General features: G+C 38.6%; 1 protein-coding gene across 3 annotated transcripts; it reads right to left on the bottom strand.

Annotated features, from left to right (window-relative positions):
• Nucleotides 1-41,722: 41,722 nt before the first annotated feature.
• On the bottom strand, nucleotides 41,723-139,001 carry BICC1 (BicC family RNA binding protein 1). Of its 3 annotated transcripts, none has more exons than XM_030453629.1 (21): nucleotides 138,746-139,001; nucleotides 103,740-103,786; nucleotides 88,439-88,508; nucleotides 65,667-65,746; nucleotides 63,850-64,008; nucleotides 62,898-62,951; nucleotides 62,022-62,216; nucleotides 60,817-61,068; nucleotides 58,411-58,542; nucleotides 57,668-57,854; nucleotides 56,079-56,237; nucleotides 55,434-55,630; nucleotides 55,002-55,143; nucleotides 54,173-54,329; nucleotides 52,577-52,742; nucleotides 51,205-51,244; nucleotides 50,395-50,549; nucleotides 48,351-48,507; nucleotides 46,399-46,559; nucleotides 45,793-45,892; nucleotides 41,723-44,624 (listed from the first exon to the last, which is right to left on the bottom strand). In XM_030453629.1, exons 1-21 carry the CDS (start codon nucleotides 138,945-138,947, stop codon nucleotides 44,494-44,496), a joined length of 2,943 nt encoding a protein of 980 aa, XP_030309489.1. In that variant the 5' UTR covers nucleotides 138,948-139,001; the 3' UTR covers nucleotides 41,723-44,493. The 3 variants fall into 3 exon arrangements, with proteins under 3 accessions (XP_030309489.1, XP_030309490.1, XP_030309492.1); XM_030453630.1 differs by having other exon boundaries at nucleotides 48,369-48,507; nucleotides 138,746-138,996; XM_030453632.1 differs by lacking the exon at nucleotides 138,746-139,001 and adding an exon at nucleotides 138,299-138,342.
• Nucleotides 139,002-144,179: the final 5,178 nt, after the last annotated feature.

Raw genomic sequence — 144,179 nt, 5'->3', positions numbered from 1 at the left:
GGAGAAATGTTCCCTGACCCCAACACATCAGAGTCACATAGTTGGAGACAGTTTTGGGTTTTTCTGGCTCTACATTTTGCTCCTTGTAAGGCTGAAGCACAGCTGCACCACACAGGCCAGGCTAATCCTCAAAACCACGCACAGGTTTTTGCAGCCATGCTGAAGTTCTTTACAGCTGCTGGGATGAACTGGGAACCCACGATTTAAACACAATTTAAATAGTTGCTGCTAATATTATTTGTAACTATATTTTAGAATGTGAATTAGGTAAAAAGTGTAGCATGTAATATTTTACTAAGACAATGATGTTCATTCCATGTCCTCCTGGGTGGCTGGCAAAGAAGAAGGTAGAGAACTCAGGAGTGAAGATAAGCACAGTAAAAAGGGAGGGTTGGGGGAAAGTGTTTTAAGATTTGCTTTTATTTCTCACTGTTGTAGTCTGATGTGATTGGTACTAAGTAAAACTAATTTCCTCAATTCATGCCTGGTTTCCCTCTGACAATAACTGCAGAGTGATCTTCCTGTCCTTATCTCAACCCATGAGCCTTTCGTTATGTTTTCTCCCCCCTGTCCAGCTGAGGAGGGGACTGGTAGAGCAGCTTTAATAGGCACTTGGTGCCTAGCCGGGGTCATCCCACCACACCATACCAAGAGGAATTTGCAGCAAGAAAAGGGTGTTCCACAAGGGGTTTTGTTCCAGCCTGCTGACCTGCAGCATAATTCAGGGAATGGCAGCCATTCTGAATTTCAGAAATTTCTGCAAGCTGAACATTGCTTAGAAACCCTCCAGTGCTCCACTGACATAACTTACATGCTCTGTACAGCGCCCAGCCCCACAGCCCCTCATGAAAGGGCTTGGAGGGGCAGAGATAACCCCCCCTTCTGAGGCAGCTCTGCAGCTGCCTCACACTTTACTCTCACCAGACGAGCCTCCTAGACTTGGTGCCTGTGCTTTTGGAAATTTGTAATGACACCCAAGAAGACCACTATAGCCTCTACCACGAGTCAGGTTCTCACATGGTTTTGGCATGAAGGACTGAGTCCTTAGGTCAGGCTGGATTTCAAACACCAGGTAATCTCCCACAATAGAAAGTGCCCCACACACACAGTAAACAGTTTGCTCCAAACCCTGTCACTGCCTGGAGGCTTGTTGGGAAGCCCAGACCACATCAGGGAGGCAAACCTCACATTGTTTATCCCAGACACCCATCTTTCCAATAATTTGTCACTTGTATAATCTACTGCCCTAAGAAGGATTATTTATAGTCCCTGAGGCATTTTGTGAACTCCCAAGGAGCAGGAGAGTGTCCATAGGCTGGATAACCAGGAGGTGTGGAGAGGCTGTCAGTGACCTGAATTATGTTCTATACCATAGCCCCATATGACAACATAAAAAACATGTTTAAGGGATACAGCAAAATTAACCAAACCAGCAGAAACTATATAGAAACAAAGTTGAATAAGTCTGGAAAACCTGGAGTTGAAGGTAACACAGATCTGGGTTTTGAAAATCAGAAGGTCCTCATTTTCATAAAATGAATCCAGTTCAGCAGGCTGGAGTGTTTCTGTTGGTAAACTTTGAGTGTACCAGGCTGTCAGTTCATGCACCCAAGACAACTTTACAGTCTCAGCTGCACCTTAGCACAGCACTTGCTACGTGCTGCGCTGGCAGCAGAAACAGCCCATCACATAATGGCAGCCTCTTCTGCTTTCTAAATATAGTTCACCTCTCCTGGAGACCGAAGACATTTTTTGATCTTTCTTACAGAGGTTAACAGTGCTTCAGTGCAAACATCTTTAAAAAAAAAAAAATATATATATATATATATATATATATATATACACAGAGAGAGAAATAAACAGAGTCAGTGTATGTGTGTCTCTGATTCCATTAAAAAGCTGTGCCCACTGGCTTGTGAAGAGCAAAATCAATTCTGCATGAAGAGGCTCTTATTTGCATGGTTTTGGTTGGTGACAGAGCCTCTCAGATAGACAGAAAAGGTGTTATTAGCACCTTTAGTCCAATGTTAGTCCAATGGCATCACACTCCTATCCTGAACAGCCTTTCTCTTTACTCCCCCTGCAACCTCCTCCTGTCCCAAGGGGTGCAGATGCTGCCATCAATGCAGCTTTACAAATCCTGAAAGCCAACCTCACATACTTGGGGTTTATCCAAATGAAAGAAAGCAGAAAACTAGCTTAAAACTCATTGCAGAACACATCCATGGTGCAGATCACAGACCCAAGGGTGATGTAGGGAAACCAAACAGAGCATACTGAACATGACCACCCCTGTGTGGGACTGATGGGGCTGTGGAGGTACCCAAGGAGCTGCTCCATGCCTGGTGGAGCCCAGAGCATTCAGAATGTGGACAGCCCAGTAAACTTAGCTATGCCCAGGGATATTGCTGGGTGCCATACCTCTGCCATCAACACCTCCAAATCATCAGGATTTTTATTTATTTATTTATTAACAATTAGCAAATTAGGTTCTTCCCAGCTGGGATTACCCATGGTTTGTGATCATGTGCTATTGGGTACGGTTTGCAAGACCTGTGAAACACAAGAAAAGAGGAATTGGTGTACAGGCTCAACTAACACTCACTTCCAGTGTGTGCTTATTAATGACAAGCAATATTGCTACTGAAGGGTATGTGTGTTTGTTTTTAAATGGAACACAGTTTATGCATCTTAGCAGCAGGGAGAATTTCTGCTGAGCACTATATTCCCACCAAATCAGAATAATTTACTTCAGAGCACACAGAGGTTTATCTCAAATCTACATCTCCAGTGTTTCATTCAGAAGGTGCATATTTATCCCAGCCCTTCTGAGTAAATCTCTTGAATTAAATGGGTCTTTCCAAGAAAGGCTAAAGTTTCATTTCTGTATTGTCTTCAGGCCAAACAAAATAACAGAAATGGCAGTCTTACTAAGGACAGAAGGATGAGAGAGCAGTTGAGCACACTTCATTTACAGAAAACAAAGATGGTCTTGTTTTGTACAGTATTGTGCAGTGGTTAGTGCTGTCTTCATCCAGAACCATTCTCTTCCCAGTGCTTTTCTCCTCTTTAATATCTCCTCATGTTTATTTCCATCTACTGACAAAAAAGGCCAGGCCAAAACACAAGCAACTTCTAACCTCCAGGTAATGCAGGCACCCGTTGTACACTGCCTGGCAGAGCAGAGAAAGTTTCTTTCTCCTGAAGAGATTTGGTTTTGTTTTTTAAATGTCTCACATGTTAGTGAGATTAAAGGAATAACCACGCTCTTGTCAGCATGCCGTCATGTAATCCATAACTAGATGTCTGCATTGCTCAGGGAAACACATCATTTTCCCCAGTAGTGAGATTTTTCAGGATTTTCACAAATTCTCAGTCCCCTGAGAACCTTTGGGCTTGTGGTTCTGTGCAATAGAGGAACTGGGAGGATCACTCTCTCAAAATGATGGGAGGAGAGGAGCAAGCTGCTGGCTTGCAGCAGCAGAGCAGCACATCCAGCACCTTGTGGATCTGCAAAGGGGAACTAACCTCCTCTCCCTAATGAGTGGGGCAGAGAAGCTGCTTTTTATAGTAAGATAGTTCTTCCTCTTTGTCTGCCCAAGTTGCTGCCAACAGATCCTGGCAAGGATTTCAATAGCTGTTTTAAATCAGTGCCTGGTGAAGGTGTAATCCTGAACATCCTCTATGGAGCTGCACAGAGATTTTGTCAGATTCCTTGGTCCAGCACAGCCCACAGCCAGAGCTACACTTTCCCGTGCATAAGAGATAAGGAATCCTGAAGAACAGGTAAACAGAATGTGTATTCCCCACAGGGACCTCCTAAAACCCCTTCCTCTTTGCCACCATTGTCTCCAGAATTGTCCATGCTTGCTTCTGCTTTGCATTGCACTATTCTGTAGCTGTGCAATGTTCACTAGATAACAAAAATGAAATGCAAATCAAGAGCTTGTATTTCCTTCTCAGACTAGGACTCCATTTTCCTCAGGCCCTGAGGAGAGGGACTGCTTTGCAGCAGATTGCTCTACCTTGGAGGAGCCAAAGCTAGGTTAATAACATTACTTCTGCATTTGAGAAGTGTCCCTGGCAGTTAGAAAAAGTGAGAAATTTCACACCCTGAAAATGGAGTTCTCTCCTGGGGAAGTCCTTGCAGTTTGCTGCCCTCTCACAAAAGGAAAGATACCTTCAAATTTTGCTGTCTGTTGGAGGCAGGGGAGGGGAGGTGATAGCAATTCAATCCCCGCTCCTTTAGGCGCCAGAGGCAAATACCTTAGTTGCTTCTTCATCCCAATGACACACCACTGAGAGAGGGGTGCAGGTGAGAAGGAGACAGAAAATCCTTTTATCCTGTTTTGTGTGTGAGCACTGGGGTTTGTTGTGCTTTGACCATAAGAGTGCCACATACAGACCTGCCAGGTTGTCCCATTTCCCATGATGGGATGAAGGCTTGCAGTGCAGCTCCACTTTCCCATGCTGCTATAGGGCTGCCTGTGTCTCCATCAGACACAGATCTTTGTGGTCACAGGCAAAGGTTTCCATAAAAACAGTGATTTTGATGATTACCCAGAGTCGGGGAAACACTTGTCCTAGCATTACTCTGTGACAAGAGTGGTCAGTCCTTCCTGGCAGCAGCTGCTGGGGCTGCACATAAGCTGAGTTGAGATGAGAAGCTAGCTCTCTGCCTGAGTGTAGAGCAAGAAAAAAAACAACCAACCAACCAAAAAAAACCCCAAAAATCCCAAAACCAACAAAAAGCCAAACAAAAAACCCAAACAAACAAACAAACAATCAAAAAAAAAAAAACCAAAACAGAAGGAAAGAAATCTAAATGGAAGCTTGGGAAAAAAGCAGCAGCAAACTACAAAACCTCACGGGTGACTGTCTGCATCTGTGGGAATTTGTTATTACTTAGAGCATTTAAGCAAAGTTTTTCTTAAAGAAGCACATCAAGGGGCTGGATTGGAGCCAGACCCCAGGGACTGCATCCCACTGAGCCCAGCTGTGCAGCTCCAGCTCCCTGCCTCACAGCAGGAGGGGCCCGAGCTGTGTAGCTCAAGGATCTCTTCAGAAAGGGGCACAGGCAGATGCACTCACTGACTCTTGCCTTCTTAAAGAAATGCAAGACCACCTCCTTGAGAGAAGTAGCATTACCTAAAATGGCATGAGACTGATGACCCTCCAAAATCCCCTGCACTGACAACCTGGGGTGTGCAGTGAGGGAAACAGGTATGAAAAGGGAAGTATTTGATCCCAAAAGCAAAGAAATCACAGGACACAAAAAACCTTCCAGAAAATCCCAGGAGCAGCCAATCTGCAAGATTTTAGGATGCATGTGAAGCCCAGCATGCAGGCAGGGAAACAAATTGGAACAGAGTCAATGTGGGATATCTGGAGTGGGAAGGCCACGTTCCTCCCAGGAGCACCAGCCCACACCCTTTGGCCCTTTGCAGGTGACAGATTTTGGGAGATGTGAAAATCTGACTGCTTCTCTGGGCTGTGCCACACAATACCACTGTCATATCATGCAGATTATAGAGGTTCCCTGTTCAGCCTGCAGCTGCATGAAAACCAAGCCAGAAAGAAGATAAAAAAAAAAGAAGGGAAAAAAAAAACCAAACTAAAAACCCCCAAACAAACAAAGGAGAGAGAAAACAACACGTTTTAGTTTTGGCCTATGACACTTAAGATATTTTCTATCAGAACAAGTGAGTGTTTGTCTGGGGTAGGTCTACAAAGACACACCAGCAGAGATGCATTTATCCAAGCCCTGGGCCTAGAGAAAGCAAAAGGCTTATGTAAACCCCCAGTTGGGATTTCTAGATCCTCACTTAGATTTGCTGTACCAGCTTTGCATGGAGACAACCCACTTGATTAGGCAGAGAGAGCAAAAAGGATTCCTTCATCAGAGAGTGGGTACCCTAAAGTGAGCAGCTTCAAGCTGCTCTTGTGTGGCTGAACTGTAATTTCCCCCAAAGTGAGGCAGGCAAGATCCCTACCTACCTACTGCTGAAAGGAAACTGCAGATGTTACCACTGCCAATACAAAGCTTTCCAAGGTCAAGCAGCTCACCTCCCTGCTCTTAGACACCCAGGACAGCTGTCCTGGCAAGGAGGAGGGACAGGAGGGCATCTCCAGATGGGTAGTGACATCTCTTTCCCTTCCCTCTCACTAAGATAGGACAGTCACATATCTTGCATCTGATATCAATACTGAAATTAAGTCATCTCAGCTTGACTTTGGTCCCTCCATTTTATTTTTGGGTACAGTCATTCTGTAGGACTGCTGAGTACCAAACTGATAATACAATGTAGTAATGCACCCTAGGCAGCTTCCATTGCCTAAATATTGACCTTCCTTAGGTAGTCACCTTGACAAGGCAGAAGTTGGCATGATGTTGATGAATGTTTTTTGCCCCATGCATAGTAAAGTTTTGCTAGTAGTGGAGGCTCAGAACTTAGGAACAGTCATATGCACCACCACAATATTAGCTTTGTAAATGTTAACTCACAAGAATTCAATCATATCTCAATAATTAAAAGACTTTTGCTAATAATGTTGGCTATGAAAGAGTAGGCAGCCAATTGACATGCACATAGCATATCAAAGGTCAAGGAAGGAAATAATTTTTCACTGAATATGCAAAAATGTAAAAAAAATATTGTCTAGATATCAAGAAGTTTGAAAGCAGAGATTTGTGTCTGTAAGTCATTCCAGAAATAAAATAAGTCCATCCTTTAATTAATTAACTGTAGTTAGAGGGCTGTCAAAAGCAACAAGGGGACCATTCCAAGCTGCACTAGGTATTTCAGCCTAACCAAGAGGGAATTGGCAAGAAACTATAAATTTACACTTGCAGGCTGAAGATGAATTGGGCTCTAATGGTACATTTCTGCTTATTACAAATCTAGCCATTTTCAGTTTCCAGATAGCTTAATGCACTTCACTTCAGCATTCCAGCTATTTATTTTGTGATTCTAAAGTCCTTATGGTTTCCTCCATTATCTCTCACCACATGGGGAGAAAAAAAAAGAACACAAAACCAAAATCTGATAGACCCTGCCGGGGAAGAGTAAAACTGACTATACACAGTGTGTTGCGAAATGCAATGAAGTAAACAAATAGAAAAGCAAGTCGTATATGTTCTTAATTTGTTTCATCTACCTTAGGTGTTGCTCGGAACAGCATTAGGTAGGAATTTGCTAACAACCATGTGCATTTGCAGCAGATGGTCCTCCATTAAAAATGAGATCTCAGACAGAGACCTCTGGGAAGCCCTCAAGGGACTGAAGAAACTGTCAGTCATGTATTTATCCCTCTCTCCAAAATTCAGTCTATAAAGCCAGACCTCGTGAACCATGTATCCAAAGGAAAAGAATAAGCAATTGTGTCTTATCTCTCTCTTGCCAAGTTACTGATCCTTTACCTGGAGTTTGTGGTCTGCAGCTTTTCTTTATTCAATGGTTGCAAAAGGATAGTGAGGTAGCAGCAAAGGTCAGTGGCAGGCAGCTCCTGCAGCAGCCAAAGAGTGGCCATAAATAATTAAGATCATAGACAAATAGACCCTTGACAAAGAGCAAAAAATACAAACTAACACTGAAACAGCAACATTTTTTATATGTTTCAATGCTTTGGGACTGTGATTATGTCTCACCTCTGTGATTTCCATATGCTGGCTCTGGATTAGTTCTTAACACCTAATTTTGATGTGAAAGCTCATTTGAAGGCAAGAATGTGCTTTGTGTTGCCATCACTGTTCTGTGACTGGAAACTCTGCCTGGCTTGCTGAGATGCCAGAGCACCCCTCAGTTTTGCAGCCTGCTGCACAACCCCTGAAGCTCCAGCCTTGCACCGCAGCTCCCTCCCCTGCTCCTCCCTCCAGTACCACCACCAGCACCTTCCACTCACATCACAGTTGCCCCTCCAGAACAGCAGAAGCAAACTCAAAAACTGCTCTGGGAGATCAAAGTCGAGGACACTGATGTTCATCTGGCTTTCAGCCAAAGCACTGCTTGTGTTAAGGAACCTAGCAGCACAACTTGCCATGCCTTATTATTGCATGTCAGGAGATGAAGACTCAATACAATCTGGAAGATTTTCCAGCCACAGAATCAGAGTAGATGCCCTGGAGAAAGTTCTCCTCTTCCTGTTACTGAAGTGTTTGGGGAATATGCATTTATCCCATCTGAAGTCTAGTCACAAAATGGGGGAGGGTGATGTTCTGTTCAAGTGTGCAGGCACATGCACTCTTTTTTTTTACCCTCATGTGTAGAGATGGAAATAATCCTACTTGTATTCTGTGTCAAACATTTTACGATCTGTGGATAAAAACACAAAAAATGTGAAGTGGACGACCTAATGAAATAGGAAGATTACCTCTATTCCATGGCACAGAAAAGATCTGCTGCTACCCAAGCACCTCATCTTCCCTGAGCACACACTGCACTGCTGTTCCCTTACCAGAACTTTCTCAGTTCATGAGGAGCCTTGGGCTTAGGTTTCCCTTACAGAAATATTTCTAGAAATCAGAAGGGGAAAACTTCACCAAGCATACATCCCCAAGCACACTGTGCTACCCGACAGAGACTTCTCTTAGCCAAAGGCACAGAAATAAAGGACCCTGCACAACCCTGTACTGTTGCTCACACAAATCTTCTTACCTAAATACCTCACGCTTACAGACTTCAGCCACAAGACATCATTCCTCTCACAGAGCATATGCAGGAAAAGCAGGCAACTGCTGCAAAAATATTTGGCTCTGTAGTTGTTTGATGACAATATTTGAAAGGCTATAAGAACACATCCCTATTTTTGGCTAAGCTATTTACAGTACCTCCAAGTGCCAAAATGATGCAGATGTGCTTATTTAAACACATTTTTGTGGTTTTTTTCTGAGCTGCCACTGATTCTGGGTACCCAGATTTTCACAAAAGCATCATCTGTCAGCTATGACAAGGGCCATAAGGTGAATGCAGTGAGGAAGAGGCCGCAGTCCCATGCACACCCTCCACCCCACTGAGACTGTGAGAGGGAGGGAACAGAGAGCTGCCTGGACTTGGTTCTAGTAGTGTGAAGGTAACTTCTCCTGGTAGGGTTCATTCCCTTGCCTGCACAGGTAGAAGTGTGAGCTTCAGTAGCTGCTATCACACTGTGATTGTTGCATCGCTTTAAATGTCCTCTTCAAAATAGTACAGAAATATTTTTTAGAGAAATAAAGCAACTTTCCAGAGCTATATTACCCATAGAAAGCCTGAAAAACTTTATACATCTTAGCAGAAGGCACATCTGCTCTGTAAATAGCATTGCATAAAGTAGTTATTGAATTACTGTAACATTAAGTCAGAAGCACTGCATCAATGATCCCATCATTCACACCCTGCAGCAAGGAAAATCATTCCTGTGACCTGCATGCTGCATCTTTTCTTTTTTTTATATTTTTCAAACCACCTGTTAGCTTGTGGACTTGTTTTGGGTAATGCAGAATGGACTAAAACCAATCTTACTACTTGCTTACAAGAAAAAGGTTTCACTATGTTCCAAAGTGTTTGCTTTAAATCAAAGTGAACTAATGGTTGAGAAGTTATAATCGCCATGTGTGGGGAAAAATTCTTTAATCCTCAACTTTGAAATATTCTTGAGCTCACCCTATGAAATACCTCACCCTATATCCACCAGACTTCCACCTGAAAGCCTGTCAGACCCAGGGTCACCATACAGCTGTCACTTCTGCCACTCTGTGCAGAAATACTTTCATCATTTAAAAAGCCAGTGGCTGAGCAGCAGCAAAACACAAAAAGCAAAAGAAAGTTCTGAGCACACATTTCCTTGTATTTTTGCCTTGAACCTTTTGTGAGGTCTTAGATGCCCAGATGGTTTCCTGGCCCCAGGAGCTCCCTGTCCAGAAAATTTTTGAAGTATTTATGCACTCTCCTCACCTCCAGTGAGAAGCTGCAGGGTTGAAGCTGCAGGTGAGAAGGGCTGGCAGGGAGGCAGGCACCCACTGGCCCCAAGGATCAACCCCTATGCTGCCCCACACCACAGAAACCTTCCAAAGTGGGGGGTGGAACACGCACTGACAACATTTATAAAGGTTGATTTTGCAGAGTACCTCCCCCAGAAGCACTCCAGGACCATCATGGCTTGGCAAAGCCTAGGTCCTTGGAGAGGAGGTGTGGTGTCAGTGCTAAAGAGGGGGACAAACAGAATTAGCCAGGTTGGAAGGGACCTCTGAGATCATCAAGTCCAACCCTTGATCCACTGCCATGATGATTACCCGACCATGGCACTGAGTGCCACATCCAGTCTCTTTTTAAAAACCTCTAGGGATAGAGAACCCACCACCTCCCTAGTCAAACCACACATCTCTTGTAGAAAACAGGCATGTTTTCAGTAAGGAAGCATATCAGCTTCATTACTATCAAGAGCTCCATCCTGGCTGCTAGGATTCATTTTGCAACACAAAAACGTAAATACAATTTCCCCATCTAGTGGTCCAGTGGAGTAAAAATGACACTTCTCCTGCAGCTGATGGGGGAATTGCATTTGAGACAGGGACATCTCCCAGCTGAGTGCTCATTCATCCACAGCTCTCCACAGCTCTGCCCATGCCAGCAGCAGCCAACAAGCAGGAGAAAACAGAGGTAAACTGTATGGTAGGCTGCAGGCCTGCTCAAAAAAAGCTTTAAAAAGCAGACAAAGTAAAAAAGCAAATTTACTTTCATGGTCTGAAGTACCATATGAAGAAGTGTATTCCTTAGGCTGATGCAGGACTGAGCTCAGTGCATTTTGAAACAATCAAGAAACTGGTCTCCTGAAATATCATGATTACCTTGGAAACTCTGACAAGCCATTAGCTGTTACAGCAACAAACCAGCCTCCTAGGGCTCAAATTCTCATTTGCTGAACACAGGCCTTGCAGCCAGTGCTATTGGAACAACACATAGAAATTATACACGAGACCCTGTTGGTGAGGCAGCTTTCATCTGAAGTGAATTACATGCTTCCATGGACCCTTCCCTGCCATGACTCTTCTTGCTGTAACAGGATTACAGCAATGCAGGGTGATGGGGCAGTAGTTCCTAAGTTTTTTGTTTGTTTGTTTGCTTTGTTTTTTTTTTAATTGGCTGGGTTGGAAGGGACCTCTGAGATCATCCAACCCTCACTCCACTACCGCTGCGGCTACCAGACTGTGGCACTGAGTGCCACATCCAGTTTCTTTTGAAATATCTCCAGGGACAGAGAATCCACCACCTACCTGGGCAGCCCATTCCAATGTCTGATCACCCTCTCGGTAAAGAAATTCTTTCTAATATCCGTTCTAAACCTCCCCTGGCACAACTTGAGACCGTGCCCTCTTGTCTTGCTGAGAGTTGCCTGGGAAAAGAGCCCAACCCCCCCCCTGGCTCCAACCTCCTTTCAGGGAGTTGTAGAGAGTGATGAGGTCTCCCCTGAGCTTCCTCTTCTCCAGGCTGAACAGCCTCAGCTCCCTCAGCCTCACCTCATAGGACTTGTGCTATAGTCCTTTCACCAGCCTGGTTGCCCTCCTTTGGACCTGCTCCAGGACCTCAATATCATTCCTGAACTGAGAGGCCCAGAACTGGACACAGTGCTTGAGGTGTGGCCTCACCAGTGCTGAGTACAGGGGAAGAATCATTCCTCTCCTTTGCTGCCACTTGGACCTCTTATAGGTTTTTCAGAAGCAAAGGACAGGGTAAGAGCAACAGCAGGTTGAAGAGGTAGGTGAAGAGGAGGTAGGTGTGCCCAGGCACCTCTATTTCTCCTTGCTTCCCATGAAGATCTGGGACAGCAGCAGCCCCCCTCTCTGTGCTTCCCAATGCATTCTCTTCACAGCAGTGAAGGTGAGAAGCTGACTTTTGGCAGGACAGAAGAAGGAGAAATATTCCCCTCACAGCACAGCTCCAAGACTCAAGACCCCAGCCTGGGCCCCTGCTTGCCTCCAGCCACTCTCCTTTTCCTGATGCCTGTCCTCACAGCACTGAAACTGAACCCCACACCTGAAACACTTCATCCCTTTCCAGTCTAACCCTAAACCACACTCCATTCCCTTTGTTTTCTACTTTGAGTAATTACTCAAATAAGGTTTGAAATGGATCCTCTGTGGCATTCACAGCAAAAGGCACTTATGGCCAAGACAATTCAGTATCACAAGTAACACAGCCACACTTCTTTAATGCAAAACTGAACCGAGTAGCCCAAACTGATCTCATTGGTATGTAGAATTCCTAACATGTTCTGTTTTCTTTTGGAAAGAGTAGTCAGGGAGATAGTTTTGCTTCACCCATTATAATTCACAAACTTCCTCCTCTCTGTCATTTCACATGAGCAGCAGAGAAATGGTTTCTTATTTTCCATTTTGTTTTATGGATTTTCCATAGATAGCATCCAGTGCATGAAAGAATGAGAGACACCCACTTCTGTTACATTAAAAAATCCACTCCTTTTAAACATATTGCAGGTTTTCTATTTTGTGTGGTTTATATGTAGCATTTGGTCTATTCATGAAAAAAAATAATTCATGGTTTTATAGAGAATGATATATTCCCATAAATATCAGATTTCATTTTAAGAGAGAAAGTTGAGTTAAACTTGCAAGAGAAAAGGAAAAGAATTGGCTGACTGGATCCCATTTATTCAGAGCTTTTATTTGGGACTTTTCTTGACCACTCCATTAACATAACAGACAGCATTTCTTCATAACAGCCTTTGGTTCAAACTGTCCATAGCTGGGAAATAGCTCGATTCCTCAACCTAAGCCACAGAAAATATTTTGCTGGCAACTTTAAGAAGGGAAAATCCCCTTGGGGTGATCTGGTCTGTGCAGCCATGGGAGAAAAGCTGCTTCTGGCCTGTGACTTCAGATGACTGCAGGCTTAGAGAATGTGAAAAGCATATGAAACATAAGAGATGAAGAGCAACGGGCATCAAAGGGAAAAAAATTTCCCTGGCCAGGGGAATGCTCCCCTGAGCTGATCCTTATCCCTATGATCAGCTGTGTTCTTTCCTCACAGAGAAAACTTGGAGAGAGAGAAAACAAGCACTGCCAGATATCTGAGGGGAAAAGCACAGCTTAATCTACATCCATTTTGTTGTAGCTGTAGAGAGGACAAAACAAGCCTTTCAGATTTTGTTATTATTATTGGAAGAAGCAGAGGGTGGGGACTCAGGGATTGTAAAGATGTGGTGGTGAACTTCAAGTACAGGAGGCTAGTGATATTTGTTGGGGGTTTTTGTTTGTCTGTTTGGGTTTTTCGGGGGTTTTTTGGGTTTTTTTTTTGTTTGTTTGTTTGTTTTAATGAAATTGAATCGTACAAGCACCAGAGAACAGAAATTAGAAGGAGTTCATTCATTCAGGGAAAACAGCACAGCAGGCTCTCCTGTGGAAAAACCAGGAACAGCTGATGCTGCACCCAGCTAAGCATGCACACAAGCACAGGCTGCTGGGAACCCTCTCATTTGCCAGTCTGGAATGTTCCTTGATAAAATGGTGTTTCCATTCCACTCTGTTTTTAGGGACTCCCAGATTTTGTCTCTGTAAAATTCCCAGCAACCTCAGTACTCATTGTCCATCTTACCAGCAGGAGGTGAAACCCTGGGGAAGAAATGCCCCTCAGCCACTGGTCTGACAGCCTGGATCACACTGGGTGGTTTGCATATTTTAAGTACAAGGCAGTTCTGAGATCCTTCCAGTGTTTTCCTGCTTTAGTGTTGTCAGATGAAGTTTTGTACAATGCGTTTCTGGCAAGAGCTGTTAAAGGGCCATCACCTTACACCTCTGAAACCATCAGGACCTTGCTGCTTTCCCCTCCAAGAGGAGGCTTTCTTTCCTCTTTCACCTAAACAGATCAATAATTCTTTCTCAAACATGCAGCTGGAGTCAAAAAACCCAAACCACTCTCTCCACAGATAATAAAGAACTTAGAGAGCAGCCTGAAAACTTCCCCACACTAAGGCTGTCAGTGTGAGAGGAGAATCACTCTGAAACCAAGACAGTCATGTGGTTTTCTGGATCCCCCTTTTTGCTCTTTCATTCAGTGTTAACAAAACAAGACTGTGTGCCAAACACAGCTGTGGAGAGGAGATGCATCTTGGATGGACGAAAGTAGGAGGTGCAGCCCATTTCCCACATTTCCCTACCTCAGAGAACAGTGTTCCCCTTGCCCACTGAGCCTGGACAAGCTGTTTGTTGGATAAAGCCCTGCCCACAGTGCTGTGGGTCAGCCACCACAGACCAACAGTGCTCACATCCAGCAGCATCACCCAGCCCAAATCAGGCACCTGCCCCTCCTCGTCTCCATTTTTGCTTTTCAGTTTGTCCTCCTAGAAGCTTAGTGCTAAGGGTACCAGAGATAACTTTCTCTCATGAACTGAAACATCTAGAAGAGAGACCCAAGAAAGCCTGGGCTGGAACCTTTCTCAACAGGAAGGAGGTTGTTACATCAGTAATTTACTGTGGTAGGTTTTGCAGCACGATTGCAACATATCATTACACCAGTTTTATCCTTTTCCATTTGGCAGATGTGTATTCCTTCCCAACGTGGCTACATTTCAAATGGTTTCAAACCCTGCCAATGGCAATAAAAAAAAAAAAAACTAACTGAAAAGTTCTCACAATTGCATTAGCTTGCCCAAAGCTAATACATACTTAGATACATTCATACATATAAGTAAAAAACATACTTGAAGCCAACTTGAAAGGACGGCACCACAGAAATGGTGCGGTTGGTCTCCTTTCTGGTTCAGGAAAACAAATAAAAGAGAGGTTAAGCAGGAGACTGAAATGAGACAGGTCTCCAGACAGCTAAACTCTTACTTATTAGATAGCCTATTGCCTCAAATGCAGTTAGTCCTTTTCAGACACAAAGAGAAACCATATGGCAGAACTTCCATTCACTATCAAACATGGGTCATAAACCAGGGAGAGCAGAGGATCAGTGTTGTATCAGTACCAGGGAAAGGCATCATCCAGGAAATAAAATATTTTCTTTGGGTGTTTCTCCCACTGCCCGCAGGCTCATCTTTGCTCTTCCTGCTGATCACTGGAGTCCAGAGGTAAAAAGTATATAGTATGTCCTTATAACCCTTGCATTGGGAGGGTAAAATGAGCATTTTTGTTGCTGACCCTTTTATTTACATCAGTAGAAATAAGAAATGGCTCCTATTAGCTCAGAAAATAATTATTAGAAATAGCTCACTGAGTATTGGGTATGGAAATGTTGAGGAGAAAGGGAAAATCCAGAGCTCTGCTTCGGTGGGACAAAAAATGCCCATGCATGAACTTGAAGCCATTAACAGATCTGTTATACACTATTTTATATATTTTCTAAGGTATTTGCTGTCCTTTCTTTTAATCTTTGGGAGGACACAGCAGCATGCTTCCTCTGATGCTGGAGCCATTTCCAGTCGTGTCCAGCTGCTTTTTCCAAGGAACAACTTTATTGCCAGTCACCATCTCCTTGCAGAAATTGCTGTTCCTATTTCTTAAAGAACTGCAGTTGAGGAGCTGGCAGCACACAGCCCAGAGAAGACAAAGGTGAGAAACACAGGTGAGGAAGCATATTCCCTCTTGGCAATCCCAGGGTCTTCACCATGAGGTGGCAGACCCACCACCACCAAGAGCCTCTTCTGCTTCTGCAACAAAGGTGCATAAAAAGGTGCTTTTTTTTCTTTCTTTCTTTTTTTTTTTCCCCCTTGCTATGTTTTCTGGAGCAAGCAGGCAATGGGAGCAGTATTTGGGCATACTGGAGATGGAGGAAGGTGAACTGGATGACATGAACATCTAAATCCTCTGATTTGATCCTGTATAAGGTCCTATGAATTTACTCCTACTTGAAATCAAGGTGTTAAATAATCTTCCCATCTAAGTGATGGCTAAAGGGAAAGCAGAAATCAGCTCAGATTAGTGCTCACTTAATAGAGGATACTCATGAGAAATGTTCAGAGAATTATAAAATAGACCAATATATTACTTTTTTAATTAAAGGAAAATAAATTGCTGGAGCATACTGAGCTTATCTTTCTAAAGATTTGACTGTAATTCAGTTGAACTAATGTGATTCTCAGAAGGATTTATACATGCCAAAAGATTTCATTCTAAAAGACATTAAAGAAAAAATGTGACATTTGCAACCATTCTTCAACTTAGGTCTAAGGAATTAGCAATGGAAATACAGTGGTAATTCTATATTTGTGGTCTAGATTTGAAGCTTTTCTTGAGGTCCAATGGAAGCAAGAAACACATATTTCTAAAATATTGTATTTACAGCTTCCATTAGTGGTTGTACCAGACTTGGAGGGGATGGTAGGAAGAAAAGGATCAGAGAAGCCACGGCTAATTTTTCTCCCAATTAAATTCTTGTTTCCGATTTCAGTGGTGTAGCATTTCTAACTACGAGCAATGAAATAATTTATATTTTCTCATTCAAGAATGTGAGGGTTAGAAAAATATTTTCATTAACAAATAGACTTTGATATCTCATCAGAACAATCAGCTCATTTTTTTAAAGGCCAGCTCTTACACGTTCCATGAAAAAAAGAATAATCATATTAATTCTATATGATGTCTCCAAATGAAACAATAACTGCCTTTTTTCTTTCCATCCTTCTGCATATATTATCAGCAGAGAATTAATAGAAAACAATTCTTGTGAAAAACCCTCTGAGGCTTTTTTTTTAATGTGTATGAGCTCAGTACAGAATAACAAATGCATCTGTGTGGTCAACTGAACGGAAGAATTTGCAGGAAACAAATCTGCTGAGAAAATATCATAGTAATAAAAAGGAAAAGCCTATATATTGTTTAATATTTCCACATGAAATATATTTGTATATGAGTACTTCTATATGCAGATAGACCCTTCACTCAATCATATAAAACTGAATTACAGTTCATTTTGCTGCTTAAATTTCAAAAAGCAAACAGTGTACTCCCTCATGCTCTGTGCACTGTGGTGGGCCCTGTTTCTCAGGCACCTGGTTGTTTGCTCTTGGGCACAAATCCAAAAAGCAGTTCCTAGGGGAGATGAATATCACCCACTCCACAGCCTGGGGAAGCAAAAGTGAGCTTGAATGTAAGGGCAGGGAATTTTACTCTGTGTCTAATGATCCAGAAAAGGAAGGTGCTGATTTTCAATATTTTGATGAATTCACACATAGTTCTCAAGTCAGTGAATGCAAGAGATACTTGTGCAATAGCTTCTGCTCTGGTCAACAATCCAAACACAATTTAAATATTCATATCCATGCTATAATTCTGTAAAAACTAAAATCTGGTGGGTTGTTTTTTTTTTTGGTTTTTTTTGGGTTTTTTTTTTTTTTTTTTTTGTTGTTTTTTAAATAAATTAAATAAGCAGAGAAAATTACAAGGGAGATTTTAAGAGGCTTTTATTCCAGAAGGTTCTTTTCTGATTACTTAAGAGAAGTTTCTTATAAATACTAGGCATTCAACCTTTTGAAAGCTCATAAAGGCCTATTCCTTTAGAAATTAAACTGTCATGAAATCAGTTTATTGTTATAATTAAATAACTTTTTCCATTCAAATAGCATCCAAAACTACTAATGTCAAGAGGAAACTGAGCAAGCAGGAGAAGACATGAATTTGTACTATAGAAAACCAGTGCCTATAAAACAAAGAGAAATTCTTTCAGGAAAACATACAAATACCACCTGGTTTCCAAACACCTCACCTGTATCAAATCCTAACTAGTGCTGGATTCCATTGAATTAAGAAAATCTCTGATGTAGAGAAAGTGAGAGTTTCTAAAGCTAAAAAACCTATACAAACTGATTAAAAGCAAATACTGTCAGAAAGATTTTGAGAAAGGTCAGAGTGAAAACTTTACACTAAAACTAAGGCTGGACCTGAAACTAGAGCATGTTTTATAGTAAGAATACACACACACACTCCCAGTTGCCAGAGGGTTATTGGGAAATGAAAGGGATACATAATGCACTTCATTTACTTAGTACTATAGCAAGAGGATGAACCTTTCCTTGAAACAAGAGACATTTTATAGGGAAACCCTATCTGTTGGTCATCTGGGAGGAAAACTTTCATTAGATATATTCTTTAGTGGCATTAAGCAAACATTTTCAGACAAGATTCCATAGTGACCTTACCAACTCTTTCCTAAAAATGTATTAGCTGATTTGGTGCCTACCCCTGGATCTGCTTCCCAGAACTACTGAACTTCAAATTAATTTTCTATCAATACAAAGTTCCTGACATTTTCTTATCTAGATGCTTAGAATTTTAGGAACAGCATTCCCACTACCCTGAATAATATTGAGTAACATCTGCTTGAACCTCTCCAAATAACTTGGTGTCTTTGTTACTCTCTAGTGTCCTCTTTTCCCACATGGTTTTAAGTTCACTGAATATTGGATTGCTCTGCAATCTCAAAGATCTTCCTCCCATGTGAAGACTTGCCATTTGTTCCTTCTTTTCTCCACTTGATCTATATACCTTTGTTAATCCATGCAGAAGAAAACCCATCTTATCCTACAACAGCTTAGTATATATAGGAACATGAAATGAAGCACTTGATTTTTCTACACATCCAAAGACACTGTATGACCTGTTAAGACTGTAAGTATGACTTCTTGGGGAGGGAGCTGACACTCCTGTATAGCTGGTTTTTTATTAAAGCATTCCACTTCTTCTACCAAGATTTCAGCATGCCTTTTACATTTAAACCAGCCATTTCTTCTCATGCACCATAGTTTTTTGTTTGCATAGATCTGCAACACCTGTGTATAAATGCCTCTACATTTGTTTCCTGCCTGTTTTTCCATGTTGTGATTACTTGGAATAGTCTTTATCATTCCTTCACAAATTTTATTACACTATTATTTTTATTCCTAGATTACAGGATTTCCATTATTTCATCTACTTGTGATGAGTCACACAAATCTTTACTGTTTTCCATACACAGTCACTTCTCCAGATGGGGGGAAAAAAAAAACAGAAAAAAGCATTTAAGTCTTGGTGATGTATGATACCATCAGAATAATTACAACCAACCAGGCTTGGCTCAGGTGAAGCCTATCTTTCTTGTCTACACTTACTCCAAAAGCTGTCCCACTTCCTAAGAAACCTGAAATCTGCATTTTAGTACTACCTTTCCAAGTAGTTATCCCCTTTACTTCTTAGCCTTCATTTTTCAGTCGGTTGCATTCCATGTGCCTGGGCAGAAGCACCCCCAGCCTGACAGTGCAGCCACCAATACAGCACCCACCGCCTCCCTCCTCTCCCCTCTCCACATGCTCCTCAGCAATTCTCTCCTACATCTCAGCAGAACAATTTTTATAGATTATAAAGGAAACACAGTCAGGCCCTCAGATGTTTTCATAAATGTGAGGTCAAAAAAAAAAAAAAGAAAAAGAAAAAAAAAGATGAAAAGATGAAGCCTTCCTGTTCTAGGAAGCCACATAGTAACAGCGGAAAGGAAAACTGGAGCAGAATATTCTTTATCAGTAAATCATTATCTTTAAGGAGTATAAGGGTAACCCTTCTCTGCTTCACAGGCTCTTTGACAAAAATCTGTCTGTGAGGAAAGAGAAAAGCTGTGTATTTGGCAATTTGGAATTAACACATCTCACACAAAAAAATAGATTTCCAATAGATGATGTGGCATATTCTTTACTACTGAGCATGAAATGCTAAATGAAAACAAGGTCAAGGTGATTCACATCTTGATGATCAAACAACCTATGTTTATTAGAGGAAAATATTGCCAAACAAGCTTGATTGTATTTTTTAAAAGAAACTGAAAATCTTAAGGACTAAATAAATTAATTGGAAACCATTTAATGTTTATGGATTTCAGTAAGAAATCTGATATACTGCTGTCTGATATCCTGGGGGAAACCATTAAATCGGTTGGCTTGCTCTTAAATGCAGTTAAAAAGCATGCTGCAGAGCTTCAGAAAGAAGTGCAATTGTAAACCAGAGTCCTCCTGGCATCTACCAGAGCTTTGACAGAGCAAGGTTAGGTCCTTCTCTCTCAGTACAAAGGACCTGAAAAAACAAGTGAGGAGATGCTTTTGTTTTCAAGGAGAGACAGTCCTAAATACCCAGTAATCTGCAGAAAAAAAGATGAAAACAAAATGAAGATTTGTGTGGGGCATTGCCTGCACTTAGATATCTGGGAAACAGGGACTCTAACTGGCACTCTGTCAGTCTGCAAAACCAGTGACAGCAAAAACGGTCTGGCTGTGACAGCAGAGAGCAAAGTACATTCCAGTGCACAGGGTGAGTCTATAGCCAAGGAACTCAGAAACTGGGCAGCTACTGTTCCCTTATTTTAATAATTTGTGTTTCCAAGGCCACCAGCTGATATTGCTGAATTTTCCTGATTTGTGTATCCAAGGCCTATCACTTTCTCTTGTACATAAATACATAACTCTGAAAAACAGATTTATGAGGCTGTCTGAGCCTGTGCAGCTGTCATCGACCTTGCAGTCAGCAGTCAGGTTGCCAATATTCGGCTGTCTGTCAAAGCACTCTTCACAGCCCAAAAAGCATCCAACTGGAGAACAAATCCATGAACTGAGCTATTAGTACCAGCCCCAAACATCTGGAGACTGGTTTAGTGTTGAACTAAAGCTGTGGGAGTGCCCGAGCTGGATTTGGATCGACAATTTGATGAGAACAGGTTTCCTATCAGAGCCACAGAGCTTCTGTTTTGGGCTTGCAGCAGAAAGAGGAGGTGATAAAGGTATAATCAGCATTTGGGGACTTTATTTCTGCCTTGAAAAAAATAGACTAATATAGAAATGGGAAATGAATGCTATGTCCCCTACCTTTACGATATATTTTCTATGGTTATGAGAAAGACTTGTGCTGGTGTACACTCCATTTGAGCTTTAAGTGCTTAACACATTAAACTTAAAGGCTTTCCCAGTTTTTTGTTCTAATGTGCCTTAACCATGCTGACTAAGCAAAACAGGGCTATAAAATGAGGGCCTGAATTGCTGAGCTTTGGGAGTTTCTTCAGCAGCAACTCTGCCCTGTTTGCTGGCTAATGCTGGATCCAGAACTGGCGATTTTCTACTATCTACCTCTTTTCTTCTTCTAGTCTCTTGCTTTGGCTTTCTCTTTCCTAAAACTATAAAGTAACCACAAGTTTTTCCCAGGTTACACAGCATTACTGTCTATGTATTGTGGTTTTTTTGTGATCTAAATAATCAGCCTTTGTGACTGCACAGCCTGAACATATATAATAATCAAAATATCTGCTTTTGTGCTTTTATTCCTACATATACACATACATACTTGCGGGTGATTTGTTTTCTCTAAGAACTGCTCCAAAATAACATTTAACTGCTAGAGCAATAAATTTGCTATTTTGTTTGTAGAGAAACAAACCCTGAGTTTTGTTTCACCTTAATCTGACCAAGGGGTATTCACATGGTCCAATGTGGCTGTTGTTGTTTGGTTACCCTCCAAGGGTAACTTTTCCCTCAAAGGGAAACCCTGGCCTAGGAAATGGAATCTCCTTTTTCTGTCCTGTATGTGCTGGGTCACAGCACATGACACCAACATATGCTCCAAAGCCTTTAACATCTGATTTACAGACCCCAGCAGCACAACAGGAACTTGCAGTACTTTCAGCACAGAAATATCATGTGGCAAATACCCTCTCTCTTTCCCCAGACCTCATCCAATCACCCATAGGGCTTCTTCGCACCCAAATGAATCCTTGGCTGAAAACAACCAGTCTGGACTCTCTCAGACCAGTGCTGTGCCATACCTACAGAGTCCAAAGCCACAGGGGAACTTTGGGTAAGATTGCATATTTCAGGGAAAGGGCCTTTTGGTAAAGGACAGCATTTGTGCTCTGTGCAAGCTTTATAGTGGGACTTTTCACTTTGCAGTTGAAGAAGAAACTGACTGGGCTATGAAACTCACTGCCCCAGGTGATGACAAAAACTGAATTCACCCTCCTGGGAGGGTTTTTCCCAGTTCCTCTGGCTAGCAAGTAGAAGGAAGGCAAAGCAGCTCCTCTGGGCAACTACAGCATCCCTGGCCCCCTCCACCAGGGACATGACAGCTACGGAGGCTGTGGACATCAATTCCCTCCACTGAAGGCTTTGATTACAAGATTAATTTCACTCCCTTTTTTTTGCTAAGGCTTTAAATACTGTTTGTAAACCAGAACACTCTGAAGTGTCCCAAACTTTTTTTTTTTTTTAAAAATCATACCCTGATTGGGCTTTCATCAAAGTAGATAAACTACAGCTATTAAGATATCTGTAAACAGCTTATTCCTAAATCCTAGGCATATGATTTCTTCCTAGGGCATGCAGAAATGTGGCTTCAGGTCCCTGAAAGTTTCCCAACATATGGGGAAAAACTAGATAAAAAACAAATGGACCAGAAGCACTTTTTTGCTTGTGAAGTCTGCACAGTATTTACTTTTTATTTGCAATGTTGTTTTATCCTTTTTACAAGAAATGACTCATGCAGTTTCAGTTATGTAGAGAATTTCAAATGAAGGAAAATGCATACCAAACTTATATAGAAACTCACACCAAACTCCTGCATTTTGCACTCACAGCTACATTATGAATGACAAAAAAAAAAACAACAAACCCACAACTGTCCTGGCTGACAACATGGGAATTCATTCCATCCATGACATAACTTCTGGAAGTGCATCAAGTTTCCCATAAAGACCAACTTGTTTTTATCATTAATAGTAAATGTTTTTAGAAGCGGAGAGATTAATGCATCACTGCAGCACACAATTCAGAAAACACTCAAGCAAGAAGAAATCTCAAACCTTGGAGTTCCTCTGAAGCTTCACAAGAACCACCCCCCCTTGTTCTCAGCAGTGGGTCAAGAGATATCCCCAGCCATCTGTCCTGCACCATGGTTTACACTGACTCAGGCCCAGTAACACTATAATGAAGACACCATGTTGGATGCAGCTTCTCAAAAAAATGTTTGTTTTATAAACAAGTGCATTTAGCAGCTAGTAAATGCCTCTGCTCAGGAGGTGCTGCTGAAGGCACAGGCACGCCTACAATGAGTTCACCTCCAACAAAATGCTCCACACTGAAGTCTTTACAACCAGATTTTAATACCTCACATCCTTACATTATAGTTCAAAAAACTCTGTAAGAACTTGCTGCATCTTTAAAGCCCCTGGCATCTTTAAAATGTTTGTGCAAGGAACAAGTAACCACAGTTAATCAAGCTGCTATTGCTCTAAGTGCCCCAGATTGAAAGGCTAATGCAAATATTTTGATGATATTGATCCTCAGGCTAAAATCTGCCTAATAAGAGAACATTTCCAGCTCATAGGTAGACAAAGTAGCAAAGAGATATTTGGTAGAGATTTTATGTAAAGAAAACCTTCTGTGTGCCACAGTTCCCAAAAATTGTTTCATTTTAATTTCAAAACAACGTACAAGTTCGAATGCATGCCCATTTGAATTGCTTCCTGTGAGAGTCTGACCTCACTGATTTGAAATTGTCTCAAAAGAGCCATTTTAAAGTGAATAGCCCTGGATAAGGTGCAGGACCTGGCCTGGCCAGAACTGAGCAGGGGTTGACCCCCGGAAAGAGATAAGAACTAACGACTGGGTGGAAACTGCTCCCCTTTTATGAGGGCCTTCAATGCTGGGATGTCCCTCCAGGCACGGTTACCGTGGAAGGAAGTAACCAATCAATCAGGAGGAAGCCACCTTGATTGTACTGATGCTGACGTACCTGGATGGAAGGTGGCCGGAACAGCGTGGGGAGTGGCACCTGCAAAGAGATGAGTGGGTGGGGGACTGCACCCTTCTGCGGAAGCCCCCCCTCCAGGCAGCCTGTCTTCAATGACTTTCATGCCAATGACCCTGGCTTCTGTGGCAGCTGACTGACAGCTGCCCCTTTGGAATGAAGGAACTCAGGGGTATATATGGCTGTCCATGCTGTGGCTGTTTTGGTCATCTCTTCACCCACCATCTCACATCAGACTCTGTCCAGGATCAGCACCACCTTGAAGAAACTCGATGGATACCTGAACCCCTGGTGGTGACTCCCTCTCTCCTTCTTTATTCCCACTTTCTTACCCTTTTTTCTCCAGTTTTCTCTCTCTCTTGCTTATATTTTCTTCTCTCCCTTTTTTGCCTGGCTCTATGGTTTTGCCCATGTCAATCATAGAATTATAGAATTGGCTGGGTTGGAAGGGACCTCTGAGATCATCAAGTCCAACCCTTGCTCCACTACCACCGCAGCTCCCAGCCCATGGCACTCAGTGCCACATCCAGTCTCTTTTTAAACATCTCCAGGGATGGAGAATCCACTACTTCCCTGGGCAGCCCATTCCAATGTCTGATCACCCTCTCTGTAAAGAAATTCTTTCTAATATCCGTCCTAAACCTCCCCTGGCACAACTTGAGACCATGCCCTCTTGTCTTGCTGAGAGTTGCCTGGGAAAAGAGCCCAACCCCCCCCCCTCGGCTCCAACCTCCTTTCAGGGAGTTGTAGAGAGTGATGAGGTCTCCCCTGAGCCTCCTCTTCTCCAGGCTGAACAGCCCGAGCTCCCTCAGCCTTACCTCATAGAACTTGTGCTTGTTCTTGTCAAATGAAATCTGCTTGCACCCGACCCTTCTATTGTTGGACTTTGTTTCGCAGATCCAAAACAAAAATGAATTTTAATGCTACCTCGGCCCATAACATTTTCCATTAACAACAAAAAAAAAACCAACCCAAAAAACAATCCACCAGTCATGTTTCTCCAATGGCCATTAGGTTGAAATCATTTTGCAAACTGCAGTAACATAATGAGTTCCTAAAATTTCATATCAACAGTTTGGGCAAGCTGTCATTCTCCAGACATGCACTGACCAAAATGTTTTTGGGATGGGACACAGAGAACTTAAACTGAACTGAAGGAAAAAAATTGAAGTGACTCTTTGATTAACCGGAGGTGTTTGATTTGAATTTTGGTTTTTGTTTATTTATTTGTTTAGTATGAAGAATTTTGGTAGCTGATTAAATGCACCCATTTATTATATTAAATTTCATAGTGTTGCCTCCTAGGTTATGTTATGATAAGGAAGTGCTCACTTGGATGAGAAAACCCTCATATATCACCAACACCTTCTAAAAAAGAGTGAAGATAAATCCTGCTTTTTCCTGGGAATTAAGCTCCTGTGGTTTGAAAGCTGTCTGGCAAGCTTCATGCCTAAGTGAAGGAACTGAGAAGGGTTTGTTGGGGTGTTTTTTTCTTGCTTTACAGGAAAAAAACCCACCCATCCTTACAGTCATCAGTCACACCGTTTCTCATTGATTTCATTTATTTCCAGGCAAATTCATCTTGTAAGAGCACCACCAGGAAGGTGGGGACAACAGTGGTGTAAGCACCTTATGAGATATACTAAAAGTAACAGCTTACTTGGGTTTTGCATTTTTTTTGATAAATAGCTGCTTCCTGGGACCTGGTGAACTAATTTGCCTTTTGTTGTATGGGGAACCTGAATTATTGGAATAGGCATATGGGAAGGAAGGAAGCCCACATTTGATTTTTGCTGGAAGGACTTGAACAAATTTTTGCATAGGTTCCAGTTTTTAATCTTCCTACAAGCTGTAAATGCTAAAAAGGGGACCCACTGCAGCCCAGGATTTAAAGAGCACTGTAGGGTTTTTCTCACTCCCAGGTGAAGAACATCCAGGTGGTCTCTGGCAGCCTCTGTGCCTTCAGGAAGCAGCCCAACTCCTGCAACAGAAATTCTGCACTGCATTTCAGCAAAATACCAGCTATGAGGGCACACAGGAAGGGCACAAGAAAGGAAGGAGAGTAGCAGGGAAAGTCTTTCATTTTTGGCCATAGCTTTACCACAGCATTGCCCTAAGACCAGAAGTTCGTATTCGCTGGGGACGCAAAAGCCACTGGCAAGCTCTTGCCTGCACTCCTTTTACTTTCTGTAAGCCAAAAAGCCCACAAGTTGTGGCCCTTGCAGCTGCACTGTCTTAAGAATTTCATCTTCCATTTACAGCCCTGGGATGCAACAGGAGCTAAAAACATTCAGGAGAGCTCACAGGATTAAACTATTTTCTCAGCTCTGAGTCAGTTAAAATTCTGCATCCAATAGGCTGGAAAAACTCTCAAATGCTATTTTTCACACCCCAGTCTAGATCAAATGCTTTGCAAAGCTGTAATTATCTCCAATTCAAATGCGGAACAGCAGGAGCACAGCAGCCTGAGCATCAGCCCCAGTTACAGAGGTCCTAGGCCCATTAGAAATTATTCAGGCAGATACATACAGAAAGCATGATGGCAGTTTTAGCTAGATGGGATATAGCAGTCAAAGGGCAACAGGCCCTTGCATGATCCAAACAATTTGAGGTCAATTTTTTTTTTTTTGAAACAACATGCTTTATGATGTACAGAAAAATTCACTTCTGCTTTGCCTTTATTTAGGTACTAATTGTGCACTGGGAGCACAAGAGTATTTTTCTTGGAAGAGACTGAGAAACTGCAGGTTTTCTCAGATTGAAAACTCCAAGGTTTTGCAGTCAGAGTCCAGCACAGCCCCACTGATAAACACAGCTGCACATTCTGTCAGCCACGGGATGGGTGCTGCCCTTCCCCTTTTACATCAGCCCTGTCCCTCTGTGCTTCTCTTTGGGACTGGGGGGGACACAGAGATGCACAGCCCTGCAGTGTGGGGGCACAGCTCTCCTCCACAGATGGGCTGGTTCCGCAAACACAACACCTCCTGCACACAGCTGTCAGAAATCAATACCAAGCAATGCTACACCTGCAGCCTTGTAATGCAAAATCGATTTTTAAAATAAATAAAAATCATTAGTCTAACAGACCTTGGGCCAAGCCTGCTTTGCTGGAGAATAGGGTTGGAGAAGAGGGCTCCAGCCACAGTGCAAAATAACCATTTTTGCAACAAACAGAGCAGCAGGCTGCCCCTGTGAAGCCAGCAAGGAGCCTTGCTCTGAGAAAGGCAAAACACAGTCTTCTCAGCACCCACCTCCCAGGAAGCCATCCCAGAGCAGCACTGCTGAGGAGAGGCAGGACAGCGTCTTCCCAAGGTGGAAGCAGCCCTGACAAGCTTATAGTCCTTGAGATCCTGCACCTCTCAACTGGCTGCAATAAAGTCTGTTTTACTGATAGGACATGAGAGAGGCACCTAGGACAAATATTAAGATATAAAAGCACCTGATAAAATAAAGCAACAGAGGTTAAATTTAACAAGGACTGTATTTTGGCTTCCTAACAAATGCTGATGCATGCTGGAAGTGCTCTCATTCCTGAGGAAAGGTTAACACTTGAACAATTAAATTTTTTTCCACACAGAAATTTTCCATTTCTTCCTTAATGGGGGAAATAACCATAGTAGCTTTATAGAGGTTTTTCTTCTTGTGCACAGCAGCAAGATCATGTGCTGTTCTTCCTCAGAGGCATTGGTCTGGAAATGCAAGTGGTCCCTGACAGCTGAACAGACTCAGATGGGCAGCTGCTCAGATCCTGGAGGTTCCTCTCTTGCCTGGCCAGAAAACCAGTGCCAAGAAACAGCTTCTCTTTACAACCTTTATGTTAAGCTAGGGTAAAGCTTTTCTCATCCTGTGGTGAGAAAGCAGAGCTCTGCTGATGGCAGTGCTCAATTTCTTCTTGAGAAGTTGCTGTATTTTCTCCTGTGTCCAAAGTCATCTGTTTGTTTTGTAACAGTGACAAATTCTCTGCTGCTCTCCAGACAATGCCATTAGCCATGTCAGTACAAAATGTCCCCCCTCCTGTCTCTGTCTGGCCACCCCTACCTGCATCTGCCTGCCTGCGTGTGATGGGTGGGAGGACAGCAATTTCCTTTTGCTAAATTATCCCTCTAAAACCTTACCTCAGTTGTTTCTGGACAGGCCTAAAACTGTATACCTCTTCCAACCACACATCTCTGCTATTTTCTGAGTTGCAGCCTCATTTTCTGGTCTGTGAGCACAACATATTGCCTGCACCATCCCAAATGCCCAATATCAACCAGCTTTTTGGGCTGGCAACAGCTCCTCTTGCCATTCTCACAGTGTGCCCAAAAGGACCATTCTGAAGGTTAAGGTTAATGACTTGGACTAGATGATCTCTGAGGTCCCTTCCAGCCCGGCTAATTCTATGAAATAATACGCTGCTTGAATATTCTAATATTCCTAAAATCACACTCCATATCAGGAAAAAAAAACCAACAAAACTTTCATGAGAGTAACTTTAGTCCATTACACCTCCAGTGCTGAATTTGTGGGTATTTTACCAAGACAGAGATCAGTGCCCAATGAGAAGGAAGGCTGGCAAGCTGCCAATAGTATTATTAGAGTTTTTCAAATGTCACAGAGCTGGAAAATACAGTATTTAAATGACTTAGGAAAAGTAAAGTAATGGAGATAACTACCTAAGCATAACCAATATGAAAAAATCCTCCTGAAGAGCCAGGGTGTATTGTTTGCAGTCTCTTTTGGATATTGTATCATAGGACACACATTGTTCTCTATTTGTATTACATTATATACATTTAAAGTTGAACCAAATCTCCAGGAAGAAAAGCACAGCAGTTGTACACAACAGTTGCCAGTGGGGTGGAGCAAACCAAGCTCTTTTTAAGCAAAACACATGAGCTGGGCCAGAGCACAGGAGTATCAGGCCATGTTGAGCTACAATAAACCCTAATGGCACATACTGCTGGTGTGGGATTTACATACACCATTTAAACACCACTCCCTAAATTCCCCCTCACTAAGTCAGCCAAACTCTAGGCAGTAACTGGCAAAACACTTCTCATGCATATCATCAATGGGTCTGTCTGCCATAGCAAATATTCACATGTATCATCATAGCAGAATGACTGCAAGGAATTTTTAGGGACAAGTTGGTTTTCAAGTGCCAGGATCCTGACAAGTGCCAGGTGTGGACAACCCAAGGGGCTGGATTTCTGTGCAGATCTTTGCTCTCCATGGTTGGTTTGAGTTTGTCTCAGAGCTCAGCCCTCACTGGAACAACTCCACCACTGCTGCCAGGCTCTTTTAAGAAAACCTCTCCACACTATGCAATGAATCCTGTCCTCAAGGGAGAAGGGCTCTGCCCTAGGAGGGGGTTTTGGCTCCACACCTGCAGGCCAATAGTCACTCTTAGCAAAAAGCAGCCTCTCACAATAAAATCACCATAACATTTGCAAATGGTCCCTCCCCTCCCCTTCATCATTCTCTCCTAATAATAGTATTAGAAGGACTGTTCAAAACACCATTTCCACATTGTGTGTTTCTCCCAGGTGCACACAGATACCCAGGGCCAAGGGGATGCTGCTCTCTTCAAGGCCTGTAGTCTTGGAGAAAACACAGGGCAGTTGGGGCTGGACCTCAGCTGCCTTCCCCAGCATAGCACAGTCCATCCTCCCCTCAGCAATGGCAGAAGAGAGAAATTCAACACTGAGAAATGTGAAACCTCAGGCAAACCCAAAAGCCAGCAGAGCAGGCGGCCAGCAGGGTCATGTGAGTATTCACTATGTGACAGCATGCTGCGTTCCATTAAACAGCAAGCACCTCCCAACCAAAGAACAGTTTCCAAAAATGTTAATTGTCCTGCAGTTGATTAACTGTCCAGCATCCAGACTCACATTTCCTCTGAGACTGAACCAGCGTGGGAGGGAAGCTGGCAGCTACCACGGGGAGCAAGTGCCAGTGTGTGATCCTGAAGTGCTCTCACAGCACGTTTGGGATAAATGGATTCCTCAGGGAGACTGAGGAATGAGGTATTTTCTGCTGAGTTTTTTGTTTGTTTTTTTTTCTTTTGCTTCATTTTTAGTGGATGGGGATTAGGATGAGAAGAAGTGGATGACTGTTTGTTTTTTAATCTGATGCTCATGCCCTGATTCTTTCAGGCAGGCTGACAGAATCAGACATACCACCTACCACATAAATATCTGTGTGTGGCAAACACCACTTTCTAACAGAAGGGATGCCTCCTCAGGGTTGCCTTGGCATACATTTCAACACATAGAGGGTCACTCTCAGACAACTTTTTTGTTTTGTTGCTGTTGTTACTCATTTGACTCTGCAAACAGGAGGGGGATTGAGCTGTCCCCACCTCCGAGAGCATGTGGCTGCCACACACGTCAGCCCCTTCCCAAAGGCCAGCATGGAGCAACAGAAATGATCTTGTTCCTGTAAGTCAACAAACAATGTTTAGAAAGGTCTGTGCTGTGGGAGGATTTCCTAACGTAATACAAGCCATCAGACATAAAACACATGCTTGCTCTGGTAGACTTAATAAAGCAGCTAGGCTGTGTAAGAAAACAGATACAGGAAAACATGAACTTTCAGCTGATGACTTCATCCCACAAGGGTCAAGTAGAAATCAAGGGCAGTGGTGGTTGGTAAGGGGAAGCTCTGGAGATTTCTTGGAGAACTTGAAAGGAAACTTGTAGGGTTTAAAAACAAAACCAACTTTTTTCTGAAAACAGCAAACCATAACAACAGAATACCAAACCAAAAAAACCCAAAACAAACAAACAAAAAACCCCACCAACAACACAAAAACCCCAGAAAAAGAGGAACATTTTCCCAGCACTGTACCACAAGAACATCACTCATAGGGAAAAGTGTTGGAAAACGGACATGAAATGAGCCACTGAAGAGCTTGTTTCACCCATTTTTTACTGTGTGGACAACGTAGAAACACATGAATGATATTGCCTCTCCCTTCACCACGTTCATCCATGTATTTTACTCAGGCAATAGCAGGGTAGATCAGGAAATGAGGTTAACACTCTTAAAAACACACACAAAAAGCCAAACCCAAAAAAACAAAGCACAAGCCACAGATCTGCCAAATCCCCAAATCCCAAGAAGTCATGAGTTTGAAGAAACTTAGTATTGTGGCAGCAATGGAAATTAGATCCTACTTACAAAGCTGTCATGAGAGGGACAAACACTCCAGAAAGGGTCAGGTTGCCCAGGCAGGCACCCAGGCTATTTGGTAAAAACAGACATTAAGAAAACTACCCAGTGAACCTTTTCCCCATGTTCTCAGCATAACTATGAAAATGAAACCTGATCCTGTTTTGTAGAAGCATCCAAGTAATCTGCTGGAGGCCAAGAGGAAAGCCTAGGGAATATTCACAGCTCTTGGCAGCACAGTCCTAGAACTGAATAGACCTTGACCTACCCCATTGCAGCCCTTCCCAGGTATGCCATTGTCTGCTTCAAACAAGCAGGGCTTTACAAATTTGGTTTTTTTTTCAAATACAGAGCTGAAGTCCTTGCACAGCACGCTGTAGTTACGCAAGTTTGACTTCTCCTCTGCCCATTACTTAGGCAGCAGAAGTCTGTTACTCACTTATTACCAGGAAAATCTTCCTCTCTACAACTTCAGGACCAATAAAAACAAACCATCAGCTAAATCTCCCAATTTAACACATAACAAAAAGTAGCATGATTCTACAGTCACAAATGAACGCAAAAAATACCTTAATACATTAAAAAAAACTCCTTCACATACACTTAACTTGCTTAATTCTTGCAATTAGCTTTAGCCAAAACCACCTTTTATCTACCTTAGGGTTTTGCAAAAACAAGGAGATGCACCAAAACTCCTATTTCCAGCACTTCAGTTGATTGCAGTATTGACCACTGAAGAGAGTAAGGATAAATATACTCAGAATGCCGCCCACACCACTGACTCCTTGCAGCTTCTCAAAAAACCTCTTTCCAAAAACTGAAGTTATTTAGAATACAGTACAACATTCATGGAAATAAAACATTAGTCATTGGCTCCGTAACCTGTCTCTCTGTAGTTACGGAAATCATAAGCAGAAATAAAAAAGCTGAAGTCGAAGTTACTGCAGTTCCACAGACTGTATAGAGTTATTTAGTACTGAAATGACTAAAAAAAAATTATTTACTAATTTTTGTTTAAAAAGTAACAGATTAGTAACAAAAGTACTTCAGTGTTCTTGACTGCAGAATCCAGAGGATGTAAGTTCAACAAACACCAGTTAATTTTCTGCAGACTTCTATAGTTATAAGGCCTGTAAGTATGCAATGTTTTTGTGTAACCTTGTAAAAGTATGTTTTTAATTCTTTAGTAGGCGTAGCTATATTGACCTGATGAAGTTTAAATTATGTTATTTTGTGAGGCTATTACTACTGACTTTCCAGACTTATGAAATAAAGCTGCTTCACTACTCCTGATGAGTCCAGACAGTGCCTCTGGGCACCTCAAAGCTCAGTGGCAGATTTAAAATACAATTCACAGGTCACTGTCCTCAGACAAAGCTTCAACTTAATAGAAGTCTATTGTGCTAACAACCCACTGAGTGCAATTATAACTTACAGTAATTTACATGCAAAGGAAGAAAAATCTTCCCAGTTAATCTATGACACTCATAGGGAGGTTTCTTTTCTGCTTCTGACCTACATTTCAGCTGCAACTGTCCTTGTGCTACTCTTTGACACCAGAAACTCCTTAGCCTCCCATCAGTGGATGTGCACTTCCCATTGCACCATACCAGAGCAACTGTGAGATCTCAGTACACTTCTCTACAGTAACATTAGGAGATTCATGTCACTCCAGCCCCATAAATATCTGAAGAAATTTTCTGTTTCTATAAGCTGATAGCAAAGTCTGAAAAGCAGAGAAGAAAATGCTGTAAATGTTTTCCCTTTAAACATGGTTGTTACCCAGCAACACAGTCAATAACTCTTCAAAACCCTTTTAAAACTAGCTTATTAGGAACTTTTAAGGACTTTTAAGTTGTACTTCTTAGTTGTTAAGGATATTATAGATTGTTCTGGCTTGGAAAGGATCTATAAAGGTCATCTAGTCCAACCCCACTGCAACAAGAAGGAGCATTTTCAACTATACCAGCATACCATTTTAAAGCCCTAAAAGTAATAACCTAGTCAACACAAGCAGTGAAGACTTTTACATGCTAATCTAGCTACTAGAACTGCAGTTCCAAGTATCAGTTCTACAGATTTCTTACCAATTCTACAGAAATTGCTTATAAAGAGATACTAAACTTCTATCATTTTGGCTGAGTTGAGTTGCAGGAAACACAATGGAGTAGATAACACACAGTGTAAAACATGAACTAAGCTAGAAGCTTTCATAAAATTCATTTCCTACCAGCTCTGAAAAAGCAAAGTTGTAGCAGAAGGTGGGCTTATTTTCTATCAAGTACGTCATTTTAAACACTTGTGATAGCAAGTGCAGGTGACAGCAGTTATCTGAATGATATGCTCAGATACTTAAGTTTGATTTGTCCCAGAAAAAAAAGAAAGGTTTTGAAGTTTCTCCATGTTTGCAGAGTTTTACAAAAATGCCGAAATGCCTTTCTGCGTGTCTGTACGTGCATGCAAAGGTCAACAGAAAGCCAAAAATCTGATATTTTGCCTTGGAAAAAGTCACAAATAGTCAAAAGTAAGGAAAACCTCAAAAACACCATTAGGAGTTTTGCTGCATTTTTGTGGTGCCTTTGGCATCCCCGTTCTTCGCATTTGTTGCTCTTCCCCTCAGCCCTGACTGCCACAGTGCATTCAGCTCTGCCAATCCCAGCAAAGCTCATCTTTCAAAGCACTACATGCTTATAAAAGTAATGTCCTCCCTACTTGCCAATCTCTCCATCTGCTGCCACAGCAGGGGTGTTGGGAAAACTTTGCTTAGATGTCACACTGCCTGTTACTGTATATTTTTGCCATCTGCTATTACCTTTACTCCCAATGCCTCACAAAAATAGCAGTGGCTCAAAATGGAAAACAATTCTTTTATCAGACGTTAAAAAAATATCATTAATTTGAATCATCACAGCTTTTTGATTGCTCTTGTATTCATACAAACATAGAAAATCAGCACAGACTAAGGAACAAAAAAGCAATGTCAGATTTGCATGGATATGAACCACTAAATACACTCAACAGTCCACCTAAGCCTATTTCTTACAAAAACACTTTTTTTTAAGCCATGATGGAGAACTTTTGACCTGGGCGAATGTCACACCCAAAGCCAAAACTTAAATTCATCACACAGCTTCTCACACTGTAATTTAATTTAAAGCCACACAATGTCCATCATAGAAACCCTCACACTTCCCAGAGCTGAAGAACAAGCATGCAGGAACAGAGGGCAGCCTCCACAGGGTACTGCTGTTGGAGTCCATGTAAATATTTACATCCACACCTGACAAAGCCCTGGATAAGGCTGGACATGCAATTCAAAACATGTCTGGCTACAAAGAAGCATTTTAAATTGAGGAAAACCAAACATCCTCTGTAGTCCAAATGGAGGCGCTGAAACTCAGCCACACAGCCAGACCCTAAAAGCCTTTAAGATGACCCAGAACATGGACATTTTTCCTACAGGGACAGCAGACCCAAGGCCCAGCTATGAAGCCCCAGCTCTTACCATCACACAGGTAAGAGACAGCAAAGAAAAAGCTGCCACCAGGAGCTTTGCAATCATATTGTTTCTTCTACAGGATTTTAAGACAAAACTCACCTTTGTGGGTGCTCCTGGAGCACTGCTCTGCTCGCCTCACGTCTCTCTGCATGTCAGGATCAAACACTCCTCGCTTCAGGGCAACTGAGGCAGAAGCTTGTGCCAGAGAAGGTATCTGCTTCCTAATCAGTTTGTAACTCCAAGCCACAATGCTGCAGAGCCCCATCCTGCTCTGACCTGACCCAGCAAGAGCCCAGGGGCTGCTGGTCACCAGTAATGACCCCCACCTGGGACCTGCACCTGAGCTGGCTCACCATTAGGCCTTCCCGGTGCACCTCATTGTGCCCCTAAACGGCTACCAACAGCTGGGACATCTTTACTTTAGTGTGCTACACCAGCACAATTGTCCTTGGCTCCCTGGCCAAAGGAGAAGCAACCACAGATACCACCTCTCTTTGGCTGAATATCACACCATGACTGGTGGCAGCATCTTCCCTGTGGGAGTGGGCCTGGGGTGCTCCCAAACTCACCCTGGGGACAGGGAGCAGCTGGGCCAGGGGGGCATTGGGAGCAGCACTGAGTGTGCAGGGCCAGGGCTGAGTGGGTCCTGTGAGAAGGGGCAGTGCAGGGCACAGCTGGTTCAAGCCCATTCTGGTGGACTGAGCCCTTTAGACTCACAGGTGGCACTTCAGAGGGACAGAGGTGAGAGACAGGAAAATGGAGGCCAGAGCAGGGAGAGGCAGAGGAGCATGGAGTGAAGAAGAGAGGCTGAAGGGGGGAAAAGAGGAGGTGCGGGGGGTTGGGTGAAGTTGTCTTTGTTTGTCGCCATCCAAACCTGTTTTAATTGTCAAGAAATTAAATTAATTTCCTCCCAGTTCAATCTGTTTCACCTGTGACAGTAATCAGTAACCAGTCCTTGTTCTTATTTTCTCCCCTAGCCACTGAAGGACAGAGCATCTGGGTGGGCACCTGGAATCTGGCCAGAGCTGATCCAATACAGGGGCTCAGGGCTCCTCTTGGTCTCTTTTCAACAATTAAAGAAATAAAGCCTGTATCTAGCTGTATCTAGGGTCCTGTGAGACCCTCAGTGTGGGACTATGACCCAAACATATTATTTGGAAGCACTGAAAAGGGCAAGTGATGAGTGGGAGATAAATCAGCTGACCAGGAGCTCCCCTGTGATGCTCCTCTGAATAATAGCAAAGCTGCACTCAGAGCTTGACAGACATATTCTGAAAAATAATTTGTTTTCTGTTGTCTGCAGAAGCTTACAGCAGTGGTAGAACCCACCTACACAGCAAAGCACTAGGCTTCTATACTTTACCTTTATAATAAATAAATAAACAAAATGCTTTTATTTCAGATTTAAAATGATGGAGGAAGCTGTTGTTGGAACCAACTGAAGGCTTTCAGATGCTTTTTCAGTAGAGTTATTGACCCATATTAACCAAAACCAGGCTCAGTACTTAGTGACGAGATACTAAAAGCATCCATGAAGCATTATCTCTCCTCTCTTCAGAGTAGTGATTTGGTGATGTTTCTTAAAAGAAGCAACATACTTCCAAGCAGGTTCTCCTCTTGCCCTTTTTCACCTGAGGTAAAGGTCCCAAAAATGCACAGAGCACTGCACAGTTTGTTTCCTCATCTAATCATTAACTACTCCAGCTAATTAGCAATAGCAAAGCCAATGTTTATATTTTCTGTTCCTTCAAGATCTGTTGCAGAACACTTCTCAAAGAAAAGTATAGATGCTTTTACCCACAGTTTTCCTAATAGCTGTTCATGTTAATCTTTAAGCATTCAACTCCTTGCTTTGTTTATGACATGGCAATATTATACTTTGCAAATAAGAAAAATGTGTTGGAAGAGATCTTCATCAGAATATTACATAATGAAAGTTGTGAATGCTGCAAAAGGAAAATAAGCCATTAAACAAGCATTTGCCACTGTTGGTTTCAGGTGGAGTAAAACTTTTATGCAGACTTGAGAAGCCACCACCAGATACACAGTATTTTGGCAAATAACTACCTAGCAGGAGCAATCCACTTCATTTAACTGGAGATTGCTGCTTTCAAAGCAGCAGCTCAGAAAGGAACACTTGTTCTGGGAAAAGGAAGAACTGAAAATGTATATATCTCATGCTTGAGAATGAAACATGGGCATAAATTGGTCCCCTTGGGTACCCAAATTCAGAGCATGTTCATCATGGAGAACAAACTTTTAATCTTCGAGCAAGTGAACATGTAACAGCTAAATACTTCTAACATACTGCCTGGTCAAGAAGCCTGGAGAACTTGTTTCCAATAAATGTAAGCAAGATCACAGCATGCACAGAGGAAATAACTTTTGATGTACTGTGGATTTCTCTTCTGTATTTGTAAGAAAAACTTCAGTAGATTCAAGCAAAAGAACAACTGATCTGGTAAAGATCAAGTGACAAAGCTTTCAACATCTTTGATATTTCTGCACGTCCCATGTTGAATAGCACATGAAAAATTAGCAGAGTGTTTATCAGAAAATTATTTGCCTTCAGGAACCACAACGAACTTTGTCTCCTGCCAAATTTTGACAACTTGAAAAGTCTTAATTAAAAAATAATTTAAGATGAAACATTAAACTGTTATCTGGTTTTGGGAAAGGAGGCAGAAGGGACAGTCTAAGCAGTTCTTTGTTATAACAGTCTGGGGTTTTATGAATACAAATTCTAAAAATTTCAATTAAACTCCAAATAGAACAAGGGTAAAAACCCAATCCAAAATTAAGTATCTAATAGAGCCTTAAAAAATTAACACATTTTCATACAGCATTTGATTTAATGCTCATTTTATCCTGCATAGCATAATCACAAAAACTGAACACCATTAGATGCAAAGATGCACCTTTCTGTGAACATATCAATCAAGCATATCAATCGTAACCAATCAAGCAAATGACTATTTCCTTAACTTAATTCTTCAAGAACAACAACCCATCTGAAGAAACTGTGCCCTAATCCAAACTGGCCTTGTAAGTACAATGTGAGGTTTATGTTGTGTTTGTGCTTAAAAGTTTAATTCCTCAGACTGGCCAGCAATAACCATCAGCATCTGTGCCTTCACTGCCATAGTTTTTAAGTCCAACACAAAAAAGCAAAGGAAATACAAGTCTGTCTGAAAATTTACAAAGCTTCAAAATTTCCCAATAGTATTTGTTTGAAGCTTGACTGCTTACCAGAAGAGAGTAGAAATGAGAGCCAAGTATGGAAGAGCCAAGATCTAGGAGAGGTGAGCAGACACTACCAGCAGCCAAGAGAGGCAGCAGTGCCAGAAGTGTTACTTCCAGTTTCCAGTCATGACATTTAAATCTTAAAAAAAAAAAAAAAGCAACCCAAACCAACAAAAAACCACACACACACACACATAGAAAAACCCAAAAAACCCCAAAAGAAAACCCAAACAAACCAAATCTCTCATCCACACCAAGAGTTCTGGACACTCTCCATATTTATCACTCCTAAGAAAAGAAGTGAATCTTGTGCTTGTGCAAGTAAAAAGCTTATGAAACTGCATGTCACATTTATAAACGAGCCCTTTCTAGCATTTGGAGTCCAAAAGTGTAATGGAAAGAAATTGCAGAATGGAGAATTTGCTACCACTTTCAGTGAAGATAAACAAGTGCTAGAGGCATGCTCAGGAGCCTTCCTACAGGGCAGATGCCTTTAGCATTCCAGCTTGCTGGCTGTTGTCACTGTTCAGTGCAAGAAGAAACACTGCTGGGACAAAGTTAATTTTAATATAGCTGCAGAAAAATGTCCATTGGCTACCAGGGATTAGTTACTAGCTTTCTCCCCTCCAGTTCCCAAGGAAGATTCAAATCTGCCAGCAATTTAGCCTTACTGACCGTGTTAGGTTTATTTGTACTGATTTCTAAATGCTGGACAGACTACATAAAAAAATGTATTTCAGTAAAAAAGGAAGCAGCATTTTTAGTACTGAATTGTCATTGCTAAGCATCCAATGTTGCATTCAAATATTTCTGAGTAAGGATCTTTTTAGCATCAGGCAACAGCAATGTTGCAAAGAGGTGAGCTTGGGCACAAAAAAAAAAAAGGATGACTTTTCAGAAAACAAAACCTGTTTTGCTGCACAGTATAAAGACTCCTGGTAGAGGAAAAAGTTGTCAGTGCTTTGTTCTATCTGAACTTGAATTTTCCTTTGCTTTAAAATATCATTCTTGGATTCTACCTTCCTCTTCCATAAGTTATTCACTTCACATACAGCAAGATTTACTGAGTAATTAAGGTCTCTTCTGTTATCATCCCCCAGTCTTTCCCACTTAACACACTTGTGCATATACAGCAGGAGACTGCATTTTCTATGGACAATTTTAGTTTTGGGATCTATAACCCAGTGCTGTGGGCAATTCAGGGCTCTTCAAATCTTTTCTTCATAGATGACAAACTACGATTTTTCTAATAGCAAAAAAAGTGTAACAATATCAACATCACAAGTCATAGTCCTAGAGCTGTGACAATAGTGGCAACATTATTTCTTAAAACATTCATCACCCATTGTTAGAAGTGACAAATTTTTATTTTGTTACATAATTAGTTCTTTTTCACATACTACGTTTTGCTTTTTACATCTCTTATTTTCCATTAAGTTGTAAAACAGTTTTGGCACAAACTATGCAATTTCCATCACAATGTATTAATCTTCATATTTTCAGACATCTGGAATTGTTCTGCATTTCTCAGTAGAGCAAATATTGGCTTAATTTTACTCCTTACAAGAATGGAGAAACTTGACACTAGATGCTGTGACTAGGACATTAGTTTCTGTATCTTCATAGTGAGGTATCTTAATTTTCCAACATAATTCATATCTACTCTATCTGTCAAAAGAAACTAATGGAATACTTCTTGTAATTATACCTCAATATGTTTTATAGAGCACTGGGAACAAGAAATATACTGCAAATATACTTAAGTGTAATTCCAAGAAATTCAGAGTGATTTCTGGACTGTTTGGTAAAAAAATATCCAAAAAACAACATGAGAGAGTGCAACAATCTATCTCCTTCAAGGCTGAGAACCTGGTTGACGATGAGAAGCTATGAGTTTGTTTTGGTTTCCCTTATGGTTGTGTTGCTATTAGATCTTATTACAGTAGTTTAATATCCAAGTCCATTTTTTAATAGTGTATTTTCTCAAAGGTGAGAGGAAAAACACTCAAAATAACTATTAGTTTTGTCAATATCACATCCTAATAGTTGTGCCAATACTAAAAAAAATGGCATATGACTGTTCTGCTAATTTATTTTGCTTTATAGCACAGAACATTTCAGTTGGAAGGGACCTACAGTGATTATCAAGTCCAACAGTCTGACTGCTTCAGGGCTGAGCAAAGGTTTAAGCACTTATTACTGGCATTGACAGGCCTGGAGCATCAACCACCTCTAGGAAGCCTGTTCTGGTGTATGGCCATCCCATCACTACAGAAATGCTTCCTGATGTCCAGTCCAAATCTCCTCAGGAGCATCTTTGAACCGCTCCCAGCTGTCCTCACAGAGAAGAGATCAGCACCTCCCTGCCTCCTCTCCTCCAGAAGCTGCAGAGAGCAATGAGGGTTCATGTCATCCTCACAGCTAAGTCCAAATCAAAATTAGAACTCATTTCTCTTTTAAGCATTTCACACATTCTTTGAAAATTTCCCCTACACATCTTTAATTCTCCACTTACAGAGAAGCTGTAGAAAACACTGCAAATGCCAATATGAAAGTCTATTTGCTTTTCCCATCTTGTCAAATCCTCAAGAATTTTGCAGGAACTCCAAATAAAAAGACAAACCTTTCTTTTGCTCAGAGGCCTGTGACAAAAAGGAAACAGGTTCTTAAATATAAAAGGCAGCTCAAGCAGTGAGCAGACTTGTCTGGAATCAAACCTTGGCCTGCTTCACAGTACAAACTTCTGAGCATCCTTCCCCACCACCACATCTTTCTGTACCAGCCTGCAACAGTACTCATACACCTACTGTACAAATCCTCATTTTGTTCAGATTTAAAAATGTCTACTCTACCATGTGGCTTGGTTGGAGTGGGGTCAAACAGTCTCACTGTTAACCTTTACACAGCTTGAAGAATCCATTTCTTAGAAGACATTTTCAGAGTATAGATCAGCAGTTTTGCTCTTCTGACTGAGAGCAGAGAGGTAATGAGCACCTGGCTGGTGAAAGAATTCCGTTCATGAAGCAGTCCTGTTCATGCCATGCCAGCTTCTGGGAACACTGCTTGCAGCACAGGGAGAGCAGCCACTTACCTCTGCTGCTCCTCCTCTTTCCCACACCATATTTAACACTCTGCTGACTGAATCTACATGGTGGTCCATTAGAAGCAATATTCCCAAACAAATGGTCCACAAAAGGAACTACCTTGTTCCAGACCTCTGTAGTCCATTATTGCTCAGGGATTGGAAACACCAGCCTGGACAGTTTCCATGTAGTTTATGCCAATGCCTTGTGAGTTGGCTCTCAGCACCATGCCCTTCGCTTGTCCTCAACGGAAGAGTTGATTTGTGACCTTCCCAGACTTGTACCCACACCTGCAATTCTCAGAAGGCATTCAGAAAAATAACTCTGAGATATTTAAGGTCAGTAAGCAAGGAATACTGCAATTTAAGTGGAGACCTGTGCATATAAAATAGTTAACAAAGAAAATGCATTAGGGCAGAATAGTGACACGCCTGAGTGCACTAAGTGAGGTAAGTAATATTAAACTTGTCTGTCTGCTTGACATGTAGTGATACAAGACTGATTTAACATGATGTACACATTACCTCAGCATGAAAGCTATGCTTCTGGCTGTCTACGGACTGGTTACGTGGTCACCATCCCAAACAAAGAAACCCTGTTTTTTTCCCTTCTCTAACTGAAGGGATAGTACAACCACCATCATGAAAGAGTACATATAACTCTCCTGCTAACCACACCAAAATGTATACAGTCATTAAAATAGGAAGACCAAAAAAATGAATAAAACTCATGTAAGCCAAACCATTAAAACCTGTTATGAGTTGAACCTGAGATAATTTAACTCTTTTCCTGTTAATTTTTAAAGACAAGTACCTCTAAAAGCATTCCACTTTAGAAGACAGACAAATAAATTGTATATAATATGAAAATAGTAAAACACACAGCACTGTGAAGGAAACATATTGCAATTGTGTCAAATACTGCTTTTTATATTTTATTAACAAGCAAGCATCCCTGGAATTGGGTCTATATAAAAAATATTCATTGACCAACCAGAATACAAGTGAGTTATATAAATTTATTTATGCAACACTGATTAGTTTGAAAATTCCCATGTTTAATGTTTAAATTTCATCTTGTATTTTAAAAAAAAAAAAAATCACTAAAAGGACACAACCCACAAAAATACAATCTGTATCTGCTCTATATTTACAGATAACTGGTCACTGTTAAGGCACAGATTTAAAACTAACATTTTTATGTAGTAAGTCAAATATTTGTGCATAATATAACTAACAATACGGTACATTGTACTGTCATATTCCCTTTGTGGAATCAAAATAAGTGAGAAATTTTTTTTAGTCCAGTGTGTTCTTTTTTTTTTTGTGAGAAGCCCTGTTGAAAACTAATGCTGTTAATGGGAAATTCTTCACTTTTGTGTAGATGATATAAGCACTGCTCAGTAAAAGACCACATCAACTTAATAATGCAATAAAATTCAGACTGAGTATAGCATTGTCTAGATACATAGTATGTACTTATGAAAGACTAAAAATGTAAAAGTGTAAAGGTTTTTTCTTGATGCTTTTAAGTTGAGGCAAAATAAGCAAGAAGGGGTTGCAGAAAATTCTGTAAAAAGTGTTGCTGAATATTTATTTTGTAAAAAATATTTTATAAAATTAACAGGACTGAATACAGTTTGATTTGCATACACTGGTCTTGCAAATGCAAGCATTTAAATGACAGCTTATCTGTAAGCACATAAGTAATCCATGTAAATGGAACTCCCTAAATGCTTAGAAGGAGAAGTGTAAGTAGCTTTAGAATTAGAAGGTGTGGCTTCCACAAGGTTTTCCATCAAGTTGCTCCTGCCTGTGTAACACATACAGGCAAGTATCTGCTAGATATATGGATACTGACTTTTGGCATTTTATCAGAATACTTTTTATGTGAACAACTGTGTGTGTACAGGATGCTGTTTCAGTCGTTCAGCAGTAAACCCAGAGGAACGTAACTGCTACTCCATCCAAAGGGGAACACTCCCAGCTATACACCACTAAGTAGGCATGGCCAAAATTAGTACTGAACAGGTAATTTTTTTTGCTAACCACAAGACTCATTATTATTGCTTGATCATCTATAACAACCTCAAGTAATAGTTTCTTCGAATTCCCTTTGTGTGTGCAAATTTCTCTATACATCATTTTGTATTCTCACCTTAAAAGAATCAATCATCCATGGAAAGTGTCAAAACTATTTCTCACCCGCTTTTGCATAAAAACCAACTACTGTAGATGTTTTTCTAATGCCTTCTGTTAAGAGCACTTGACAGTGGTTTATGTCCATCTCAAAAGGCTTGTACACTGAACATAAATAACACATTACAGTAGAAGTAATTCACAATATTTCTTATGGGAATGCTTTTCAACAAACTAATGCTTGGAAACTTCGTATTGCATTGCGCAAAGAGGCACTTTATGAATTTCTTCATTATATCAGACCCTTCATAAACCCAAAACTAGACATCTGTAAAGACAGAGGAATAATCTTGCCAAATTATTTGGACTTTCACAGTATAAGAACGCATCACTTAGCTCTAGCCACTTATGGTATGGACTCCTTTGTTGAACATAACTTGTTTCAGAAATAGTTCATCTCCAGAGTTTTAAACACTTCTGCAGCTGACAATTACAAATCTAGATTGAACAAAACAGATGCTTTTACACCTATTTTATGTAGGTCGCTCAATTGCTGCATGCATAGTCATGTAAGTAATATGTGTCATTTATTAAATGGCAACAGTGCTGTCTTGTCAAATTAGATTAGTTGTCTGTTTAATCAAACTGACAGCCCAGAGCTCTAGTTTGATGAATGCCTTTCATTCTCTACCATAAATCTGCAGTAGATCAGTTGAATCTTTTATGTATTGTTGGTGTATAGAATCTAAAAATAAAAAAGACTGACATAAATAAGTGTCCTTTAGTGGCAGGGTGATAAAAAATAGCCCTTTGCTTTGAGACAACCGTTAAAAACAGTTTTAGTATAACAGGCAGCAGTTAAGTATGATGACTGCAAAGGGTTAATATTGCAAGGTCCATTTTGGTCTTTCATTGCATCTATTACAGTAAATGAGTATTATTGCAATCAGCGTTACTGCTTCATAAGAGCATGATAGGATTGGTCCACTACCAAGTGGCTTGATTTAGGAACAATCTCTTCAGATAACTATGGGGGAGATAGAGAGGGAAAAGTCTGCATAAGAACCAGTTTCTAGTACCATTATAGTGAGATGTGACTTAATGCAGGAACACCTGAAAAAAATTTGATTAGTGCCAATACAAAAATTGATATGGAAATGAAAGAGAGAAACTTCCACAGGACAAGAAATCAGAACACGTAAAGTGCAGAAAGACCTCAATAATTATTTTAAGCAGTACCAGAAAAATCCATCTTGATAAAACCAAAATCTATGCTCTCTGGCATCCCAGCTCTTCATTCTTCCTTCATTCAACAAAGTAAAAATTCAGTGCATACATTATAGTTATAGGTAATAAAATACTAAACAAAGAACCCTATATTATTATTATAATTATTATTGCAAATTCCGTCCAATCTACACACATAAAACGTAACCCACATTTGGTGTTTTGAAAGACAACAGACAGAACGTGTTTTCTCTGCTTTTTTTGGCACAGTATTGTGCAGACAAATGCTTTGGTCCTTAACACCCAAACTCCCAAAGTGCAGAGGGTGGTGTGCAGTGAAGGCTGTCCACAGGATTTCTATGTCCATCTTTAGAGCTGACTTTTGGGCCACAACTTAACTTACTGCTACCAGCGGCCGCTGACACTAGCAATGTCCGAATGGTACTGACGTGGCAGTCTTCCACTAGCTCCACCTTCAAGAAATGAGGCACGTATGTTTGATGGGTCAAAGAGCTTTCTTCGACTTTTATTCAGCTCTGCAAACGTTACACACACAAAATATTTCTCAGAAATTAACTCAGATATATTTTGGCCTAAACCAAAAGGAAAATTTGAATTCATATCTAGGCAAAAAAAAAAAAAAGGCAGAAGAGTATAAACTGAAATTTAATAAAAATAAACGTGTGTTACAATAAAGAAGAACACTCTTCTTCTCATAGAGATTAATTGCCTAGACAATGCAATATGAAATCTTGTGCTATTTATTACCATTAGAAAAAAAATCTAGTTAGATATTACATGCCACAACACATTGTAAGAAATTACATTTGGCCTTTGTCTGTCTGCACGTAGGATACATGACAACCTTTTCATTAAAGTGCAATGGAAAAATTCCAGATAAGAGACAGATGTTTGTTTTTAAGCCTATACATTTTGGAGAAACAACTGGCCTTGGGGAAAAAACAAAACCAAAAAAAAAACCCCCAAAAATCAAACAACCCACAAAACCGAACAGAAATCGACTGAATCGACTGAAGCCTTCCCTCAACCCAGGCATTTTTTTCCAGTAGGATGACTGCTCTGGTAATCAGTAAAGTGGAGGGCTGGGAACAAAAAGCCTGAAAATGCCAGTTCTGAACAGCCATACAGACAGCAGAGACTCTAATCCCACAGGTTCTACGATGTACTGAAATGAGGCAACCAGGTGCCACTAATTGCCAGGTAGTGGGCATGAGCTTGTGTCAAGCCCACCTGTGCCTGATTAGGGCGGGCCCCCACTGCGGTTTTATTGGCCCCCTGGTCCTGCTCATGCGCAGTGGGGGCCTGCCTTAATCAGGCACAGGTGGGCTGGACACAAGCTCATGCCCACTACCTGACAATTAGTGGCACCTGGTTGCCTCATTTCACTACACTACGACCCACAGTCTTAGGTCATAATACAAAGTTCACAGTGTGCTGTGAAACAACCTTTCCATCAAGCTCCAGCTTTACAAGGCAACACAGGTCTATGCAACTGAAATCTTATTTGGTAACACAAAAGCTCCATAAAGCTCTTTTAAGTGCCTAGGGGCAAGTAGATTTGACCTCTTCTGATTAGACCTTACTTTTCACTCTTTTGAAAGTCCTTTGTCAACTACAAAGATACAACTCAAGTGAGAAGAAAATAAAGAATACTTAAAACAAATGACAATCTGTGTTACCTACCTGAGATTGCAAGCAGCATTTTTCTTCTGGCACCAAAAGTGGTAATTCCCAACTCTTTCAAATCTTGATCAGTAAGAGTAAGGAATGTCTGCAGATCAATCTAGAGTAAAATGAAAGCAGAAAATTATGCAAAATATGTTTTCCCCTAAAAGTATTAAGCCATAATATGGGTCTGAAAAGCTCTACAATTTTTTTCCTACTGCATTTTACAGTTACTTTGCCAACCTATTCTTTGGATGTAAACAGCAATTATTGCTTTCCAATGGCTTCTTCACAGCTGTCCAATTTGCTATTCTGCACTTCTGATAAGAAGAAACTAAAAAATGATGAGTTTTAGAAAAACCAAGTTAATTAATCTTATTGATTTGTTACTCTTGAGATTTTAAGTATTGCTTTAGTCTATTTGGAAGTAACCAGGTAGGTCTGTAGGTATGGCAGATGGTTCAGACTATAGTCAGTTAGCAGAGGATGATAAACTCAACCACTGGTGACACATTTTATTTAAAGCACAGTGTATTTCTCTTAATGGTTTTGGTCAAGAGACAGAACAACTGCTGCTGGAAAACATGCTGCGAGCACAAAGTTGTCTTTCAAAGGAATGCTAACCTCTTGCTGTTGGAATACATCTGTGTATTTGCCCAAACCAAGTTTGCTGAAAAGCTCTGGCAGGTCAGATCCCTTAAACAAACTGTTCAGGTTACAGCCATTGCTTCCTGTCAGCGAGGAGATGCAGTCCATATAATTACTGCTACTGAGATAGTGTTCAGCTGAAAGAGAACAAGTGCACTTTTTAGTCATGTCACAGGCATGCACAATTTTCTGTCATGTCAATATCATGTTCAGTTACATCATTAAGTTAAGAAAATATTTAAATCTATCATTAAGGGGAAAAAAACCCCTCAGGGGTCTGAGAGAATGAACAGCATAAAGGAATTTTTTTCTTAATTAAGTTCCAGTATTTGTTTTCTGTAGCAAGAAACAAAACAACAAAAAAACCCACCACACTACATGAACTGTCACACAGATACAGACAGGAATTCATGCAAAGGGAAGAGCTGCAAGACCCCATTTCTTATCCTCATCTTAAACCCTTTCCTCTTCATGGAATAGACTGGAAACTCAATTGCACACAAATGCAACCAGCTTTTTATGGCTGGATGGAGAAAATACCATGATGGAACAACTCCTGGTAAAGGAACTACCTAGTAGCTACACAATTTGGCTATTATTTTAGTATAATAGAGAAAAAATTAAATGCAATCATTTTAAAGGGGACCAAAATCTGAAAATAAACTCCCTACACAGTATTAAATAGCATTCAAAAATGTGTATCTTTAAAAAAGTTTCCAGGATATTAAAAAACTGGAAAAAAAAAAAAAGATTTAGCAGTGCAATTCCTTTCCACGTGGCATGCATACTGATAGTATGTAATCACAGAGTTCATAATCATTTTTCCTCATGCTGCATAAGAAAAAGATAACTCCCAGGGAGTGCATCAGGCACCTGTGTAAATGGGGCCCCTGCAAGTGCTCCCTCTCTAGCTACAGACATGGGATAGAGTAGCAGTGAATGCATCTGAGGCTTATAGGAGGTAAAGGATACTCTGCTAGGTGAGGATGTGAAAACACAGCTGGCTATTCTGCATTTCTTATTTTCTGGGCACAGATCACTTAGAAACTTTTGGGACTGGATTTACAGGGTTTGGAGAATTTCTATCAACATCGGCTCCATTTCAGAAAGTTTTAAAATACATCTAACTCTTCAGTGCTGAAAATGTGAACGTTAAGTTTGACAAATGAAGCAATAACTAAGTTGATGTTTGACACTTTAGAAAGTGGTGCCCCAATTTCTCCACTTTCATAATAAGTTAACACTAAAAATACTCAAGGTGAAATTCATGATCCTACACTCAGGCCAGATGATGCAAGATCATGTATCAAAAACTTAATACTAAAAATTATTTCTTATTGTTGCAGTCAGGGAGTATTATCTTAAAACAAAGAAGATCAACTCATTACTATTTCTTTTGTCCTTCCTCCACCCACTGCATCTTCTGGGAAAGCTACAGTTGCTATAGAACAGAGCTTCCCACAGCCAATGTGTTCAAGTTTAATTTTCTTCTAACACATATGCAAGTACATTTAAAATAATTATTTATTTTAATTAACTTTCCATTTTGACTAGGCTTCCTTTTTTTTTTGTTCAAGTAACTTTGCAACATCAATGGCCTGATTTCAAACCATTATTTATATATACATATTTATATATAGATATCTATATATACCATATATATATATATACCATTTCAAACCATTATTTATATAGCATGATATGCAATACTGCATAATCCTGCATGAATGTTTTTTACTTTTTCAGTTTTAAAATAAGCTTACTTTACAGGTGCTGGTAATTTAAATGCCCAGTAATGTCACAAAACATTCATATTAAAATATTCACTGATATAAACACATTTGGGGGCTTTTTGTGTGTTTGTTTTGGGGTTTTTTTGTTTGTTTGCTTGGGGTTCTTTTAATATGAGATTGTAAGAAATTATCAACCTGATTTATTTTGTTTACGTTTCAGGCTGCCAATTGAGGAGACAAATTCATTATGAGCTGTGGGTCCAAGCCCATTATGATCTCTCCAGTTGTCAGATTCACTGCCACTTCCCAGGTGCTCCCGACTGTTGGACCGAGAGAGAGAGATTGATGAGCCCTGTAAATAAAAAAAGAAAATTTGGGCAGAAAAAAAGAAGTTTCTTTGTGACTCACATGTTTTCTTTGAAGCAGCTCAGTTAAACAAAATAGCTTTGAAAGCTTGCAAACATTCTTCTGGCTGTCGAGCAGTTGTTTAATAATTACAAAACAGACAGAAAACCAGCAAGTGTGCTTAACACATACGAAGCCTACAGATTTTAAACAGAAGTTATTTAAAGGCTGTGTTTCAAAAAAAATTGCTTAGTATTTCTTAGTTGGTTTCCAAAGAGTTCTGTGGTATCAAATTCCCACACAAACACTAGGCAAAGCAGCCTACTGATTGTAATTCTTCACAGGGATGAGAACACAACAGAACATCTGTCTGAAGACAAGGGGATCAAGTACACAATACTTGACCACAATACATTATACAAAACAGCAATTTTGCAATGGTTTATGAATTTGTTTTAAAAATAGATTTTCACATTCCTCTAAAACACTAATTATCAACTCTCATCACTATAGGTCACAATGTTTCAAAGTAAGGCATTTATTTCCTGAATGCAGATGTTAACTATAGAATTGGGTGGGAATGTACCCCCCCAAAAAGTTGGTTGTTATTGACACCACACACTTACATGAGTTAAAAATTGAGGAACCAAACAAGCAATTCAATTCTATACATGTGCACTAAATCCCAATTCAAAAGTACAACTTAGGAAGCAGCAATCTTTTCTACTGGCCAGGAGAGCTGACACCACTGAAGAAAAATAGGCAAAAAGCTCCTATCACTGGCAAGATTGGGATGGTGTGAGCTATGGTTTGTATGACCCAGCAAATGAAGAAAGGCTGGAACTGACTACAAGTCTTACAGAAAAGCAAGAAGAGACAGGGATTCCTCATTATGTCAGAAGATAGTGATGGCTAAGAGTTGGGAAGTAAAATCATATCACCCAATGTTTCTGGAAAATTCAATGCACAGTAAAATATCACACAGGTGATGAAATCTGTTTTGTGAGCTTATTTTACAAATTAACTTCCCAGACTTTAGGCTACACCTGACCCTCATCAAGCTTGTGGCCTGGACATGGGCAGGCTTCTAGTAACTCCTAGTTACTATGTTCTTGGTTAGAATGGTAACACCTGCTTAGAGCTTTTAGCAGTGCATCACAGGGTGAAAATACCACCCCAGCTCAATCAGAAAACTATTTAAAAGTAAAGTATTAAAAAAAAAAAAAGAAAAGAAATTCACCAATTTCTGCTGTAGCTTTTTCTCTTCCCCAATTTACCATAACAAACTCACTACATCGAGTCAAACATGTAGCTGAACGACACAAAATGCTCACCTGTCAAGTGGAGGCCTATTTTTACCATGGTTGAATCTCTTTTACTTTAAAAGACAGGTGTAACCTAGAGAAAAGCTGTATGCTGTCCTAGTCCTGGAGAAATGTACTATTTACATTTTAAATAAGTAGAAAACACTTCTTTATATAAATCAATAGGTGTCTCTGTGGAAGTTGGGAAAGATTACAACAAGGAAACACAATAAAAAGCAATGTCAGGACACCTTTGAAAAGAAAGGAACACACGTTCCCTGCAAGATTCCCATGGTGGATCTCCAAAGAGACTTGCTGAATCCTATGGCTGCCTTCTACCTAGGAAATTTGAGCCCAGTGAATAGTGCAAATACAGAAAGCTCTTCCAGTCTGACAGCTTTCCAACAGGTGACCTGCAGCCATTTCTTGTTCTAATATTCTGCTTCACTGTGCAGTGATGCACATTATGTAGTTTATCTACCATATCCATATTGTTTTAATTAAGAAGTTAGATATTTCTCAAGAGAAACAACCATATAATTCACTAGAAATAAATATTTCCATTACAGTATAGTGGTTCTGTTTTGTACCTCATATGTAGTTGTCATAGATGGCTTGTACGATACATGATTTGCTCTTCTTAGTTCTTTGATAGTTTCTGCAGGCATAGATTTAGAGAACCCCAAACCACTCCATGTATTTGTTGGAGTTCTCACTTCTGTTACAACTGGCTTCTTTAACATAGCTGAAAAAAGAAACAAATTAGAAAACTCAACATTATTAAAGAGGTGACAACCCTCAAGTCATGTAAGCTCATAGACTGCAACCCACCAAATGGTAATTTCTATACACTACCACTTGCTACATAGCTTGAATTCTACTCCTCAAGGCAATTTAATCTGTCAGAAAATGGTAAAACCCCACAGGGCTGCTAGGAAGCCAAAAGAATATCTGTTTCAAAGAGGGCTTTCTGGTCTTTTTTTTTTTGGTGTGTGGGTATTAGATTTATTTTTAAATAAGGTCAAATATATAGTTAAGTTCCTTATCAATTTGGCAACCTAATTTATCCCTGAAATAAGGAACTTTGTCAATATGACAAACATCTTAAAGTTTAATTTGAACGCAAATAAAAGTCTGTATTACTGCTGTGAGGTGTCCAAAAACAACAAGGATCATTTGCATACGGATATACTCAAAGAGACAGCATCCTATCTGCAAGTTGTTTATACTGTATTTTATATTATGTTGGTATTCAGAAATTTATGGAAAACAATATACAAATGTTTCCATATCAGCTTTAGATTTGATATAAGAAATCAAATTACTAAACTGAAACTTCATAAAATTCTATCAGCTGCATACTACCAAACTTTTCAGAAAATCACTGCTTATCCACATACCTTTGGTTGCTAGTAGCTTCTTCTGTTCATAGTCAAATGCCTAAAAATTAAACATGAAGATAGCTTAATTGCCATTCTGACAAAATGCCATTCTAGTACTTAGCTCTTTGTAAAACCAAAGGTTTTGAAAGTGGCCAGTGAATACAACTGAGAAAAACTTGAAGTACTGCAAAATAATTTGACAGTGCTCCAGTCAGAGCCTTACTTGCTGAAAGCATCACTTAAACATAGGTAACAAAGATGAAGTAAATACACAATATCCATTTGAGTGAGGCTGCAGCAGTTTTTACTGTTTAGGCAAGATTTTACTTTGCTGTTATTTTTTAACAAGATATTTTTTAGCACAGTTTCTCTTCCTTAATCACCTGTTCCTAGAATTGAAAACATTCCTCAAATGTGCAAAAAGAATCCATATCATCTTAGACAGCAAATCTAGGCACCACAGTTAATTTTAATAAACTTTCAAGTGCAGTTTTTCTCCATGTACTCCTTTTCTGAAAGGAAAAGAACTCCAGTTCTCAGAGAATTAAAAAGCTTTCTATTGACACTACCTACAGCAATTGAAGATTGGAAGTATAGACACCCCTGGTTCAATAAGTTGCACTTCTCTGAATTACAGAATAGTAAGTCTAAACAGACATAAAACTACAGAAACTCAGCACTTAGCCTGAAGTGTTGAATTCACTACTTAAAACAGCTAGAGCTCTGGTAAAGGACAAGGGCTGCAGAACACTAACCCTAATCTTGTTCCACTACTCCATGCAGTCTGTTTATGCCCACTCTGATAGATATATACTGAAAACTACTCCATTACCACTGCCTGACAGTCAAAGGTCTCCCTTTCTTAGAGGAGATTTTCAGTAACATGGAAGTTTATAGTACAGTACTAGCCTGTAGTTAATCAAGTAGGAACAGTACAAGAAAAAAAAAACCAAAGGCATATATGTACAGATCCATATTTGTAAAGCAAAACCAGTGTAATCACCCCAGTAAATCTCCTTGGATATGAAACTGAAGCTACAGAGGTAATATTTTTTTTAACACTGCTTATGAAAAGTTGTGTTTTGTATATATAATTCTCTCTTCTCAAAGCAGAAGCATAGGATTTATACACACAAATTATGCCTGTGTAGACTAAGATAGTAATGAAATTTCTGTTCTGAAATTTTTCTTATTTAACAGAAGCATAGGGGCTCTTCTACCTTCAAGAGTTTAGTTTCCAGTGCTCTCTTAAGCTTAAAGAATTACTGATTTGCTGGGAAAGGCTTTTACTGACTTGGTAATGGCAACAGTCACCTTTGCATTCCATGGTAGTTTCACTTAGCAGTTATCAAGTTTTGCACTAGATTTGGGCTGATTCAAGGCAGCATACCTGCATATTTACATAGGATGCCTGTGGAGCCAGACGTGCTCTTTCAGAGTTCTGCTGGGCAGCTGCTGCTCGCTCTGCTGCCCTCTCACTTCCAGGAGCCTTTTTATCAGCCATGGGACTTTCAGAAGCACTTAAATCTGCATCTGAGAGCAGCCTCTCTGTGGTGCTGTGGGAGCAAAGTCAGTGTTAACTCCAGACTTTTTCACAAGCAGTGGCAAATCAATGCAATTTTAAGAACTGAACTCTACCCTAAGGACTTTGGCAGCAGAAGTCAAGAAATGCCAATACACAAACATCTCACCACTTTTAGCAATTTTTCCAAAGTCTCAGATTACCTATTTCCCTGTCACTGAAACAAATAATGTATTGCTGCTTCCAATATCACCAAGCATGAGGCATGCTTTATAGATTTAGAGGTGATCTGCCTTTTATCTGGATTTATCACATGCAATGCCTACTAAGTGTTACTTCATCCCATTTAGCTTTGCTGAGGACAGTTCAGCAGTTCAACCAGATGCTTGGCTAGAGAGAGATGCATAATAGAGACAAAAAATAGAGACCCAAAAAACATGGGTCCTGCTCTCTTTTAAAGCTTTCAAAGTAATTGCAATACTACTTGCCAAAGAACCTCTTCAAGTAATCTTTTATTTCTAAACATCAGCCATGTTATGGCTGGTTATGTTATTACTTCGTGAGAGTGTAAACTATTCCTTCAAAGCAAAATATCATGTATTAGATGCTATAGACTACCCCAGAAGAATGCCCTAAGGAAACTGTGAACAATAAATCTTAAATGAAAAGAGCAAGATGTACAAGCAACTGAATGACACACAAACAACCTAGCAGTAATCGTCAGATTTCTAAGCCATGAGAGCAGAATTAATGAAATATATGTAACAGTCCAAATAAACAAGGTAAAAGAAAATATGCATCTCTAAAGAGTGATGATAAACAATTTCCAAAATGAATAGTGAAAACATTACTTAAAGCAGATTGGAAAAAGCATTCTGTTAAGCAGAAAACCTGTGTTGCCAAGACACATCATGACTCAAAAGAGCCTTTGCCACTGCTGGCTCATTAAAGGAAAAAAAGAAAAACAAACAAAAAAATAATTGGGACAAGTGTTTGAGAACATTTTGTTATGGCCTGAATATCAAGTTTCTAAGAAAAAAAACAGTCTCAGATACACACAAAAAGAAAATGGCTGTCAGGTAGGAATTGTTCTCAAAGCAGTCAGTTAAAAAAAAAAGAAATTATAAACCAATGTATCCTTCAGAAGTAGCTAATGAAAGCTCATCTGAAAAACAAAACAAAACAAAAACAACAAACCACCACTGTCTTGTGGGAGAGGAAAGGGATTTATTTTTTTCAAACCAGAGAAAAACACTTAGCATACACAAAAAGCATTCAAAGTTCCCTACTATCAGGCAAATTGGGGCATATTTTTTAATACTCAACATGATTAAAAATCAAGGCAAATTTAAATTGGTTATTTGAGCATCTTATTACTGAGCCACCCCTTCTACCTACAAAACCACGTTAAGTATTTTTGCATGGCAAAGATTCCCTTAACCTATATTTGTATCTTTAACTTACTGTAGGTGAGAATTTTTGGTGCCTTGCAGTAATTCAACTGTTTGCCTCTTAGCACAGGCCTGTTTGGAAGAGCTCATCATCTGCTTCAGATCACTGGTACTTGCTGAATGGGATGGACTTCTGGGCATGCCCACTTCAACAAAAGCATCATTGCAACCTACGAAACCAATGATAAGAACAGTTAAACAAAAACCCCCTTATGTTCTAGGGAACTTGCTGAAGGGAATGACACCTACAGAACAAAATACTCCTTACAGAACATTGCAGTTTCAAGGACTAGCAAAACTCAGTCAAGCTTAGAAATCAGGAATATAAGTTCATAAGCACAAAAAAGTTGTTTGTATTCACATAAATCATAGGCATACCATGTATTTGTCACAAAAAAAATGCAAATAAATTTTTTGCCAGCATCATTTAGGTTTCCTCTACACACAATTTTCTCCAGTAACTTGCTCAAAGGCATTAATTCTTTCCTTTCAGTAAAAAGCAGAAATACATATTTTAAAGCAGTAAAGGTTGTTTTAGGCAATGAAGTTAAGCTGCTGTAAACCATACTAAAATTTTCATAGGTTATTTCTCTCTGCTCTTAGGAAGTTAAGAAAATGTTGAAAGCACATTTATGTTGACTTCAGGTCTTTCTATCAACAGCCCAGCTCAGATACTACGAGGTTGATTTACTTTGTCAAAGAATCTGTGAGACCCAGAAATGGGTCCTTCAACATGGCTGCAAAACCAATGTATAAGCAATCCATTTACATTTTCGTTTCATGAAATGTACACAGACTGAACAAACACTACCAGACAAAAGAATAAAATGTCAAAATCTTACCTTCTGGACTATTTGACTTGGCAGCTACTTGTTCTGAGGCACCATGAGTACTTGTTTGTCTAACAGGATCACTGTGGTTTGTGCTCAACACATTTTCTCCTAGTGATGTGGCAGACAGTGCAGAATACTTGATATTTGAGGTCTGAAATAATTGTCAAAAAGCACTGAAGTGATTGTTATGCTTAAGGAAATATTGAAAGAATTTCTCCTTGCTACCTGTGCAGTACAAGAATTCCATACCCAATACAGAAGAACAATATACTTCAGTGTTTTATATCTCAGTCTTTAAGTCATATTTTGAAGACACTACTGTTCTATTTCTAAACTTAGCAGTTTTCAGAACCTCTTAATATAGCTACTTTTCTCATTCAGCTTTTCTTAGTAGAGATCAACTAAAAATAGATCTGATTCTCCAGAGATATCACTACTTACCTTTACATGACCATTTAAAGAAGGTGAGCCCTTTTTACTCTCTGCCTGCATGCTATTAATGTGGACTTCAACAGGAGTCAAGCCTGGGGGTGGAGATGGAGTGTTTTGACCATAATTAGGTACCCCAGACAGCAGAATACTAGTTAAGGTTGCTTGGGCAGTAGATGGTATCATTAGATGTGGAATAGCAGAAAAACCTGTAACAAAATTGTCACATTTTGTTTCATTTGCTCATTTAACTTCCTCAGGCATTATAGTACCTTAGATAAATCTCTATATAGCGTTGATACATCACTAAAGTTTTCATTCAAATTGGTTGTCAAACTAGTAATGCTTTTTCTTCCCCTTACTCTGTAGATTAACATAGTTTCTCATATAAAACAGATCACAGAATTAGTGATAGGAAAGGACCTTGAGAGATCATCTAGTCCATCTCTCCCACAAAAGCAGGATCACCTAGAGCAAAACATTACATGTGACATAATTCTGTATTAGAACTTTCAATTTGGACAATTTTTAAGCAGTGTTAAGATAAACTTAGGAATTATTAAGGCTCTACATAATGAAAAATTCTGGACTTTTCATTTGTCATTCCAACAACTTACTGTTGCACAACTAATTTATTTACTTTTATCTTCTACAAACCTGTGGCATTTGTGTTAGCAAGAGATGTTGCCCATAACGTGGGACTAGGTGTGCCTGAACTTGGACTCTGTAAGGGACTCACAGAGCTATTAAGGGCATTCAACAGGGAGTTTGGAGCAGTTGAGGTGTTGACTGACAGGGCTGTCGGACCTAAAAGGCCTGCAAAAAATACATTAGTGAATATTTAGTTAAGATGTACAGAAAAACATTTTTACACAAGTGCCAATTAAAACCAAACAAAATCCCATTAAATTGCACCAGCACATATTCTACAGAAAAAATTAGCACTAATCCTACTATAATTTTGGCAGAGAATACATCAAGAATAAACATTCTTAAATTGGGAACTATATGTCAAAGAAGAGTTGTAGCATCTCTTATGCCTTTCTACTGGACTATTGCCAGAACCAGTCTTCACTGTCTGCTTCTCAACCCCACCATCCCTTTTGGATCCCCCCCTTCATTGCTTCCATAATTATTTTTTTTTTCAAAGCAGCATCACAGAGAATAGGAAAGGAATTGCACTTCATAACCTTTTATTTCAGAAAATAATCTCAGAAGCTCATATGAATGAACCACCAGTTCTACACCAAGAACTACTAATTTCATTTTTGCACCTTCAACCCTGACCACAAATCATCCCCCAAATGCATTTATTCCCAAGGCATTCCCTTCAATCAGCTCTTCATGTAAGACCATTTACAAGGCAGCTTGGCACTACACTCTGAAGAGGTAACAACACAACCCCAAAGGGCAGACATGACATGAAAGGTAACAAAAGCAGCACTAAAAACCACAGTCAAATGGCACAAACACTTGCACCTGTGTCACCCCAATGAAAGCATCTGACATGGAACTACCCAGCACTCTTGGGAGGCAGGTGGAAGGAAGCATGGTGGCTACACGAGAACAAGAATTTCAGTAAGCAGCATCAAGATTTGTCTCTAAGTTATTCTGTGACTGCTTGGTTACCTATTTGGTTCTGGTAATAGAATATCTGTAGAGCTGGAAAATAGTGATTCCAGTTTGGACTATGTGTTCCTTCTATAAAATTGCATTAGGATAGGAAGCTTACCCATTTCTGTCTTATATTTTCTACTGATAAGTAAGGTCTAAACTAGTAGCATAGGCATGTCTCAAACACTGAGATCCAGCCAGAACTGAATGTGGCATTAGCATTCATGGTACTGTTGACAGGTTTAAAGTACTTAACCACATTCAGGACAGCCTGAGACATCACAATATTACCAAAGAAATATCTTCTTTAAGAAATACTCCAATAAGTTTTAAAAGCAACATCCTATTTCACATGTACTTCCCTCCCTTTCCCTTTCAGTTGAGTGGTTTCTGAGTTTCTGGAGGGTTTTCTTCAGAGATGAGTCACACAGCTGATTATGAAAGCCTTGGAGGAAGTTTTATAACAAGAAGCCCTTGAAAGGCCAGATGCTTTTGGTATTCTCTCATACTATAACATGATTCCTCATGCAAAACACACACATCTGGTCGTCAGGTTTTGTAAGTGAATCAAGTTTCAAATAAATATAGATGTATTAAAAAATATAAAGATACACATAGAATAGAATGCATACCAAGCCCAGTGAGTCCTAGTCCTGCTGAGGACAATATATCCAAACCTGGACAAGACAAACCAACAGGGCACGAGACAGTAGAGGTATTTGATGCTATAGTGACTCCACTACTTTCAAGTCCCAAGAGACATTTCCGTGCCTCATACATATTTAAGGCATTTCGTTCAACACTTTTTACAATCACAGACTGTAGGGGGAAAAAAAGGAAAATCAATGAGTAATAGGACTATGTTATACAGATCTGCAACACACACAACTCTTAGTATTATTATTAGTATTTTGTAATTATTTTTCTTGTGGTTCTTTTTAACATCTGGTGTTGAATAGAGACTTTTCTAATAGTCAGATTACTTGAGTTTTTTGTCTTGTTTCTTTTTTTGTTTATTTCTGATTGATAAAGAACCACTGCTGTTACGTGACAGGAGCTGCAATTTAAGATTAATTTCTTTAAAAACAATTCAGGAGTAGTTTTGTTCAGATAAAATCCGTCTCCTCATAGTTTATTTCTTTTATCTGTACCTTCCCTACAAAAGCTAGTGCCTGTATTCTCAAACATTTAATGAAAATGTCAAGTTACCATAGAGCTCTTGTAACATTTAAATTGATATTTCAAGCAGAAAATATATATGCCTTCTACAAGTTTATGATCCATTAAGTTAGGGAGGAGGAGCAGATATGTCAACTCATCAGCTCTGAAAAGTTGTCACGAAAGCCTAAACAGAATACATTAGCTTTTCACCAACCTTGCTTGGCTGCTTTGGCTTCGGCTTAATGCTTATGAAGACATCTAACTGCTCCATAAGCTGCGTTATAAACTGTGGTTCTACTTCAATTTCTTCCTTCATATCAAACATAAGCACGAGAGGAAGGCAACCCTGAAAAGACAGGATGCAAACATTTATAAAACTTACAACCTACCTATGAAAATGTAACCAATAAACTAACACAGGTACATCCCGATACATTAAATTTAGTAAAAATAGCAAGGATGAAATTTTAAGTAGAGGCACTTGTACAGAAGAATACAGGTGTATCTTTCTACCCCAGGATTCTGAACAAGCAGTTTGGTGGTATAAGGGTGAAATGATTTGTTAAATATTTGGCCTTCCAGTCAGCACGTCCAGTCAGCACCCTACATTAGCTATTTATACAGACATAGTGGTGTCTGAAGGATTCAAATTCAGAAACCACTACTGCCTATTAAATCACAACAAAATACTGGCAGGAACTCACAGCAGGACTCTCACATACCCATGGCTCATGTTAAACTATGTTTGAGATAAGGAAATGCCATTTCCTAAAGCTAGATAAATGTTTTCCAGTGTTAAAGGCATCTATATGACCCCTTCCAGCCCCTAACTTTGTGTTTCTGGGATCTCTGAAGCACTTAAAAGTAGTACTGTAAAAAAAAGCCAACCCCCCCCAAAATTCTCTACAGTCCTCATCACTATATGCAAAACTAACAAAAAAATCTTGGTATTTTTTAGCAGTGATCAAAATACAGATGAAACCAAAATGTTTGGAATGAGGGGAAGACATAAAACAAGAACATTTAAAATAAGACTCCAAATCCCTCACATAGATAAGTATTTAATTTTAAATAACTAAGTATTCTTCCTTTTACAATGTGCCCTCATCACTACTACTAGTTTTTGCTTATTTACCAGGTTGAATATATTCCTGAAAGCAATATGCTGATGATTGGAAACCAAGACTTCCAATGCTTATCAGAAATAAGGGATATCCACACTTTATACACCAGAGAATTCATAGCCTTCTCAAAGATATCAGTTACTGGATGATACTAAAGTTCAGACATACTGCTAAGGTCATTTTAATGCTTTACTTTACGTAAAGCATTAATTCATGTACAATGCATACTGCAAGGTGTCTATGCACTGCTTCACATTTTGTGTTGATATTGTAAACTCTGCCTCTATTTTAATCTTTTAGGAGAATTACAGATCCTGGCAACCTTGCTTTTAAAATTTGCTTTCATCCACAAAATTGGAAGCAACAGTTTCAGGACGCGAGTCAAAACATACCAGGTCTCCTGGTCAGTACTGTTCTTAAAGGGTGATAACAGAGGTTGTAACTTGGGATATGAAGTTGTACCAATGTGTTTGGAATGATTAAAACAAATTTCAATATTTAAAAAAAATGGCTCTAGCATAATTTTAAGCTTTGAGAGTAAATGCATGCTTTGATGTTCATACAATAGCTTGTTTGCCTTTCCTTTGACTTCATGAACCTCTAGAAAAATACTACTAAAACTTCACCAAGAAAATACAGTGAATAAGGCTCTCTCTAATATCCTGATTATATCCTCATTATATCCTCTAATATCCTCATTAATATAACTGTATAAATAGAAAAGCACCATGGTTTTTTTTTTCCACAATACAGCAATGCACAGTGCAATGTCAGAGATGTGGACTTCTGTAATTTACTGGTATCATGATTTACCCTAATATCAGCTTTGAACTGGATTTGAATCCAGGCTTCCCAAGTGTTGATGGCAAATATTCATATATATATAAACACATGTACCAACATTGGTACTACAGTAATGTCTAAAGGCTGCTGTGAAGTTTAAAGACCCATATAGCAAAAACCTGTACAAGCACTAGACCTACTTTTATAAAAGGCCTTATAGAACTGAGGTTATGGTATTGCAAAGAATGTAAGACTGCAGAATAAGTACTTCCTATGGTTCCCCAGTTCCTTGAAGACTCACTTATATAAGAACTAAAAGTCCTGCCAATTCCTCCCAAAAGAAACGTACTTCCCTGATGAACATGGAAAAGGCAGGTTGGCAAAGTGAAACAAGCCAGTCACCACACAAAAAAACCCAAAACGTTAAAAAAACCTGCCTTCTACTTCTACCTAAGCATAGTTACAGTAAATTTAGACTACTTATGCAGCATTTGTATTCTCAAGGTTGTTTCTCAAATCATTATCTCAGAGGATACAAATATGTTGGATAACTACAAACAGGGAGCACTCAACTGAATCAGCTTTTTGCGATATGAGGAGTAATCATTCCTCCTAAAGCCTGATTTGCATTTAATACAATAAATACATAATGAATGAGAATACATCCTACAACCTGGCATTTTTTTCAAGCAAGTTTCAGTTAATGTATTTACCATGAGATATTGCCTGGCAAGACAGACAGACTCAATTGTGCCCTGGAGGTAGACAGTGGATTTCTTCTGTGGGTTATTAGGGTCAGGGAAGTGTATCTGAGCACCAGTCCTCTGCATGATATGTTTGATGTTACTGCCATTCCGACCCATCATAAAGAGATGATGCTGTGCTGCAATGTCTAATTGTGTGCTCACAGGGATTGCAGAGGCCAGGCTCCCAGCCAGGTGTTCTAAAAGCATGGCTGTTCCTTCCTGTGGGGAGGAAATGGAAGAAACTGATGAAACAGTGCTCGCAGGTAAAGAAAATGACATTTCAAACAAACAGTTTCCTTACAAATTCTTTCTGCATTGAAGAACATCCTGTTTTGTCTAAAAACCCAATTGGTTTGCTAAAGGTGGACTAGACACTACTTAGTATTCCCATTTTATGATCAAAATGCAGATTTAACTGCCACCCTAAAATGGTTTGGCCCCAACAGACCTTCTGTGCCCACAAAGAGCAATACAAAAGTGGATGGAGACTTAGTAGGGTAGGTTTGCAAAATTTGTCTTTCAGTCTTGGTATAAGATATGAGGTGTTCTTACTGGCTTGAGATACACCCATCCCCACACCAGTCTGTCCCACCACCAATTGTTAAGAAGTGAACTTTATTTTATTAAAATAAACAGGCTCATGGCAGTTCTTTTACTTGGCTATCAAATTCACATCTCCCAAGCCTGCTTTTGCAAGACTGGTTTTACTGACAGTTAGGGAAACTTTCAAGGTTATATATTAGAGTATGTGTTGAGAAGATCAAAGCATGAGGAATTTCTGGGTATTTTTTTTTGTTTTTTCATTTTGTTTTCTGGTTGTTTTTTTTAAATTTGTTGTTGTTGTTTGTGGGGTTTTTAAATTTTTTTTTTTTTTTTGTAAAATGGGTAGATTCCCACAAATTCCAGAATTGCTGAAAAAACAAAAAGGCACGAGATGAAAAATCATTAAAAACTTAACACAAACAATGGCAAATCCTAAGATTAAAACTATTTTTTATGCATTTTTGCATCTTACTTATACTAATTACATTTCTTTAAAAAAAATCCCAAACCTCAGGCTTCAAAAGTAATGATACAATTGGTACTAATGAGGCAAAATATAACAAATATGGTCCTTAAACTTCTGAATTATGACTACAGCATGCAGAATCTTACTTCAGAAGGCACATTACCTTCACAGCGCTAGTGTTATTTTGGGACCCTCTGACAATGACTGTAGCACCATACATTCGAGAGCGTTGTTTAAAGGAGACTGAAATATTATAGGTCTGAGATATATGCAGAATTGTGGGAGAATTAGGATCTGGGATAGGTTGGAGAATTCCAGCAATAGGCAATTCAAACATGAGTGCCAATGGAAGCAGCTCCTACAACAATAATGAAGAGCAAATATTGAAAACCAAAATCATACTCACTAAAAACTAACAATTTCATAACTGAATCATAAGGTGTTGGTCAGGGATGATTATTATGATTTAATATAACTTCCACCCAGGGTTCATTCATAAAAACATTACATCTTGAAATAGAAAAAGGGAACAAATTTTCCAGGGAAACAAGAGCCTTTTTGCTTTGCTTGGGCTTTTTGTTGAAGGTTTTTGTTTTTCTGGGTTTTGGTTTGTTGTTGTTTGTTAGTTTTTTGGCTTTTGTGTTCCCCCCATTCCCCCCCCAAAAAATTCACAACAAAATTAAACCAAGAAAGCCCCAGAATCTTTTGCAACTACATAGCAACAATAAACCCCAAGCTTCTAAAGGCCATCTGTGCAGGGTAAGTTAAATGCAATTTTAGACACAGTATGTGAAACTTTATATCTTGCTCATGCTGTAGACTTTGTGTTCAAGATCCATCCTGGCCTAGTTAAAAATTTGGCCAGAATGTGAATCCCTGTTTTTACAATACCCTTTGCATTTTAGTCATATGGATATTCACACTATTCCTATATTTCTGCTGTCATATGACAGAGCCAGACAACTCTAGGGTTCTCAAAACTAATTAGTTTTCCTTTCAAGTGTTTCCAAGGGAACACTATACTAAAACAGACTGTTACCCGAATTCTAACTCTTGCAGACTCCACTCCAGCTGGCTGTCCTGCAATAGACACCTGGAAGAGGAAGAATAAAGAAAATATAGCATCACATTTTTAAACAAGGCACTGAAAAAGCTATTCAGATATCTCTGTTCTTTTTAAAAAGAGAAAAAAAATTCAAATCAGTACTTATTTCACACCTGGTGACATTGTAAGGGCTCCCTAAACAGTAGCTGAAAAACTAAAACGAGTTTAAAAAATATCTATAAATATTATAGCATCTTAAGCAACTAGAAAAAAAAACAATGCATGAAATACAGGGTCTGGCTCAAACTATGGAATTCCCACTGTATACATACTCTCAGTTCTCATATTCAACAACAGTAGGTTTTCTTGAAAAGTCTTGAAACTCATCAGCCACTAGGATGCACAAGATGAAATTCTAAACACAGTGATGAAAGACTTGAAAGCATTCCAGTAATATCAGCATTATAAAAGCAGTACAATCCAGGTTCAGTAACTTCTAATAAAGTTGAACTCTTACAATAGGACATTAACATCTGATAGATATCCAAGGTTTTTTTCAACTAAGTTACACCACAAGCCAAAAGCACAAAGAAATTGCTATGCTATAAGGCAGATGTTGAACAAAAAAAATTTTGCTAAAGCAGTGTTTTTCATACTGCTTCTCTATCATTCACACTAAGTTGTTGACCTCTGTATTATCAAAAAAAATTTTAGTGTTAAAAAAGTGAAATTATTCATGAACCATTCCAAATTATTTCCATCTGTTTTTGAAGATCTGCTCATATACAAAGTCCAATGCTTTCCAAAGAGAGTAAATACCAAAAATGGATTTCCCCAAGCATAAATCACTCAGCCCCCCAAAAAAACCTGAAATGGATGAAAGAGGTTTAGAACACACTCTCAGGAATGATGGTATAAATGAGTTAAAATGTTAACCAATACTTACTTGGTTGCTTTTCTCTGCTTGATTATTCCTATTTGAGTCTGGAAAATGGATATGGCATCCTGTTTCCTCCATCACTTTTTTAATATTATTGCCACCTTTACCAATCACATGAGAATGTTCTGTATGTGAAACATCCATCTTCAAGGTTACCCGGTTGCTCTGGAAATCAAGCACCCATGATTAGATTTATTCACATCAGAAACCAAGTATTTTAAAATAGAATCATAGAATCATAGAATTAGCCGGGTTGGAAGGGACCTCAGAGATCATCTAGTCCAACCCTTGACCCACCGGAGCAGTTGCTAGACCATGGCACTGAGTGCCACATCCAGTCTTTTTTTAAATGTCTCCAGGGAAGGAGAATCTACCACCTCACTGGGCAGTCCATTCCATAGCCTGATCACCCTCTCCATGAAGAAATTCTTTCTAATATCTAACCTAAACCTCCCCTGGCACAACTTAAGACTGTGTCCTCTTGTCTTGTTGAAGGTCGTCTGTGAAAAGAGTCCAGTTCCCACCTCGCTACAGCCTCCTTTCAGGTAGTTGTAGACAGCAATGAGGTCTCCCCTGAGCCTCCTCTTCTTCAGGCTGAACAGCCCCAGCTCTCTCAGCCTCTCCTCATAGGGCCTGTGCTCGAGTCCCTTCACCAGCCTGGTTGCCCTCCTTTGGACCTGTTCCAGGACCTCTACATCCTTCTTAAACTGAGGGGCCCAGAACTGGACACAGTAAAGAGTGATGTAAGCTAAAGAACGACACTCAAAATTGTATTTCCCAAGTATTTTTGCAGAGGCTTAATTGTCTTAAATTCTGTTTTTAATATGCATCATAGTCAGATAGTAGATCATCAAAATTTTCTTTTCTATGAGGGAAAACCATGGAAATGAATGCCTCTAAGATACTTACTCAGAAAATGTCTAAGGCTTTTAAAATGTGCCCTAACTTTTATCAACTGTGACTTAAATGTCCTTTGGCCACCCATTCTAATTTATTTGAATTCCAGTTCTTTCAACTGCAGTCACAAACACCTGTCTGGTCTGAAAGAATCACATGAAGAATGTGGCAAATCACAAGGCCATGGTATCTTAAATAGCAGGATTTTTTCCTCCAAACACAATTTTTCTGATAAATTAGTTTTTAAAATACACAAATACTCTGCCTAGGGCTGTTCTTATAAATCTATATTGTTAACAGTCTATTGCAATTCTGTAAATAATTGGTAAAAAAACCTGCACGTATCACTGGTTTGCTCCTTTTGGCAATCTCTTTAGAGTACCAAAATTTGGTGTATAACTCCACAGAAGCTCTATATGCTGACTTAAAAGAGTTGCTTTTGGAACAAAGAAAATCTGATGAATGTATGAAACTTCTGGCCGAATTCTAGACATTTTAGAAACTCCAGCCATAACATTTCAGAGTATAAGGATACAGTAACAGTTAAAAATAGAACTGAATAAATGCTTCTAAAATTGAATTTCAAACCCCAAATTTTAGATTCACTGTATACACTGTTTACAGTGAAGCTGTATTTCCCATTTTAAAGTTAAAAAGCCCTAAAACTAGGTCTGCTTTTAGCCATATAGCTGAAAATACGACTTCTATATCATTCAGATGTGGAAAAAGTGTTTTAAGCAAGTATTTTCTTGTTGAATATTGAAATTAGTGTGAATATACTAAGTATCAACATCCAGAAGGAATATATTAGGGGCTTTGCCTTTGAGTGTCCATAAACACTTTCCTTTTAAATGAGCCTATTTAAAGAGATGAATGTCCCCACCATAAAATTAGTGGTTAAGATGTCATTCTAAGTTCTTTCTTACTTTTGTGTCCAAGACAGACATTATTTTCTCTTTTGCTTCTTTAACATTTTCTTTTTTTCCAGAGACTTTAATATGGGGATCTATAAAAGAAACAAAGGCTTGTAAGAAAATTACAATATAATAAATAACAAAATTTCCTCACTGCTTAAATAAATTTAAATCTATTATTTCTACTTCAGCAATAAGTTGTACCACCAACCTTTGGGGTGCCACTAAAACCCAAACGTACTGTTCCATTCATTCAGCCCTACTATTAGGATTACCAGATGAGTTTATTAAACATCATAACAAACTTAAATAGAAATCTAATGCCAAATGTACATCACAGCATGAAAACATTGTCAGCAATGCAATTGCAAAGGTAGCCATAGTCTCTTTTCAAAAAGATAATAAAAGACAACTAGGTTTTCAACAGCCTTTCTCAAGCTTAACAAACAATATCTAAAAAAACCACCAACCAAACCACCCAGCAAATATTAAACTCAACCCCATATTCAAATTTGCTCTCTTTAATTAGTCTCTAGAACCTTTATGAGGGTGCCTCCACCCAAAGTTTTCTGATTGAAGGATTCAAACAAAATTTAAATTATTAATCATAACTTTGAAGGGTCAAATATATAAATTAAGACTAGCTACTAAGTTATATACCCAGGAGGATCACCAGCTGATGGTAGTTTCTCCCAGTGTAATCTAAAATATTGATTCCACACACATTTCAGTTTACATTATAATTGTCAGATCACTGTCCTTGAACAGTAGGTGGTATGCTGTGTATCAATTACTCAAATAAGTGTGAAAATGACACATTAGATAGTTAAGCAGCTCCATCTGGTGTCCAGAAGCATAAAGTGCCACAGTGCAAAATCACTGTCCACCCATTAAATATATGTTCAATTAAAACAAACAAACAAAAAATCTTCAACTACCACCCACTTTTTAATTAGAAACAAGGATATGCTTTTGCAGGTGATACCTATTTCTCTCTCCCCAGTTCTTGAGTCCTCTGCCCTTTTGCAGTTTAACACTGATTTTTCTCCCGTAATGGATAAACTGTTCTCTTCCCCCAAAATTCTAAACCCTCATTTAGAAAACGAATTGAAATTAATTCATTATACTAGGCAGATACTACACTTAGGGTATATAAAAGTAAATATATATTGTCAATGACAGAACAAACAGCAGTTACACCACATATCTGCCTTTCCTATAATCTCAATGACTGAAATCACTACTAAAGAACTAACAAATAATACTACTTCAGATTGTAAACCTGTTGTATCCAACTGAAAACAAACTGTTTAAGCCCATGCCTTAATACTCTTTTCATTCCAACAATAAAAAACCTCTAGTCTTTACTGCTGGGAAGTACTGAGTACATTCAGCTGGGGATACAGAAACTCTACAGTACCGCAGTATTCACTGCCATGTTTCATGAAAGTCAAAATTGCAGCATTTTGAGTTCTGAGAAAGCAAGAATATTTCCTTTTTAAAAATGTAGTTGCAAAAACACAGTAAGCACATAGAACCTACAGAAGCTACTCATATCTGCTGTGTCAGCCTTTTCACAATGGAGCAAAGCGTAAAAAAACCAAAACAATCTCAAGGGCAACATTTTTTTTTTTTTCACAGTAATCCATGTGGTTCTAATGTGTTTAAAGCTGTGAATAATATTTGACGTGCATGTTGCACGCAGAAATTCCCAGAAGCAGATTCTAGCACACTATGTATGCTCCAAGTGGTCTTTAGAGGTAATCAGGAAAAACACAAAAGCCGACCACCTCCACTTTGGGGTTGTGATTTGCACATATTTGTAAACATTATATTTTGATACAAATTTGAAAAATATCTGAAATAAGCCTGGCATCCTTGTAGTACCAGAGATTACTACCATTCCACAATATTATTTATTTCATAATGGCTGCAAATACATTTTAGAATACCTATTTTTCCCATTTCTCACTCCAGTTGGACTCCTTTTTTTGTTGGTGTTGATACTAACAGCTGCAGCAAAGAAATCCCTACATTTCTACATTTAACCCTGCTTTGTTCATTTCAGAAAATGCAATTACTCACTTTAAAAACAAAAGCAAAGAAGAAGACCAAAAGAAGAAAAAGAATCCACTGCCAATTCTAAAATATACCATAAAAATCTTTCAAAATTGGCTTTAAGTACCATCTCCTTACTTGACTTCTTTTCAATGACACAGTGGTTGGTAATAGATATGAAGCAACTTGGTTTTAAGTTAACAGAATTCTTCCCTTGAGACTGACTCACTCTTTCCTTCAAAGGAACACAATTTAGAAAAGACATCCATATCAAAGCTTTCCATGAGTTACTTGCAACTAAGAGAGTTTGAATTCTTTGAAGGGGCTTTGCAGGAATGGAAAGCACGTTGGAATTATGTACGATTTTCAGGAAAACCAGCAGGTACCCAAATAATACTGAATCAATGAACAAACTGATCGTTTCAGGAATTGCTTAAAAATTCAAAGGGGCAATTAGAATATAAGGTCTGATTTCCCATCTATTATGTATCCTTGCATTTCTTATATGAACCTCTCTATGGAATCAATTAGCTTGATTGCACTGCAATCCTTCTAGAAAATGTGGAGAGTGGAAAATTGTTTGCTCTAATGGTTCCTCAGGTTCAGCCACCTTGATTTGTGACATGGGTTGTACTTGGAGATTAAAGAACCCTTAGTGTTCAAAAGTGTCTTCCAGTGAAGGTCCATATGAACTAAGCAAATCACCTATTAGTACACCAACTCCTTCTGTGCCCAACCCTAAATACTTTCATTTGATCATCTGGTAAGAAAAATAAACCAGAGAAGCTGTTTGGGTTTTTTTTTGTTGTCGTTGTTGTCGTTGTTGTTGTTGGTGGTGGTGGTTGGTTTTCCTTTTTATTTTCTAAGTAAAGGACTTTGTTTCTTTTTTTAAAACACTATACCACAGGCAGATTTATCTGAAGATAATCAAAAGGCAAACTTCTCTTTAACTCCTTAGAAACCCAGTTTGACCTCAAACAACTCTCTAGTAAACAGAGGAAACCTGTCACTAGTGAAACCAGTTCCATTCAGTCACCCAGCAGAATTCAGTTTACCTTCAGTTTCAGCTTTCTGGTTAATATAACTATTTTGTGGAAAAGCCTGAAACTGGGTATTTGAAAATTGTTTTCAGCATTTCTGATTAGGAATGCGTATAAAAGGCCTTTGCATAATAGTACAAAGGAATAATAATAATTAAAACAGTTGACATCAGCTTTCTAAATGTTTTCCGAAGCTGCTATACCCTTTTAATACCCTTTCCAAAAATACAGAGACAAACACATTAAAAATGGTTCCAGACAATTTGTTACTTCTTGGCACCAAAAGCTCAAGGTGTTCAGCACTTCTGTAGGACAAATGATGTATGTTTGATATTTTATTTACATTACACTATGGGCCAAAAAACTATTTGTTCCAAGGATTTACAATTATGTTTTTTTTAATTTAGAAAAAAATTACTTTCTTGCCTTACTACAAGGACAAAAATACTTGTTGGATAAACTGTTACATTTAATACTTGAAATGCCTGCAGGGTGTGGCTGTACCAAGCCAAAATAATTAGCACTCTTAAAAGTCTGAAGAAGAGTGTCATGCCTAAAGGTATAACAGGTGTAATGTACGTATAGTATTGGGAGTACACATATGCATAAATTCACCCTCTAGTATCTGGAGTGATCTGATTGAGCATAGTATCTGCAGAACACCCATTGAACAAGATCAACTGATTCCCACAAAAATGGCTCTTGGTGAGACTAGGGTTGTAACAATGATATTTTTATCCAAAAGACAACTAGATCACTAGATCAGATCACCAAGATGTTATGCCATTCTTTACCCTTGAGAGACACTGATTTTGGTCTCTACTTCTACCGTGGGGAGGGAGGAAAAAGAAAAAATAGGAGAATATTTTTTGTTTGTTTGTTTGTTTGGTCTTCTTTTATTTGGTTGTGTGTTTGTTTTGTTTTAAATGCTTTTGACCCCAACTGGGAGTATATTCCAAATAAAACTAGAGTTACAGCAAGGAGCAGATGCCTACCATGAATTGAGACACAATTGAGATGCTTTACAAACTATTTGCAAACAGAACAATGGTTTCAGAATAATTCTGCAGGCTAAACGCATAAAGACTCTCATGCTCTTAATACAAATGTAGTATCAGAAACTGGAAGAACTTGTCTAATAAGAGCCAACATTAGTATCTTGCAAGATATAAAAATTCTACTGTATAGCAACCCATCTTTCAACTGATTTTGATCGACAGCATATTTTTCCAAAAGAACAGAAGAAACAGATTTAACAGATTCACACCACCACCGTCCCCCCTCCCCTTCTCAAGAATGACAGAATATTTACATACATAAAATAGCTACAGTTACACAACAGAAATTCACAAGTTTTGCCAGATCCTTGCCTTGAAGTGGCCTTTTATTGCTGCTATCAAATTCCTCACTCTATGCAGAGCTTCCACATCCCCAGCTATACCAGCAAGCCTCCAGCTTTTTTCCTAGTACAGTGTACAACATTTCAGTAAACAAAATAAAACTCCTCCAAGCAAGAATGTATTTGTGCCAGTACAAATGCATCTACACTAACTTTTGCTAGGCAAAATAATTAAAATAACTAAGACATTTACCTGTGTATGTCTCTCCTGCAAACAGACATTACGTTTAACTTCCAGGCAAATGCTTCAGATCATAGCCATGCATCCAGCTTCTTTATAGGATGAACTTTTTTTACTTTACTTAAGTTACAGAAATATTGACCAAAAATATCTAGACAATTGGGCAAAACCAGGGCAAATGAGAGTCATCCTTAATAAGCAACTGATTAAGATCTCAATAGCCCATGAATATTACTAAAAATTGAGCTATTCAAGGTAAAACAAAGCAAAAAGGACCTAGCAATTTTAAGTATGAAAATATTTGCCCCAAAATTACTAGCAAAACCACACTAAGCTATATGAGAAGTTAAAATAAGGAGAGAAAGCCAAATCAACACATTTAAGTCGGTATGTTCTCAACTGAAAGAATAGTCTCTAATCTACAAGATGAAACATACATCTATAAAACAAATTAATTAATAAAAAAGCCAACCTGGAGCTCTTATTAATACAGAAAAAAAGGATAGCTGAAACAACTTATTTAATGCTTCCAAATAAATTAGGAAATACTCTGTACATTTGTTAAGAGTGAATATTCACTGTCCAAACTAGATGGACTGATTATAGCCAAGATTAACTTGAAAAAGGCTCAGTTTATTCCCACAGAGAAAAACCACTGAGGCTAAAAGCATTCAGCAAATACTCACGATTAAGGTCATATATAAAGTATTCAATTGAATAAGAAAGGGAATTTATCACTTGGGCCCTTCCTGCTGTTGGTTTATCATTCTAAGAGAATTCTCACCCTCTTTTCAATGCACCTCAGTGCAATTCACCTCTCAATATATAAACCACAGAAGAAAAAAAGCTACCCAAATGAAGGCAAAATGCAATGGACATTTCTTACTGCAGACTCCTTGTCTATCCTCAGAGGTATCGCCCAAACATATGTTTGGCTTTTTTGTTTTGAGTTTAGGGGATTTTTTGTTAGTTTTAATTAGACTGCAGCAGCACCATCTTTGGATCCTATTTCAACCCCCACTTGGGCATGATCAAAAACCTACCCAAAGCATCACAAAACTCACTATTAATTGCTTGCAGCCGATGTTGTCTTCAGAGCAGACAAAGCCTGAGGCTCTGGGCATTCTAGGGGATGTTTGCTGTGGACAAACAGCTGATTATGAAATGTCCTGGTGAAGAGCTAGAGCCACTGCCTATATTTCACACATTTGAAAGACTCTGTCTTCCCAGAACTTACTGACTGCAAACTGTCCCCTTTACTGGCATCCAACTCCAAACCACGTTAGAAGAATTACTGTTCTACTCAGAGGAGGATGCTGTCATGTAGTCACCTGAGAAGCATTAAATATCAGAGCTTTGTGTTTCAATCTCTCAGCACTATAACAACTGTATGATGGTGAAACCAACCCTTCTTACTTCTCTCCATCATTTATAAAAATACATATATATATATATATACACACAGACACACAGATATTCATGAAGAAGACACTCAGTAAAACAGCATCAACCTTACAGAGACAAAACTGAAGAAATGCTGTGCAACATGGGGTGAAACAAGGAAAAGAATCTTGTTTCTCAAATATTTCATGCTTCAGTAGTTCAAAAGAAAACTTTACGACCTGAAACACTGAATAAAGTGGCTACTTAAAATGAAATAACTGTTTGATGTAGCCTTCAAAAAAAGAAATAAAATGAGGTTTACTCCTACATCAAATCATAGCTGAATCCCCACATTTGGATCTCTCAGCAGCCTTTAAAAACCCCAGCAGAACACTGAAAAATCAGAATATCCAGAATTAAGTTAAAATTAGTCAGAAACTTCAGATAAGCTTTTAAAAAAGATTACCTGTGCAACTTATTATTTTTGCAGAAATAAGCTACTGATGGATTTCAGACCCAGTGACAGCAGAAATGAAGTTGAAAAGACTTCTCTTAAAGCACAAGCAAAGAGGTAAAACAAGGAAGAGGTAACAAAAATTTAAACAGCAATTAAACAGAAAAGTGACAGCATTTGAAGGGAGAAGGGCAAGGCCAAGGTGGAGAAGAAGAAAACCTGAAAAGAAGAAATGAGAATAAATTAATTGTAATCAACCAGAGTCCATTTCAGTTACACAATTTTAGTTTCTTACCACCATAATTAGCTTAAATTGTATATTTTACTTTTTCTAGAAAAGGTCATTAAGACATTTTATAAGTGCATTCAGACACTGAAAGCCACATGCCATGCTGCAATTCTGCTACTTTTCCAGTTGCTCTTCAGCCTTTAGCCACCCAAAGCCAGGCAATCTCTCAGCAGGACACAAAATCTGCTATGTGTCATTTTTTTCAGCATGTAACCAATGAATTCATGGTTCATTATTTAAATGCCTGTTGCCATTGTATCTCAAAATACAGAACCACAACTCCTGGGAAAGAAAATAAGAAATAAAGGGAAGAAAAAAATAGTACTGTCAGATCAACTCAACAGAAGACTTAAGAAACAACCCACAACATTCCTATCAAAAATAACATTATATCATCAGTGCATACATATCTATATTCAAGGCTACAATTCTGATGCACAAGCCTCAAGATAATTTTGGTTTCTTACATGCACATTTGACAAAAAAGACAATGTAACTGTGTTTTCCTAAATAAAAGCCATCATAATATTCAACTTATGAGCCTAAATGCATGCCTCAGGCTCAGTCTTCTTCACAAATTCTCCCACATCCAAACCCACTACACTTTACATCTTCATGCTTCACGATTAGTGCTGAGCCTTTTACTGGTTTACTGCTCTGCCTGCATTCCCCCCTGCGAGCTGGTTTTTATACAGCCACTGGGAAATCCTCCTCCTGTGGCTGGAACAGGAAGGCTGCAGCTGCCCTTCAGCAAAGACTCCTGTACTAGGTACACCTGAGTCACCATCTTGAGAATCAGGATGAAATTCAGTGCTATCAAAAAGCTGGAAACAGCTTGTTCTTAATAGGACATCAGACATCTGCTGACTAAAGCCAAAAATAGTTCAACATAAGATTATTTTTTTTGGTTACAATTACAAAAAGTCTATTACTCCATCTGCTTTAGTATCACTTCTACAGAGTGAAATAGCTTCTCCCTGTCAAAGTTTTCCTTCCCTATATTATTGTATTTTCCAAGGTTCTTTCAGCTGTGTTTCTGTGTGAATGCACAACACCAAGCACTCAATCAGCTGCCCAGGAAAGAACTGCAATGAACATACCGTAAAGATGCAACAGCTCATACAGGAGAACACCTTGGTGAGGCAAAAAGCCTCTGCAAGAGCATTAGGTTACAGGAAGGATCTGCTGAGCTAGTACTGGAGGCACAGCAAGCAGCAGCTCAAAAGACTAGAGACAGGAGTAGCTACAATTAGAAAATATTAGAAAACATTAGAAAACTTTATGATATGCTGGAAGAAACACCTGAATGTTGTCAATGCCTTTTAAATCTGGACATTTATCCTAAGCTGTTCCCAGATGACTTTTCTCTGCATCTCTTCTGTCCACCTGTCTCTATCCAGTGTTACCAAAGCAAAACTCAACTCTAGAAAATTAGGCACCTGTAGAGTGTTTGAGTGATGCAAATTTTAGTTTTTCTGAAAAAATGCCTTTAGAGTTTAAGTATTAGTATGGGGATCACACAGTGGAAGACTGTCAGTGCCTAGTTTACATGTAAACACAGTATGAGGCATATTGCAAGGTATCAAGTAATGGCTAGAAACTACTAAAAATAGTAAATAAAAAAAAGTAAATAAAGTAAAAAAAAATAGTAAATAAAAAGTAAAAAAAGTAAATAAAACCCCCCACAAACCAATGTGTCATCTAGTTCCAGTTTTTACTGAAAGATTGACAACTCCATATTCCCAAGTAATTTAATAACGATGCCAAGAATTTACATTATGACATTTCTAGGCTTGAAATTTCAGTTTGACTACAGCTGCTGCTACACACTCTCACTGGATATTGAGCCCCTTGATAATTCTCTTCACATTACAACTGGGTTTGTATTTTGGCTTTACCTTATCTGCCTGAGCATAAGGAAAGTGATGCTCTTCACAGCAAGCACATCAAGTCCGAGCCAAAACCAGGAAAGCCCAAAACTTTGTTCCTCCTCTATTTAGAGGAATGAGCACAGTTCAAATCATTCTGCTGAAAATTTGAAGTACCGAGCCCGCCCACCCACTCCTTTGCTACTTATATTTTGTTTCCTGAAGTAATTAAGAAATAGGACTGCGAATGTATCTCTCTGAGCTGATGATACAAATTCACTATTTTCCACTTTCCTGCAGATCCAGCATTCCTTGTTGTAGGCACACAAAGCACTGAGCACAGAAGAATCAGCAAGCTAAATGCAAAGGAGATAAAATGCTCAAGTAAATATGATTTTCTTTAAAAGCTCAGTTAACACCTACATCACAGGGAAAGTGGGGAGAATTAATCTAGCTGGTTTCTGAACTGGGAGCAATCTGGAGGGTTGTTTAAATAACTCCAGCAAATGAAGTATTTGCTGCCAGCTGCTGGTGCAAGGGATGCTAAGGATTTGTGCATGTCTAACTGCTCAGATCAAGAAGAATCAACATGAACTCCTGCAGCCAAGTTTCAAATGGCCTGGGACAGTCTCTCTGTTCATTTATTTATTGCAAAACAGAAAGGAATCATCTATGCTTGGATCAGCTCCTCCAGAAACAAATGAAGTAAACAAACTTGTGATCAAAACACAACTGTTCTTTAATTTTTAAAGTACACAATTACAGGGTTGGGGAAAATTTTCTTCAGAATATGAGAAGCTGTATGAACTGACAGTTTCTCATTTAGAGAGAAAGTTAACAAAAAGCAGATGTAGCTCATCATCCAGCAACTGTAATACATGCTGTAATTAATCTGGCATTCCAAGAATTAAACACAATGTCAGCAAGAGACTGGCTTGAAAACTTTAAGTCAATTATGCACTGATTGCCTTAGCAATTACAGACAATGTATTTACCATTTATCCACTTGAGTTAAGCAATAGGCAAAAAACTGGAACCAGAAGCCTGTAGGTTGGTTAGGAAGCTTAGAAGTGAGCACCTCAGGTGAGTATTTGGAGAACTATTAAAACTGTGAGAATTCTTTTCCTTGATACAGCCACAAGCCAAACATAATAAACACAGAAAACAGATTGAATTTTCCAGCTTTATACCTCAGCCTGATGGGAGCAGCCACTAATGCAAAAGAGTAGATATTCTGTGTGACTACATGCACTTCAGATTGCAAATGATACAAATACTGTCAATCTTGGCAAGTTAGAGAAAAAATAGACTAGAATATAATGAGGTATGGAACATCTGGACCTCCAGATAGACAATATGTCTGCTTAGAAAAAGGGTGCAGTGAGATACTGAGAATTGCAGAAGTCACCTTTGTTTCAACTTCTATAACCTCAAAGTAAAAAAGTTAAAAAAAAGCAAACAAAACCCCACAAGTATTAGCTTTGCACCGTTTTTCTGCAGAGAAAAACAAAAAAAAACAAAGAAAAAAAAAAAAAAAAAAAAAAAAAAAACAAAAAAAAAAACAAAAACCCCAAACCTGAAAAAGTTACAGCACCTTTCCAGCATCTCCTAAAAATCCATCAGGTCCCATCAACTTAAGCCAGGAAATTGCAGAGCAACAGCTGTGGACAAACAGCTGAAAACTGTCCCCACAGTTTAAATGTCTAAATATTTGTAAGAGCAGAGAAATCTTCTGTTAAGCATAGAAAAGTCACAGAATCAAGTTCTAGCTCACAAGTACAGTAAAAAAAAAAAGGTAAAAATTGTTTGTGTAATTAATAATAATACACTATATTCAAAACTTTGCCTTTAACTGACTTGTCTCTGACAAATTTAAACTGGAATTAATAAAAAAATTTTTGTAAATACTTATTTGTGCACTGCTACAACCAGATTTAAACCACACAGTAGACATAACACTCCCCCATAGAATACCATGGGAATTTAACTCCTGAAATCCTGAAGATCAGCGCTGGGCAAGGGATTATATCAATGTTTTAGTTAATAGCTCTAGTCTTACCTACTTCACTCTAGATAAACTTTACCTGCTCATGCAAAAACAAACCCAAAAAACTAACAAAAAACAAAACCCAAAACACCAAGAAAAATCCAAACCTGTATCGTTATAATGACTAAGACAGTGGCAACTGAAGAAGGTCACCAAGTAAGGGGAAAAGTCCATTTTAAGAGCAGAAAGTAGGGTGTTTTCAGAACAAAACTCTTCAAGTGGGTCCCTTTTCCCTTGGAGAGGGACAGTGCTTTATGAAGCAGTCTCTCCCTGCTCTTCCAGCAGTTTCAGAGCTTGCCCTTCCATTTCAGCCCAAACCCAGGAGCTTCCTCCTCTGCTTTAGCCAGGAGTGAAGCATGGACATGCAGAGCTGCCATATGGCTCTTGACACCATTCACTCTGATATACTCCAAATATTTGCTCTATACCCAGCTGTTTTTTCTCCACCTAATAAGGCAGAGAAAGGCCTGGGGCTCCAGCTGAGCCACTGGACACCACATAGCCTTGGTTAAAAAGACAACAAATTCAAGTAACCTGCCATCCACTAGGCAAAATCTGGCTGGGGCAGCACAATATTTACCATTTGGTTTTAAATACCTATGCACTGCTAATGTCAGAATAGTTGTTGTGAAATAATGCAATTCAACATGGTTGGGGCTGAGGAAGGAAAAGTGATGGGAACTTAAAAAATGCCAAAATATTCCACAGTTTCATCTCTGAGGAATGCCCAACACCAACACTGACTCAGTCCAGCTCTGTTCTGACTTCTTTTTCCCTGACAGAAAAGCAAGAAACAGTACTTGCAGAGACAGATTTAGGAACCTAAATTTAGGGATTCAAGTGTAAGCAACCAGACATGCATTTTCAGCTACTGCTGGAGTCAGTGATGACTGTGGTTTAAGTTCTATTTACTGGAAGGACAAAAGAGAAGCAAAAAAAAGCAAAAAATATCCCTGTCATTGTATATTTGTGAGGTGGGAGAAAAAGGTAATTTCAAATAGTCTCTTACTCTTTGAGAATTTCTCTCTTTAGGCTGAAATGCTTTTACACAAAAAAGTAGTACTTTATAACTATTATGAGTCAGCTGATTAACACAATCTGCTTTGTTATAAGTTCATAGATTTCATTCCATCTTCAGGCTGACATTTTAGCAATAAATCATGCAACAAATGGCCTTCTCTATAGTAATTTTCATTTATTTTTCTTCTACCCCCTTCACAGTGGGGAAAAAAAAAACATGTAGAGAAAAAAAAAAAAGTTGCAGCAAAGAGTCATGTTCAGGGTTGGTTTTTTTTTATTTCTCTGAAGTGACCAAAGGCATATCTATAAGGAGATCAATTCATGTTTGCAATGCTCCCCATGACCAGTACTCACAGGCAAAAAGCTAACATGAGCTTAACTTTGTACTGGACTCCATTACAACAGAAAAGGGAGATGGAAAATATACACAGGAATGTATTTTGCACATGTTTAGCTTAGTGTACTCTTCAAATCCATTGCTAAAAAAACTCAGTGGGAAATGTTTGAATGTTTGGCATTAAAACATTTTAAGCAAGTTCCACAAAACAGTTTGCATTTTCTTGAGGCCAAATATATTCTCAGCTTACTTTCTTGGCTATTATTCTCCTCCAGAACTGCAAAACTAAGCAGTTTACACTACTTGACATTGCACTGGCCACAAATCTAGTAAGCTGGATGACAGACCCAAATGTAATCCTTTTCATTGCTGTCTTGTTTTACTTGCACACATTTTAATTGTTTTGTGATTTTTATGAGAAAGTGCCAATATTCTCAGGCCCCGTGGACCAGAAATTAATATTTTGCATTCCTAGTATTTAAAATCGTAAATATGTTTTGATGCAAGACAAGATATCCGTTAGATGTTTCACAAATTGAAATTGCAGTAATTTAAATTGCATGGAAGCAGCATTAAAGATATTAGAGATGAGAATAGTGATTGATAATTCAATCACTGGTCTAGAACAGTCATAAAAGTCTGTATCAATACAATGGTGTTTACCAGTTTTTCTCCGGGATATTAATCAAGGAAAAACTTGAGAACTATGTCCAATCTCATTTCAAACACTAGGATATATACTGGAAGTATGTGACAGACACACTGGGCTGTAATCCCCCTCTCTACTTATTTCAACGTGCATTTTTACCCAGTGCTTTCCCCACACCATCTTTCTACCACTTATGTTTCTCATTATCTTTATACCATCTTCATCTCTTACTCTTTAGCATCTTTCTCCTTCAAAAGCCTTAAGACTCCTACCTTAGCTTGTGTTTCCTGCTGAATCTCATCTACCTGTTTCCAAGCACCTTCAGGCCCTCTCTCAGTTCTTCCTCTCTGTCTCTCACTTCCCCCATTCCACTTCATTCCCAGCTATTCCTTTCCCACAGATTTCCTCCCATTAACCAGAGCTCACTTGCTTTTTCCTTTCACAGGAGTTCATACAGGGAATATGTGTTGCCAGCAATCCTCAGTGGCAGCTGATGATCACTACCAGATGGTTCCTGTCTCAGTAGTTTCTTAAACTACCAATTCAGCATGTTCAACTGCTGCCACACAGACAAAACTACAGGCAACCAGAGCTGTCAAACGTTTACCATAAAATGACAACTATTTTGTAACTGCTAAAAATTAAGCATGGGTGGGGGCGGGGAATAAATCACAGGAACGCTCTTTATGCCCTGGATTTTGTTCTCTTTAGATCTGACTTGCTTCACAGGAAATTTTAGTCTTGACAAATCATCAAGGAATAAAATTACTCGAATAGTTTACACTGAGTTAAGTTTTTACAGATGAGAGGTTTAAAATTTTGAAAACCATATTATAGTTATTTTTCAAATATTTCCTCCTACTGAGTACTCAAGAAAAATCGTATGATTCAAATTATAGTTTCCAGAGGAAGTCATTAGACTTTACATCAATGATAGTTTTGTATGTGTGCACTTGGTCTTTGGCACAGACTCCCTCTATATTTAGAATGCACACAGTAAAGAATGTTTGAAACCAAAGCAATTTAAAAGAAATAACCCCAACTTTGTTTATAACACAGAGATTTGAAGAGATGGGAAGATATTCACTTCCACTGTAATTCTGGAGAATTTAGAGCAATTGCATCAATTTGAAGAGGGCAATGCAGTAGCCAGCCCTACCTGCAAGTCAGCAGGAAAGCTTGGAGCATCAGGTGAGGCACTTGCTTTCTTCAGGGAAGATTGTAAGGCAGTTACAGAAATACAGTACTCTAAAGACCATGGAAATTTATCAGCTACAGATCATCACACATTAAGTATTATTCCTTCAGAGTACTATAGTGTCATGTTCTCCCAGCAATATTGGTGGGCATATATATTTTTTTTTAAAACTGCGACAAGATCCTTAACTGTTTTTCCACTATATTTCTGCTTCATGCTTCTGAAGCTTCTTAGCCTCCTGCACTCAAGTCATTTTTGTTCCAAATCAAAACACAAATCTCAATCATGTTTACCAACCTAACACATCATTACCATTCACTGCCCCATGCTTAAGGCATACCTGATGTGCTCAAATTAGCATCTTCAGCCAGGCTTGCAGAACGTTTTTCATAGTAGCATCAAATGTCTGCATACAACCATGCATTAAGTTGGCATTAAGAACTGCTCAACATCCCTTGAAACCCTCTGAACCACTGGGATTTCCACACATGAAAATAGGAGTGAGTTATATTTCTAAAATATGAAGCATGACACTTCCCTTTTTTCAGCAATTCTCCAAACAAACAGTACAATGGACATGCTGAAAAACAAAACAAAAACATACTACAGGCTTCAACTGACATTTGACACCAAGAGTTTATCTTCTTACAAAAAATACTGAAGAGTATGAATAAACTTCTCAAAAGAGTATTAATGAGTGGTAATCTTAACCAGTAGATACTGTACCCAGCATAATTAGAAAATGGCATAAAATAAGTGACAAGGTGCTACTCCACCTTATACAGGTGGAGTATATATATATATATATACAACTTCCAAAATGAGGGTGTTCTGCATTATATAGATTATATAAGCTGTTTACTGTTATGTCATGCATAATTTTTAAAAGCTACATAAGATAACCCTGTTGATTAAATAGACTCATTTTTGCCTATGGGGAAATGCAAAATTGCATTAGTTTTATACTGCAGAAAAGTCAAGCACAAAAATAAGTTTAATACCATTCTGAGGAACAGAAAAAACTGATGGTTTCCCAGATTGTACCACACCTGACTGAAATTTTATTTTCTGAAGCAACTGAAGGCAAGATTCTCTTTCACAATCAAATCTTGTTAGTATTTCAAGAAACACTACAGTATATCCTTTACCTCTTAACATGACTACTTTCAATATACAGAAACATAGTGTTGTGAAATTAACATGCATATAAGGTATGAGCATCACTGAAAAACCCTCTATTAATATACAAAATGATCAGCTGGATAATTATGTAACAGAATGAATATTTTTTTCTTTTTTTTCAGTGAGGCCAAATAAAAGCTGCAAAAGAATTTGGTTCCACACAGAGAAATGACACACAACACTCAAACCAATCGTTTTGCTGTCATGGGCACCAACAAGGAAAAGGCATTCAAATGGTAGGATTTTTAAGAAAACAATTGCTGAAATGGTATGAAGTCAGACCTACAACTTTATACCTTGGGAACCAAAAGCAAATAGATTCAATAAAAATTCTGCTGACAAAAGAGCACAGGCCTCAATAAAGCAGCAGTCCTGAATGCCCTCTCTGTCAGCAAGTTTGACACCAGGACATGCTGGGCTGGCAGGCTGAGCTGCCTAGCAGGTAGCTATGGAGGCAGAAGGGCAGACTTTAGGCATGCAGTAAGGCAAGAGAGAAGACCACAAAATTCTGCTGCTTACAAGCTGTGTTCTGTCTCCCTGATTTAATTTCTATCAAAAGCAGTTACCAGTCTTCCATTCAGGAGTACCTGGAAAATGACACAATTGAGCCAGCTTTTATCATCATTTGCAACATAGAGAATGAGGCTCTCCTAAAGGTATGGCCTCCAAAAACCATTGTGCCTACTCCTGCTGTACGAAGTTGTCCCAAACTGATGCACTAGGATCCTGTTTCCACTTAAAATGAGATTCATTCATGCTGACCTCCATGTACCAAGTAGAACAGTCCTCTCCTGAGGGAACAGGTTCCTACCACACAGTCATCAAAACCTCACCTCCACTCACTTAACCTGATCAGTTATTGCCAGGGGACTATTCCCCTTGCCCTGGAAAGGGCAGGCATCAAACACCACTGCAAGAGCCTAAAACAATCCTTGGTTTGGAAGCACTGATGGAGTTGCTGGCAGAGTTCCAGCTGGTATACAGTGTGCTATTTTCTTCCTAAGCAGCAGCATGATATTGGTCAACTTGAACCCGTATCTCTATTCACCTGCACTGAAACTAAAGCTTAGACAACAGAAATCAAAATTATGAACCAATACAAAAGTTGCCTGTGCTTTTAAGCACTTCAAGATGTAAGCGCTTTAGAGGCTTGGGTTCTCTCTTATTTGCTCCACTTTTACCTCCCTAGTTAGAGATGGCAGAACAGGCCAGGGTTGTTCAGAAGCAGACAACACTCTGCACATTATCAGTTCCTATCAGACTTAGGGTACAGTGTTGTAGGATGATTGGCAAAATTTTCAAAAGCCTCTTAGCAATTGTCAAAAAGCTTTACACACCATTGCAGGTCTCCAAGCCTGCCCATCCCCAACCTCCTCCCCACTCACCCCCTACCCCACCCCACCCCCTTTTTTTTTTTTGTTTTAAGAGAATGTAGCAAATTACTGGCTATTCATAGCACTGAATTTAAGATAGGAAAATGAAGTCATTATACCCAATGTTCACCATCTTCCACTTTGTTTGGGGCTTTCTGGGAGAAGAGCAGAAGCAACAGTTATTGTAACTAGAGACAGCATATGAAGAGAGTTCCTCAGAAGAAATGTTGATCAGAACTATAAAACACTTACTGTTATGATACTTGTTTCATTTACAAGTGTACAGGTGTTAGTATTCCTGTGCTGCTGTGTGACATTAACAGTCTTTAACACACAAACACTTTTCACCATGTCTCAGTTGTTGCTTCAGTAGGCTCATTGCTTAGCTTAGGAGTGTTTTGGTTTGGTGGGGTTATTGGGGTTGTTGGTTTTAGTTGGATTTTTTTGAGAGGGAGAGGACAGGGAAAATCCAGATTCCCAGACATCCTAGAAGAGATTATGATGCTGTCTAGAGCTCACATAACTCCTCTAGAACAATGTCACACAGGTTTATTAACTCTTCCATTTTCACTGACATACTGTAAAATATCAGGTTTGCACATGACCATTGACAATGTCTTGCTTGTATCGATTAACACAATGGATTATACAATTCTAGGTGTTATCTGGAGGTTTTTTTGCAATGTGTGTCACTGAAATTTCTACCTGGGAAAACCAGTTTGGTCTCTCCCTGGTGTGGGATTTCACTCCATTCCAGTATTGCAGAAAGCCAGAATGCAATACTGCATACCAGTCAGGGATGCATTTATGCTTTAAGAAATGATCTAATCTCTCCATGGAACACATGCATCAATTAAAAAGTGTCTGCACATGGGACACTAAAAAACTGGCAAGTACAATGCTGAACTGCTCTCACATTAACCACTTCAGTATGCATGATGCTTTACTGTAAGAGATTTAGTACCAAGACCTGTTTTCACTCTTTTAAAAAATTTTTTTGTTGACTAAAAAAAATTAACCCTATCAAAGAGGAAAAAAAATTATCTGAAAAACATAAAATCAGACTGGATTTTTATCAGACAACCCATGCTAAAAGGGTAAATAACCCAGCACTGTATTTGTATACATTCGCAATTCTCCACAGCCTGGTACCAGATATTCTTTTCTCTTCTTCTCAAAATGAAAATTTCAGCTTTTATAACAATATGGGAAATGATTGGAAGTTGACTTCAAGGTCTGAAGCTACATGCAAAGATTACATTTTAACTTACTATTGATATTTAAGGCAGTAACTTGCATGCAAGTTTGCCCTTAGGTTCATAGTGTAATGATATTTCTGTTTTAACAAAAAGGTAAGTCTCCAGTTTTTATCATAATGCTTCCCAGAACGTGCAAAACTCTTTACCTGTGTCAAAAAAAAAAATCCAGTAAATGGGTATTTTACTAATTTGGTTGAAGTCTTTCAGCACAGTTATTTGCCTCAAAAGTAGTATTACAGTAGCTAACTTTACTTTTTATAGCGTCTCATCAGCTTAAGATGCAAAGAAGAAAATGGTGGATTCCACTTGCAAGACAGCTTGCAGAAGGCAAAGTTGAAGGAAAAAGTGTGAAACCAAATTGTCAGGCAATGAACACCAGCAGTGCCCACTGCTGGCTATTGCTGACTTTCTTCTAATGTCTTCAGTGATGCCACATATCCTCCCCTCCTGACATTCTCTGAAAAATCATTTTGACATGTCACACACTTGGCTTGTCTTTGAGATATGCTAATGAAAAAGAGAATGTAGTATGTTTTGATAATAGAAACTAGCTTAAATTTTAGCTTAAAGTTCATGGCATGATTTTTTTTAAACACAAGATAAAAGTAAAAATATATCAGACAAGGAGGAAAAAATAATACACAAACAGAACATGAACCATTTTTTCTTCAATGACTTAAAATAAAACAGTAATAAGAGAGAAAAACCAGAAAAAAAACACAAAAAAACCCAAACAAGCAAAAGCCCAATAAACCCCAAAACAAGAAAGAGCAAATCAAAAAACAAAAACAAAACAAGTGAAATATAATAAGAGCAGTTCAAGAAAGAAAAGTAATGAGTGGGTAACTTCAGCAGATAACACAGCTAAAGAAGATCTGGAGAATTTAATCAGGAAAAAGTGGAAGAGGAATGAAAATATCAGAAGGACAGGAAGAAAAAAAGAGCAATGGAAGTTCCATAAAAGCACCCCTTTTAAAAAAAGTGAACAGTGAAAGACATCCCAGAGTTTTTCCTGCTTTGTAAGCTCTATTTTCTTGGCTATCCCCCTTATCACCTTTTTTTGACCAAGTTTTCCTTGTTCCAAGTCTCTGAACTAATTGCTGCATAGAGCCACTAAGTTTCCAGGAGCTGAAATCATCCATATGCTGGTTGGTACCCAATGCTATTTCAAGGCTGTTTGTGCTTTGAATGCACACCTGCAGCTTTAACTTCTGTACAGGTGCAATCAACTCATATATACCCATTTCCTAAAGTTCCTAAAGAGCTCCTTATATTACCATCAGCACACACTGCTGCTGAATAGCATGGAGTTCACCTGCTCCCAATGCATTAAGCACTAAAGATGCATACAATTATATGGTAAAGCAGACCGAGTATACAGCCTGAGTTAACACTTAAGGCATTTAAGGTTAAATCAGCTAGCAAATGCACAAAAGCATCCCAACCCTCTCCAATAGCCAAAATCACCCATGGTTAGTTTTAAGCCAGCCTGGTTCCCTGTATGACAAAATAAGCACCAGTGACAGCAGAGCAAAAAGGGCTGGACAAGAACAGGAGAGCAGGATAAGTCAGTATTTGTAGGAGACCCTGCTTTGAAAGCATTTGTGGAACTCCAGCATCTGACTGTCTAGTACTTGGCAATCTATTCTGAACTTTTGTAGCACTGAATAAATCTTTATAAGACAATTAATAGAATTCCTAAGGAGCAGTAACCATAACAGAGTGGAAAAGTATGTAGAGAGCAAAAGGGGAACAGACAGAAAAGTTAAGGCTACAGAGTTTGACCTTTAATTCACTGGACTACAGAAGATCTGCAATCTCCAGAACGTGAGGTTTTGGTGTACCCTTCAGCCCCTGTGCAAAGCCCAGCTGACCATGCCAGTGCCAATTGCTTTGCTGCTGCTGGACTGGAATTGGTCATTACAGAAGTGCTTCAAATTCTTTCACTTTCCTCTCTGAAGCCTTAATGTTATGGAAGCTCCTTGTCAACCAGAACAAATGGCTTGCTTAAAGATGCTACATGAATATTTGTGTGTTTTCTAAAGATGTATTTTCAAAATACTACCTCATCAAGGGAAAAAGACTGCAATATCTTGTGCTTGTTAAGGTCAGGAATTGGCTGTTTCAGTCTTCATGAAACTGCTGAGAGTCGGTAATAGAATTTTTAATTCTAGCCTTCACAAAGAGCTATTTTAGCAATTTCCTAGTAAACAAGAATTTTTACCTAGAAAATTGTTTAAATTCTTCAAAATGCTAAATCTAGCATTAGCATTTTGCAATTCAGTTTCCAGAATACATTTATGAAGTCTGAGTTAATGAACGACCATTATGATACTCAATATATAGTATTTTGTCATCAATTTAAAAACTGCAATCAGCATCAAACAGAAAGGAAAAAATCTAGTAGCTTGCAGGTCACTTACTGTTGGTGTTTCAGCTTTATCCTGTTAATTTTCTTCTGTAAAATCAGAAAGATTATGGATCTTATACAGAACTTCATCATAAAACCTTGCTGAACTTTGTTATGCACACCTTGTCTGCAAATTTTAATACCTATGTGTTGTAACAGAAAGGAAATATGGTCTCTGTCCTTATTATTTGGAAGTAATATTCAACAAAAAACTGACAACAGGAGTGAAACCACTACATTAAGCTCTAAATGTTTCATGATAGAAAAATTTTTAAAATGGCAGAAACTACAGCACAGCTAGAGATGTCTTCCTAACAGTTGTTTTTTTGCCTCTATTTTTGGATGAAAGCTGATAATGACCAAAGGCCACAACGTACATCCCACAGAATGTGATGCTACTGAAACTGCAGTCAAATTATACTGGAAAATTATGTGAAAAATCTGGTATCACTTGATTATGACAGGGTACAGAGTAGGGATGGGTGACAAGACTGCCCATCCGTAACTGGCTCTCCCCTCCTTGAACGACTCCTTATCAGGCATTTGGGTCCCAGCCAAGGAGACAGGGAAAGATTGTATGTTCTGAGTGCAAGTCCCAGAAGAGCCAGACTGTTGTTTGTTGCAGACTCTCCCTCTCCATCACAAGATGTCACTAAATGAAGTTAAGATTGTGTTAAACACTTAGAATATTTTCCCTATATAAACAGCTGCTGTAGCTGCACACGGAAAGTTACAGAATTGCAAACAATTGATGCCAAGTGTAAACAGCACCTAGAAACTACACTTTATTTCACAAGAAATAGGAACCTCTGTGTTAAGGAGTTCTTTGTACACATACATAATTCACTGTATTAGGTGTATACATACACACAACTTCCCAGATCAAAGCAAGCCAGAGAGTAAAAGTCAGACCCACCCTGCAGTCCACAGGCATTTGAGACATTTTTTCATAGCATACCATATTGCTAAATTGCCTAGTTTACAGCCCATCACTATCTAAAGCTTCTTTTAGCATAAAGACTTTCCAGGACAATCATTCCCACTGCAGATGCACTCAGTATGCCCAGCTGTATTATATGTCCCCTCCTCTCAATTTAGCTTTATAGTCAGCTCATAAGTTGTAGCTCTTTTATTTCCCCTGGTATTCAAATTAATTCCATATAGTGATAGACCTTCACCACACATCTAACATTATCTTCTCTTTGAGATCACTAATCTTAACTACGAGGTTAAATTAATCTACATATAAAGCTGCATCTCTAAGTAGCAATCCAGAATCCCAGCCAGCCACCTCTCTCAACCTCTCCTCTCGTGGCCTTTCATCCATGCTTTTCATCTCTAGAACTAGGCTCATTTAAATTCAAATAAATTCAAATAATCTGCATTAAATTAAATGCAGATACTGCTTTATTTTTCTCCCCTCAAAAGAAAAAACTCTCCAGCCTCACCTTCCTGAGGAACTTTAGCTGTGTACCAATTCATGGTCCCTCAGGCAGAAAGGATGCAGAAAGCAATCATCAGAGCAGAGGTTTTCAGAGATCTTGTCACCCTCATTTTTATAAGCATGAGTTCCACATGCAAATAGAGACATACACCTGACACCTATATTTTTTTCATTCTGAATTCCTTCCCCATTTCTCCCTTCTCAAGGGAGATTCTTTTTCCATGCAAGTGGGAGGAAAAAAAGTATTTAAATCGATTTGTACCTCAATACCATGTGGGAAAGTACAGAGATTGAACCTCATTTTACACCATAAAAATGTTAGTAATGCAGAACCTTTCTGAAGAGATTATTTTTCCTCCCATGAGACCTTCATTTACAAAGATTAGTCCAAATCTCCACCTATACATTCTAAATATAACCTACACAAAATTATTTGAACTCCACTTTCCTGGTTTTTAGGGTGAATCAGCCTGAGCAGAAATCCATGCAATATTAAAAATCAATCCCAATTTCATTTTTCCTGTAGCAGAATTAAGTATTACTCTCACACAGCTGCAGCTATGACTCTGAGATAGAAGGCTTCTTTCTAAAAGGGATGTTCCTGATTGTATACTTTGTTCACATTGATAGACTTGCAAAAGTAGAATAATTTTAAAACACATCATTTTGGCCATACCTAAGAAAACACTTTGGTTTGTTAAAGAAACCAAGCAACATGCAGACTGCCTCTGTCAGGGGCACGGTCAGTGTACTTTTAACTGTGCTTGACCAACACACATCTTTGTGCCCTACAAAAACAAAACAAAAAAAAAAAATGCCACAGAACCACCACACATCTACAATTGAACCAGAAAGACTAAGCAGCTTTGGTTGGGGTAAAATAAAGAAATACTGAGATTCAATGGAGAAACACACAGAAGAAAGCCTACTTTCCAGAGACAGTAAGTACAATACCTCTGATAATAAATAATGTATTGCAAAAGTGCAAGCTATTTAAAATGAGGTGGTATATCAAATACATACATAAAGGTGAGAACTTCAACAAGAAATTCTTACAAAAACAGTACCCTGAAATGAAAATATTCCAAGTCTTCAGTACTGACATTGTGCTTTGAAAGACAGAATCTGTTATTCTGTGGTTCTGCTACTGTAACAACTAACCCTATTCCATAAAAACCAAGAAAACATAGTACCTTTTTTCGATTTTGCTCCAATCTTCAATTTTGATGGCCAAGCAATCTGTGTATTTGTTTCTTCCATAATCTGTTAAAAAAATTATGAAAATTTAAAATTTTATTATTCTGCTACAAAGTCAAAAGGCCACTTTTGGAAAAGATTATGTTTACTATTTTTAAATCAGGTGACTATTATTACCTGTAAACAGCACAAGCCATGAAATACTTTTCTGGTTTTCTTAAGAATTTTTCTCTTGATAGATGGAACTGAGTTCTGATCATTCAAAAGAAAATCAAAGAAAACCAAGGCATTGAAGGCACTTTTATGAAGTTCAAATGACCACTATTAAACACAGTATGCTCTACATGCACCTCAGAGGGAAATTCAAAGCTTTCCAAATCAATAAAAATATTTCTTTAGTTCTCTTAAAAGTGACTCCATGCAAAGCCTATCAGATTTAAGTCAAGACTTTGAGTCTCCATAAGACAAGACACACTGGTTTGCTTTCACACGTTAGGGGTTTTTCTGTGCCTTGTCTTTACCTGAAAGCAACTTTTCATTGTAAGCTTACCCAGATTTCAAAACATGTTAGCAGCTATACACAGAAATCCATGTAGCTACTCAGTTCCATGTAGGCTCTCATTGACTAAAATGAGGATGGCAAGAGAACAAGTCCATCAGCCACAGGCATATTGGAGCAAAAATTAATAGTGGCAGAGTTACAGTGTGTCACTAACACATGCATCAGTTATACAGGAGAAGGAACTGAATGACAGCAAAGACTTGAAATTATCTTCTAAGAAATGCTGGGCTTGCCTACTGAGACTAAAGCAAAGCAGAGAATTTCTTTTTCTTTCCAAAGAATTTCTTTTGGTACTTCTAGTGTTCTACGAAAAGCATAAAGAAAAATATTTTCCAAAATAATTAACCAAGCTACTTTCAAGAAGAGAGTGAATGCATTAATGAAACAGCTACAATACCATTAAGTTTTTTGCAGTAGTATAATTCCAAAGTAAGGTATATTTGCCTAACAAGTCTTTATTCTGACCCTCTACACACAAATGCCAAGGACTCCCCAACACCTTCCAGATTAGCACACCATCTGGAAAAACTGCAAGTGTCAACCAGACTTAATTATGCTATTTCTTTTTTGTTTCAGCATGACAATTTATGCAATTTGGCTTCGGACAGTAAATTACAGCTGAAATAACACACTTGCAGGAGGGTGATACTCTATCAGCCACATACACACACTTTTCACAATTTCTGAATCCAGATGTGAAAGATGATGTTTTAAAGACGTCACTTGTGTGATGGAGGGCTTGAGGCCAGGATTGTTCTTAATTGCACAACATGAAATACATTTAAAAAATGAATGAAAAAAAAATGAATGAAATACATTAAAAAAAAGGAAGGCTTTCCCGAAAAGGAGAAAGGAGATGCCAAAACAAAGAAAGGTGCAGAACTAAGTTTAAAAAGATCCAACATAAAAGGAACCACAAGAGAGGAGACAGAAGTGAATTAATGTCATTCAAGACAAGCACTACATCCATGGGTCTTTTACCCTCAATAAATTTTGGAGACTTTTGTCTTTAAGAAATTAAATCCTCCCCCTTTCCCAGGTGAAACCAAAACAAAATGAAAGCTCATAACTGTAGCAATGCAGGCATTCTGGGGACAGAGAAAAATGCATATGACATCTTCAGAAAAGAAGTTTAACTGGCAGCCACTGAGATGTGGCCACAGATCTTTAAGCTCTTTAAGTGAAATTATTGAAGTACAAAAAAAAAATGCTCAGAGAATGTGCTGGCTTTCAACTCCAAGCAGCAGCCTTTACCATAAATTAAAATCTTGTTGCATTGATAATATTTTCCACTATTATGAAAACAACATATTATAGGGGGGAAAAAAAAAGAAGAAAAAAAAAGTTTTACAAAAGCAAATAGAACTTGAGAATTTTAACTGCCAAAAACAAACAAACAAAAAAATCCCAACTGCAATAGAAAGTAACCTCTGGTGTTATTTTTGAGAAAATAAGGCTTTCATCGGAACACTTAGTAAGAGTTTAATCTATAGTGCATGGTTTTTTAACTATTGTATTATCTACATGCTGTATTTGTTGCAACAGCAGGAGTGTCACAGAGGGTTTATACCCATCAGTACCCTCCTCACCTTGAAGGATCAACTGACCAAAAGAATGAACCGGTTCATTTGGCAACAAGATTCAATCACATAGTAAATAATCTCATGGTGCAGCTTCTCAAAATGCAGGAAACCCTGAGAAATAATTAATCTCCATCTTCCCTTCCCTTCCTGTCCCCAAGAGAAATTGTGGTGTTTACACAGCCAAAATATATAAGCTATTCTCTGTGAAGAACGTAAAGAAGATGACAAGATACTGGAAGATACCAATAAAACAAATAAGGACTGTGCCCTGACCCTGAAAAAACTGCCTCTAGTTGCAAACCATTGGGCTTTCATAAAAAACCCTCTAGATGTAAGGCATCTGGGGTAAAAGCATTAGGCTTCCATGTATTTCACAGCTTGGAAAAAAGAAATGTATAGAATGAACACTTTAGGGAGTTTTTACATTAAAACAGTAAAATTTTCTCTTATATTGCAATTTTTGTTCAGCTGATTTTGGATAGAAACTGGTATGTTCTGAATATTTTCAGGACAGTTAGAATGCAAGAATTGGAATGCAACATCTTAAAATTTTAGGAAGTGGAGATAATGCAAGCAACTTACCCCCATTTTCATTTGGCCCCAAGAAAACAATTTCAAACTTTTTTCCAATAAGGGGAACTACCTCATCATTCTTGATTAATTCTTACATGCATTGACTGTAATAGGACTGTAATGGCTGGAGCAGACAAGTGCAATAACTTGTACAGAAGAAAATTTAGCTCAGTTACTACATGTGATCATACCCATGAAAAATAAAAATTTATTGTCTCTGAGGCATAATAAAATAGAAATCAGAAGAAGATGAGAAGCAGGGAAGTAACTCTTCTAACAGTGATCCAGTTCCCTCTTGGCTATTGGGGTCAGGCCTTCCTCCTTCTGTGGTTTAAGTGACAAAGCAAAAAAGGACACTATAAGGAAAAATAATTCTATTATTCCTTGGTTCTTAGTAAGAAATTGCCTCTGTGTGCAGACAAAAAAAATTACCACAAAGCATACCACCAGGACAGTGCCCAAATTATATTCTGAATTATCTTAAGAGTCAATCTTCATGTCGTTCTCAACCCTGCATTTATAAATCTCAGAGAACATTTCTTAGTATACAATCATCTTCCAGCAGGACAAGAAGGAATGGTCAGATAAGATGTGATTTTTCCAAGCTGTATGAAGTTTACAACTGAAAAAATTGATGCAATATAATGTAACAAATCAAGGGGAAGAGCAAATGGGGAAAGAAGGAAGGGGAGACTAATACAAATTAGGAAAAGAAGAAAACCACATTTCATTATGAGACAAAATAGAGATGGCTGAGCAGTATTGACAGCTCTTCCTTCAAAAAGAAAAAAATTACAAGGATCCAGTTCTTCAAACAAATAGGGAGGAGGGAATGGAAATACAAGACTGTTCATTTCTATTCTGGGAGCATCCTCCAAGAAGCCAATATAAAGGCACCTCTAGAGAATTATTACTTGCAACATGACCATTGGAAATTCTGAGCCAATTGCATCTGCAAATTCGAGATGGCTCCTAATCTCCAAAAGCATCAATAAACATCCCTTTCTCCACTAGCAAGGTAAGAACCATAAACTCTTCAGAGCCAGAAGTAACCAAACCCAGTGCTTACCAGTGTAGATGTGTACAGTTAAAAATTGCTCAAGAGGAGAAAATTCCATGTGTGAGGATAGGATGAACACAGGGAAAGACAGAGTAATAAAATAAAAAGTATTATTTACATATAAGTCATGATAATAGAAATTATCTATGTAAATGTTTAGTAAACTTGTTTTGAAGCTCAGTCTCCATCATGTTAAGGACAGCAGTTCTTTATGACTTATCAGACTGGTAAATTTATGGAGGGTAACTCACAGCTAAGAAATATTTCATATACAGCTGCTGAAGGAAAGGTGACTGTTTTGTTATATCACTCCATCCAGCCCCATTTTTAATAAGACAGGTTTTTGAGACCCATTTTTCCACAGTTCTTAAGAAAATCTGCTTTATTAACTTTACAATAAACAAAGATGAAAGTTATAATGCAAGACATCAGGGAAAAAAAAAAAAAGGAATAAAGGAGTAGCAATAGTAAAAGTAGTATCATGGCAATAGGCTTTCTTTCCATAAACATGGAGTATTAATGGGAAAATTGTTTTGATGTCATAAAAACTAACATTATTTTTACAGATTCAAAACAGGCAATTGCAGCTGTGGATGCAGAGAGCAAAGCAAGTATTATGTTGATTTTCTACTAAGCTCTGCAGCTATTAAGAAACGTTCCTGTCCTCAACACCCTGCTCAGCTTCTCCCAGAACCCTCTTTTTGCTCTTCTACAGGTACATTTTAATTGCTTAATAGTATTTTTAAAGTGCACTCCCTATGAACAATGCAAAATACTGAAGTAGCAAGGCTATATCACAATACTGGCTAAATAACCTTAAGATGAAGTAACTGTGAAAGCTTTTAAAGTATAGTTTTGAATTATTAAACTTTAAAACAAAAGGTTGTGACAAGTCAGATTTTTATTTTTAGAACATCAAAACCACTCCAAAGCCAGGTTTCTTACAAAAAGAAGAGAATAAAAACGGAACTTCATTAGCTATCATCATCATCATCTGATACACATTATTTTTTTTTAAATATTACCTGAAATATTCTTCAGGACATAAAATTAATTCAGTAGTTAACTGAGATATCAGAGTGGTCTAATCACTTTTATCCTACCACATGATAATCATCATCCTCACTTTGTTCCCACTGATTTTCCTTTACACCTAAAACAACCTTAAACAAGTAGTGAAATTGGTTAATATAAGGCTGGCATGGAGTCCTGTCTTAATAGCAACATCTATAAAATGGCTGGTTAGGAGACACAAATATTCTTTTCATTCACAGATACAGATCCTTACCCACCATCATTTACAAATACACAGAAGCTGTGTTTGGTACAAACACTTTCTGCTAAAATGTCCAGTTTTCATAAATAAAGTGCCCCAGCTGCTTCAACTCAACAAAAAAGCCACAAAAAGTGAACAGGCAAATAACACATGATACTAAATAAAACTAAGTATGATAAACAAACTTGCATTCTGAACACAGCTTTATAAACCATCATGAAAGCTGGGGCTCTGCACATAATATTTACAAGTTTGGAGTTCCATTTGATCAGCAATTTTATTTTGATTTTGACATCAAAACCACTTTTTTTTTTTCTAAGAGGCACAAAATTCAACTTAAAAACACATTCACAGTTTTGATGCTATATCTGCTTATGTTAAAATGGCAAGAGTACCAGGAAGGGATTAGTTATCCAATTGTCAGTAAACAGTAATCCAAAAAAAGCAAAAATTAAGTGCTGCAGATTTCACTCATTAAAAATTTCTTCTAATATAGAGAAATTTTAGAAAATTTTAGAAAATTTAGAAAATTCTAATTTTAGAAAATGAAACCATTACATGTATAACCTAATTCAGTATTAACCAAATGGTGGCATGGGAATTTTGAAATCAGACTTTGGGATGCCTAGTAAAAACAAGCACACACATTTTATGAGTCTTTCTTTCACAGACACATTCATCTTGCATCTTCTGCTTTGAGAGAAATGGTATTAGTGTGTCTCCCTCAGTAGCATGCAGTTAGAGCAGTACAAAGAAAGATAGAATATAATCTGCATAAAAATTTAAAAACCATTTCTCTATAAGCAAAGCAAGAGAAGACCTGATCTGAAGAGTCAAGAGTAGACAATGTGTCCTGGTTTGGGCCAGGATAAAGGTGGTTTTCTGTTTCTGTACTTTTGCTTTTAGCTAAGTCCCTTGTAAGTAGTTGCATTTGCTGAAATTGACAGCAAGTTTCTCAGACAGTGTATGTGCTTCTAGGACTGATAACACTTGATGTTTATAGTTACTGCTAGAGACTGGTATGCAGGGCCAAGGACACTGTTTTCCTCAGCTCTGAGGAAAATATTTTACTGTCCAGGAGGATAAAGAGGTCCCACCTGAACCCTCCTTTAGGGAGGAACGGACAAGATAGATGCCAGAACTGACCAAACAGAGTATTCCATCCCATATACGTCACACTCAGTATAAATTTGAGGCATCACGAGGGCCGAGCCAGATCTTTTCCGGATCTTTTCCTGCTTCCCTTCCTTCACCCGGCATCCTGGAAGGATCCTGTCTGTTCATCTGCCTGTGGTCCTGATCCGTGCCAGCCCATATCTGTGTGTTCCTGCCTCCAGTTCCCGACTGCTGCCGACTCCAGGAGTCCAGCCTGGACTTTCCCAGGGCTGCCCTACAGCCTCGGTGGTGACGTGAGAGTTATTGGGGGAAAGGAGGGAGGAATGTGGTTTCCATTTTCCTGTATATTTGTATATATTTAGTAATTTTTCCCTATTTACCATTACTGTTTCATTAAAGTTGTGTAGTTTAGTTTCCAACCCATAAGTCTCTCTCCCTTATTCTCTCTCCTTTCTCTATCAAGGAGAGAGAGAGATTAATAGAGAGCGTCTGTTATTCGGTTTAATTGCCGGGCCAGTGTTAAACCGTGACACAATGAAATTCTGCATGGGCTAATATTTATTTCTTCTTCTAATGCAGAAGTGGTGAAGCAGCAGTATCTGAGAGAATGATTAACTCTTGAACATAAGTTTTGGCAACAAGAACAGAGCAATGTGTGTAGCTGGAACCAAAAGGAGTATTATATTTAATGGTGTTGGGTTTAGTGAGTTGGAAGGGAGACAAGAGCAGAGGGAGAACAAGGATGGGAAGGAAGAACAAGACAAAAAGGAATGGTACAAAGGTATTTAGGAACAGTGTGAATTCAGCCTCTAAAACCTGTGAGGCCAGAGTAGGCACTTGAGATGCCAGAGCAAGAACACCTCAATGGCACACTATGTAAAGGAATACTTGGGCTTGGAAAAAAATACAGGGCATATAAGTAACAAAAGATGACACTACCAACAATTCCCAAAGGTTGGTGCAAATATGTAGCTCTCCTATAAGTCTGGCCTACATTTAGGGTATACCAAAGGATTCCTATCAGAAGCCCTGTTGTGGACTTTCCCCTGAGGTAGTCTACATATGAAAGTAAAAACTAAAATTCACTGTGCCTCTTCCAGCTACTAATCTAAGCAGACAGTATAGCGCATCTGAACCAAAGTATTCATGCTACTTTTCTGCAGCTCAGGGACAGGGGCTGTTTCTGAGCTCCAGAAGTACCAGAGGGCTCCAAGGCACCCACATATCCCAGAGCAGGACACTACTTAAGGGTTTTCTTATGTCTGTCAGAAAAAATATCCCCTATGCAGAGTGGAAAAGCAGCACAGAATTACAACAACAAACATGGGAAACAGTAATAAGTCTGCTGTCAATTAAGATTTTTGATAATAATAGTTTACAAGTGTAAACTACTTAATAAAGCACAACCAAATCATGCACAGGGAGGACAAGGATCCACCCCCCCATTGTGTACAGGAAGGAAGGGTCTTCCAAGCACAACACCCTGAGTGGATGTGGCTCTTGTAGAGAAGGGGGACCTGATTTCCCAGTTTTATATTCCAACTGAGAGAAACCCCAAAGACATTTTAATAGAAGTATCAGTATTTGACTACTTGGCTAATCCTTCTCCCCTAACCTTACCTTCCTTTGGAAAGGGTAATAATTAAATTATTTTAGAGACTGGGAAAACCTGTATGGATAAGGTTCAATACTGCCATACACAGATTTTTTCATGCTTCCAGTACAAGCCATTTGTTTCAGTAACTGCAGGAATTTGATCTTCACACACTAATTTGACCATCTTTGCTAAACTGATTTTTAGGTTAACTATTAAAAGCCAAAATAACTATCTAAAAAATTAGTGATTCTGAAGATTCCAGCTAATCTAGATTGAGGCATAAAAAGGCAACAGAAGGGAAAGATGCCTGTTTCTGATTTGCATACTTCTACACAGCTTCATGTTGAACTAAACAAAAGACTAAAATGTCTTCTACTTCTCATGACCAATAATTTTGTGGTCTGCATGTACAGACTTTTAGACTTCCACAAAGAAGCAAGGAGGCTGTTGTCAAGGACTATATTCTACCCCACTATAACTCTAAACAAACTCACCATCTTCAATAGTTACAGCTATTCCTAATAACTACATTAAGAATTAAGACAAGCATGTGTACTATCATGACACATTGAAGCTACAATTAGAAGGCAAGTTTATCTCCATAGGCAATGTATTTATTCTTTTGGAGTTCTGATCAATGATAATACTGATAATACTTCTTCATTAAGACATTTGTAGCTTAGAAGGGAACAGAACACATGCATGCATGCACATACACACTACATCTTTTTTTAACCTTCACTTGACCTGAAATAAACCGGGGAATATCATTCTTATAACAAGGGTCTTGTTTAAGCAAGCAAGGATGCAGTATTGTTGCTGAGTCCAAAACAGCTCCAAGTGAACATTCTACAACAATAACATTTACAGAACTCTGTCCTGAATTTACAAATGCAGCAGATTTAGTTGAGTGAAAAGAAAACTACCAGCCAAATGCCCCTACCTATGGAGAAACACTTAAGTCCTTCCTTAACTTGACCTGATGTTTTGTTTATTCTCAATGGAAATATTAACCAAATGTCACAGGTAATATTTTTTATTAAATTAAATGATTCTCATTATAGTCCAAAATGTAAAAGGATTATCTAAGCATGCAAAAAACAACTTGTAAATGTGTATGTATCTGTGTGTCCAACATTAATGAACTGTACATAAGTAATAGAAAAAAGGGGAAATTTATCTAAGGAAAAAGCTTACTTAACAAGGCAGACCCCAGAGCACATTGTTCAAAATACTAATGTGCAGTCAACTCTTTCTAAAAGCAGAAACATCAAATCTCCTTCCTACAAATCAGTAATCCAGACTGTGATGACAGATGTCCCTTCTTGGCTGCTTTACAATGCAGGATATCTTGCACAAAATGCTAAGTATCGCAAAAGGGGCATGAAATGTGACTTCATCAGCAGCATAAAACTGATTCACTCAGACTAATCTCCAAGCAGAGATGTAGAGAGTTGCTCAGCATAATACTTTGGGACCAAAATCCCCACTACATCTGGAGAAAGGAATTTCATTTGCAACTCAGCAAGAACAGTTGCTGGTTTAGGTCTTCTACCTGCAGTGGTTACTTCCAGAACTAGGTCCATTTTTATATTACAGGTAAATTCTCAAGACTGTATTTGTTACATCAGAAGCAACACAGAAGAAACTAAAGATGAAATAAACAGATAGCCTTGTAATTACTCCCTTCACTTAACAGAATGATTGCTCTACTAAAGACCAGATGAATGCAGTTTCCACAAGAATGAAGCCTTCCCACCACCCTGCCTGAACTAAGGAAAAAGTTAAGTAAGCATTTTTTATTTACCTTTTTAAAGAAATCAATCCAACCTAAAGAGTCTGCTTCTTTCCACTGGGTGTGGTTTTGCCAGAGGGGAGACAAACCTCTCAATTGGAAGATTTCCTGCAAATTTTGACTGCCACTGACATTCTTTCAACTCTCTAATCCATACCAACCTCTTCCTCTTCCCAGGAAGATAAATGAGAGGAAGCATAATGTAAATCAGAAGTGCATGCCAGCGTTTCCATAACAGCCTAGCACAGCCAGGCATTTAAAGCACATTCTGGGAACGTATGGCCTCAATATATCCCTGCCACATGTAAGCCAAACTCTACATCAAGAGGTTACTTTAATGCTAATGACTTCTACCCAGCAAAAGAGGAAAGTGTTGAACCGGTTTCTGAAGTCCAGAACTCTTCCTGTGGTTGAAATAGAGACAAACAAAACCCATGGTAAGGTATAAATAACCATGAATTCATTATGTCTCACTAGCAAGATAAACAGCACTGGAAGAATCTGATAGCTGAGTGGCTGCCATCAGAAATGCAAGTATAGCCTTAGGGAAACCAGAATTACAAATAGGCAGTTCAAGAGAAGTCATGGATGAGGACACATGGAAAGCCCTTCAGAAGTTACTGCTGAACATGGATAATAATCAGCCTGAGACATAGTAGTTTCACGTCAATAATTAATATATCTAAAGCCTGAAAATGCCTGAAGCCAGTCACACTTGAAGGTCTACCTAAAAAATTTCATGTTAAGAGATTAAAAAGGAAGACCGACCAATGTTCACAGCCTGACCTACTGTGGCCAGAAAGATAAAAGAAACTTTCTTTACTTAATTACAGCTGTAACAGTGTTTACTATCTATAGTTACAAAAGCATTCATATATAACAAACAGTAGATCAATACATTCACACAAGAATTTTGCAAAAGTTACAAGATTTACCCCAGATCAAGGTAAGAAATACTTTTCAAAGATAGAAAAGCATGGGGTATTGCAAAGCAAGATCCTCTTTCATAATCTTAGATGAAGAGTTTGAGGAAGATTTTTTTACTGCCTTTGCTGCCAGAAACTACCAAACAAATGAAATGTAATGTATATTCATCAACATCTACTGCATAGAAAAGAGGAATTTAACAAAAAGGTAATTAATTATGAAGTTAGATATGCCTATTTTTCACATCTTCAAATAACTGCAATTCGAGTTGGGTGGGTTTTTTTGTTGTGTATTTTTGGGGTCTTTTTGTTTGGTTTTGGTTTTTTAGTTGTTCATTTGGTTTTGTTTTTTTTTTTTTATCTCTTACTGATTACTTCCAATATCTATACTGGAAGAGCAACTTAAAGGATAGTTTCACCAAATATTCTTCCAAAATTGGCTCAGTATCTTTTAACATGCTATTGAATAAATTAAAAAGCTATGGATGAAACATGTTACATTTAAGGACAGGAAGGAAAATGAAAAAGGAAAACCCTAGTCTTCCTTTACACTCCTAAGCTCCTAATAAGTAACAATAGAGATCTTGGTACACATGTGCAATATGTGCCCATTCCTATCTTCACACTTCTAAACATGATTACATCTTCTTCAGTGAATAGCAGTGGTTAATAGCAGCAAGAACATTTAAACACACACTTTGACTAAATCCAGTGATATATTTAAAAGTCCTAAGTATCTCCAAATGTCTAAATAAACAGGCTTCCCAGGGAGGTGGTTGAGTCTCCACCCCTGAATGTGTTTAACAATCATCTGGAGGTGGTGCCTACAGACATGGTTTAGTGGTGGGTCATTGGGAATAGGGTAATAGGGTTAGGACAAGGTTGGACTCTATGATCTCAAAGGTCTTTTCCAGCCTGAGCAATTCTATGATTCTATATTCCTAAAAAAAAAAGTTACTCTTTAATATCAAACAACAACAAAAAAACCAACCCCAAACAAAACAAAAAATACAAACGCACCCTTTCACAAAACCTAAACAGTCCCAAACATTCAGAAAAATGTAAACCCTCAAGCTACAACTGGCTGGTAGTACACTGGGATTTCCACAAAACTCAAACCAATTCTTAAAAGTCAGGCGAGGAACATGGAGAAGCCTCTCCAGAAATATTCCAAAAGCTATTTGACTAACACACATCCCCACTGAATTAAGCTGAAATGAGGAGCTTACATCTGGCCCAGTCAAACACTTGGGCAGAGCTCCATGTGTGGACCATTTCCATTCAATACCTCCTGCATGTGCAGTCCCCACATTAACCTGAGAAGTCCATCCAACCAACTCCTGCTAACCCACACCTATTCCCACCACACTATTGATACTGCCATGAAAGGCTAGATGTACCTTCTTGCCTTGAGAAATCTCAGAATGGAAGGTCATCATCAGCACTAAGAGTTCCAAATGTTTAAGGAAAAAAAAAAAATTGCTTGAACTAAAAATCAAACAGAAATGAGGCATGAAATTCCCCTCTGTCCACACAGCTGACCCTCATCTGTTTTGGATTATGAAGTCTTCAGGGCAGAGACCCACCTCCTTCTTACACTTTATGTAAGACTTCCACACATATCTATAGTGCTACATAAATTATGTTACTTGGAACAATGTCCTGGCTTTGCCTGGGAAGGGACTTTCTTGCCTATGAGGCGTGAACCTCATGTCACAGAACTCAATAGAAAAATTCCACCATCAACTGAAAATGGGCTTTGGATCAAGAACACATAATAACTTCAGATTATGTATTATTCTCACCAAATAAATTAGGACAATAATATAGAGAGAAAGGTCGACACAGATCTTTTACATAAATAGTATGTAACAAAAGAGCAAATGAATGCATGTTTATTTTAGATTACCTGTCACTGAAATGCAGATCAGAGAGCTCTAGAGAGAATACATCATTTACTTGCTCCTTGCTAAATTATTAGCAGCTCCCAGTGCTTTTGAAATTGAACATTAGACTGTGTTGGTTTTCTCCCCTTTGAAGTAGTACTAAGACTTAGAAATATCAGAAGAAAGTATGCTAAAGTCTTCAGATTTTTTAAAGTGACACTAACAAAAAACATTTATCTGATTTTGTCTTTAATTCAGAAGCAGAAGAAGGGATGCTTGATTTGATCTTCCTAACAATGACAGAGTAGAAATGAAGAAATGAGCTTAATTTGCCCCTTGCAGACAAGAACTGGGGCTTCTTCTGTAACACCACCAGCAACTGCAGGACATGTGCTTGTTTCTACTAAATGCTCAATGAAATGAAGCACTTTGACACTGAACTTGTTATCATTAAACTTCCTAAGGTAAAAGTTGATAGGACCAGCTCACATCCACTGAGTGTCTGCTTGACTATGAAAATCCAAGAAAGCAATACTGCTTGCTCACAGGCTTGAAGACCACTAAAATACTATTATTTAGCACCAACACCTTGTATTAACTCTTTTTAAAAGCATGACAGACTCACTAGAGCATACTCTTCATGAATCTTTGCCTTGTTACTTCTGCCATGTCAGCATTCATATGAAAACTACTTTCACATCACACACTCCTTCCACCTAACAACAGCTTCAGCACACTGAGGATACAGTTCATTAGAAAACACTATTTACATATATTTGTAAATATGCATTATTTACACATATTAAACACCCCAGTCTTGGTGTGCTTTTAAATGATGCATTTCCCCTCCCTGTTTCACTCAAAAGCCTGATGGTAATGCCCTGAAAAAAAGTAATTTTCAGAAATATCTTAAAATATGCATTTACTACAGCTTCAAATTCATATTAAGGTCCCCAAAGTATCTTGCCATTTTAGTTTGAAATATATTTCTAATGCTACAAATCACTTGCTTCCTCACTACACAGCCTGAAACATATAAAAAGAGTCTTCATTTTACCTCCAGAAGAAACTCTGCCTCATTCATTTCACATAAGAAAAGAAATAGCTTAACTCTGATTAAAGGAAACTGCACAGACAGAGACAGTGAGTAAGCCATGAGCAACTGTCCAAAGATTTTCTTGAACAAAAGAAAACTGCCTAAGAAGATAGCTTCCATCTGGTTTTATTAGCTCTAGTATCACATGTATGCACTTGGAAAATGGAGTAATCTAAACTATTGAATTGTTCAGACTACAAGAATGTCAGTCAAAATGAAGCAGCTTTCACTTATTGCAGCATCTCCACTATGCCTATATAATTATACACATATAGGACAATATATTAATGCCACTATAGCCACTATATCCATTATCAGTATGGATTAGTAGTGTACTCTTATTCACATACTTGAAGATCTATTGTATTTTCTTATTTAATTCAAAACAGTATTTTTTGCTATTTTACTAGCAACTACATAACTTTAAGGTACCTCATATTCAAAGTAAGTAATCAATTATCCAAATACAAACCTGAAATATATAAGCCAGTCAACTGAACAGAAGAAATGCTGTAATTAATCTCTACAGCTTCAAGACTTATGAGCAGATTTATACAAGTGAGAGAAAACACTGTGCTGAAACATGAATGATGTATAGAATGAAGTATATGCTGGTATGGCTTAGCTTTGATGTGGCAAGTAAAAAAATCTTCATGCAGTTTGATAAAATCCTGTGACAAAAAGAAAGAATATTTGACATTCTCCCTGTCTGCACCCTAATACTAGACAGCTATGCACAAGCAGCATGTTCAGAAAAGTAACTCTCACTGCCAGTCAAGAGCAACCTAATCTCAGATTCCCATTAAATACTTTCTAAAACAAACATTTTGGCACTCCTCTTTTGTCATCAGCCTTCATCAGAGCATCTGACAGACACGTGCAGGATAAAGTACTCTCTCCCATCTGAAGAGACTTTTTTGAGCTGACACAAGAATGAAGAAAACATGGAAGATTCAGCAAACTATTTGTTTAATGGACAGCCAGTCAAAAAAGCAGTTTCAAGGCATTTCTATACACAGCACGAATATTTACTCTCTTCTCTACAGTACAGAAAGACAAAACCACTGTTCATTTCATTAGCATACTATACGCAGACCTTCATTAACATTACTTACAATATTTTACACATTATTCTTGAAAAAACCCAAACCCATCCATATTGCTTTGCAAAAGTAATTTCAAAGTCATTACTCTTGACTATGTTTCTCTTTGTAGTTTAGTTGCTGCAGGACTATTTTTTCCAGTCCTTCCGTGCCTCTGTCTAACCACAAACATTACTGAATCACTTTGTGGATGATGTATTTCTCTTTCTTAAAAGGTCTTGCATTTCTCAACTAAATATTTATCCTTTCAACTATATCACAGTAAGTGTCAAGTCAATTTTTCAGTGACTGAAGGACGTAGCATTTCTCCATAGAATAAAAACCTTAAGACCATCTTGTACCACCTTCTAGATGCCACCACCCCTTGCTATTAAGCAAAATAAACTTTTATAATATTTATATTATTTTTATTTATTTATAATTTTATATTTATTTATATTTTATATTTATTTATAATTTTATAATACTTTTTTTATATTTTGACATTTTCAAAGAATAATTAATTTGTTGTGCATGAATGACAGTGGTGTACACCAAAAAAACATATTTCACGTCATATTCCATTCACAGGTTAGAAGAAGTATAAAATAATCAAAACATTTAAGATATATTTAATCAATACAGTGGAAACTGCACATTCAGTGTAATTAGTGTACATTATGAATGAAGAATAGGTATAATTTTTCCTTTTCACTTGATATTAGACTCAAAAAAGCTTCCTTACCTTCTGAAAAAAGTCTTCCCCGCTTTTCCCTTTGCCCTCTGCAGCAGCTGTAAAACAAAAGCAGAATCTGGTTACTAAATTAATTGATGAAAATTTACAGGTTCAGAAACAGAAATGATCAATGGTTACATTCTACTGAGAAATTATAACCCCAGGGAATCTTCTTAGGCAATAAACATTTGTCAACAACCAATTAATACCTGGATTAAAACCTTTAGCAAATCACTTGCTAAGGATGGAGTCCAAGCAGATGTTTGTATGTGCATACTAGAGCCATAATATACTGACACACACTGTAGTTACAAGGTAAATACTCTCATGTAAGTCTAGTGATTTATTCAGGTTGCACACTTTGCCATTTAATTCTGCTAAATTCAATCAAAGCATCAAAAGAAATGTAGGGGGGCACAAGATCTGCCATACCAAGATTGAAAATCAGAATCAGAGCACGAATAAGCATTACAGTAGGTCAAAACCATGTTAAAATTAATTTCCTCTGAGTATTTTTTATTTTGAAGTGAAATACAGAGCTACTGCTATGTGGTTTACTGAGCCTGCAAGGACACAGCAAAAACCTGAACACTGAGATTAGTACTGTTAAATATTCATTTCTCAATTGCTTATTCTACAGTGACATTTTGCAACATATATGTTGTACCAGCCAACATTTATGAGCTATGATATCCAAAGCAGCTGAAAAACCAAAACACAACCCTAAATACTTCCTCTACAAACGGTGCCATTGTGCCAACCAGAGGCATGAGCACACATCATCGTTGCAGAATGCAGCTTGGAAAGCTATGAGAAGCAATCATAATTCAGTGATTGCAAAAGCATGACTTGTATTAGGGCCTAAATTATCACCCAGCATGTCTTTAAAGTCATAATTGTACACTTTGTCAGTGTAAATAACTGCACTTAAAATTGGTAACTGAATATAGCTTAATTTCTTGCTAATCCTTTTTCCAGCCCGAGACCTAGCAACCAATTCAAAGCACTACAGATCCAGCTAATTATGGAGAGGGTGATTTCCTGTTCCCTGGAGAAAGGGATGCCTCCAAATGGAATTCCAAATGCAACAAGTTCCCTGAATGGTACTGACTGCTGAAGAAACTCATTATTTAACTCACTGTAATTTTTCTCTAATTCTCACATACAAAACAATTATCTGGCTGACTCCATCATCCTGGCTTCAAAACTGTTTCAGGTGCTTCATTCTTCCCACTCTTCCAACTACACAAGCAGTTCTAAATTACTGAGTTACTTCTAACTCAGCTAACACAGCCTAACAACTAAAAGAGTAAAGCAGATCCAAGCTAAAAGCATAAAATTACTTTTTCTACCCCAAGGGATGCAATGCCACTCACTACATCTGAAATAAGATTCTCAAGGTATCAATAACAACACTTAAAATACCATGGGGAAAGTGTACAATATGAATTTTTATGTACTCCAGTTCAGAAGTTCATGTTATTTAACTCAAGGGCAGTCAGAGACAGTGAATGAAGCCTGTCAAGCAGTCATCTTTCTGCAGAGCATTTCCAGATTCCACAATTCCACAGCTCTGAGAAGAAAACCTTGCCCTCAAAATCTGCATCTGTTTAAGAGAAGAGCCAACTGGTGCAGAGAAAACAACTGGAGAAGATTTCAGTTTTCCAGATTTCCAAACTACATATCCTAGCAGAAAAACACAGCTTTCTTTTGACACCAACCACTTCATAGATGCATGTTGTTTTACAAGTTTTCCATTAACTCAGAAATAGCTATGAAAGACTTTTGGGAAATGAGGAGTACCATCACACCATTTCCAATGAAACATGGGACCAATGTGCTTTTAATCAGAGGGTACAGGAGATAAACTGGAGACAAGAACATGACAGATGTAAGGCTGAAGTTGCAGTTTGGAGAACAGACAGATTGTTCCAGCTGCAAATACAGGATTTCTAAACTGAATACAAACAAGAGATGGATAAGATAATAGCAGTGATGCTCTGCAGGGCATCTAGAATGCTGACAATGCAAATTCCAAGCTTTTTATTTTAGGTTTTCTAATCTGAATCATTCTGGTGACCTGATTTACAGCCTGGCCCCACCAAAAACTGTATGGCACAACAGATTAAGTAAGGAAGAGAAAGAAATGAGAACATCCTTAAACTGGCTTCACAGAAAGAAAAAAAACAACAAACAATAACAATAAAACAAACAGTATAAAGAATAGTAAAGACGTGAACAAATGACACTTTAGAAACATCTTTAGTTAATAATCAGTGGGTTTGGTTGTTACACCATACTGTAAAGATATGGTCTTTCATTATAGATTTTTACAGCACATAAAATATGTTGTATGATAACCCATTTGTCAGGTCTCATGGTATCTTACAAAAACACAGGGAAGAGGACACTGTATGCTGGTTTTTTTGGAAAAGACACTTAAGTTTAAAGTCTGTAGCTTAAAGCAGTTCTTCACATGATTGAAAACATATTGCAATATTTTAGTATTTTTTCACATGATGCAGCACTACTTAACCCATGAAGAGGTATGCCTCTGGTCATGTTCTGTATAAAATGGGGGTTGTGTATATATTAACATGATGTAGTCTTTACTATCTTCATGATGTACTTTTAAAAAAGCTCAGAATTGCAGCCTAAAAGTACCGAGTTACCTAGGACAAAAGAAAAAGTGAAGTACATGAAACAGTATATTATGTATCCCTTTAAGTTACTTATTTTCCATCTATCTCTTCCTTTTGTCCTCTGTCTTCTTGGCATAACCTCATACCAAATATACTGGTTTACACTATGATTTTACTGGCTGCCTATAATTTGCTTTCTTATTTCTAAAAAGAGAAGTTACAGTTAAGAAAAAATAAATTTCATCAGTAGTTTATGAATTTTGAGATACTATCTACAATAACATTTTAATTTCTATTTACCACCAAATTAAATACCCAAATTTAAAAAGGTTTCCAACATGCATATGAAACTTCTGTTATTCACTTGAAATCATATTTAAGCCTTTCTACTTCTGCACAAGCAGAGAAAGACAAGACTTCCAGCACTTCTGAAAAGAGTAGGAATAACCTAAGACAAGGGGAAATGTACCCATTTCTTCCACAATGGAAAGGCTAGAGAGATTTTGTTCAAACAATGTGACCAAATCAGCAACTACTGCACAGAAATGAGCAAGAGAAACATTCAAGAGTTATGAAATCTCTGCACAAGTCATTAGAAGTGGAAATCATTCACAGTGTTCACTACAAGCTGCAATTTAGCAAGTCTTTGAGGTCTACCTCAGAGAAACTGAGATAAAAGCACATGTTAATTGGTGTTTAGGTAAAGTTTGCTAGGTCATTTTATTCTAAAATGAAGTTTTTTTAAAAAATCTTGAATACTAAGCCTGACTCTCAAAATAAACCTCCTCTTTGAAGTTCCATATTGAGAAGCTCCCAAAAGTTACATCTGGCAGATCCACCCTGGCAGATTATTTTAGTAATCTATTTTACTTAAAATTTTAATATGAAAATGAGTTTTTGTCAAAAAGCAGTAAATTTCAAAATTGACAAACACCCAAGAATACACACCTTTTGTGGGAGGCTGAGTGGGCTGGCAGTGCTGTCCCCATGCTGCATGAAAGGCATGATGTAGCCTTCCTCATCGTTAAATATGAAATAAAATTTCAGATTTCAATAGACCAAGTTTTGTATTCTGACTTTGTAAACAAAATCAGTGATTTCCAAATAGCATACCAGTAACAAAGAACATTAAGAAGTGACAATAATGTCCAGCACTTAAGCTACCACCACTAGTCTTGACCCATGAAATATAATGCCAACAAGTGCAGTTAAGTTATTTAATGGCTTGCTAAATTCCACATCAAAAAATGATTAAGAGTTTCAGACCTTTCTTCCTAAAACATGCAGGTCCCTAGAGCCCCACTATCCTCTGCTGCCTGAGAATGGTTTTAAAGGACAAGCCCAAGTGGTTACTTGTGGAAAACATTTCTTTTACAAGAATGCTTTCAGTCACCAAAAGAAAAAAGCATTTGCTGCTCACTTCCACCTTGTGCTGCTCTCCTTCATCTGATGGCACAATATTCTGTGCAGGCATGAGAGTGCCTAGGTGTAGCTTTATACTTTGTAGAAAAATCAGTATTTACTAAAATAGTCTCCCTAGTCTTCACTTGGAAGGGCAAAGGGAAGATCTTTGGGGCTCACTTTGCTGACAGCTCTGGCATATGCTAGTTGAAGGTGTTTGGGCAATCACAGCTTCAAGAAGCAGTAGCAGACAAAATTATCTTTTAAGCACTGCACAAATAAGCCAAGTAAGAGAAGAGCAGTTAACTTTCTCACATTGCACTTTACAGCAAAAGTGCAACCAAGTCAATCAAGTACTCCTTGAACTCACCCAAACATCTGCAGTGACAAATGTCTCTGATGAGGACTAGGAAAGCATCAGTGCTTTGGGCAACATTTCCAGGTGACATCTGGAAAGCCATGGCTGGTTCCCTGCCTTAGGAGACCACATTACCCTCCTGCCAACAGTACCTGTCCCCAGAGCAGATTTGTGAGAAGCCACAAAGCAAAAGACAATAAATACATGCAGTGAATTCTAACTTAAAAATTCATTCATTTCTGCCAACCTCTGCTACTCAGGAATACTGCTTTCTTAGGAACAGTATTTATTTTATGGCATTGAGTAATCACTTAGCTGGCCTTTGCAAAAATCCAGGATTATTTTTTTATAAAACAGTAACATTAGTTTCAGAAATACAGACAAAAAGCTATGTAAATGTGCATAATAAGCATTTTATATTTTAAGCCGTACTCTGTTTATTATAATTTCTTCCATACTGTGAAACATTTTATATTAGGTTTTTGCTTTTCAAGATATATTGGATTGCTGAGGTTCCATCCAATACAAATATAAAACAGTTGAAACAGGTGTTAAGTATTATGGCACCCATGAACTACACTGCTTGTCTACTTAATCACCAAATCATAAAAAAGCCCAATTGCAATTTCTTCTAAGTTCACATGGAAAAATGAATTTGAGCTTCTACTTCAAATGTTATTTTAATTATGAAAAAAGTTACAATACATGCCATATTTTATAGTAACTGAACCCAAGATACACTAAGTCAGATCTTGCTTAAATTGTCTATCTCACACAACAGCTTTCTGTCTCATTTTCTAAACTCTTGAAATTGATACAGAAAACAGAGTGTACTACATGCTTGTGAGCTTGCCTTCCCGTTGACTGCTACCAAAATTCTTTCCTCTATATGCACTGAAAGACTACATTTTTAAGAGAACATAAAAGCATGTTTTGCTATTCAGGCTTCAGCTATGATGAAATTAAAATAATACCTTGCATAAAAACCCACTAAGAAGATAGATAACTATTTATTATATTAATTTTAGCAAGACAAATCAACAGAATCTGAAGAAACTGTAAAATTATGTATCTGTAAGTAAATAATCTATTATCCTTTACCTTTCCTACCCTCTAAATGAGAAAGAATTGATAGGACTTACCTTAAGACAGTTCTCATGTTAATTAGATTTGATTTTTTTCTAAACTGCCATAGAACCCTGCTACATAGCAGGGTTGGTTTTTAGCATTTTTTTTAATTAGATGGAAAGTTTGTTACAAATCTGAGCTATTTCTCAAAAGTCACCAAGGTAGTTGTCTTGCACACAAAAAAACCCAATCAAGACTTTTTGACTGAACCTGAAACCACCTAACAAAAGATTGTTTTTCTGTGCAGACTCAGACACCAACCCATACACACTGAAAGCTTGCTTGTATCAAGCCAAGATAAAGAATTCCACCCCAATAGCCACAGTTAAGCCAAATTACTGAAAACATACCTTTAGGAACAAAAAGATAAAGCACACATTGTTAAAGGAAAAAAAAAATGACAAATTCAATTTCTTGAAATACAAACAATCATTCACCATTTTTTCTTGTACTTGAAAACCAATCCTCCTCTTCAGTTTTCAGCTTAGAAACTTACAAGACAAATAGAGAAACAAAACAAGTAAATGAAAGGGTCTGACAGGAAAAGTAACAAGGTCTAAATAAACACAGAATGTGCATAACTAACTTGGATGCCATTTCTCAATTGGCCTTTCAGTAACATTACATAATTTTCTCACTATTTATTATTACAAATTTAATTAAGTAACCTGTAACACGTATATCATCAATCTCTACATTTTAGGTCTCAAGTTGCATCATAAATACAAACAACTTTTCCAGAATCGATGAATGACAATCAGGCATTAAAGCTTCACAGACGACCTTCAACAAGACAAGAGGACACAGTCTTAAGTTGTGCCAGGGGAGGTTTAGGTTAGATATTAGAAAGAATTTCTTCACGGAGAGGGTGATTAGGCTATGGAATGGACTGCCCGGTGAGGTGGTAGATTCTCCGTCCCTGGAGACATTTAAAAAAAGACTGGATGTGGCACTCAGTGCCATGGTCTAGCAACTGCTCCGGTGGGTCAAGGGTTGGACTCGATGATCTCTGAGGTCCCTTCCAACCCGGATAATTCTATGATTCTATGATTCTATGATTCTTTCTTAAATTCACATATAATGAAGATTTTAGGTTTTGAGGATGCTCACCCTGGACAGGTCAGAGTGAAGTCACAAAGTCAATTGGAGGCAACAAAAAGTCAGGCTGGGCAAAGAGACAAAACTCAAAATACTGAAGAATTTATTGGCACACCTAGCAACCAAGAAACTGAGCAAAAAGACACCTACCCAAATACCATGCCAAGTGTTTTGAAGGTAGGACCTACATGATACATGGAATGTCACAAAAATTACCCGGTGTCTATATATTCTTTCACCAAAGAAATCTCAGGCTGAAGGTGAAAATAACAGCTTCACATTTTATTAAGAAGTTGAGGGGGTAAATGACACTAAATAGGGAGTAAATGACACTAAATAGACTGTTAAGCATCTGGACATTTTTGGATCGGTTCCAGTCTATTTTGTTTTGCTAGAAGGAACCTGATACACAGCTACTAAGCTATCCATAAGGAGGCCAGAGATGCTCTAACTTCTGACAGACATAACTAATTCTGGAAAAAAGGTAGACTGAGTATATGACATTTTTACACTGCTGTGGCAATACAAAGTCTATAAGCCCCCTGAAGTCCAGGTTCTATGGCTTCTTTTTGGACTGCTTGCTAAATGGATGAGGTTTCCTGGGTCAGGGCTTGTATCACCTGTACAGGCAGGTAAGACATTGATATTCTTTATTCTCCCCTGGAGCTCATATTTACTCTCATATACAGAATCATGAAGATTTTGCAGGCATATTTACTTTTCAATAGCCATTTCTCCCTACAAGCTCTTGTTGGCAAATACCTAAACCATTCTGCAACAAAAATTCATAGTTTCATCCATCCCTCATTTGCAATGATTAAATAAAACAAGGAATACAGAAAAAAAGAGGAAAGCTTGAAATAAACTATGCTTCCTTCTACTGCCTCTACAAACACCACCAAGAAAGAATGCAAGATATAAGAACAAATACACTCTAAAGAACAAAAAGATATTGATTTTGAACAAGTATTCCTAGAGATTTGATTCCAGTTTTGATAAGGACTCTATAGATATGGTGACTATAGGGAAAAGAACAAACAAAAAACAAAACAAAAAAAACCCACCACACAACAACAAAATAACTAAATTACACTGAAGGCCACCACATTGCCAGTTTTCCTCCCATACATCAATATTTTTAGAATTGCATAACTATAAAATTCTATCCAGATCCAATAATTTAATACATAACTGTAAAATTTGAATATCTAGCAACAGATTTTTCCAATTTTTCAAAACAAATTTATCTCTAGGGGAAAAGCTGTCTGCCAAAGCTCTGTGCAGAGAAAGTCTATTTATCTTTATAGCCAAGTCACAGCTTGAAAGGAGGCTGTGAAGTTGGGGTGGTTTGGGAGCCCCTTTCTCCTCTTTAGCCATCCCTCCTTTAAAAGGCACACATGGGTACAAACTCCACACAATCACAGAACACTTCCTTATGTGTCACAGAGCACAGCTGAGCACATGGCACAAAATTTAGGATTTTAATGAAAGTAATGAAGTGAATGTTTTGCTTCCTGCCAGCTACTCTTAAGAACAAAGCCAGGAAAACTAAGCAGCTGTCAGCACTGTGTTACCTGATTAAAACTACTCTATTAGCTGCCTCAGACTGACACTTGTTCACTATTAAAGCCCCAAACACCCTGACATTTCTGTTGCTTCTCTCTCTCTGTGTGAAAATCCCAGTAGCAAAAATTGCCCTTCTCATCTTGATTGGGATTGCTATGGTAGAACTCCAATCACAGATCAGGAAGAAGCAAAAAAGACAAAAAAGATTGCTGACAATCTATCCCAACACTGCACAAGTTGATTCTACTACTCTGTGACTTAGCAGACCAGGTAAAATATTCCTGGAAGTCTCCTACATCATACTTCGGATATGGTCAAGCACTTTTGCTGTTTTCTCTAGCAGATATGCCAGCTGATGTTTCATAATAATCTTCTCAACTTCCTTCATCCAAAATTTTTCCAACTTTTTTGGTCTGATGTTAACATTTCTAGAGTCTGTTCTTACCTTTCTATTTCTTTCTATCAAAATTTTCATTGAAACCAAGAATTTTCATTGAAACCAAAGCCTCTTTTCCCTTTGAATTTTCAGTTCATAAACCAAAAAGCACAGAGTCTCTTTGGAAGTCACAATATATCCCACACTTTTCTTCAAAAAAACCCTTCTGAATTGCTGGCTTCAGTGACTGATGGGGAAAAAAAGGAAGAGGACTTCACTTAAGGCTTTCCTCAAAGCATAAGGAGTCTCAAACTAATGCAAAGCCTCCATTTCAGATTTGTAAGCTCTTTAATTTTATTGTAAAATGCAACATTCTAGGAGAATACATATCCAGGCAGAAAGTACAGCCAACTTCCAAGTAGGAACAGCGATGAGAATTCAATAGAAGAATTCAAGACAGAGCATCCCAAGTAGAGGGATGCTGGTCATAAAAGTCACTCTATTATTCTGAAACACGAATAGTAATTGCTGTATTATTTTAAGCATCCATAAATTATATTTTAACTTATAGTTTTTATTTATTTCTTCTTTCATCATCAGGACTTAAATAATAGTAGTAAAGTTCCAGCTATACTATACAAAGCTAAACATAATTGATTTAGGTAAACTGAGGATTTCTTTGTTAACAGGTTTCTTTAGGAACATAGTTGATTTAGGTAAAGTGAGCATTTCTTTGTTAACAGGTTTCTTTAGGAACAGAGACCTAAGTTTTGTTAATTTTTCAACAAGAGATTTCCTAATTCACTTCCATCAATTTTTCTTAATTATGAGCAACATTTTTTCTTCCATTTTAATCAATGGATGAAGACAACTTTTCAGCATCTAAGTATTGTAGTAGGTGAGTTTATCAACCTATTTCGAGTTTCTCAAAGAATTTGTATCTGTGCTGATAATTACTTTTTTTTAAAAGTGAAACTATCAGACACTGTCATTTTCACTGAGATTTCACTAAGAGCCATGAAATTAATATAACAATCAGGTTTCACTCATGCTAAGTACATTCATGCATTATAGCTCAGTATTTGCCCCCAGCTTTGGGGAAAAAACATTTTTTATAATGTACTGGATTCAATACCAAAAAAAGGGAAGAGACTGAGTCATTCCAAGGGTGATAAAACACTTTTTACTACCTAAATATGTAAGAATAATGCATTCATGACCTAAGCTTTCCTATACTTGTTGGCCAAGCTGCCTCCCAGAAAGATGCAAAGTGAAGTCATACTAGAAGAAATGTCAACACTACTGAAGTGTGCAGAGGAAAGATGTGGTGCTTTACCTTTTCCCATTTTATTTAGTGAGCTAAAAAATTGTCTCCTGTACTTCAAATGGGCTTTTCTGCATTTCAGTTTTTCAAGAAATCTGGGAACCTGCAGACAGAGTGACAGGCTGACCAGAAACAATTTGCACATATTAATTTTGTTACCAATACTCAGTAGGCACAAAACTGACAGAAGCAGCCAGCCATGAAGTCAGCAAGTCAGCTCTCCCACAATAAACACAGCCTAGATGTCAATTCCCTTAACCACTGATCCAAAGAGAGGTAGTTTTGGAGGAGACAGATGGAGAAAGGCTCCTCTGGTAGCTATCGGAAAATCTCACCAATATCCCATGGGACCCAATGCTGTTACTTCTCATCACAGCAATGAAAAGCTGTTTATGCCAACAACTGACTTTTCCATTACTATGTGCTTACTCCCTGACACAAGGGAAGAGACCAAAACAATGTGGTATAGCTAAGCCACTCCAGCCACATCTTACTCTTGCCTACCTCTGATGACTTCCTTACTGTTCCCAGTGTATGAGCTGACACCCACTTAATTCACATTGAACCTGGGGAATATTGTTCCCCTAGGAAGGGAAGTTGTGAGAGGAAAAGATGGGAGACAAGGACTCATCCTGAAGGCTCTAGCATTCTTCCTATTCCCTGTAGCCTAGCCAGCATAAACACTTCAGAAAGGACAGGACAGCTGATTAAACTCCTGCCATGCTATCACACATCTGGAAATGGGTCAAAACATTCATGTATAAGTAGGGGAAGCCAAAATGTAAAGCTTGGCATTTTTCTAAAAGAATGAGCAGTAGGGCTGTCTCACTGAATCACTGGAAGCTGTGAAGGCTCAAAAAAAGCCCGTGAATGCAAAAGGAGGCAGAACCTCTCTTGCTGACAGTGCCTGACAGATCCAACTCTGCCCCCAAGCCAGATTATCCATTTAACAGAACTCGCTGTTTACAGGGAGAAAGAAAATCATAATATCAGAAGTGCCCCAGGGGCTGACAGAGGATAAATGCCAAATACAAAAGCTCTGCTCTCAGCAGATTGATGGCTGGGGATATTCTTTCTATTTGTTTAGCATTCAACTTTCTCTCAATGCACAACCACTTTTCTTGTCAGGTATAACATACAGATACCGCATGATTCATTACATGGGAGGGAAGAATGTAGCAGGGCTGTAAAAAAGTTAGAAACAAAACCCCTACAGACTTGGATAAAAATGTACACAATATTTTTCTGATGGCCGTACTTGTTATGAGTCATTCACAGATGTGGAGTTACAGGAGAGAAGCCAAGATTAAGTCAAAGACAAAACTTTATACAGGAAACCAGCTTAGTCTGTTGCAATGCAGGTTACATACTGAGCTACAAGATAAAAAAAGCCTTTTCAAACAGTAATGAGATACTGTGTGTATCTGGAACCATTATGCTGAACAAAATTCTGTAAATAAATACAGGCAGGGACAAAGAGCAATAAGAGGTCTCTTCCTCTTCTAAAAAACAACCAACCCCACATTCTCCAGCTTCCTAAATGCAATTGGAGAACAGAACACAAATAATTCCCCTTTGCTGTTCAAAAAACACTTTTTTTGCTTCTGTCTCTATTGCAGTACAAACCCAACAGCCTCACAGTTTTTAAATACTGCATATTATGAACCCCTTTTTTTAGACATCTCAGCTCCAGTTTCTGCACATCTACTGAGCTGATGACACTTCACATGAAGAACTCACTCACAATCCACCATTTTTTTTATTCAACCCAAGCATTCCAAATACCTGCCTTTTTCTACTTTCTGTTAATCAGTTTGCAAACTGATGGATCACCTCAGATGTAGATTCCCTCTCTGACACCATTCACAGATCCTTTTATTCTCTTTGCTTCCCATCTCCAGGCTCCCCACAAAGCATTTAGTACCCAGGTCATGCACCTGCTCTACTATGTCACTCACATAGGAAACAAGTTCCATTAATTATCAAATATATATATATACATACACACCATAAGCCTATACAATTCCATTTCATACAGAAGCATGAAATGCCTTCAATATTTCAAGTATTAATAAAATCCAATTCAGTCTTCACTTTAATATGTTTTAATTCTAGCATAAAAGGCATATAACTATAAAAGAATTCTAGAAGATGGGTGTGAAATTTGGAATAACTGATTTCCAGCTCAGGGTAAGATTGTGAGTGATGTGTAATTTCACATTAAATCTGTGTTACACTACTGAAGCAATAACCACTTGGTATCAACTGCTGTTTTGAGTATTTGGTAAATCTGATCCTTTTGTACATTTTACTCCATCTGAATGAAAAAAACAAAGTCCATGTTTATATGCAGGAAAATATAAAGTCACTCAGATACTTCACAAAAAACATAACTGGGCTATGAACTAGTATAATGTAGTAAAGGATAAAAAGTGATAACTTAAAAAAAATAAAAGGTATAATATAAAAAAATGGAGAAAATGCAAAACTTAACCCTTTAACATAGAAGGTAAAAAAATAAAAAAAAATAAATTACATTTTACCATGTAATCCAACTTGCACTTATGCATTGTATGCCTCAGCACATACTGCTCACATTTTAAAAGACAGAATAAAGCTAATTTTGCTCATTCTTAGATATCACCATAAACTAGGTAACATATGAATAAAACAAGTTCATCTGTTTCACTCAAGAATAAATACTTTTAGTTCTGTGTGCTGCAAAACATAGGGGGAAAAGGAAGAGGAGGAAAAGGAAGAGGAGGAAAAGGAAGAGGAGGAAAAGGAAGAGGAGGAAAAGGAAGAGGAGGAAAGGAAGAGGAGGAAAGGAAGGAGGAAAGAGAGGAGGAAAAGGAAGAGGAGGAAAAGGAAGAGGAGGAAAAGAGGAGGAAGGAAGAGGAGGAAAAGGAAGAGGAGGAAAAGGAAGAGGAGGAAAAGGAAGAGGAGGAAAGGAAGAGGAGGAAAAGGAAGAGGAGGAAAAGGAAGAGGAGGAAAAGGAAGAGGAGGAAAAGGAAGAGGAGGAAAAGGAAGAGGAGGAAAAGGAAGAGGAGGAAAGGAAGAGGAGGAAAAGGAAGAGGAGGAAAAGGAAGAGGAGGAAAAGGAAGAGGAGGAAAAGGAAGAGGAGGAAAAGGAAGAGGAGGAAAAGGAAGAGGAGGAAAGGAAGAGGAGGAAAAGGAAGAGGAGGAAAAGGAAGAGGAGGAAAAGGAAGAGGAGGAAAAGGAAGAGGAGGAAAAGGAAGAGGAGGAAAAGGAAGAGGAGGAAAAGGAAGAGGAGGAAAAGGAAGAGGAGGAAAAGGAAGAGGAGGAAAAGGAAGAGGAGGAAAAGGAAGAGGAGGAAAAGGAAGAGGAGGAAAAGGAAGAAAAAAAAAATCAACATGAAAGTTGTAAAGTAGTTGCGTAAAGAAAACAGAACGGGATGAATGTCCCCAGAGGGTGAAGGCATAGAAAATAAGAAACATACCTACCCCTAAACCACAATGAAGGGTGCATTAATCTGTCATTTTCCCATACACTAGTAAGGCAAGGAATGCAAACTACATATCAGCAGAAAAGAAACAGTAATATAATTTAACTTCAAGCTAAAGTTTACTCACAACACCATGATCTTTCTGCTTTTAAGAAACTAAGGAAATTAAGTAACTGTTTGGGTAAGAAAAGTTTTATGTTCACAACTGGCTCTATGCCCATATTTTCAACATCTACAAAATACTTTTCTTATGAACAGTCTCTGTACTAAAAAACCTAAAAAATAAAAATTGCTACATACAACTATGAAAGCATAAAATGATTCTGTTTATGTGTAGGCATATACATAAAAACAAACATATAAAGCATAAAGAAAGAATGTTGTGTTGTATAATTAGGGTTTCTAGACATGGTTTATAGTAAGATAAAAGCCTGCATTAGCTTACATTGCAGAAGTAAATATTAGGTAGGAGCCCAGCATCCATAGCAGCTTGAATTATGTGACATTAAGTGAGAAGAGGACATAGCTTAGGGCAAGCAAAACCATTCTGATTTTAGAGAATCAGATAAATATCAAATTGAAACAATTACATTAGTTTTTATCTCCATTTGGGATATCCTAACTGCTTCTTCACAGAGGCAATGCTACAGATACAAAGATAATACATTCCAAGTTGGCACCAGGAGAAAGCCTTGTTTGGACAATAAGATGCCACACCACATGAAATTCTGCCACTTCCACTTGGCAGAGTATCTTTGTATCTTTATTGCATCCATGTCTTTCAAAGTCTTCCATAAAATGTTGCAGAACAGTAACAAACCCTTGTGAACTTCAGGTGAATAATTGCATTCTTTCACCAACTATTAATAGCTAATTTTTCATCAAAAACTACGGAAAAACTACAAAAGTTTTCTCTACAGTGAATGAAGAGCTGAAGGACAGGAGAGCAAAATTTTCAGTAGGGAATTTACTAACCAGTTGCATACACACTGCATTCAGTTCACTAAACATGGTTTCAGAAAACATAAGGATCCTTGCCAAACTAACTTTAAGAGCAGCATATAAAAGCAGAATTTCAAGTTACACAAGCAAGCAAGAAAGTAATGTTTTCATTACAGCTTCATTGAGAACTGCTAGGTTTAATGCTTTATAGTCCTAGGTACTATAGTTCCACAAATTTGTCCAGGCTGCTTGGAAGCAAGTACTTCCCAAGACGGCATGATAGTTCAAGTATTACTAAGCTCTTGCTGTGTATTACAGAGAGCCAAGGGAAAGAGAGAATAAGTTAATCACCCAAAAGTTTAAAAAAAAACCCTGAAGTCTTATGTGGCACAATGTACAATGATACATATGCAAACAGCTCAATGATATTGATACTCATCCCTCAAAAAGACCAAAAAATTATTTTTGAAGTGAAATACACACAGGGTCCAAGCACACACATCCCTGAGACTATATGTGGATGGTGAAAACCTGATGAGAAGTTTTACCTGCCCCTTTCACCTAAAAGCACTGATCTAGGCTGTTAGCCATATTCATATGGGGACTCCTCCCAAATTTAGGCTGACCTCAGAAGACAAAAATTAGCCAGGAACACAAATTTTGCATTACTTGTACAAATAATATATTAATATGCTACAGCTCAAGCATCAAATCCCACATGTATTCTTGTCACACTTTCATGTGCTGAAAAATGCTCAAGTCAGTATTTCTCATTTAATTACATATTCTGGCTACATGGAAGATATACAGAAATACAAAGCTCCCCCCAACCCTACCTTCTAAAAAGATATGTCTTTAGAGAGCCAGACCTATTAACCATGAGACTTCTTGAGAGATGAGGTCCTGCCAAAGGGTAGCTGAAACACTCCTGAGACACTGCAAAGTCCTGGCAAACCTTTGAACCTTGTAAGAAGTGAAAAAATCTTCATTTGCACTTTTTAGTATTCAGGAAGCAATCCTGCCAAGGAGTGACATCTCCAGTAGGTCTGAGCAGTCAGTGCTAATATGGCAAAACTGCTACAAGTATCAGGATAACTCTGAATAAACATCACTGGTGTGTGCAGAGACTTGAAAGCCAGCCTTTGTGGAGGGGTGAAGCCTTTATTCAAAATTTATTAAACTTGGTGAGGCATTGAATAAACAGGCAGGAAGTAGAGAGTTCAAGTTTTGCTGCCTACACAAACAGGTCCAAAGCATGTTACTCAACTCATAAGCCTCCTGTTTCTTTACATGGAAGCACTGCCTACAGTATCCAAACTCAGACCAGCATCTAGCCCCTTGCTAGCTGCTTTTGATTTTTATGGACACAAAGCTCTTTCTTTGCTGATTGGAAGAAATACATAAACCTGAGAAACTCTACAAAACTCCATTTATACAACCTTGTGATACAGCACAGGAAATGCTAAGCTAAATTAATGACCCTGGGTAAACAAGAAAGCATTGTTTTGTGGTTAGACAACTGGAATTCTGAGTTACGCAACTCCTTTATCTCATAACCTAAAGTTTTTCTGAAATCAAAATTCTATTTTCCACTTTTAAGACTCAATAAAGTTCTGCTTAGAAGAGCTGATACAATACCAAAGCCCTTTAAGTTCATGCAAAATAAACTGGAAAGAAACTTGTAAACTTAAAGGATATAAAATGTCGAGTCTGGGGAAGTGAAAAATTACAATAAAGAATGTGCGATTTCTGCCAAAACCTAGAAAAACAAATGATAAAGAGTAAGGAACTAATATTTGGCCTGCTTGTGCCTCCAGTTCCTGTGTGGGAGCTTTTGCTCAAGAAATACTACATTTTTGCAAACAAAAATAGTATTAAATAGCAAGATGTTACTGCAGCTGACTTAATGTAATGCTGTTTTCAGGAACAGCTTTTTACCATTTCTTCCCAGTATTATTCAACTTGGATCCTTTCAGTAGAGGTTCATGTGAATATGTTTTTTCTTCTGTGTTATGTCAAGTATCATCTACTTTTTCAGTGTTTACACAGTAACAGAGTAACTTGTACACTGGAGAAATATGAAAGTTAATTAAAAACCTAATCTGTAGTAGAAAGCTCAATCATGATTTATTATTTCAAATTGTCCTTTTTGTCTACAGATCACTGCAAGGAACATCACCATTAATGATGGAATGGTGGTAAACATCATAGCAAGCATTTAACATACCCCAATATGACATTTACCAGCATAAACAGTAGCCTTAAAGCCCTATGTTTACATTTACTTTTGCATTCAAGTCCAGTACTAAAGCAAAAAGCCTGCAGAGCCTCAAGTACCTTACTCAGGCAGTATGACCCTTCTCTAAAAAATACTCAAGAGGCATCCTAAAATACACTGTATAGCAACTGATAAGGCTTACAGCTCTTTCCAGCTAACACAGATTTTAATTAACAGGGTGACAAATACAGAAATCGTCTTTATCATGAAATGCAGAATGATGTTGCCACCTACCAGCAGAAAGCACTACTGAATGAACATTGTGTCATGTATGTCAACATGTTGTACTTGCAAAATATCCCAGTTTTTCCAAATACCAAGTGTTTCATGCTTGCATAAAGCTTTTGCCAAAACACTTTCAAAGTGACAAGGAAATCTCACTAATTTGGAAGGAATGTCAGGGAATCAATAAGAAAAAAAAAAATCTATTTTAAATTCTTGGTATTTATATCCTGTTACCTCCTAACTTGTGTTCTTTGGAGTAGTCATAATCAACTGAAATAATTAACAAACACATCCAGATCTAACTATTGAAGCTAAGCTGACAGCAGAAAAGCTTTGTCATTTTTTTAGGATGTATTTTATAATCAGGGAGCATATTGTCACTCTCAGGACTTGATAGAGAACAAAACCACGGTCAGTTGTTGAACAAATTCAAAAAACATTAACAGTGTTATCTAAAACCACAAATATTAGATTGCTATGGCAGTAGATAATATAAGTCTGCTAACTAGAAAAAAGAATGCTTTCATTTAACAGGTACAGAAGCACGGCTAAACTTATTTTAAAATAATCCAAGAAATAACTAGCCTAAGACTAGCCTAAATATCAACTAAGCCTGGAGAAAGGAAATTACCTAAAAGTCTTTTTAAAAGCACACATTGGTTCTGAGACTAATTCTAGTTAAGAATAACAGATATGAGAAAAAGGACTGCTTTATTTACAGTGACATTTGCTCCTGAGAAGTACCTGTAATTTATACAGCATAAAACAGAAATGAGCATATACATATAAATTATTTTCAGTTACACAAACTATTTTTTAATTTATAGTAGTCATATCTGTAGCTGATGCATGGGAAAACAAGAACACTGCATTAATGTGTAATATGTAATTGAACAACAGCTTTCTTTTAAACATGCCAGGGCCTTTGAACTGCAAACCTTCCTAAAAAAATACAATCCACTTGGGAATAAGGTAAAGCATTGCCAGACATAAGCATGTACTAGGGTCAGGCTTCTGTGAAGGAGACAAGTTACCCATCAATTTAAAAAAAATACAAAATCCTATCTTTGCTTGCAGTACTTTGTCTTCAGCCAAAAGGAATGATATCAGAATGTTATGTTCAAAAGAATTAATAGCAGGCCAAAACTTGGGAACTCAGTTTGCTGCAGAATAAAAATATAATAAATAACACCTTTGTGACTTGACAGCCCATGGAATCCCAGTTTTGCATTTCAGTGCAAAACAACCACCACCCATGACCACCCTGGAGTACAGAAAGTCAGTACTCCTTATTTTATTTGTTGGTATTTGTCAACTGTTTCCCCCAAACACCCATTAGCAGTTGATTTTTGTAAAAATAGAAGACTGGAAAAATGCTTTGCTCTAGTTTTTAATTGGATCCAATTGATAAATACTGGGAAAAAACTGCTTTGGGTTTTTATTTTCCACCAAAGCCTGTATTAAAAGAATAATAAACAATAAAAAAATTACAAACAATGAAGGGCAGAAATAGAAAAACCCTATTAAAAAGAATAGAGTTAAGATGTACTATAATTCAGTCTCTTTTTTTTCTAATGACTATTTCAAGCCCCTTTGATTTTCCAACACCAAACTGCAATGTATCCAGACAAGTCCCACAATTACAGAAAAATCTGGAATTCAAGTCCATTACTTCCTCTAAGATTTATCAACCTCTCACAAAGAAGTCTTGCACATAATGGGTCCAATTTACACTTCTGGTAAGTTCTGCAAGCTAACTTTACCCTCTAATGCTTCCTCCTCTTATAACTTAAGAAAACCCACAACAACATCCTCTGACCACACTCTTAAAGGATGTGTTTGTCTCTGCATATGGAACCCTTTGCCTCTACTTCAGCCTTCTTATTCACACAGTGACTCAGGATTGACTCAGAGGTTCGTGAGAATTATGCAAAGCCTGGAGTAATTCTGAGTATTACCACTAAGTCATCCAGGAGAAGAGAAAAAATGAACAAACAAAAAAACCCCACACCAAACTACAACACAGCCAAAAAGCAGGGGTGTATCACTAGCTATAAACAGGAAATTTAACATGCATCTTACTTTAAAATTACCAAGGCTACAATTTTTTTTTTTTTCCTAAGAGGAGAAAGGAGAGGACAGATCATGGAGCCCTAGCACCAGAAAACAACGACAACTAAGAAACAGAAAACTTAAAAAAGCAATTACAGTCTTTGCTATCCAAAGCAAGAATCCAGAAAGCTCTGTGGCAAAAAATAAATTGTCCACAGAAGATTCCTAACATTCCTCTGCCATTACAATAATATAGACTTCAAGATGTTCCACAACATGAACTATAGTTTTGTGCAGTGCAAACCACCTAACAGAAAAAGTACATTCCTTGTGCAGTTAAAATGGATTAGCTTTAAAACTAAGCAGACAGGGAAAATTGAGGACTTGCTGCTCTAGTTCCTCATGTTGCATGCTTGGAAAGTTCATGTTTCATGAGTCTTTAAGCAGAGTAAACACTACCTCAAGGCTGCAGGAGACTGCAGTTGAAGAGGAAGAAGGTTAATAATACTGTAAGTTATACCACTGGAGCTTTCTTCAAATATATCATAGCGCAAATTTCCACTTCCAGACATGAGGTATTTGCATAAGAACTGGCTCTTGAAATCTTAAGGAAGCCTTCAAGCAGTAATCCTAAAGCACAAAGGCTTAGGGCAATACTCAAGACTGACTTTTTATAGGGCAAGGAAACTTGAGATAAAAAGACAATTTACATTCAGTAAAAATCCTCCCTGAAGTGGAAGTGTCTACTCAGAGTAAGAAGCAATACAAGTACATTTTGCCTACTCCAGAAAAATGGCAAACACAGCTCTACCCACACATAAATATCAATCAAAGCCTCTTCCTATTGACTTCATTTGACTGGACCTTCCCAGAGCTGCAATTAGTGCTTATGAATTTTCCCAGTTTCTCACTTAGCAGATATTACACTGATTTTATAATCAAGTCTATTTTCACAGTTAAAAAAAAAGCAACCTGAAGTCCACATACAGAAATACAAACCAAAGGTCAGAATACAATCTCCTAACACTGAAATCCAGGTATTCTAAAAAAAATTATAAACAGACAAACGTTACTAATTTGGCCACATTCTGAAGACAACACTTACCACCAGTGCTACTTATTCTTGAGCCCAAGACACTACAAAAGTTTAACCATTGCCTGGATGCAGAAGCAGAAAACACAGATGCAGCTCCAATCTTCACACAGTTCTATTACCTGAGAAAAATAATTTCTCCTACCACCTCTTCTTGATAATAAACATGACAGCATTGTGTTTCTACTGTGCAAAAACTTACTTATACTCTTAATTTGTGCTTTAAAGGTGTAAAAAAAAAGTTTCTTCCCTCATCCTGGTTTTACCAGTGCTACTTCAACCATTTCAGCTGTCCCTTTAAACTAGACTTTGGCTATTGTTTGCTTTTCTGGCATATTACTAAAACCAATAAGGCAGTGCAGATAATTAGGACAAATTAAGTTGTATGGAGAGCAGTAGATTGGTCTGCAAGGACAAGCATGTAAATTTATACATTATTCTTTTCCAAAGGCACACTAAGGCAGTCTTAACAGAGGAAATAACATTGCAATGGCCAGAGTGAAAGTCAAAAAAGATCACAAGATTCATCTTAAAGTCCTGCAAACCTCCATCATGCATAATAAATGAATAAAAAAATCTAGAAGTAACAGAGTTGAAAGTTTGTATGATTTACTCCATAAGTCAATTACTCATAAGCCATTATTGGCAAGATTGCCAGAAAAAAGAAGCATTTCCTGTTTGCATTTTTCTTTTATTTTGATTTTGGTTGAATTCAGGTTTCCTGTTACAGCTCAATTGGCTTTAACCATAAAATACTTTTCAGCTCTTCAATTTGCTACCCTGAAATCATGAGACAGCTTGGCTATTATCAATCCACCACCTCCACAAAACCAATTTGCAGAAATTGATACACATTTTTTCTGTAACTTGCAGAAAAATAATCACTAAATCTAAGGTGCCAGAGGACACATTGTTTTAGAGATCAACAAATTGGCTTCTGGTGCCTAAGCTGTCACAGTGATACATTGACCAGCTTCAGCTTTGCCCACTTGATCCCATACTAGAGTTTTCTCCAGATAAGAAAGCAATACTTAACACTACTAGAGAAAGAGCATCAGAGAGCTAACTCGAGTACCAACCCCCAATATATTCAGAGTGGATGCTCAGTCAGCTGCCAAACTACATGTTGTAGTAATTAACTCGATCTTCTCAGGAAGTCACAAAACAGTTTGCATTTGGACTAAAGATGCTACTATAATACTAGTTTGGGCCTCCAGTCCAAATGGTGTAAGAAGGGATAAATTGCAATATAATGTTAAATACTAAGGCCTTGAAAGGTGTTTCAGAATTAAAAGCTCTGTCTATCTGTTTCCCATTACCATTACATTAGCAGGCAAAACTGATCTACCTTCAAAATATGTGTATTACCTAAATTATTTTAAAATCAATTGCAAGATATTAAGATGATCAGTAAAACAACACAGGCAGATACCTTAAAGTGAATACTTGGCTGTACTCAAAGCAATTAACTTAAAATCTCTAGAATTATCTACAAGATTAAAGAATTTGCTTTACAGTTGTTGGTTTTCCCTTTAGAATAGTTTGATGCAATCGGTGGCAGCAGATGCACAGCTCTACATTGTGGTCCTCCAGTTTTAATCTGGAATATGGAAGTCAGTATGCACTGAGGCATCTGAATTTGCTTTAATATTAAGAGAAAAGGCACCAGACCCCACAGTCTCACTGCCTCCATTCCAGCAGAGCAGATCCCATCAACTGGAACAGCTCTCTTCTGATGTTCACACCATATCTCCCTACTCATAACACGAAAAGAAGGCAAGCTAGGGCAAGCTAGGAGGAGAGGGAAGAAAGCTCAATGTTCATATGACCCCCATGGATTTCCAGCTCCCACTGCCTGCCCTTAAGAAGTGGCAACAGCCCCAAGTCTGCCTCCCAGCTGCAAAAATGCTGAGTATGCTCCAATTGATCTCGATTCATCACACTTCTGGAAAGAGGCAGAACAGAACTGGTGAGTGGTTTCTCCTCCTCTTCTCTGATAAAAACAGCACAAACAGAAAGAGAGGGGAAGAGAAGCTGAACAGAAGCACCGAGTGCAGCTCCTCTCCGAGCAGCACGCCTGTCCACCCCGGGAGGTATGAGGAGACCTTTCCTGCCTGTGTCCAAAGCTACTGGACTTTTACAACCCTCTCAGTCACGTCTCCCTTTGCCTCTTGGGTTCCAAGGTTTCCCACTCAAAAAAAAAAAACAACAAAAAAAAACTTTCCTATCCGTCTGAAAAAACTTGGCCTAAAACTCCAGCCTGGCTGACCTGTGCAGGCAGCTCTGTAAATCTTTCCTGTAACTCAGCCACTCACTCCTCCCACGCCTGGCTGGCTCCCACTGCACCCAAGCCACCACTCTGCTTGGAGGATGAACACTGACTTGTGCAATGTAGGAAGAATGTAGAAGGGAAGAGAGACACCAAAAGAACACCAAGCCAGCAGGGAGCCACAGCATCAAGCCGGCAGCATGCAAACCTTTAATAGTTAAAGCCAGCCTGGAGCTCTCAGCTGGCTACCCAAGCCAGAGTAAAAGGCAATGCAACACCAGCTCTGCAGCAGCACAGAAGACCCACCTAATTAAAAGGTTCTTGTAAATATGCATTTGTGCCATGAGGGAAAAAGTATAGCTGATATTTTACTTTTCAGTTGGTTTTAATTACATTGTCAGCTCAAAAACCCATTAATAATTCTCATCTCTCTCTATAAATACAGAAAATATATATTCCAATTTTTAAAAAAACCAACTTAATTCAGATACAATGGATCTGTAATCAAAGTTTGCATCTTACAAGTGGTTTCAGCTAAAGCTATACTTAACATTCAACAGAATGCTCTTCTACCATTCACTTCTCCCTACTTTTTTCACAACTGCCTGTGTTTCAAACACTGGAATGACTTCTTTATTTCTGCCAAATCTCTGAACAGTCTAAAGATGTCACTGAAGGCCACTTGAAGTAAAAAACCTGACTGCTGCTAAGCAACCCAGAAAACATCCTTACGTGTTCAATTGTTTAGTGCATTAAAAAAAATTCACACATATTGAGAATCCATGTATTCTGGACTCTAACAATGGTAATGTCTTCCACACAGAGGGAGAAGAGAAAAATCTGCAGGCTATGTTCATATTTCAAAAAGGAATTGCTTATAAAGGACTAAAGATTTGATCAAATTTATTCCTGCTTCTGCATATGGGATAAATTAGAAACAGATTCTCTCTTATCCGCTATTTTACACACACTCCAGAAGTAAATTTACTAAGGAAAAACAGCACTTGTGTTTCTTCTACTAAAAAAGAAAAAATGTATCAAGATTCTTTTCCACCATACAAAACAATATTTTAAAAAATGTATCCAATTTCCAGAATCTTTAATATTTTATAAGTGCTCTAACTGCATATTAATGAAGGCCACTTAATATTTAACCATTCTATACCACTGCTTACCCATGGATGCACTTACACATTCAGAAAAGAAGAGAGCAAGTTTACTATCCTTCAAAGTGGATCATAGTGAAAAAAAAATTTACTTATCACAGAAAGGATGACATGCATGCATGTCCTTCATTTCAATAACACATTAGTACATTTTTTTTTATTTAAATACATGTATTGCACACATACAGATGGTATCTTAAACACACTTTTTTCATCAAGTGGTTCACCTCTTGCTCATCATGGCTTTTGTAGCACAGTGTAATGTCCTTCACAGGAACTACCTTATAACACAGCTTCTGTTTTAATTACACTGCAGATTGGTCACTGATTCCCAGTTTGTATTTCCTCAAACAATTCTATTACCCTTACCCGAGAGGTCACAGGTAATATCTTCAGAAGATATAAATCTGCTAAAGCTTTAACATAAAGATGCTTTGCTGCATCAGTTAATTGACCTAATATTTATTTTGGAATAACAAATTTAATTTTTTACATTGAGATGCTTAGTCTTAAGTTACCAATGTCATATATTCAGCTGCCATAGATTTATTGCAGACATACTCTGAGCAGAACAGAGCAAATAAACATAGATATTGCCAAAGCCCTCCATTCACATGAAGTTATTGGTACCAGGGAAAAAGGCAGATTTAAAGGTTAGTTTATATCATTAATCCTGAGTGGCAATACAGATTCCTAAAACCAAGCCTTGCTTAAAATGGAAGAGAAATACCATCAACTGTACGTAGAATTAAAAAAAGTTTTATAAAGTGGTGAAAATAATACTGAAACTTTGGAACACCTGGTAACCTCACCATGAAACTTTAGAATATCAATGCAATTAAAAATTTTTAAACTTTTTTTTAAACAAGATACTACTAGCACAGGTAGACCATAAATCAGACTGCTTGTGTATGCACATATTACATTAAGAAAAGAAAAATCACACGTACATATAATTCTTTCAAAAGGATTGAAATGGTACTTTTTAAAAACAGGCTAAATCATCACTATTACCACCTTCTACCTCCAAATATCTATTAACATTGCCTCTTTCAGGCTAGATTTACTTGGCTGAATGACAATTCTCAGATGTGTCAAACTATAAAACCATTTAGGTGGACTTCTTTATAAAAATACCACGTTTTCCTCATGAGGAAATATAGTATAATTACTTTCCAAAAATTTCTCCACTGAGAACCTTCCTACCTCTGGGAAAAGCTCAACAGTCAAATCAGACTGGGGAAAGTAATTTAATTGAGGTCTCAAGGCAGCTCAATGGAGGATATAGCTCCTGGTGCAGTAACATTTCTATCAGGTTGCATTTTTACCTCTCTAGAGGTGGTGTAATAGCTAAAACATTTAAGCAAATATACTCATAACCTTATCAGGTGCTAACTACATCTTCAACAAATCTTCAGCTGATTGAAGATTGGTTGTATCCTGGCAAGTGACCTCTGAAGTGACCAGTGTGCTCCAGTGGGCCTTGGCTTCTAAGAAAAGGGGTCAAAATCTGATCTTTAAAAGTTCTAGTGGATCCCAATCTAGGCAAATGTCAAACCCCCAAAAAACAAAGCCTTAAAAATAGTAGCTTTATTCCACAGCATCTATAAAAACTGTCTCTCTCAAGATGCTAAATTCAAAAGAAACAGCTATTGGCAACTGGCAACTTGGGAGGTAGTCATAATGACTGGAAATCTCTTGCCTTTTAAATAAAGGTCTATTATTTTCTGCCTTTCTCATCACAAGGGACACACTTGTAAACATTTAAAAAATAAAAGCCTTCGCTCCTCAAAGAAACAACCCAAAGAACAAGTTCTCTCCTGTATGTTGTCACTCACATATGCAAGGAAAAGACTTGCAGGCAGGGCAGATGGAACAAGAAGTTTTCTGTGGTTTACATAACAGAACTCAGTAGGCACAGAGACAGCACAACTGTACTCCAATCAAAGTTGCACTAGTAAGTTTCTCCCGTTTTCACACCTTGCTGACATTCCACCAGTGCTCAGTAACACACTGGGTAAAGCAGAGGAAGAAGTCCACAAACAACCTGACCCAGTAAGGCCCTTCCCACCAGCACTCAGCTGTTCAGTCTGCACAACCCATGAGTTCACCCAGCTCCTCTAACTGAACACTGATGCTTCAGCTAAAGCTCAAGCAGTTGAGCAGCACGCACAAGCTAACCAGAGATAATTATATCCTTGTGTGATGACAATTTTAAAGTTGTTTGAAGACAGCAGAGCAGCAGTGCTCAATGCATTGCCACACGAGGCCACTGTCCCAATTTGCCTGGCCAGGCTGTAGGTCCCCTCCCTGCCAGGGACCCTTCGGTTACACCCCCATTGGCATGTGCACCCTTGGCACAACTGCAATCTGCACCAAACACAGCACCCACATAACCTCAGGATAAAAGGAGGTGCCTACCAAGGCCTTCCCTGGCAAGTGGAAGAGGGAATGTGCTGGGCACTGCCACTTGCTCTCAATGCTGCTTATTTAAAACCCTGATGATATCGACACCTAATATGGACTATCCAAAATACTTCTGTATTTTTTGGTCAACAGATAAACATTTAAGGAAATAGGGCAGGATAAATCCTTGACACAGGATATGATACAAGGGTCAAAATAAAAGTAATTGGGTATAAGTATGAAGAGGTGAACTGTACCAACATCCCAATTTTCACTGTTCACTGTGAATCAACAATTCCCTGGCAGAAGCTAGTGGATGGTGACTGGTCTGTGAAACTGCATCACACATCAAAAAAAATTTGGAAACCCTATAGAATGGCAAACAATGACTTGCAAACTGATTGTTTGCTTGTATTTAGAATCTACCATGAAGTGGTAAGTATGTAAAGAACCACAGTAATCACACTATAGAAACAGAACAATGATAAAAATTTTCGAAGTGTTAGTGGTTTTCTACCAGTTCAAGACAGCCACAGCTTAAAAAATGCAAATGTAACATAAGTAACTTTTGGTTGCTCCATCTGTATTTCAAGTTTCACTGACATAATACTAAGAAGTATCAATTAGCAGGCATTAGAAATCTGAAGTTACAAAAAAAAAAAAAAAAAAATCCAAACCCTACCAAGATTTTTCAAGATGGGATGTACAGATCATTTTCTTCCAAACAAATGTTTCTCATTGCCCTAGGAAAGGCAAATTGTCCCCTACACTCAGTCACAATTTTGTCAACCTGGAGTACAGTTCAGGCTGCAAAGTAAAAAGGAAAAAAAGGAGAAAAGTCCTAAAATGAAATTTTGCCTCTTTAGGAGAGACCATCATTAGGTAACATTGAGATGCCTGGTTCCATCAGCTTCTATGCCTAGACATACACAAAACCAGTAAGGTCTTTCCTGTGCCTTCTCAAGATTAAAGCTAAACTGTCCTCAATTTCTCAGCATCTCCTCCTACATCAGATGCTCCAGTCCAGCAATAGCTTCATGGCCTTCTGCTCGACTTGCTGCAGTATGCTCACATCTCTCTTGTACTAAAGTATCCAGGTCTGGACACAGCACTCCTGAAGTGTCTCACCAGGACTGACTGGCAAGCATCACCACCCAATCTGCTGGCAACACTCTTTTGCATGTAGCTCAGAATGCCATTAGGCTTCAAAACCACACTTCAAGCTTGGTCATGATCACAAATTATCCATCAGAACCCTCAAATCCTTTTCTGGGATGCTGATCTCAAGCCTGTCAGGCCTCAGTCTGTGATGTTATACAAAGTAATTCTACCCCTGGTGCAGAACTTCATGGTTCCCTTTCTTGAACTTGAAAACATTCTTCTTGGTCTGTTTCTCCAGCCTGCCAGGTCCCACTGAATGGTTGCTCTCAGTCTTTACATCCCTCAGCTTGCAAGTATGAAGTAGTGCAGTGTACCTCCTGTTGTCACCTTCCTGCTCAACTACATTTAGTTGTCATGAATACACTCCAGAAGCGTCCTACATTGCTTGTGCCCTGATATGTTGTTCCTCCATCTGAGAACAGGGTGGTTAAAGTCCTCCATGGGGATGGAGGTTTGCAAACATGAGACTTCCTCCAATTGTTTGAAGGCCTCATCTATTACTTCTTCCTAATTAGATGGTCTGTAGCAGAAACTCCTAACACCACCCTGACTGGTCTACACAGTAATCCTGACTCATGCACTCTCAACTGGCTCATCATCTACCCCAAGACAGAGCTCCTTGTAACCCCACTGCTCTCACATACAAAAGGACAACCCTGCCTCCTTCTCTTCAGCAGTCCATCCTGCAGAGCTTGTATCCAGACATTGGAGGACTCCAGTCTCAAGAGCTATTCCCCCCCCCCCAGTTCTCCATCTCAGTGATATCATAGCCCTGAAACTACATCCAGCCCAACAGCCCAACTTGTCTGGCATCCATGTGCCTACATTAGGGTCAGGCATTTAATGAAGGTACTCGCTCATGTGGATTTCCCAGAAAAAGGTATAAGATCTTCTTCTGTAGTTGTCCTGAAGGCCCATGCCTTTTGCAGGAATTCTTGATTTTTGTGCCCTGGCTTCCGTTATGCTAGAGCTACACAGCTGGGATAATGACTGGGAGGGACAGACCAATGTTGTTACATGCCTGTCCACCTCTCTTCATGAAATCTGGTTTGTAGCAGAAAAAATTGAACACAGTTATGCAAGTGACTTACACCTTCAGACAACTAGCATTAGCTCCATTCAGTATTTGTTTTCAACCCCTGTCACAACCATCTTTTCTTGCATAGACTTCAAGTTTTTCCCTCCAGTATCCAAAAGCTACATTTTTATATATAAATGAGAGAACCCATTAAACACCCAGATTCCTTAGACCTCCATTAGCTAGAGAGATAAGAGCAAAAAGGATTCAGCTCTGGGTTTTCTATGAAAATTACAGTTTCCCCAGTAGCTCCATAAAGTGACCTGGCAGAAGGTTGCTGTCACTCAGGAGTGTTCCCCAGCAACACCCATGAGCCTGTAAACAAGAAAACTTTTTGAAAATTATGTATACCTATTCCAGTAAAGAGGATATCACTGTAGATACCTGTACATAAATTAGCAATAAAAGTCACCAAAATAAAGAGTTACATTGCACCATGTAACCAGTCTGAACCAGAGACAAGAGAGCCTGTCCATGAACAGGAACAGATACTGAACAAAAGTTGCAGACATGCTCAAGAAACATCTTTAGATGCTCAAACCATTTTTTTGTAAACTACCACTGATTAAACAGGCAGAATCTGAAAGAAAAAATCCTTAAATTAAGTAACTCATTCCTTCAGCTACAAAAATACAATTAATAAGCTAGCTGAATGCCAACTCACCTGTATTCATACTGGTTTTATGCTCAATGGCCATGAAAGTCACTACTGAGTCAGAGTAAGGAATATTGTTGTAAAAAAAAAATGAAATTAAAAAAGCTATTAGTTCTTCAACACAGACATCTGAAATTAAAGAAAACTAGCATGTTTAATTGTTTGACAGGCATAAAGCCAAGAGCCTGAAATAAGTACTTAAAATAGGACATATTTTCCAATAGAGGTAAAGATTACAATATAACCAACAGGAATGTGCAAGCCAGCAAGACTTAACGTAGCAGTTTATGCCAAACCATGATAGTCCGTTGTACTACTTTAAAACATTGAAACTTGAGAAAGTGGGATTATTACAACTGTTAAGAGTGGAATGCAAGAACATTTTTAAACTACAAGTCACACAAATTCGTTTCATATATTTATTTTTGTAGAAATCAACTATTCAGCACTTCAGGGATTTGAAGACCTGACAAAGAATTTGGATTTTTTTTCCTGCTACATGCAAGCTAAAAACCAAATGTAAATGCTATTAGAAAGGTTCCAGCTTCTCCACAACTATTTCCTTGTCCAGGTTATGTTGATATATTGCAAGGATAAAAAAAAAGAAAAACAGAAAAAAAAAGTAAAAAAAAAAAAATCTCACAATTTAGTAGAAAAAAAATCCATTTTCTTCCTCCAAAAAATAAAATGCATTTAGGATCTTAAAAAAAAAAAAAAAGTTGATAATTTATTTCAGTAAGATTCTGGTTAAAGAAAAGACATACTTAACATCTCCAAGCTCCAACAGGAACACAGGATACTTTAAGCAGGAACATAAGTACATAAATTATTTGAAGGATCACAGTACGTTTAGTATTTTTATGCAGATTTCTGCCACACAAACAAAAAAAAAATCCAGAAGAGAAATAGCAATTCCTGCTTAGCCATTTAAATCTAAAACCCAACAAATTCTGGGCTGAGCTTGCCATCCCCACACTGAAACTATCAGTCAGGACCATTCTATTTATGTTAAATTACCTATGGAGCACCTAAATCACCCAAAGTCTATTAATTCATGTCTTAAGGGACATCATCTCTAGCCCCTATTAACTTTTGTAGTGAAGTCTCAGTAGAAGCCCATGTTTCCTATATCATGTCCACCTTCTTTTGTACTTTCAAACACAGATTTTCTTCCTCATTTCCCCCAACTTTGCTTGTCACACTTAACAACTTATCATTCCCTGCAGTTGTAAAAAACTAGTAAAAAATTCTAAGTATTATAAGTACACCCTCCCACACAGTTATGCGTCAAGTAGGGAAAATATATTTGTTTAAAGAGAGCAAGTTTCACCTAATGGATTAGCAAGCAAAACAAACTGGTTATCATCCAAGCATCAGAACCAGGCATTGCATAAGTACAGTCTTGGGACCAGGCAGTTGCTTCAAGGGTGACCTTTAAGTAAAGGAATTAACAATTCATTTTCAGCAGATTTACAGGAAATAACTTTTACCTAAATTAAATGGTGCAAAAAGTTACTTAGCTATTTATGTCACTTCCCTGTAAGAAAAGCAGGACTCTTGGTGAAAAACTATAAGGTGAGCAGTTTTCTAACTTCTGACAGTAGATGAAGAGCATCAAAACTGAGGGAGAAGGAAAGAGGAATGCTCACCATAGGCTTATATATATATTTTTAGAAATCAAATCTGCAGAATGTAAATTAATACATAATTCCTATAACTTCAGACCTACTGTAGCTAACATGGCACCAATGATAGTCAGTACTATGCTAGCACAGGGCACTGCTATTTATGAAGATTCCCACTCAACATAAATATAACCTGTCCTTGAAGATAAGCTCAAGAGAAAACAGAGTGCTTGTGGTGATGAGAAGCTTGCAGCTTCCTGAGCATGTAGGTCTGTGCTTTGTTATCAATAGCCAAGACAAAATGCTGAATTACCTCATGAGAGTAAAAAAGACAACAGAAAAGCACCCATAAAAAGACTCTGGATACCAAAAGCAACATTATGGAAAGTCCCCAAACCGAAAGATAATGCATTAAAAAAGAAAAAACAAAACAAAACAAAAAAACAAACAAAAAAACCCACAAAACAAACAAACAAAAAGAAAACAAAAAACAAAAAACCCAAGCAGAACAGAGAAAATCTAAATTCTAACAACAGATGTTTTTCTAAAGCGAGATGTGTGCATCCACACTACCTCTACAGTTAGATGCTCTTTAAAGAACAAGGAAGTAGATTTGGTTTTTCTGACCCAAAGACTGTTGTATGATGATGCATGATAAACTACTTAAGCATGCGCTTAAATGTAAGCATTTCCCATCAAAACTCCCAATGTCTGTTAAAGAAATTGACAGAGAAGTATGATCTGAAATCCAAGACTGGTGTAACATTTTGTAGCCAAGAACGAGACACACCATACAAGAGGAAAAGGTGATGGTGGGGTTTTTTGATGAGGGGCTTTGGTTGGTTGGTTTTGGTTTTTAAGGTGCGTGGTCAACTGGTCTATTGATGGGTATGTCATTAGCTGTTAGGTGACACTTTCCTAGGTTTACTATTTTGCATTTTTTTAATAATACTCAGCTGCTATGGTTAACAGGCACTCAAACATTCACTTACTCATTCCACAGTATTAAGTCACCTGAATGTTTAACACAATTCAGTGCAGAACAACAACAAGTACAAGCTACTATGAAATAACTTCTGTCACTGCTGAAAAGAACAGCTGATCAGTTTTATTCAAGTTTGCTTCCTGGAAAAAAACCAAAAGTTCATTCTCAAATTATCTCTAACAAACTCTGACGAAGGCATGTACTGTAAAACAGCTTACATCCCACTGAAAAGTCAGATTTGCTTATGGAACATTATTCCAGTCATCTATAAGCAAGTAGTAAAACAGTACAAATAAAACAATATGTTTTAAAAGTAAAAAATAGTTGGACACAAGAAAACAGTTATTATATTCAAGGTTATACCACAGCTTTTGCATTTTCTGATATTCCAAACAAAAAACACAAAGCTCTTAGAGAAGCTTTCTCTACCTGTCATTTAACATATTTATCTGAACACTATTCCAAATCAAACTTCAAAACACGAAAACTACCAATGCAATTATTTCAAAGTGGAAAACAAAGCCATACCAGTAGCACTCTCAAACAAATCAATTTCTGACATCTCAACTCAAAACTGATTTCTGCTTCAGATACAACAGGCAGCAAATCAGCTCTCTCACCAAGTGAACGACCCAGTGTCTTGCTATAGGACCTATTCCAGCTGTGGACTCAATCTGACAGTAAAGTACCCCAGTCACCCCCATGAGCCCTATAGTCTGCTATGCTGAAGTCAATTTGTCCTCCCAGAAACTATCCACAAAATATCAAGAGCAGGAAAGATGAAAATAACCACAACAGAAATGCATTCAGCAACACACAATGACAGAATGGAACTGATACACCCAGCCAAACACAAAGTTCCTTCGGATTTTTTCTAAGCCAATTGTTTTTTACATTTCATCATTAGTACAGAAAACAACAGATGTTGACTAGAAAAAAAAAAAAAAAAAGCAAGAATGATGCTGTTTCGAACTTGGCTTTAGAGACAACTGAAGATTACATATTCTCACTTTCCCATAATAGAAGAAAGCTACAGTGAACACAAGTTTTTTTTAATTATTTAAAACAACTTTGACGGGGGTAAACATGCTTCTAGAAGCTGATAAAAGCAAAAGTAGGTCCATTAAGCATCTGAGTAAAATGCTGTGTTTATACCAGCTTGAATTTAAAAAAAAATAAATAAAAAAATAGAAAACTCTTGGAAATAAGAAATCTGTCCATCACCACTTAAAACTACAGAGATTCTTCCTTTCCACGATCCAATATCTGCATATTTTAAGAACTTCCAGTTAAAGATCTGGTATCAGAAACCATAGGAAATACAACCCTATGGAGTGTCTAACAGAAGTTAAGTTTCTGAAGAAGGCACATTACATCCTTTCCATTGTTCTTTTCCTACTAGGGGAGTCAAATCTTCCACTTCCAAAAGATATCCAAAAGAAAGAAGGGAGGGAAGGGAAATGGAATCAACTTCGCCTTGTAATCAGCAGTGTAATGGACTCTGAATTTCTGGTATCAGTTAGATTTAGCTTCATGATGCTTTTTGTGACACCCTGGCAGAGCCACTTGGTGCTTGAGGTATTCCCCTAAAAGAAAGGATAAGTAAAACCCATCTTGTAGAAAGTCATGAGATATGCTAAAAACTTGCTAAGTACAAAGAGGGAAGTGAATGAAAGCAATAAAAAGTTTAACAAACAGTTCACAGGTTTCTAACAGGAACAAGCCATGTTCATTACCAATAAGCCAGAAAGCTTAGGTTTTAAAAGAATAAACATCAATTATGCAGACCAACAGATACATTTCTTAAAAAAAGAGGAACTGTAACACTTTAAATCGGTACCTAAAGCTGTCCAGACCGGACATACAGCAACCTCTAACCAAAAAGCAGGCAGGCTGCATTCACTTACTTTGTCAATTATAAAATCTTTACTAAACTTTTATCAGGATAAGGGAAAAAAAGCCTATAAAAAGGAACAAAAAAAAAACCACCCTCATTTTTTGACACTGGCTACTACTGGATGACAGAACATATATATATAATTTGAATTCTGCTTAGGAGTTTTGTTTATCCTTGTGTGCTTACTGTCCTCCAGGAATTAGGACAGACTATGTGTGAGATGAGATAATGGAAATTTATTTTGTTACTAGAGAAAAATATTAAAACTACCTTCAACCTTCTTGTGGCACTATGTAACTTTTGACTCTTTTTCTTACCACTTTATATATAGAAATACTAAATTTTTCAATAACCACATGTTTTTGATCTTAAGACACTTATGATGAGCCCATCTTTATACCCAGTTGTTACTGCTTATGAGACTTCTGCTCCTCTGAATTCTTTTCTCTTTAATGCATCACATAATGAGATTTTTTTACCAGCACTAAGGTATTAGCTGATTAAAGATTAACTCACCTCCAGGAGAGAGGATCTCACTTTAAAAAATTCCAGTCCTGGTAGTCATCAATTCAAACAACAGATCACCAGTGGACAACCTAATTCACCTGCTCCTATTCTCTGCTAACTCCTACAGCCTCCCTTAGCTGGAGGAGGCAGATGTTCTGCTGGGATGCTCAGGGAGTGCCTATGGTTTCCAGTATGTGAATTAAATGCCATGCAACAAGACACATGAACAGCCCTGAAACATTTGGCAGAGGCTTGCTTTGAAAATGTACTTAAATACTTGAGTTACTATGTTACCTGTAACACTAAAAGTTTACAAATCAGCCCTCCCAGAGGAAAGCATCGGCTTCTCAAAACTAACCATAAATTTCCCTCGTTGATGCAAACATGCCCTAAGATTTGCTTGACACTGTAAGACCTGCAACTCACCTTGGTTCTCATGGGCTCCTCAGAGCAGCCAGCAGGGAGATGACCTCACTCAGAAACATCCTCAAGTGGTTAAAATCTCTTTATCTGCAGCAAAACCAGCAATTGCTATTCTTATGCTATTTTGTAAAAAACTGCCTGCGCAACTTCCACTGTGAGGCAGATAATTCAAAACACATTGTAGCAAAATATGTTGTCTCAAGAGGGATGAACAAGAAAACACACACAAAAAGAAAAAAACCCAAAACAACACAAACGCAAACAACAGAGCGCTGCCGCTATCAGCTCTCCCGGAGCCGTCCCGCTCCCCCGGCCGGGCAACCCGGCTTCGGAGTCTCCCTGCCCGCGGCACGCCAGCCTCGGTTGTTCCTCGAAAGCCGAGAGCCTGAGCCCCCGGGCCGTGCGGGAATATTACATTTTTAAAGAAGGATTTCTGAGAGAACTTGACCTTCAAACGCCGCCGCATCGCAACGCGCCGGCTGCCGCTGCGGGACGAGCCCCGCCTGGGCTGGGCTGCGGTGTCAGCCGCGATGCAAGTCCCGTCCCGGCCCCAAAGCGGCATCTTAAGACCCGGGGGTGTCCTTGCCACCCGCCGCCCGAGCCGTGACGCTGGGCTGCGCTCCGCAGAGGGGTGGAATACGGAACCTCCTCCCCTCGCCCCGCGCAGCCCCGTCTGGGAAGGCCACGACGGCGCCCGGGAGCCTAAGACCGGCCCGCCGGGCTCCCGCCGCTCCAGAGCCGCGTCCAACGCCCGGCCGGGCAGCGGCCGCCCCTCTGCGGCGGGTCCCCAGGCCGGCAAGAAAAGCAGGGGAGGGAAGCAGGGCAGGAGCCCCCCTCCCGGGCCGCCACCGCCCCGCACACCCCGAGGACCGCCGTCGCCTCTTCCCGCCCTCACCTTGAAGCATGGCCTCCAGTTTCTTCCTGTCCACCCGGAATCGCTCCTCGCCCCACTCGGGGCTGTGCAGGGGCCGTGGCGGGCCGGCCGAGTCCTCCTCGGAACCGGGCACGGGGGAGTCGGTGCTGCGCTCGCTGTTGGAGCCCGGGTCAGAGAGCGGCTGCTGCAGGTACCCGCTCAGCGGGTCGCACTGAGCCGCCATGGCGCTGCCGGGCGGAGCCCGCCGCCGCTCCGAGCCCCACTCGGACGCCTCCCCGCGGGACGCTATCTGCCCCCACAGCCTCCCCCCCGGCTCATCCCAGCCGCCGCCTGCCAGAGTCCCGGCCCCGGCGCCGCTGCCTGCGCCCGCCTCTGCCTCCGGCTCCCCGCCGAGTGTGCGCGTCCCCGGGCCGGCGGCGGCGTCCGCGGCTCGGCGGCGCCCCCAGCCCGCCCGCAGCCCGCACAGCATCTCCACCTCCATTGGACCGCCGCCGGCCCGCCGGGGAGGGGCCGGGGATATCCCCGGCCGCGGCCCGAGAGGGGAGGGGAGGGGAGGGGAGGGGAGGGGAGGGAGGGGAGGGGAGGGGAGGGGAGGGGAGGGGAGGGAGGGGAGGGGAGGGGAGGGGGAGATGCTGACCCCAATGGCCCCGCCTCCGCCGCGGTCCGGGCCGGGGTCTCTGGCAGCAGGGCTCCGGGGATACTGGAGACGCCCTGCCCACCCTGGACGTCTCGTCCCCCCCCCCTCGGGGCAGGACCCGCCGTGAAGTTAGGGGTGCCCCGTGGCAGCCCGCGGTCCCCTCAGCCGTCTCTCCTCCGCCGGCTGAGGGAGGGTTGGCAGAGACCGTGCGGAGCCGGGGGAAACACATGACGGGCGGGATGGCGGCCCCGGAAAACCGGGCTCAAATAACACCCCTAGCCAAAAACGCCTTCCCCCCGAAACGTACCTGTGTGTGCAGCAGGAACGAGCTTGCCAAAGTTTTGTCGGGATGTCCTGGGAACGCCGTTCACTCGGCGTGACTGACAGGTCTCATGTTAATGAGAGCCCTGGCTTTCAGCTGGGCGGTGTTCCTGTGAGAAGGCACAGAAAGGCGAAGTGGCTTCTGCTAAGCCGCAAGAAACCGGTTTACGCATCCCAGGAATGACGCTGGAAAGCAATACAAAAACTACAGATGACTTTAGGTGATGGTGAACTCACCTTACAGTTAACATCAACTTGAAGGACCATGTGAAAATTCATCAGGATCTGCGCTGATGCTCCAGGTAGATGGGCACTGTGCTGCTTCCAGATGCAAGCGTTTTCACAGAGGTCCTCTGTTTTGGCTTACAGAATCTTTGTGTATTTTCCACTTAGCACCGTGACAGTGTGGATTCTGCAACACCCATGGCTTGATTTCTACTGAAGATTATGCAAACGGAGGGAGGTATTCTTAAGTGGTAACATCTAGTATTCAATTGTAGTATTTATAACTGTCTAAAGCGGTGGTCTCAACAGCCTCTGTGGATCCTAGCCAGTGGATTGCAGGCAGCATACTACTCTCAATATCCTCTGATTCTTCTCATGACTTTGGAAATAAACTGGCTAAAGTATAAAACAATAGAATAAAATATGAATATACTTCCTGAAAACAGTACAATCTCCAGTTCTCTCAATAGCTTGCTTGTAGCTTGACCATACTTTAGGCGTGCAGGACAGTCTGAGGAAAGACTGAAAGTCTTTTTTCTTCCCAATTCAAAAGTTTACAACCTCCTTTTTTATTTTGCAGCTTGGAAAGTGAATATTCTCGTGATCAAAATAAATTCAGCAAAGTCTGCTGCCTCACCCAGATCAGCACCAGATGGACTTGTCTGTCACCTAGATGCCAGGACCAATGAATTACACTACTCAAATGTTCAAAAGTTATGAGTCTTGACAGCACCAATTACAGTCCACAGCAGCTACAGGTGCTTAGCATGTCTGAGCAAAACAGTTATTTGGGTATTTTCCAATCATAAACTAGATAGATTTCTCAACATTGGAGGTCCCTTTCCTTGTGTTTTATCACTTATTGCAATATAGCCACAGAAACCTTCTTTCTCATCAGTTAGCTGTGGCTGAACTCAGCAATATTTTTTTTTTCAGCAGCCATGTAAATATTATAAATCAAATATTTCTTTGAAAATAATTTACACAGTTAAGTTTTTATTAATCAACAATAACCCTTTCATGGTGTGGTTTTAGACTAAAAGTAGGAAAGGCTTTGATTTCCTATTTAAATCCATACAAATTGCCAAAAACCCCTCAGTTTTAGTGGTTATTGATAGTACCTATTCAGCAAAGTATAACTTTTGGTGCCTAAATGGTGTTTTATTTCTCCAGTATGTTGCAGAGGGAGAATAAAAGTCTGTTACCCAGAAAACTTGAATATAAGAAAACCACATTTAAATGGCTAAAATAATACTAAGTGTATTCCCCAATTGGGGAAAATGGGTGGAAGTTGGAACACAAAAGATGAAATGGCCAGAAAGAACATCAGCTGAAGTTGACTTTGGCATATGTGATTTATTTTGGCCCTTCTTCTGTGGCCAGTAGCTTGATCAAAGAGAAGAATAACAGGATCTTTCTCATTTTGGCATACCATGTCTATTTTGCTACATTCTCTCCTTCTTTTTTCATCCTGGTCTCTTTTCCTCACCTCACACACACACAATATTTGCAAATCTCAGAAAAACTGTAACTGAATAGAAAAGTGTTTTATTCTCTACATGCATATACTCTTGTATAATAGTCACTGGGGTGGAGCAGGGCATATGAATTTTATGGAGATTGATGAATCGGTTGATCTACTGTAATAAGTCACATCTCTTTGGGACTGGATAAAATCCAGATTTGGAGTGGTATAGGATCTGTCCTGTGAAGGATGTGGGTCTACCCTTGGGCCTGTGGATGAGAAGTGGCATTCACCCAGCAGAAGTCACCAAGAGGTGGCCTCAGGTTTGCCTTAGAGCTGCTGCCAAAGCACCAAACTTCAGGCTGGCTGTCTCTGTGCTTCATGAGTTCAAGATGTAGGGCTTCTCTATGAACAGAAGAGTGAGGTAACGTAACTTATCCCTAATATATCACAGTCTGTTGCAGAGCTTACACTTATTTATTCTTCTCAAATGTATTTACTTCACAAAACCATTATGAAGCAAAGTGCTGTTACCTGTTTTGGTTTGGGTTGTTTGTTTGTTTGGGTTTTTTTGAGGTGAGATCCTAATGGAAAAAAAAACCAGTTCAGAAAACTATGAAGTGTGTTTGGGAAAAGAGAAAGAGGCACACAGAATCATTAAAAGTGATCTGTAGTATATAGAAAAGTTTTTCTAGGGGGAATGCTAAATTTGTTTTTGTTGTTTAGGAGAAGTTATTTAGGAAAATTGATGCTGGAGGCATTTTGAAAGACATTATTTATTGAATTGATTTATTTTGCAGAAGAGCCCGTAATATTTTGACTTTCATGATATTGTGCCATATTCCAAGTACATATGGTACAGAATAATGTAACAGGGCTTGGTATGTACTAAAGTATGGTGCACTTAAAGCACACCAGCAAATAAATAAAAGGACTTCCACAGCTGTAATAAAAGCTTTTCCACCCCTAGAAATTCTCAACATAAATTCTTTTTCTACCAGATAAGAGCAGAGAGATTCCGAAATATCTTCTTTGTTATACTGAATCATGGGACCATAAAAAAAGATTGAAAGAGATCTCAAAAAGGTCATCTAGTTCATCTCCTAGCTATGCTGAGTTCATTCCTGACAAATATTTGTTTGCTCTCTCTCTTACAGTTTCTAATGATGAGGTCTCCATGACCTCTCCAGGAAATTTCTGTGCTTCACTTACCATCAATAAGTACTTTTTCCTCTTAATAAGTAACTTGAATTATTCTTGTTGCAACTTAAAGCCATTAGTTCTTCTCCTTTCCACTATGGACATGGTGAATAGATTATTTCTTCTTTATATCAATCTTTGATGCTTGTGAAGACTTTTCTTGAGCATTAATCAGTCCTTAGGTGTTCTTTTCATTTAGATAGTCACTACTAAGTCTGTCAGCCCTTTCTCCGAGATCATGTTTCTTTTTGCTCTCCAGCAAACACATGGCACAGTAGTCTATGTCCTTCTTGAAATAAAAGGCACAAAACTGGAGAGAGTTCCACAGCTGAGACTTTAACCAGTGATGAACAGAACTGCACAATCTTGTCAGGCATCTCACAAACTATGCTCCTGCTTAATTCATCTCTGTGTTGTGCTTATCCTGACACCACAGCATGACATTTCTTGCTCATGTTGATGTACTACAGTCCCTCAGTCCTTTTCTGAAATACACATTGACCAACCAGTTGTTCCTCATTGTGTATTTGTGGTGTTGATTACTCTTCCTCAGCACAGTCTTCTGGTCTTGTCCGTATTGAATTTTATCCTGTTTATCCTATTTGACCTTTCCAGTTTTCTAGTGTCTCACATCACCAAAGAATTTTAAAGGAAACCATTACTGGTTGTGAAAGTTCAGAGGGGGATAAAGACACCCCCAGTGAGCCTGCCAGAAAATCCAGTCATAAAAGTCTGACTGATCACACAAAAGGTGTTAACATTTGGAAACTTTCAAAGTGCTGTATAACCTTATATATTCACTGTTATTTATTATAGCTATTCAGTGTTAAACATCTTAATCTCTGGAAGACTTTTCAACATATGGACTTGGTGAACCTTGTCTTTGTGGAAATGTTAGGACAAGTAGAAACAAATGTATGAGATTCAGAAATCCAGGAATTTTCAGTCTTGGAAATTGCAGTGGCAATTTCTGGCATTTGATAATGCCTAATTTGTAAGGAAAGTAGTTAATAAATAATAGTATGAATTAGAGTGTAGTTGGAGATGGCACTATAATGAACCAAACAAACTGTGAACATGAACATTGCACTGGGAATTAACTTGTGATGTCAGGTAAGATACAGAATTGTTGTCAAAGGAACTGATTATCTGTAAATTAGGAAAATCTGGTTTGTACTTTTGTCAGTTAATTGGAATCTAAATACTAAATCCTTGATTTTATAACATTATTTTCCTACTTAAAAGGAGAAGAGCTTGTCTCTTTTCATGTCACTGGAAGAAAATCTTGCTGGATAAAAAAAAAATATTGCTGTTCTGAAACTCCCCTCTTGCCACTGTAATCTTCACAGGTGATTTCCAGGTATTTCACATTCCATCTGTTTCACTCAAATAGGTTTAAAGTGGCAGGTGGGGATGAGTGCCTTCATTAAAAGAGTGAGAGGGTTTCTAAAATAATTTCTGGTAAAACTTTACCACTGAGAAGAGTTAATCCTTCAAGTCAAAGTTAAATATATAATTAAAAACTTTTCCTCTGTATTCCAAAACTAAGAGAAGTAAAATTATAGATATGTTGAAGTGTCTTCTGGAGGCCAGTTCCAAATGGTTCT

Source organism: Calypte anna, chromosome 6 (assembly GCF_003957555.1).
Source record: "Calypte anna isolate BGI_N300 chromosome 6, bCalAnn1_v1.p, whole genome shotgun sequence".
In the NCBI taxonomy this organism is placed as follows: Eukaryota; Metazoa; Chordata; class Aves; order Apodiformes; family Trochilidae; genus Calypte; species Calypte anna.
This window is presented reverse-complemented; position numbering and strand designations above follow the sequence as displayed.

Excerpts from the sequence above, each read along its gene's own strand:
- BICC1 (XM_030453629.1), bottom strand. The coding sequence starts at position 138,947 with ATGGCGGCTCAGTGCGACCCGCTGAGCGGGTACCTGCAGCAGCCGCTC. Across the intron at positions 61,069-62,021 it reads ATAACACTAGCGCTGTGAAG|GAAGGAACAGCCATGCTTTT; the intron begins GTAATGTGCCTT and ends TCCTCCCCACAG. Across the intron at positions 55,144-55,433 it reads CTTTAAATGGTCATGTAAAG|ACCTCAAATATCAAGTATTC; the intron begins GTAAGTAGTGAT and ends CAATTATTTCAG.